The sequence below is a fragment of the Bos indicus genome, chromosome 9 (genome assembly GCF_029378745.1).
Source record: "Bos indicus isolate NIAB-ARS_2022 breed Sahiwal x Tharparkar chromosome 9, NIAB-ARS_B.indTharparkar_mat_pri_1.0, whole genome shotgun sequence".
NCBI classification, from domain to species: domain Eukaryota; kingdom Metazoa; phylum Chordata; class Mammalia; order Artiodactyla; family Bovidae; genus Bos; species Bos indicus.
Window position 1 is genome coordinate 64,826,623 of NC_091768.1, and position 144,179 is coordinate 64,970,801.

The 144,179-nt window shown below is 40.1% G+C and overlaps 1 protein-coding gene across 1 annotated transcript; it reads left to right on the forward strand.

The window, feature by feature from the left end:
• Positions 1-57,084: 57,084 nt before the first annotated feature.
• TBX18 (T-box transcription factor 18) lies at positions 57,085-86,860 on the forward strand. The gene is made up of 8 exons (XM_019967402.2): positions 57,085-57,840; positions 58,986-59,190; positions 61,412-61,513; positions 64,621-64,792; positions 70,840-71,007; positions 75,676-75,740; positions 82,177-82,271; positions 83,866-86,860. Exons 1-8 carry the CDS (start codon positions 57,534-57,536, stop codon positions 84,588-84,590), a joined length of 1,839 nt encoding a protein of 612 aa, XP_019822961.2. The 5' UTR covers positions 57,085-57,533; the 3' UTR covers positions 84,591-86,860.
• Positions 86,861-144,179: the final 57,319 nt, after the last annotated feature.

Genomic DNA, 144,179 nt, shown 5'->3' on the forward strand with positions numbered 1-144,179 from the left:
ATTAATGTTGGAATAGTCTTCAAAGTCTAGTGACTAAAATATATCCTATAAAAATTACTGGACTTCATTCAATGCTATTCTGCTGTTTTAAAGTTCAGTAAATGTGTTGAGGGGGAGATATTTGGCAACCTAAGTTGGCCAGTCTGGCAGGGAGACCTGAGATGCTGGAGGGTTTAATTTCTGTTGTGTGGTAAGTACACCAAAGGCCTCCAGAGTTTCAGTGCAATCCCTGAAAGGCTGAAGGAGATCTGACCAAATGCAACTCCCAGTGGGAATCTGAACAGTCATCCGGGGCTATATTCCCACCTTGTCAGTTGATGAGGCACTGGGACAGGTTCCATTTAAGCAATAAAACACAACAGGCCATGTATATATCTGGGTGATTATAGCATAACTCAGATTGTGTTATAAGTCATGAGGCTGAAGGCCAAGTGTCTTAACTCCATGAGAAGTGCAATATTGGCCCCAAAACACACTGCCTGAAGTGTCTTATTGCTGTCAAGAAATGGAATTTCTACAGTACATTAAGAAAAGGAAAACACTTAGCACAGTGGATTTAAAATAACCATGGCTATGACATCACTGACAGCTAATCAAAACTCTAATTGCAACCAGAGTTCTGAGGCTATTGTATGAAAGGTCTTAACAGACCCAGGCACAGATACCATGAAGAACAATGCCGAGGCCATGAGCAAAACTTCAGTAGCACAGGACGTGAAGCGAGACCAGAGTGGGCTGGCAGATTTCAGACAATCTCATTAGCATGAGTTGGTAACTTTGTAGTGAACTCACCTTGGGCCAGTTAGCCAAAAAAAAAGTAGTGCAAACACCCCCTGAATATTTTCTCCTTCACTTGCAACCTTCATTTTCATACAGTTAAATATTTCTTTAAATGATTATAGATAAGGCAGCATAAATGAAAATAATACCCAGTTCACTTGCTCTAGAGGAGATGGAAGGTTATAATGAGCTGAGGGAGTTATGGGGGTCACATCTTCCTCATGATCCATGCAAGGAATTTTCAGTGATATTAAGTTGAAGTTGTCCAAATGGATTGAAGTCAGTATGTAGTCATAAGGACTCAATTCACATTTTACATCTGAATCTGTGTAGCACCACAAAGTGGAACGTGTGTTTCATGGTCCAGGTAAAAGCCTCAAAAAATTTAGCTATGCCAAAGCACACACTGAGAGGTTCGTTCAGAAGGTATATAACAGGGAAGCACATAACATTATAAATGAGAGCAAAAAGAAGGGTTGTCTCAGGAGCCCAAGGATTTGAGCCTAATGATTTTCTGGGTCACCATGGATAAGTACATAATTTTTGTGGGTATTAGTTTACCTCCAGTGAGTGTTCCTGGACTCTGGTTATAGGCGTTGCTTCCTCAGCCTGAAAATGCAGCAACTCTGACATTTCCTGAAAGTTTACTGACAGGGCTTCCCTGGTGGCTCAGATGGTAAAAAGTCTGCCTACGATGCAAGAAACCCAGGTTCAATCCCTGGGTCAGGAAGATCTCCTGGAGAAAGGAAATAGTAACCTGCTCCAGTATTTTGCCTGGAGAATCTCATGGACAGAGCATGGTGGGCTATAGTCCATTGTAGTTACAAAGAATAGGATACATTACAAAGAATAGGACACGACTTAGACTGAACAAAAACAATGAATGATCTGTTAATGGTACTCATGTGAAAAATTCATGTTCTTGTGGGAAAAAACAAGGAAGAGTTTATTCCATTAGAGTCCATTCAGGTTCTGGAAGAAGGTAGCACAAAAACATGTTTTTCTCTTTCTTGTCAATTTGCTTAAAAATTTTACCCATATCATACCTGTCACCCATGATTACACTCATTTACAGATAATAATTGTATCCTACCTGTCACAAAATATTTTTAATAGTTTTACTTTATGTATTTTTCTAATAATCTTTATTTATATCAGCTTGGGTTCTTTTGGAACTACAGAAATGTTAAATGTATAACCAAATGACTAAAACTAGATATATGTAAAATTATTCCTTATAAATATTAAACTCTTATTCATAAGAAACAGATCAATTAATTATTTTATCTTGTCAAAACTTTATATATATGGATTTAAAAATTCTGCTCTTTTAACCAATCCATTAAAAATAGTTAACAGTCTTGCTGGTTTTAATGGTTTTATTAATAATATATACTTTGGTTTAATTTGAAATAAACTACATTTCCAAATTCTGTTTTAACTAATGATCTTGCAAAGGACCTTTGATAAGCTAAATCCTTCATAATTTTAATAACCTTTCTCTTTGATAAGACAAAGAACCAGAGTCCAATACATATTCAGTTAATAACTTAGGATCTAGAATATTGCCACAGCGTCAAAGCTAGTCACTGAATAGCTTAATAAAAAATATTCCAATAGCACCAGTATTAACAGTGTTGTGTCCAGTAAAACTTAAGTATTACACAGAGATGTAAACATTAGGATCTAATGACTGGCTAGTAACACATTAGTCAGAGCCACTATGAAATGATATTCTCTTTTGTTGTACAACGATGCCATGAATAAGTGTAAAGCCACTTTCAAAGTACATGCTTCATCAGTTCAGTTCAGTTCAGTCACTCAGTCGTGTCCAACTCTTTGCGACCCCATGGACTGCAAACAAAGCAGGCTTCCCTGTCCATCACCAACTCCCAGAGTTCACTCAAAGTCAGGTCCATCAAGTTGGTGATGCATTCCAACCATCTCATCCTCTGTCGTCCCATTCTCCTCCTGCCTTCAATCATTCCCAGCATCTGGGTCTTTTCTAATGAGTCAGTTCGTCGAATCAGGTGGCCAAAGTATTGGAGTTTCAGCATCAGCCCTTCCAATGAATATTCAGGATTGTTTAACTTTAGGATGGACTGGTTGGATCTCCTTGCTGTCTAAGGGACTCTTAAGAGTCTTCTCCAACACCACAGTTCAAAAGCATCAATTCTTTAGCACTCAGCTTTCCTTATGGTCCAACTCTCACAACCATACATGACTACTGGAAAAACCATAGCTTTGAATAGATGGACCTTTGTTGGCAGAGTAATGTCTCTGATTTTCAATATGCTGTCTAGGCTGGCCATAACTTTTCTTCCAAGGGGCAAGTGTCTTTTAATTTCACGACTGTAGTCACCATCTGCAGTGATTTTGGAGCCCAAAAAATAAAGTCTGTCACTGTTTCCATTGTTTCCCCATCTATTTGCCATGAAGTGATGGGACCCAATGCCATGATCTTAGTTTTCTGAATGTTGAGGGGTTTTTTGTGTGTGTGTGTGTTTGTTTTTTATTGAAGGATAATTGCTTTATAGAATTTTGTTGTTTTCTGTCAAACCTCAACATGAATCAGCCACAGGTATACATATATCCCCTTCCTTTTGAACCTCCCTCCTGTCTCCCTCCTCATCCCACCCCTCTAGGTTGATACAGAGACCCTGTTTGAGTTTTCTGAGCCTACAGCAAATTCCCGTTGGCTATCTATTTTACATATGGTAATGTAAGTTTCCATGTTAGTCTTTCCACACATCTCATCCTCTCCTCTCTTCTCCCCATGTCCATATGGACATGAATGTTGAATTTTAAGCCAACTTTTTCACTCTCCTCTTTCACTTTCATCGAGACACTCTTTAGTTCTTCTTCGCTTTCTGCCATAAGGGTGGTGTCAGCTGCATATCTGAGGTTACTGATATTTCTCACAGTAATTTTGATTCCACCTTGTGCTTCATCCAGCCCAGTATTTCTCATGATGTACTGTGCATATAAGTTAAATAAGCAGGGTGATAATATACAGCCTTGATGTACTCCTTTCCCAATTTGGAATCAGTCTGTTGTTCCAAGTACAGTTCTAACTCTTGCTTCTTGACCTGCACACAAATTTCTCAAGAGGCAGGGCAGGTGGTCTGGTATTCCCATCTCTTTCAGAATTTTCCACAGTTTGTTGTGATCCACAGTGTCAAAGACTTTGGCATAGTCAGTAAAGCAGAAATAGATGTTTTTTCTGGAACTCTCTTGCTTTTTCGATGATCCAACAGATGTTGGCAATTTGATCTCTGGTTCCTCTGTTTTTTCTAAATCCAGCTTGAACATCTGGAAGTTCATGATTCACATACTGTTCAAGCCTGGCTTGGAGAATTCTGAGCATTACATTGCTAGAGTGTAGATGAGTGCAATTGTGCAGTAGTTTGAACATTCTTTGGCATTGCCTTTCTTTGGGATCAGAATGAAAACTTATTTTTTCCAGCCTGTGGCCACTGCTGAGTTTTCCAAATTTTCTGGCATATTGAGTGCAGCATTGTCACAGCATCATCTTTTAGGATTTGAAATAGCTCAACTGGAATTCCATCACCTCCACTAGCTTTGTTCATAGTGATGCTTCCTAAGGCCCACTTGACTTCGCATTCCAGGATGTCTGGCTCTAGATGAGTGATCACACTATCATGGTTATCTAGGTCATGGAGATCTTTTCTGTACAGGTCTTCTGTGTATTCTTGCTACCTCTTCTTCATATCTTCTGCTTCTTTTAGGTCCCTACAATTTCTGGCCTTTATTATGCCCATCTTTGCATGAAATGTTCCCTTGGGATCTCTAATTTTCTTGGAGTTCTCTAGTCTTGTCCATTCTATTGTTTTCCTCTATTTCTTTGCACTGAACCCTGAGGAAGGCTTTCTTATTCCTCCTTGCTATTCTTTGGAACTCTGCATTCAAGTGGGTATATCTTTCCATTTCTCCTTTGCCTTTCATGTTTTTTCTCTTCTCAGCTATTTGTAAGGCCTCCTCTCTCATCAGGAAGCTTCCATAAGTCTCTTACTCTTCTCCATCAGAGGGCAGACAGAATGAAAACCACAATCACAGAAAACTAACCAATCCGATCAGATGGACCACAGCCTTGTCTAACTCAATGAAACTATGAGCCATGCCATGTAGGGCCACCCAAGACAGACAGGACACGGTGAAGAGTTCAGACAAAATGTGGTCCACTGGAGAAGAGAATGGCAAACCACTTCAGTATTTTTACCTTGAGAGCCCCATGAACAGTGTGAACATGCTTCATACTTCCTATAACAATGTAACATAGCTTCATCTATGAAATGGGCTACCTACAACATACCATGGGCTGCCACAATAGGACCAATTCCCAATTATTTAAACTAATGAATGGCCTGAATAAGTTAAGCCAGCTAATAAACCCAGTTCTCTTATTGCAGACATTGCTTGTAACATACTTGTTAGAAGTGTTGCTGGGATGTTGACATATTTGGCTAAGGGATCCAAAATATACATGTTCTGCTCTGACAACCACCCTTACTCAAATTTCCTGCTGTGCCTTCCCCCCAGCCCCCCAACACACAAAGTGCAAAGTGCTGGGTTGTTTCTGTGATTTTACTGGCTTAGCCCTGCCCAATTACCGCCAGTGCACAATGACGGTAAAAGACTAGGGTGGGCTGTGTGTGCCCATACTCTACACTACAAAGTGGAGCCACTTCTTACCCCTACTCCTAACCTACGATAGGCTCTTACCACTTCTGGCCTGTCATGGGCGAGAAATCAAAGCAATGACCAACGAGTGCAGGCATACTTTGTGGTGATCAACAAGGCAGATTCAGGTTCCCACCACACCAGCAGGATGATGGAGGGTTGCAGCAGAAAGCCCATGAGTGCATGAGCATGAACACAGTAAACCTCATCATCAGACTGCCCATTAGTATTTCAAGACTTTGAACAATCAGTTTAGCAACTCTTCCCTACTTGGGGAAGGGTGAGGAAGAGGCCTGAGCAGAGAGGGCTTGGGAAGGCAGAAGAGTCTCTGTTTCCACATTTCCTCTCTGCCCAAATAATCCACCAGTTCTACGGTTTAGTTATTGTGAACTCACATTTGCTGGGAAATGGAAGAGAACTGTGGTATTCTTTTAAGTGATATATTAAGAGGGGCCAAAAGGAAATCTTTTTACCAGGAGTGTTCCCTGGTTGGAGGCAGGTAGCTTCAGGCAAAAGAATACAGGGAAGGAAGAACTTGTGGCATGGGCAACAGAGAACTGGGAGTTACCTGGCAGAACATCTTATTAGGGTCTATGGACTATAAAACAGCATACGGAGAAGCCTGTTGATGGCTCATTATTCACCGAAATCTTCCCTCACCAACCCATAGTCTTCCATGTAGCAAAGGGATAGTGAAAATATGAGTATATATCCTATGGAGGGGAGTAAAGAGGGGTAAGACAAACCACTTGCCCCATGTCTGTCTGCTTTGTAATCACCAAAATGATGTAACTTTAATCTTTCTTCCCTTGGTGATCCAATCAAATATTTTTAAAAAGAAAGAAAAATAGCCAAAAATATGTGAAGCAAATATCTAAGAAGAAAAAAAATACAGAAGAGCATAAAAGAGCCACAAAGAGATGAACTAAATCCATGAGTAGTTACAACAGATTGAATAACGTCCCTCCAAAACTCATGTCCCCCTGAAAACCTGTGAATATGACCTTATTTGGAAATAGGGTCTTTGCAGATATAATCATGCAAAGTGAGGTCATACTGGACTAGAGTGGGCCCTACATCCAATATGACTGGTATTCTTACAAAAAGAATGGAATCTGGACACAGGCACAGAGAGAAGATGGCCACGTGAAGATGGAGAGAGAGATTGGATTTAACACTCACACAAGCCAAGGAAAGCCCAAGATTGTCAGCAACCATCAGAAACTAGGAAGAGGCAAGGAAGGATCCTCCCCTAGAGCCCTCAGGGAGAGCACAGCCCTGCTGATTTGGATTTCTAGCCTCCAAAACTGTGAAAGGATAAATTTCTGTTTCAAGCCAATCAGTTTGTGGTAATTTCTTATGGCAGCTCAAGGAAACTAGCACAGACACCATGGTGCATTACTAATACTTGTATATCAGTTGCATTGCTCTTTCTTTACATGGAAATCTAGTCTATTCACATACCAAAAAATTAGACTGTTGCACAGAGAAATATTATTATTTACTCATTACCAGAAAAACATGGACTTGGAGTTTTCTTCCACTTGTGCAAATTAAATAGGTACCAAACCGTCCCCCACTACCTCTCCATCCTTCTTGTGATCACAACCATTCATTTATAAATTGGGATATCGGAGTATGAGGAAATAAATCTACATGGAGATAAATCTACAACCCAAACTCATTAGGACTATTATCTCCTCTATGACAAAATATGCTAACTGATCCAAACTATGATGAGGCCATTAGAATGACTGCACAGATAATATGGATAAATTACAGCATTTCTTTTAGGTATTGCTTTATTTTCATTGTAATATATATTCAGGAATTATAAAGCATTTAGGATGAGATAAGCCTTGCTTTTCTAAGTTGTAGTAATGCCTTTTGAGGTGCTTAGAGGTTTTTTCCTCTACCTCAAGCTACTGATTAAGAATTCCTTCTCTAAATTAGTTTAATTTGCATCAAGGGAAATGTAAACTGTAATGGCACTAATATTTGGCCTTTAAATGCACTCAGAAATAATGATTATCAGAACTATCCTGCTGTGAGTTGTATGCTGGCAAAGTGGATTTATCATGCAATGGTCTAAAGGGACCCAATCTTTGGTTGCACTTACATGTTGCCAAGTATCCTGACTTGAGTGCAGGTTTTGGATGAAAGCCCAGTTCTCAGAATTCTTATCTCAGTCCCAATGTCCAGGACCTGAATACAAATTATAATCATAATGATAATAGTACCAAGAGTGACAGCTAACATTCACTGAACATTTACTATGCTGTAGGCACCATGCTAAGAATTTTATCTACGTTACCTCATTTAACCATCACTAAGACTCTATGACATAAATGCTCTTATTATCTGTTTTATAAGTGAGGGAAAAGATTTATAAATGAAAAACAATTATACCTGTTGAGATCCACCCCAGCAGGGAATAAACACCACCTCCAAAAGAGGTAAATAAGGAGGGTTTAATGAAGTGACTATTTACAAAGTTGTTGGTAAGATTAGGGGAAACCAACAAGCAATGGTGAAAGGCTAATCCCATCAGAAAGTTCTTACTATCCCAGACTGGAACACTGTAAGAACAGCCAACAGCTTTTGGTAGAAGGACACAGCCACTGCCAAGTTGGCCTGACGGGCAGGTGGCTGGGATAATCAATACCCTGACCTGTCTTCCCTCTTTTTGATCTCCTGAACTATATCACATTGGCAGCCTCAACTAGAAACCACAGGATAAGGGAACTTGGTGATGCAGTCTCTAAAGGCTGGCCTCCTAAATACAGAGCCAGGTGGAGAAGACTGGAGAACAGATTTGGAGAGACAAATGACATCTAGGCAGCACAGTAACATACCCAGGACATACAACTACTCAATGTTGAATGAATGCAAAATGTAAACATGGGTCACGTTCCTGTACTTAACCACTATACTGTGTACTGAGAAGGAAGAAATTCCCATAAAGAAACCAGTGGGGGTTGCAAGAGGATTCTTCTCTCCCCTACCCTTCTTGAAGTCTGACTCTTTTTGACCCCATGGACTGTAACCTACCAGGCTCCTCTGTCCATGGAATTCTCCAGGCAAGAATACTGGAGTGGGTTGCCATTCCCTTCTCCAGGGGATCTTTCTGACCCAGGGATCAAACCTGGGCTTCCTGCATTGCAGACAGATTTTTTTTTTTTTTTACCATCTGAGCCATTAGGGACAAGGATTCATAGAGCCAAAGCTATGGTTTTTCCAGTGGTCATGTAGGGATGTGAGAGTTGGACCATAAAGAAGGCTGAGCACCAAAGAATTGATACTTCCTAATTATAGTGATGGAGAAGACTCTTCAGAGTTCCTTGGAAAACAAGGAGATCAAACCAGTCAATCCTAAAGGAAATCAATCTGAATATTAATTGGAAGGACTGGATGCTGAAACTGAAGCTCCAATACTTTAGCCACCTGATTCGAAGAGCTAACTCACTGGAAAGGATTCTGATGCTGGAAAAGACTGAGAAAAGGAGGAGAAGTGGGTGACAGAAGATGAGATGGTTGGATGGCATCACTAACTCAAGGAGTTTGAGCAAACTTTGGGAGATAATGGAGGACAGGGAAGCTTGGTATGCTGCAGTCCATGGGGTCTGAAATAGTCCGGACATGACTTAGCAACTGAATGACAACAACCCTTCTTGAAATCCATCTACAGCACCCCCTCCCCCCAGCTGAGTTCTTAGTTTTCTGGGAGAGCTCCTTCAATGCAGACAGAGAGGATTTCAGCAGAAATATGGGTATACCCAGCCTGCTCCCCCTGGAATGTAAGCTCATTAACACAGAGATTTTAATCAGCTTGTTCACTGCTGTGTCCCTATAAATTAAGTTACTGGGTTTGAAGAACTCTTTTGAACCAAAAGATGCTGAACAGTCCATCTTCAGGAAAAAACCTGCTAGCAACAGAATATGATCAATGAATTATTCTATCCACTCTGCTTATCCTTATCACTTCCCTGTTTAACTTTTGTGATTCTGGTCTTTGATTAGCTGTTGAATATTTTTTACAGTGGAAATCTAATGAGTGCAATGTGTCTTGTTTAGTGCAAAGAGCTTTATGTAGATTTTCTTACTTGATCCTCATCATCACATTCCTCTGAGACCAACACTATTATTTTACTAGTAAGGACACTGCAATGCAGATTCAGGTATATCTTATTCCAACCAATGAACTTTAAATTACTTCTCCCATTCTGCCTTTCTGTTTCTCTATCACTGTTTAAAAGTAACAACTCCATTGGTGACACCCAGACTTTGATGGTACGAGGCCCTCACAGCACCTTTGATGGCTCATGAACTACCACTCAAATCTGATGCAGCTCATAGCCTGCCTCCAGCTCTGCTGGGGTAAGTCAGGATACCACCAGTCCTCGACCCTGCCAAACATCAGCCCCTTCTCTATTATGTCTTCTACATACATGCCTTCAAAAAGCTGCTGTCTCCTCAAGCTCTCAGTTCCCTGACCCATCAACTACCTCCTTGATGAGTGCTGCAGGTTGCTTTGCAGTGCAGACTCACCAAAGAAGCAATGAAAATGACTGTTCAACTTTACTGCTGTTAGAATAATTGATTGGTGCCTCTCCTCCCTCTGCTGCCCCTCTGGACCATTTGCACACCGAGGCCACTCTCAGGCAATGCCTGAGCATGGCAGAGGCTCTCAGGCAGGCCCAATCTGGCAAGATGTGGGGATTCTCCAATAGGTGGTATTGTCTGAGGACTCCTCATTAGCCTGGATACACCGTTTTTGAAATTGTATATCCATCCAAACCTCGACTGCTCTTGGTCATCCACTTTCTCTCTCACATTTCACATATGTCAGACCTACATGTGGCTTTAAGCCTCTTCCCACCTTCTCCAGTTCCTTCTCCCAATAAATCTCTTACATGTCTAATTCCATCTTGGTACCTACTTCTAAGTAAGCATGAATTGATGCGAGTGCACAGGAGATGGTCTGAGAAATAGTGGAAAGATAGGAATAGGGCATCATCAGAGAAAGGCAAGAAGGATGCCCTCCTAAATGGTAAGTGGAGCATAGATAGTTTCTGACACAAGTTGGCAGCTCAGTTGCTGGAGATTTCATGGGTGGTTACCTGGGAAAATGTCTGGGATGAAGGAAATATCGTTGTAGATTAAACAATCCAGACATTTTTTTTTTTTAATTGGAGGAGAACTGCTTTACAACGTTGTGGTAGTCTCTGCCATACTCAGGGTGAATCCATTCAAAAGATATGAAGTAAAAATAGCCATCAATACAAGGATAGTGGACATGACTACTTATTTCTAAGTTGTTTTGATGCCCTACAGAGATGATGAGAAACTTTTGATCATTAACAGGCAGATAAATGCTGAGTGTGAAACAGACTTACAGAAAGAATTTATGGTTGCTGGGGAGAAGGATGGGGGTGGGGTAGGGATAGTTAGAGAGTTTGGGATGGACATGTACACAGTTATATTTAAAACTGGTAAACATCAAGGACCTAATGTATAGCACAGAGAATTCTGCTCATGTTATGTGGCAGCTTGGATGGGAGGGCAGATTGAGAGAGAATGGATACATGTATATGTATGGCTAAGTCCCTTCACTGTTCACCCGAAACTATCACAGCATTGTTAATTGGCTAAACCCCAATACAAAATAAAAATTTGAAAAAAAAAGAAAGCTGAGTGTGAGATCCAGAGCATATCTTTGGGAGCTCACTGAGACGTCCTTGTCTAGGATACAGCAGAGCAATATCCTAGAGATTTGATAGGTATGTTTCAGTGTTCCATAGATGCCCAAATGCTCACTTAAGGCAAGTTTGTTATGCTAAGGACCATGCCTGGGAAAAACCTGAGCCCCTGAAATATGGCATGACGTCATCTGGATGGGTGTCCCTCAAGATGTTGGTTCTACAGAGCCCTGTCAGACTGTTGGAATGGTGTATGTTCTTAGATGGGGGAGGGGGAGAATGTCTTCACATGTGAGGAAGAGAGCTCTGTCTTGTTAGGAAGAAATAGGGAGTGGTACTGCTGTTGTATAGGAGTTCTCATGTCTGTACAAGAGTGTACATGGAGCTAACAGCTTCCATTGGTGACCCCACAGCCCTTGCCTAGACCTGGTGACCATCTCGCTGGAGTCTTCCTATTGTCAATTCTAGTGAACTCTGGGACTTGCACTGAAAATGGCACCCCAGCTCTTTTTCATGCCTACCTATCAGCTTCAGCTTACCTACACTCCAAAGAGTTATGTTCTGTTGCCTGAAAACAGCAGACCACATTTGACCCAAGAAACCCAGCAAACATCTCAACCATCAACTGCAACCACACCTACCCCAGTAAGGTCTGAAGCTTTGGAGTGGGGAGCCTCCCTTCTAAGCTGTTCCTTCCACGGATATGCTTCCTCAACCCAACGGGTACTTTAGAGTTCTTTCTACACCCTTATAGTTACTCTCCTATAGTATGGTTTAATCATTGTTTATGCTAAAAATCTCTTGTTCATATTACAATATAGTTTCTGTTTCCTGACTAGACTCAGATTGATATGAGTATCTAGAATGTATATTAAAAAAATACAGAATATAAGATTAAATGAGCAAACATTTACTGTCCAAGCCAGTATATTTAATATCTTGGTAAGGACCCCAACTGATGCAACAAACTCACTGCTAGTGTGGCTCTTAGATGCTTCAAAAAAGCTTATGGCCAATGTTGAGATAAATGGAAGTGCATGGGTTGCCTTGGCTGATGGCAGAGGAAGAAATAAAGAGGCTAAAAGAAGTAGGCATACTGGAATAAATGTATTAACAGGCCAGAAGATTATGTTCTACAGTGAAGCCCAGAGAACAGAGTGCATCATTCACCAAGGCCATGAAAATGGCAATGGTGGGAGGGGCATGAGCATCAGTAGATATTCATGGTGGACCCTCTCTGTAGGCTTGGCTGACTGTAGGGGAGGCAGTCACAGAACTGAGCTCAGTAACACTCAGCTCCAAAGTATTAGAGCCTAGATGGGGGTACTTTCCCATCAGACACCAGTTACCATAATTACATGCAAGAGCAGAGGGTAGCCAAAAGGTCTTGAAGAACAGGGAATTGTGGAGATAGTTAACACAACATGGCACCTGTAGGGGCCAAACAGACCACTGGGCAATAAGCATTCTCCTTTACTTCTACAATCAGAAAAAAGGGTACCAATTCCTTGCTCAGTTTTCTGATCCAGAATCACCTGATTTAAAAGGCTCTCTAAAAAGAACATAGCAACACTGCTATAAGAACATACTGTAGTGACTTCCCTTGTTCTTCCCCACTGGGATGTACAGTGATATACTCAGCTGACTAGACACACTGAGGAAGGGGGAGTCCCCAGACAGATCAAGGTTAGTTTATTCAGTGTCTGAATTGACAGATCCCAGAGGTCCAGAGCCCCTGGAGGGGAGCACGGCAACCCACTCCAGTATTCTTGTCTGGAGAATCCCCATGGACAGAGGAGCCTAGTGGGCTGCAGTCCATGGGATCGCAAAGAGTCAGACATGACTTAGTGAGCACAGCAAGCACAGAAACCTAAATCATCATTGTTTCCATGTTCAGTTCAGTGCAGTCACTCAGTCGTGTCCGACTCTTTGCGACCCCATGAATCGCGCAGCACGCCAGGCCTCCCTGTCCATCACCAACTCCCGGAGTTTACTCAGACTCATGTCCATCGAGTCTGTGACACCATCCAGCCATCTCATCCTCTGTCGTCCCCTTCTCCTCCTGCCCCCAATCCCTCCCAGCATCAGAGTCTTTTCCATGTTAGAGTAGGGCTTATAGATGACAGGTAATAAATTCAGTTATGGTTAAAGTCTGGCCTACAGAGACACTCCCAGTGGTCATTTCCTTAGTTCCCTACTTTATAATTGGAATTGACATGTTAAACAGTTACAGTAACCCCCACATTGGGTCCTCAACTTATGGACTAAGACCTATTCTAGTGGAGAAGACCAAATAGAAACCTTTGAAATGGCTCTGGTCTCAAAGAACCAAGATAGTAAATCAAAAACAATATAATCTCAGGAGGGATGGTGAAGATTAGTGCCACCATTAAAGGTGAAGATTAGCGCCACCATTAAAGCCTAAGAGATGCAAGGATGGTGTTCCCAGTTAAATTTCTGTTGAGTTTGGTAGTCTGGTACTTGCAGAAACCAGACGTATCCCACTAAGCCTTAGGCATCTTTATGTAGAAAGAGAGCTGCTGCTGCTGCTGCTAAGTCGCTTCAGTCGTGTCGGACTCTGTGCGACCCCATAGACGGCAGCCCACCAGGCTCCCCCGTCCCTGGGATTCTCCAGGCAAGAACACTGGAGTGGGTTGCCATTTCCTTCTCCAGTGCATGAAAGTGAAAAGAGAAAGTGAAGTCGCTCAGATGTGTCCGACTCTGCGACCCCACGGATTGTAGCCTACCAGGCTCCTCCACCCATGGGATTTTCCAGGCAAGAGTACTGGAGTGGGGTGCCATTGCCTTCTCCAAAAAAGAGAGCACATATTGTTATTTTGTTGCAATGATTATTGGGCACTCAAATTTCATCATTTGAACTCTGATATATCACTCAAGTTATTGATAACTATAGATCGTAGCAAATTAGAACAATTTGAGAGAGCAATACGGCTCTGATTTTGGACAAAGAAGACAACTTTTGGGATATATTATAATCATCCTAAATATGTTCCATCAACAATAAACTTCATGATGTTCTCCAAAAAGGCACATGGCTGCATGGTACTTTACTGCTCCAAGTTCCTCTTCATGGACTATTATTCACCCTATATTTTGTCAGATATACTATAACATCTATTTAAAAACTCAACACAAGAGTTACCTTTTCCAGGAAGTCTCCCTTAAACCCCTATCCACACACCAGGCTAACTGAGAGGTCCTTTCTTACTGCTCCAGTAATATCCCCTGCAGTTTTTTATTTGCAATAATCTCTCACCTTTATACTTGTCCATTAATATATCTGTCTCCCCACTGGGCTGTGAGCTCCTTGAAGGCAGGGATTGCATCTCATTCATCTTTGGGCCTCAGTTGTTTAGAATAGTGACTGGCTCACATCTGGCAGCCCATATATATTTGTTTAATGAATGAATAAATGACTTAATAAATTTAAATATTCTGTGTTGATGTTTGGATTGTGTACCAGTTCCTCAGAAAGCAGTACTCTCTGAGCGATTTCTTCCAGAACACATTAGACTATTTCATGAATGTGTATGCAGGCACATTTCCAATTTATCCTTTTGAACTGGAACAATACCCTGCTCCAGACCACCCAGCAAGAACCAGTCTCTGTGGTCAGTGCTCTGTAACCAGATTGAATCATCAGCTTTCAGTCTATTCTGGATGAAATTCTTGGCACAGTCATCTCCATGGAAGGTCAGGTGAGTTATCAACAGTAGAATTACTGACTATGGGTATGACTGAATCCCCGCACCTGGCTCAGCTGCCATAGAGTGATGAGTCTGCTGATAGTCCCTTTAGATAATGTGGTTCCTCACTCTCAGCTTAAAGCATCACTTTACCAAGTTCCACAGAATTATGTCTGCCATGTGCCAGAGAGAATTCAACGGATGTGCTAACATCTATTGGATCACAGAAAAAGCAAGAGAGTTCCAGAAAAATATCTATTTCTGCTTTATTGACTATGCCAAAGCCTTTGACTGTGTGGATCACAATAAACTGTGGAAAATTCTTAAAGAGATGAGAATACCAGACCACCTGACCTGTCTCCTGAGAAATCTCTATGCAGGTCAAGAAGTAACAGTTAGAACCAGACATGGAACAATGGACTGGTTCCAAATTGGGAAAGGAGTATGTCAAGGCTATATACTGTCATCCTTCTTATTTAACTTATATGCAGAGTACATCATGCGAAATGCCAGGCTGGATGAAGCACAAGCTGGAATCAAGATTGCTGGGAGAAACATCAATAACCTCAGATATGCAGATGATGCAACCTTTATGGCAGAAAGCAAAGAGGAACTAAAGAGTCTTTTGATGAAAGTGAAAGAGGAGAGTGAAAAAGCTGGCTTGAAACTCAACATTCAAAAAACTAAGATCAGGGCATCTGGTCCCATCACTTCATGGCAAATAGATGGGGAAACGATGGAAACAGTTACAGACTTTATTTTCTTGGGCTCCAAAATCACTGCAGTTGGTGACTGCAGTCATGAAATTAAAAGATGCTTGCTCCTTGGAAGAAAAGCTATCACCAGCCTAGACAGCATATTAAAAAGCAGAGACATTACTTTGCTAACAAAGATCCATCTAGTCAAAGCTATGGTTTTCCTAGTAGTCATGTATGGATGTGAGAGTGGGACTATAAAGAAAGCTGAGCGCCTAAGAATTGATGTTTTTGAAGTGTGGTGTTGGAGAAGACTCTTGAGAGTCCCTTGGACTGCAAGGAGATCCAACCAGTCCATCCTACAGGAAATCAATTCTGAATATTGATTGGAAGGACTGATGCTGAAGCTGAAGCTCCAACACTTTGATCACCTGATGTGAAGAACTGACTCATTGGAAAAGACCCTGATGCTGGGAAAAACTGAAGGGAGGAGGAGAAGAGGACAACAGAGGATTAGATGGTTGGATGGCATCACTGACTCAACATACAAGAGTTTGAGCAAGCTCCAGGAGTTGGTGATGGACAGGGAAGCCTAGTGTGCTTGCAGTCCATGGGGTTACAAAGAGTCGGACATGACTGAGCAACTGAACTGAACTAAACTTACCAGGTTCCACAGTCTGCCATGTGCCAGAGAGAAGACAGCTCAAACATGGCAGTAGGGTCAGTCGTAGCTCAGCCTGACCAGAAGCTAACTCAGGTCAGTTCTTGTACTACTTTTCAAACCACACAACCCTGATCTCACCATCTGCTGCTGCAGTCAAAGCTACATCCAGGATGCAATGTCCCACTTACAGAAAGCCATGCATTATAGTACAATTAACATAAGTGATTGAACCTTCAAGCATCTCTACGAGCAAATAATATGGTGGTTACTCTCTTTTACCTGCTTCAACTGTCTGATTTAGTCTTCCCAGGTTTGAAGTGTAACAACTGAGACATTTGTAAATGTGAGACATTAGTAAATCCAGATGTATGTCTTGACCAGTGCAGAAAGGATCCAACTGTACATTAGGACCAAATAACATCCCCATCGTGGGTCCATTCTTCACATCGTTGTTTGGCGAGAGAGGGGGAGGAAAAGAAGTGGGGATATAGCTTTTGAATTAAATTAACGTGTATTCTCATCCAGTCTCTACCACTTCACAGTAGTGTGATCGCAGACTAGTCACTTCATCTTATCATTCCTCAGTTTCATTGCCCATAAAGTGGGACAATCTGCTTAACTGCAAAACTTGAGCCCCTTTTATCATATCATTCTTCTCATTATAAGACATGATTTTTGCCCTTGGATAGCTAAAAGGGGAAAAGACTGAAAAATAATTAAAAGAAATCTAAACAGCTCTCAGCTACTCATGGAAGATTTGACCTAGGTTTCCAGAAAACACCATGGGTATACGAATTAGGAAAGACATAAACAAATGTCTATCCCAGTCTCTGATACTGTACTCCATAGAACAGATGCTGTGGAATAACAATACGATGACCACTTAAGTTTAGCTGGATCAAAGCTGCCCACTTAGTCACCCTTCTGGGAGGCCCTACAAATACCAAAATCTGCAGATGCTCAAGTCCCTTTTATAAAATGATCATAGTACAATTAATATGGTTGGCTTTCCAGACATCTCAGCATAGTTGATACCAAAATAAATCTTGACTATTTACTAGCTACTTGACTGTAGATTCTCATCTACACAATTGAGTTTATAATACATATCTCACCAGGTCAGAGTGAGAATAAAATATGATACCATATCCATTCAAAAACATTCCACAAATAATAAGTTCTTCTTTGCTTCCTCACCACTCAGGTGGCAGTGATTAATAAGAAACATTCTTGTTCATTTGTAATCATTCTTAAGGAGTCTGAAGTGAATGCTCATAGTAGAGGCCTGCCACAATATGCAGCTCTATAAATAGTAGTCGATAGAAATAGAATTCTGACAGCCAGAAGGATGTCAACTGTATAAAGCCACATGGGAGACACATTCTGAACCCCATGTCTACAACAAAATGCTGTGCGTATGATCCCACTATGATCTTTATTACACAATTTTGTGGCCATGGGCACACTCATAAAGATTATTGCAAAGCATTTTAGTTCTAGAGGACTCCAAGGATAATTTATACCAACCCATAATAAAAAACTCCCACTGATATATACTTTTAATGCATCCTATATATATACGTATCATTTCTCTAAACTTAATAAAAAGTAGCATTTAGTTCCAAAACATATTCCCCCAAGTTGGATGATACTACTTATTACCTATGCATGGCTTTAGGTGTATCAATCTAAACTGAATTTTATAGAATTTCTTCTGGCTGAGCATCTGTTTTTCTCATTCCACACTGAGTAAGTTATCAGATTTAATTTTGAAATATGAAAGCTATTATCCAAAATGTACCGATATTTCCAGGTGTGCTTTATGGAAGTGTAGAACTACTTCTCAGAAGCATAAAACAGTTGTTGAAAAATGCTTTAAAGTGCCAACAAGTTAGAAGTCTTATGAGTTGAGCAGGGTCAGGCTCAGAGAAGTCGAACCCCGAGGTCCATTTGCCTCAGTCCCACAATCATGATGTGCCTTCTGTTCAGACCTCTGACAGTCTACAATCAAAAAGGAATATAATACATTCTATTCTGAGGGTTAAAAGCTCTACTTTACTTCATGTAAACATTTAAAATATACCACACAATTTTAGCTCCATTTGGCACTTCTTTATTGGTTTATATACCACATGCCTCGAAAATAGCCCAGGCTCTCTCAAACTTAGAGAAGACGAAATATCTTCAGGCAGCCTTCATATTCCTTTTTTTTGTTTTTTGGATCATTTTAGAAGTCTTTATTGAGCTTGTTGTAATGTTGTTTTCTGGCTGTGAGGCATATGGGATCTTAGTTCCCTGACAGGGACTAAACCTGCACCCCTTGCACTAGAAGGCAAAGTCTCAGCCACTGAACCATCAGGGAAATCCCCTATATTCCAATGTATTTGATCTGTAAAGCTTCAAGTGGCAACATCAGTGATCTTCTCTAGTGATTAGACTTGTGGAAAACTCATATAACTAAAAGTCATGAGACTGATTAATGGCCAAAATCCCAATTCAGTGATTTCCTATTAGAAATACCGTACACTTCCCTGGTGGCTTAGGTGGTAAAGCGTCTGTCTACAATGTGAGAGCTGGGTTCAGTCCCAGGGTTGGGAAGATTCCCTGGAGAAGGAAATGGCAACCCACTCCAGTACTTCTTACCTTGAAAATCCCATGGACGGAGGAGCTTGGTGCATGGTGTTGCAAAGAGTCGGGCACGACTGAGTGACTTCACTCACTTTCACACAGCTTACACACAGATAATCTATGCATTTATATGAAGGACAGAAAAGATGTTAGGAAAGGTTACATAAGAAACCTGTCATGAGAAGAATGCAGTTTGCTGATTTTGTATCTTTTTCTTCTTTAACCAGCATTTATTGAATACTTAAGATGTTCTGGGGTATATGCAAACTGCTGTTCAGAAAAAATAAAATAAGACAATTGCTTTGATTTATGGAGCATTTACACTGTGTCAAATATATCTTATTATCTCAGGTAATTACTACAAAAATGTGAAATGTTACAAAGCCCACTTGAATAAATGAGAAAGTTGAGGCTCAGAGAAATTAACTTGCACAATTATAGTAGTAAGTAGTAGGCTCTTGTTTTAGTTACTAAGTCGTGTCCAACTCTTCTGTGACCTCATGTACTGTAACTCACCAGGCTTCTCTGTCCATGGGATTTTCCAGGCAAGAATATTGGAGTGGGTTGCCATTTTCTTCTCCAGGGGATCTTCCTGACTCTGGAATCAAACCTGCATCTCCTGCACTGGCAAGCAGATTCTTTACCACTGAGCCTCCAGGGAAGCCTGGTAAGTATTAACAGTAGGACTGGGAATCAAATCCAGATCTACTTTCCTACAAAACTCAAGCTCTTGCCATCACATCATGGTACTTTTAATTTAATACAGGTGTGAGCAAACTAAGGCCTGTGTTCAAAATCCAGCCTATAGCTTGCTTCTGTAAATAAAGTTTTATTGGAATACAGCCACGCTCCTTCACTTATGTTTTACTGTGATTGCTTTCTCTCTACAGGAGCGGAGTTGAGCAGTTGCAACAGAGACCATATGGACTACAAAGCCAAAAAATATTTAACATCTAGCTCTTTCACAAAGTAAGTTTCTTGAACCTTGATTTAAGATATATTTGCTCAAGGAAATGGAAGAGAAACAGGAAAACAATTAAGATACAACTTAAAAGTCTTCCTATTATATATGGCTACCCTTGCTTGGTTCCCAGGAAGACAAAATCTGAGACAGATTATGTGCCAATATTCTATTAGCAAGTGCAGTGCCAGGGAAGAAGTGGGAAATAAGGTAGGGAAAAAGAGGAAGCCCACACTAAATAGTGCATTACCCAGATTGGCCAGTTTCTGAAGAAAGCATAGCTGGTTGTCAGGCATGTGGGATTTTTCCAAAGAGGCTGTTTGGAACAATCTCAGAACAGTGCTCACCCTTCAGGGGAAGCTGAGACCATCAGTGGTATTAGAATATAAAGTGAACTGCAGAATCTGTGGGAGCTATCACTGTGGCTGCTCAGGCTGGGAAGCCAGGTGACACCTGAGACCCAGGGGATAGAAAATATTGTGGAAATAGGGACCGAGGCAATATTGGTCTATTACAACTCACCCCATGCACCTCTCAGATTTGTTTTCACTCTTCACTATAACCAAATCTCATACATGAACAGGATGTCCTCACTTCCTGTCTGAGAAAAGTTGTTATGTCTCATTCTTGAAACTAACACCCAGTTATAATCTCCTAGGTAGACTTCCGGAGAAGGCAATGGCACCCCACTCCAGTACTCTTGCCTGGAAAATCCCATGGATGGAGGAGCCTGGTGGGCTGCAGTCCATGGGGTCGCTATGAGTCGACATGACTGAGCGATTTCACTTTCACTTTTCACTTTCATGTATTGGAGAAGGAAATGGCAACCCACTCCAGTGTTCTTGCCTGGAGAATCCCAGGGACGGGGGAGCCTGGTGGGCTGCCATCTATGGGGTCACACAGAGTCGGACACGACTGAAGTGACTTAGCAGCAGCAGCAGCAGGTAGATTTCAACAGGATTTTCAACCTAAGCTATAATCACTGATGATGCAGCAGTTGCTCTTGGAGCTAGAGTTAATACTGATCATCTCCCTTCTCTTTCTCATTCCAGACTTCCCTCTCCCTTGGCCAGCATTATACTTGCTTGCTCAGTCACCCAAGTCAAGTCCGACTCTGCCATCCCAAGGACTGTAGCCTGCCAGACTCCTCTACCCATGAGATTTTTGAGGCAAGAATCCTGGAGTGGGTTGCCACTTCCTTCTCCAGGGGATCATCCTGACCCAGGGATTGGACCCACATCTTCTGAGTCTCCTGTGTTGGCGGGTGGATTCTTTACCCCTGAACTACCTGGGAAGCACTGTACTAACTCAGTGGAATTATGCTGATAATCATTCCCAAGGAGTCTACACCCTAAGTTGTCTTACCAGGGTTGATGGAATTGCCCATTCACACTTATCCCTGGCCACAGAAATACCAATAGATAATCCAGTGATTTCCTTGGGTATAAGATATAATTTTTCTAGACCCTCAATTTTGTAGTCTCCATACATGTTCTTCATGGTAATTAGGGTTAATTATCTCATACTTTGTTGGTTTACTTTGTTGGTTTATTTTGTTGGTTGATGCTTAATACAAAATGGCCAAGTGGTAATCACAACTTCCAGTTCAGCGGATCTTACTTCGTCTCCTGGAAGAAGTACCCCACCCTTCCGAGGAATACAACTTGACAGAGCCTAACATTGCAGGGAGCAGATCATCTGAAATTCCATAAATGGATAGATGCAAATGATGGCAATAAAATCAATCTTACCTCCACCTTATGTTAGTTTGGATTATCCAAACTACTATCCCTCCAAAATACAATTGTTTGTATAAATTATTCATCAGGGAAATTTTCTGTGACTGACAAAGGGAAAGGAACAGGAATAGGCAATGAAAGGGTACCATGCAGGTCTGATATCTATGAAAGGAGACAGGGGAGGCATAATGCTATCCCTGTTATATGAATGAAAAAACTCTTTCCATCCTTTTTGTGGCCGGAGATAAGGGAAGAATTCCCCTAAATTGCGTCAGAGTCTTATTGATGCCATGGCAGCTGAGGGTGAAGCTACCAATGGCCCCTTACCACTGCCACTAAGTTTACTGCAGTCCTTATTCATCAGTTGTGATCAATCTGGGTTTTCTGGAGGTCTAGGTAGGTAAATTAATGGGAACCTGATGAAGACCATTTTGCATCTTTTAACTGTGTGATAGTGGCGCTAATTTTTTCAATACCTCTTACATCATTTGTTATATCAGAGGTTATATCACTTCTACTATGCTTCTCCTGGCCAGGAAGAGTTGGGGGTTAATTTCAGGAGCTTTCAACTGATCCTTCTATGAAAGAATTCTATCAGCTGCTATGTATATATTTGAAGTATAGAGTGGATCTATTAAGCCACTGAACTCACAGTGAGAAAAACTTGGGCTGAAAGTCCATGTAGTATCTGATCTCCATAAACCTTCTATGAAAGAATTCTATCAGCTGCTATGTATATATTTGAAGTATAGAGTGGATCTATTAAGCCACTGAACTCACAGTGAGAAAAACTTGGGCTGAAAGTCCATGTAGCATCTGATCTCCATAAACCCCTGCTCTACCCAGAGGACCAGCATGGTATTTCAGGTCTCCTCTCAGTATCAGGGCTTCCCTGGTGGTTTAGATGGTACAGAATCCACTGCAATGCAGGAGACCTGGGTTCAATCCCTGGGTCAGGAACTGTAGCCCTCCAGGCTCCTCTGTCCATGGGATTTCCCAGGCAAGAATACTGGAGTGGGTTGTCATTTCCTTCTCCAGGTGATCTTCCTGACCTAGGAACTCAACCCATGTCTCCTACACTGGCAGGTGGTTTTTTTTGTTGTTTTGTTTTGTTTTTTTACCACTAAGCCACCAGGGAAGCCCTCCACTTCTATAGGCCATGGCTACGTTCAAGCTTCAAGGACTCATCTCAGCAAATTAAGACCAGAAATAGACATCCTTCCAGAACACCGAATCCTGAGTCATGTGTGAGATCCCCATGATGATGTACTATCTCTTACCCACTCATATATTACACCTTCCCCTAGTCAGCCCCCTCAATACCCCAATGTATTCCTATGTTTCTACTTATATGTGTGTATATGCGTATGCTGGTACTACTATTTTGTATGTAAATGCCTTTTCTTGAAGCAGCCTTGTACTTCCCTGTTCAGGCTGTGCTAAAATCTGACCCCAGTTATTATCTGGACAATAAAATATGCGGTGGGGCAGACCTTGATGAAAACCAGCATCATCTTCTGAGGCACCAAATTAAAGTGAAGTAATTGAGTACTCTCTAGATAAGCAGAAGCTCCTGGCCTCTGCAAGAAGGACGGACTTGCTTCTCATGGACAGAGAATTCAAGATAATTTGGGGGGTAATAATTCTCAAACTCATGCATGCAAATGTCCTCATCCTAATTTTTAGGATCCCCACTCTTTCCCTAGCAGAGTCATGAGTTAGATGTAGAACTGCTGAGGCTGCACATTTAGGTTTTTTTTGCAGACTTACCACCCTTATATTCAGATGAAAGGCTTGAATTTTAGCCTAGTCATTCTCACAGGAGATGAAAGTTTTACTAAGATGCCATAAGGTCCTTTGACTCTTATAGCATGACACAGGTTAACAACTGTCTACAGCCTATAATTTTTTTTTTTTTGCAAGGCTTCTGATGATGTCAAAAGCAGCCACCCAACAACATAATCCTTATAATTATCATCATCCCCATAATGTTCAAGCACAGAAGACACCATGTTCTTATACCATGTCATTCACCTGTACTTCAACTCAATTAACAAGAGCAAAAGCTTTAATAATTGCAATGCCATGGCATACCAGGGAGTATTACTACAACCCTTCTCATACCAGTTACTTTATTCTATATATTCTACAGCTATGTGACTCAAAACATGATCCATGGACCAGCAGCACTGGCATCATTTGGGAGCTGGTTAGAAATGCAGACTCTGAGGCTCAACCCAAGAGTATTGAATCAGAATCTGCATTTTATTGAATTCCCCAGGTAATTCTTACAAACATCAGTATGTAAGGCACTTTCTCTACACTAAAACAGATCCTGAAGCAAAGTGAATATGCTACTCGCTTTTTGGAAGGTATAATCTCAGTGAAACAAGAGAAAGGGAAGAAGGAAACAGGCACAGAAAAAAGAAAGCAAATCCAATTCATAACAACTTCTAAAAAAAAACCACAGGTTGGAAACTGGTCACATAGTATTTCTCCAGAGAACTCACATAGAACCCTAACAACTTGGAACAACCTGTTGTTGGGAGGTTGGCAGCAGAAAAGTGAGCAATTTGCTGGTTCATTTCTATTTTTTTGCCTTCTGTTGGTCAAATACTGCCCCCAAATATGTTAACTTCCTAGCACTTCCTGATATATTACCAGGCCCCTCCTTTCCACTATCTGGGAAGCCAGACCTTCTATGGGTTCTATTGGACCATATCTGCGTGGAACATTCAAGAATTTTAAAGATGTGGCTCTTTTGTATTGTTTTTTTTTTACAGTTTCTCATCAGAAATCTGTTATTATTCTTAGATTTGTTCCTCATTTGTTTTTGGTTTCTCTGGCTGCCTACAAGATTTTCTTTTTGTCCTTGGTTTCCTGTCGTTTGAAGATAAACTGTTTATATCTGGGTGTTTTATATGTTTGTTTTATCCTACTGATACATGTGAGCTTCTTTGACCTGTTGATTTGAAAATGGTTAATTCTGGAAAATTCTTGGCCATTATTTCTATAAATATTTCTTCTGCCCCATGTCTTCCTCTTCTTCCTGTATCCCAATTACACGTTAGACTTTTGATACTGTTCCACAGATCTTGAGTTTCTGTTCTGCTCCCCCTTCCTCTCTTCTTTCTCCTATTTTTTCAATTTGGGCAATTTTTATCAACTTATCATTAAGTATACTGATTCCTCCCTTGGATATACTGATTCTACTGATGACTCAATAGGCATGGTAGGCATTTTTCATCTCATTAAAGTGACTTTTCCTAGCATTTGATTCTCTCCTACAGTTTCTATGTCTCATCTGGTATTACTCATCCAATTGTGCATACTGACTACCTTTTCCATGAGATCCTTTGACATATTAATAATATATATTTCAAATTTCCTGTCTGAAAGTTCCAATACTTGTGCTATATCTGTCTAGTCTATTCATTGCTTTGTCTCTTGAAGTTGTTATATCTTTTCTTGCTTCCTTGTATGCCTTATAATTTTTTATTGAAAGTTGAGTATCTTGTACAGTAGAGACTGAGATAAATAGATTTTATGTATGGAATTATTCATACCATTTCTTCTTCTGGGTCTCTAGTATGAGGGAAGGGAGTTTGAGTCAATCTAGTCAGAAATTTAAATGGGTCCATGGAATGCTGATGCTATTTTCAGTGCATCATATTTTCAAATTCCCATAGAATTACTTTGATTTTATTGTGGTGGTTGGCACGTCAGAGGGTTTTCCTCACTATTTCCTGCACCTCACCTTTAGGTCTTCCTTTGTTCTTGTGCATCAGATAGGTCTCTCAGCATATTCCAGCCCACCTCCCAGTAGTCAACTGCTAATAGCTATTGCTTTAAGATTCTTAGTCTCTGTTTTGGGAAGAGGAGGAAGAATGCTTTTCTGTTGCTCTTATTAAGCTTTAGTTTTAGGCAGGAATTGTTTCCCTAGGTTGTACTGGTGGGGTTCCTCTTGTGATCCTGCCCTATCCCCAGCTGTAGAAGACCTCTAATGATCTAGGATCAGGAGTGTTCTTGTTCTTCCCTCAGAGGTAAAGAATATTTCTCAGGTCCTTGCCACCAGCTGCCATGTCTTCACCAAAATCCTAAGTGCCCATAGGGGTCACTGGCCTTTCCCCAGCAGCTTAGGAATTTTGTTCCTTATGGGAACAAATAGGAGAGAAGGACTTGGGCTGGATTTCATGACCTCCTTATCATGGATGCTTTCCCCCTCTCCCAGATCCTAGGATGGTACTCTCACCCTACCCCTACTGTTTTTGGTGACTACTCTGAGATCTATGGACAAGAGCCTGAAAATGGTGCTGTTTCCCCTTTTGTCTCCTGCTTTCCAGAATTCTGTATTCTCATTCTGGCCTCTATTTGGCTTTATGCAATTTGTGAACATTTTTAGTAGAATTTTTCCTACTAGTTTTGCAATGGCTGGTTGCATCAGCCCAAGGTACACCCTAATTGCTCCTGTTTTGTCTCTCCTTGGAGGTTCCTATGTTACCTTAGATTTTGGATTAGTTGGTTGCCCGGTGATCTCAGCTTTCTGATGGTTTCATGAAAAATCATGATTTTTCAAATCATCTGGCTGTTTGCTATTGTCATTGTTTCTGTTGTACGTCTGAGAGTGATATTCTTTCCAGCTTCCTACACATTAAGTAGCATGAAAATCTAAAAATCATCTCAGATTACTATGCAACAGTAGAATGTCTGTTTCTGGCTTTCTTGTACTTATTCTTACTTCTGGTTCCATATCCAACTTTGGAACCTTTGGTTTTACAGCCCTTTGGTCCTCATCTCCCAGCTTGATGGGCTCAGCATTCATGCATGGGTTTATCCACTTCCTCGGTTTTTATGTACTATCTTCCTCTGATCTTACGTGAGAAAGTCTCATTTCAGCATGTAGTTCTTATGTATCCACCTCTGGGGACACAAAGGTAGAATGGCATCTCCTACAGCAATTCCTTTCCCAAATTGGGTAAAGAGGTCAACAGTAAAGTAAAATTTTCCTAAAATGCCTTGAACATTTTTTTGGAAAAATTTTAATTTAAATTAACATTTGGTAAACCGTATCAGACACCTACAATAATTTATCTAATGTTTTCTCAATTCCTATTTTACTTCATCCATTGCCATAAAAACCAGTTTTGGTGAGTGAAACTGATAGCACTTTTCCTCCATGGTACCATACAGCTCTTATTTTCTGCCCATTATATTAAAATTTAAAGAAAATAAAAATATTTACCTACAGTTCCTGTCAACAAATCAAAATTTCAATTTTTCTATGTCTTCCCCTAACCCATGTTCCTGTACATGTAATAATTTTAGGTAGTTGATTTAAATTTGTATTCTGGTAGGGATTTTGTTTCTGAAGTTTGCTTATTTGTTTTCTGTAATATGCCATTATGATAATCTGTTCATGTTGATAAATACCCATTACACTTTTCATTTAATCAGATCAGTCGCTCAGTCATGTCCGACTCTTTGCGACCCCATGAATCGCAGCACACCAGGCCTCCCTGTCCATCACAAACTCCCGGAGTTCACTGAGACTCACGTCCATCAAGTCGGTGATGCCATCCAGCCATCTCATCCTCTGTCGTACCCTTCTCCTCCTGCCCCCAATCCCTCCCAGCATCAGAGTCTTTTCCAATGAGTCAACTCTTCGCATGAGGTGGCTGATATTTGTGTACCCTAATTTAATTACATGCCCCATTGTTAAATATTTAAGGTTTGTTCCCAGAAATTTCAGTAATAAACACTGCTCTTGCAACCGCCAATCTACTCCTTGTTTCTATGAATATGGATCACTTAGATTCCATGTACAAGTGAGATCATACCATATATGTCCTTCTCTGACTTATTTCACTCAGCATAAGCCATCAAGGTATATATGCACATTGTCACAAATGACAGAATTTCCTTCTTTTATAGGCTGAATAATATTACAGTGTGTGTGTGTGTGTGTGTGTGTGTGTGTGTGTGTGTGTGTGTGTGTATACATCACATCACATCCTCTGTATCCATTCCTCTGCTGACACATTGTTTCCACGTCTCGGCTATGATGGATACCCTACAATGAACATGGAAGTGCAAATATCTGTTTGAGGTATTGATTTCATTTCCTCTGGATAGACACTCAGAGGTGATACTGTTGTATTATATGGTAGTTCTATTTTTAACTTTTTTGAGGACCCTCCATAATGTTTTCCACAGTGGCTCCACTAATTTACACTCCCAAAAATGGTACAGAGTTCCCTTTTTTCCACATCACCTCCAATACTTATCTCTTGTCTTCCTGATAAGAGCCATTCTAATAGATGTGAGGTGGTATCTCATTGTGATTTTGATTTACATTTACCTGATGATTATTGGTGTTGAGCACCTCTTCAGTTACTTATTAGACATTTGTATTCTTTGGGGAAGCAAGTCCATCTGGACACCAGCATCTTGTGCAAGGCCATGGGAATCATGAACTCCTTTGTCAACGACATTTTTGAGCACATCGCTGGTGAGGCACACACCTGGCACGTTACAACAAGCGCTCAACTGTCACATCCAGGGAGATCCAGACTGCTGTGCGCTTGCTGCTACCTGGGGAGCTGGCCAAGCACGCCATGTCCGAGGGCACTAAGGCTGTCACCAAGTATACCAGCTCCAAGTAAATATAATATGCCTAGCCGCTGTTAACGGAGAAGGCAATGGCACCCCACTCCAGTACTCTTGCCTGGAAAATACTATGGACGGAGGGCCTGGTAGGCTGTAGTCCATGGGGGTCACTAAGAGTTGGAGACGACTGAGCGACTTAACTTTCACTTCACTTTTCTTTGGGGAAAATGTCTGTTTAGGTCCTTTCACCATTATTTGGATTTTTTGGTGAACCGTATAACTTCCTTATATAGTTTGTATATTAACCTCTTATTATATATTTGGTTTGTAAATATTTTCTGTCATCACATAGTTTGCCTTTTCATTTTATTGTTTCTTTTGCTATGTGGAAACTTTTTAGTTTGATGTAATCCCACTTATTAATTTTTGCTTTTGCTACTTCTGCAACAACAACAAAAAATCCTTTTTGTGTCATATACAAAAAACCATGGCCAACAGCAATGTCAAGGCGTTTTTACAATGTTTTCTTCTAGTAGTTTTAAGTCTTTGATTCAATGTTAGTTAATTTTTTTTGTGAGCAGTGTAAGATAGTCCAATTTCATTTATTTTTTGCAAATCCAGTTTTCTCAACACCATTTATTAAAGAGACTGTAATTTCTCCACTGGATATTCTTAGCTCTCTTGTCAAATATTAGTTGACTGTTTGTGTGAGGATTTATTTCTGGGCTCTTGATAGTGTTCCATTTGTCTGTCTGCCTGTTTTTGCCACTACCATACTGTTTTGAATACTACAGCTCTGTAATATAGTTTGAAATCAAGAAATGTGATGCTTTCAGCTATGTTCTTCTTTCTCAAGATTGTTTGGCTTTTGGGGGTCTTTTATGGTTCCATACAAATTTTAGGATTTTTTTATTTCTGTGAAAAGTATCATTAGAATTTTGATGGAGATTACATTGAATCTATAGATGATTTTGGGTAGTGTGATCATTTTAGCAATATTAATTCTTCCAATCCATAAACACGGGATATCTTTCCATTTGTGTCTTCTTCAATTTCTTCATCACTGTCTTATAGTTTTCAGCATACAGATCTTCCACCAATTTTAATTTATTCCTAAGTATTTTCTTGTTTTTGATGCTATACATTTGGGATAGTTTTCATTATTTCTTTTTCAGACAGTTTGTTGTTACTGTATAGAAAGACAGTTGATTTTTGTATGTTTTCTTTCATTTGGCATAATGTTTTAAGGCTCATTCTTATTGTGGTACGTATCAATATTTCATTCCTTTTTATGACCAAATAACATTCCAGTGTATGGATATGCCACATTTTATTTACCTATTCATCAGTTGACGAATATTTGGGTGATTTCCACCTTTTGGCTATTATCAGTAATGCTGGTATAAACATTCATAAACAGTGTTCTGAGTGGGCATGTATTTTCATTTCTCTTGGGTATATATATCCAGGAGTGGAGTTGCTGGGTCATGTGGTAACTCTGTGCTTACTCTTTTAAGGAACTGCCAGACTGTTTTACAAAATGGCTACATACTATTTTGCATTTCTACCAGCAGCATATGAGTGTTCCAATTTTGCTGCATCCTCACCATCACTTGTTATTACCTGGCTTCTTTATTCTAGCCATGTTAGTAGGTGTAAAATGGTATTTCACTGTGTCTTTGATGTACATTTCCCAGATGGTTAATGATATCCAGCACCTTCTCTTGTGTTTAATGGTCATTTATATTTCTTCTTTGGAGAGGTGTCTATTCAGATTCTTTGCTCAGTTTTTAATTGGGTTATTTGTCTTTTTATTCCTGAGTTTTAAGAGTTTTTTAATCTATTCTAGATACAAGCCTCTATCAGATATATTTGCTAATGTGTATAGTATCTTATTTGGCATGTTTTAGTAATTCTCCACATGATCAGTCTTCTTTTAGACACATTTCCTACATTCAATTTAACTTCATGCATGCTTTGTAGTTAAATCCTTCAAACTAAATGCACTGGATACACATTCAGTATGATGCCTTCATCAACATTTCTATTAGATTCATAAGACTATGTACACCAACATATGGAGGGACTGTATTGTAGCAGTTCTATTAGGGGAAGGGAGAGCTCTAGAGGTAGAGTCTGGGTTCTAACACTGGCTCCACCATGTACTAGCTATGGTACTTAGGATGTTACTTCACCTCACTAAGGTTTAGTTTCCTCATCTGCAAAATGAGGCTAATAACATACACTATGTAATGATGGATTACTGATGAAACTAGGCTAATGTAGTAACAACTTGACCATAATTTAAGACAAAAATAGTGATAGCTATTATGTATATTATTGTTGTGTTTACTCTGTTCCAAGTAATCTAAAGATTCTAGGTATATGATTTAATTCTCAGAATTATATGAAGTTGATATTATAATAAATATTTTCCTTTTCTTAATATGTATACACTATTAAATATTATTATTATATAGTCATAAAACACCACACTCAATAACTACTGCCTACCTAAATATAATTATTGGATTAGAATATTTGTAAGACATATTTACATTTTATTTCTCAAAATCTTGGTTTGTTTACCTAGCCTTATGGATTCATTATTTAAACATAGTATAACTTAAAGGAATACTTCATTTGTTTAATAAAGAATATTGGCAAAGTTTGTTTTGGCTTCTTATTAAATTCTTTAGTAAACATTCACATATTTTATTTGAATGGATTTTTGTACTCTTTTCCTCAAACATGCTTTAGTGATTTATATTCACTCATCACATTAATGAAAGAAATGTTGAATGATTAATTTAAATGTTTAAAAGGTGACCAGAGGAAAATATTTTAGGAGATAGAAATTTTGGAACAGCACATATTTAAACACAAAGAAGGAAAAAGTTTTGTGATATGTGGTATTAAATTCCACTGTCCCTGAAAACAGTCATCAAGCCTTTTATATTTGCTCAATTTATAATTTATAGATGGCACTCCAGTGCCAATTATAAAAACATATTTTGGAGGGTTGCTCAAAGTTTGTAGAGGCAGCTTTTATTGTTAACAGATACATTTATGTACAGGCTTTTCTGACCTTTGATAAACAGTGTATATGCTCAGATTCAACATTATTTATTTGAGCACTTAACGTAGAGGTGAATGCTATACTTCATTTATTACTAAGAACAACGCACAGAGGCAGGTTTTATTATAACTCCTATTTATACAGAATAGGAAACAGAAGTTTGAAGACATTGCATGTCTTAACAAAAGTTCTTCAGCTTCAAACAGTTAAGGAAGATGTATTCTATTGCTTTTCCACCAGGAGGTTATAAAGTCTTAAATTAGTGAGTAGAATGGGTTTTTTCCCCTCATCTTTCCTGCAGTTCTTCCTTTAGCAAAGGCTCTTCCATTCCCAAATAATCTGACTGTTTTCTCTCTGAAGTACTATAGCAGTAGTTCTTCAAGCATGATCCTGGCCCAGCAACAGTATAGAATTACCTGGCAACTTTTTACAAATGCAAACATCTCAGATTTACCAGATAAGCCCTTCTGATTCTGATGCACACTGAAATTTGAAACTCATCACTCTACAGAAATTTCTCTCTAAACAGTCTCTGTCTTTCTTAATTACAGACCTACCAGTGAGCTGAGTACTCAAGAAACTTTCCTCTGTGGTGGCATTTAACAGAATTCATCTCCATTTCAATCTTAAAATGATATTATGTTGTTTTCTACAACATGCTTTATCTGATCATCTAAGGTTCCTAAATTTTCTTTTTATGTTTTTTTCTGCTTCTAATTATTCATTTAATCAATTCGCAGGACCCAAGCTTCTGGTCCCATCACTTCATGGCAAATAGATGGGGAAACAACGGAAATAGTGACAGACTTTATTTTCTTGGGCTCCAAAATCACTGCAGATGGTGACTGCAGCCATGAAATTAAAAGACACTCACTCCTTGGGAGAAAAGCTATGACAAACTTAGACAGCATATTAAAAAGCAGAGACATTACTTTGCTGACAAAGTTCTGTCTAGTCAAAGCTATGGTTTTTCCAGTAGTCATGTATGGATGTGAGAGTTGGGCCATAAAGAAGGCTGACTTTCAAAAAATTGATGCTTTTGAACTGTGGTGTTGGAGGAGACTCTTGAGAGTCCCTTGGACAGCAAGGAGATCAAACCAGTCAATCCTAAAGGAAATCAATTCTGAATATTGATTGGAAGGACTGATGCTGAAGCTGAAGCTCCAACACTTTGGCCACCTGATGCAAAGAGCTGACTCATTAGAAAAGACCTTGATGCTGGGAAAGATTGAAGGCAGAAGGGGACAAGAGAGGACGAGATGGTTGGATGGCATCACTGACTCAATGGACATGAGTCTGAGCAAGCTCCGGGAGATGGTAAATGACAAGGAAGCCTGGCATGCTGCAGTCCATGTATTCGCAAAGAGTTGGGCACGAATGAGCAGCTGAACAAGTACTGCACACACACTGACTTCCAAAATCCTATCTCCTCCCTAGAATTTTTTATTAGTTGAATTATTTAGTCATTAACTCAATATATATGTGATACTGTGCAGCAGTCACAGTCAAGCAGCATTTGTTGGAGATACTGAAGAGATAAACAACAGCCCTTGCCCTCAGTTCACTTCAGTCACTCAGTCGTGTCCAACTCTTTGTGACCCCATGAATCGCAGCACGCCAGGCCTCTCTGTCCATCACCAACTCCTGGAGTTCACTCAGACTCATGTCCATCAAGTCAGTGATGCCATCCAGCCATCTCATCCTCTGTTGTCCCCTTCTCCTCCTGCCCCCAATCCCTCCCAGCATCAGTCTTTTCCCATGAGTCAACTCTTCGCATGAGGTGGCCAAAGTACTGGAGTTTCAGCTTTAGCATCATTTCTTCCAAAGAAATCCCAGGGCTGATCTCCTTCAGAATGGACTGGTTGGATCTCCTTGCAGTTCAAGGGACTCTCAAGAGTCTTCTCCAACACCACAGTTCAAAAGCATCAATTATTCAGCACTCAGCCTTCTTCACAGTCCAACTCTCACATCCATACATGACCACAGGAAAAACCATAGCCTTGACTAAACGAACCTTTGTTGGCAAAGTAATGTCTCTGCTTTTGAATATGCTATCTAGGTTGGACATAACTTTCCTTCCAAGGAGTAAGCGTCTTTGAATTTCATGGCTGCAGTCACCATCTGCAGTGATTTTGGAGCCCCCCAAAATAAAGTCAGCCACTGTTTCCACTGTTTCCCCATCTACTTGCCATGAAGTGATAGGACTGATCTTCGTTTTCTGAATGTTGAGCTTTAAGCCAACTTTTTCACTTTCCTCTTTCAAGAGGCTCTTTAGTTCTTCTTCACTTTCTGCCATAAGGGTGGTGTCATCTGCATATTTGAGGTTATTGATATTTCTCCCGGCAATCTTGATTCCAGCTTGTGTTTCATCCAGCCCAGCATTTCTCATGATGTACTCTGCATATAAGTTAAATAAGCAGGGTGGCAACATACAGCCTTGACATACTCCTTTTCCTATTTGGAATTAGTCTGTTGTTTCATGTCCAGTTCTAACTGTTGCTTCCTGACCTGCATACAGTTTTCTCAAGAGGCAGGTCAGGTGGTCTGGTATGCCCATCTCTTTCAGAATTTTCCACTGTTTACTGTGATCCACACAGTCAAAGGCTTTGGCATAGTCAATAAAGCAGAAATAGATGTTTTTTCTGGAACTCTCTTGCTTTTTCCATGATCCAGCGGATGTTGGCCCTCAGGAGCAGATAATTAAAATTTGTAAATGCCCATAGGATATTAAACCTTGATGTTCTATGGGTCTTATCTCAGCACAATCTGATTTATGAACATCACCTTTGTCCCTAAATTTAATTTTCCTTTTGAGTCTGACAGGAGTTTAAAAAAAAAATACACATTTCAGTGTTAGTCACACTGAAACTGTAACTCCCTTTCCTTCACTCTACATATACACCAACCTTCTCCAACCAAGTCTTCCTACTTCTTTAAAAATGTGTCTCACAAGCATCTCCCTCCCTATGGCCGATGTTTTGGGTCCAGCTCTGACCATACTATAGTAAACATAGAATTTTGAGCATTACTTTACTAGTGTGTGAGATGAGTGCAATTGTGCAGTAGTTTGAGCATTCTTTGGCACTGCCTTTCTTTGGGATTGGAATAAAAACTGACCTTTTCCAGTCCTGTGGCCACTGCTGAGTTTTCCAATTTTGCTGGCATATTGAGTGCAGCACTTTCACAGCATCATCTTTCAGGATTTGAAATAGCTCAATTGGAATTCCATCACCTCCACTAGCTTTGTTTGTAGTGATGCTTTCTAAGGCCCACTTGACTCCACATTCCAGGATGTCTGGCTCTAGGTCAATGATCACACCATCGTGATTATCTGGGTCATGAAGATCTTTCTTGTACAGTTCTTCTGTGTATTCTTGCCACCTCTTCTTAATATCTTCTACTTCTGTTAGGGCCATACCATTTCTGTCCTTTATTGAGCCCATCTTTGCATGAAATGTTCCCTTGGTATCTCTAATTTTCTTGAAGAGATCTCTAGTCTTTCCCATTCTGTTGTTTTCCTCTATTTCTTTGCACTGATCGCTGAGGAAGGCTTTCTTATCTCTTCTTGCTGTTCTTTGGAACTCTGCATTCAGATGCTTGTATCTTTCCTTTTCTCCTTTGCTTTTCGCTTCTATTCTTTTCACAGCTATTTGTAAGGCCTCCTCCGACAGCCATTTTGCTTTTTTGCATTTCTTTTCCATGGGGATGGTCTTCATCCCTGTCTCCTGTACAATGTCACGAACCTCTGTCCATAGTTCATCAGGCACTCTATCTATCAGATCTAGTCCCTTAAATCTATTTCTCACTTCCACTGTATAATCATAAGGGATTTGATTTAGGTCATACCTGAATGGTCTAGTGGTTTTCCCTACTTTCTTCAACTTAAGTCTGAATTTGGCAATAAGGAGTTCATGATCTTAGCCATAGTAAGCTCCCGGTCTTGTTTTGGCTGACTGTATAGAGCTTCTCCATCTTTGGCTGCAAAGAATATAATCAAACTGATTTCAGTATTGACCATCTGGTGATGTCCATGTGTATAGCCTTCTCTTGTGCTGTTGGAAGAGAGTGTTTGTTATGACCAGTGCATTCTCTTGGCAAAACTCTGTTAGCCTTTGCCCTGCTTCATTCCGTACTCCAAGGCCAAATTTGCCTGTTACTCCAGGGGTTTCTTGACTTTTACTTTTTCATTCCAGTCCCTATAATGAAAAGCACATCTTTTGTGGGTGTTAGTTCTAAAAGGTCTTGTAGGTCTTCATAGAACCGTTCAACTTCAGCTTCTTCAGCGTTATTGGTTGGAGCATAGCATATTGGTTGGATTACCGTGATATTGAATGGTTTGCCTTGGAAATGAACAGAGATCATTCTGTTGTTTTTTGAGATTGCATCCAAGTATTGCATTTCGAACTCTTTTGTTGACTATGATGGCTACTCCATTTCTTCTAAGGGATTCCTGCCCACAGTAGTAGATATAATGGTCATCTGAGTTAAATTCACCCATTCCAGTCCATTTTAGTTTGCTTATTCCTAGAATGTCAACGTTCACTCTTGCCATCTCCTGTTTGACCACTTCCAAATTGCCTTGATTCATGGACCTGACATTCCAGATTCCTATGCAATATTGCTCTTCACAGCATTGGACCTTGCTTCTATCAGCAGTCACATCCACAACTGGGTATTGTTTTTGCTTTGGCTCCATCCTTTCATTCTTTCTGAAGTTATTTCTCCACTGATCTCCAGTAGCACATTTGGCACCTACCGACCCGGGGAGTTCTTCTTTCAGTATCCTATCATTTTCCTTTTCATACTGTTCATGGGGTTTTCAAGGCAAGAATACTCAAGTGGTTTGCCATTCCCTTCTCCAGTGGACCACATTCTGTCAGACCTCTCCACCATGACCCTCCCATCTTAGGTGGCCCCACACGGAATGGCTTAGTTTCACTGAGGTAGACAAGGCTGTGGTCTGTGTGATCAGACTGGCTAGTTTCCTATGATTATGGTTTCAGTGTGTCTACCCTCTGATGCCCTGTTGCAACACCTACAGTCTTACTTGGGATTCTCTTACCTTGGACATGGGGTATCTCTTCACGGCTGCTCCAGAAAGTGCAGCCTCTGCTCCTTTCCTTGGACGAGGGGTATCTCCTCACAGCCGCCCCTCCTGACCTTGAAGGTGGAGTAGCTCCTCTCGGCCCTCCTGTGCCCGCACAGCCACCACTCCTTGGATATGGTGTTGCTCCTCTCGGCCACCTCCCCTGACCTGGGGCATGGGGTAGCTCCTCTCGGCCACCACCCCTGATCTCGGACGCCCCAGGTTCCTATGCAATATTGCTCTTTACAGCCTCGGACCTTGCTTCTATCACCAGTCACATCACTGCAGATGGTGATTGCAGCCATGAAATTAAAAGATGCTTACGCCTTGGAAGGAAAGTTATGACCAACCTAGATAGTATACTGAAAAGCAGAGATATTACTTTGCCAACAAAGGTCCATCTAGTCAAGGCTATGGTTTTTCCTGTGGTCATGTATGGATGTGAGTGTTGGACTGTGAAGAAAGCTGAGTGCCGAAGAATTCATGCTCTTGAACTGTGGTGTTGGAGAAGACTCTTGAGAGTCCCTTGGACTGCAAGGAGATCCAACCAGTCCATCCTAAAGGAGATCAGTCCTGGGTGTTCATTGGAAGGACTGATGCTGAAGCTGAAACTCCAAAACTTTGGCCACCTCATGCAAAGAGTTGACTCATTGGAAAAGACCCTGATGCTCGGAGGGATTGGGAGCAGGAGGAGAAGGGGACGACAGAGGATGAGATGCCTCAATGGCATCACCGACTCGATGAACATGAGTTTGAGTGAACTCCGGGAGTTGGTGATGGACAGGGAGGCCTGGCGTGCTGTGATTCATGGGGTTGCAAAGAGTCGGACACGACTGAGCGACTGAACTGAACTGAGAGACTTTGAAATTTTATCTTTGTCCTGCTTGAAAACACACAAATAAAAAACAGCACAGTTCAGTAGCTCCCAATTGCCCACAAAAACCAAACTCTTATATAAAACATTTAAAATCCTTCTAAATGTGACTTCAACTTCCCTCTCCAGCTACATGCCTCCATCTCCCTGGGCTATTTCACCAATATGCCATCCACTGTCACTCTGCCATGGTTCTCCGAGCTATGTCCCTGTGTGGGGTGACTTTATCAACACCTCTTGCTCTGGCAGCATCTCACATCAGGACTCTGCTTCAATGTTATCTTTTCTGTGAACATTTCCTGACTCTCTTAACAATCTTGTTCTCAAATCAGACAAAATTAATAGCTCCCTCTTTAACACTCCTAGTATATTTTGTTGGCACTTACAATGCCCCACTGGATTTTAAACAACTTGAGATAAAGGACTATATTAGTTCATCTGTGGATGCCTGGCATCCAGCTCAGTGCTTGGTATATTAGTAGGTCCTTAATAAATAGAGGTAGAATTGATCTAACCCAATTTTAATATTTTGGTTTTCACGTTAAAGCTATCTGGAAGCAGAAGTTTAAAGTACTGATTAAACGGATGCTGATTTTGTTGCAGTCTCTATTTCTTCTTCTTCCGTATTATTAGAACTCACAATTTCTGGTTGGACTCTTGGCTCTTGGAATAGAAACTACATTTCTCAGCTTCCTTGTAGCAAGGTGTGGTCATTTGTTAAATTCTGGATGGTAACATATAAGCAGAGGTGGCATGGCAACTTATAGGAAGGCTGAAAGGGAAAGCCCTGGAATGTGGACATAATTGCTGAGCCTCCAACTTTGACATGCATGGCTACTTTGGGAGTGCAAGCCTTGTAAAGCACAGCAGCAGGACAGATGGAGCCTCGGCCCTCTCCCCGTGGACTCAGTGTGCCACATCAGATCCAGCTGCATTATCCAATGGATATGAGACAAGGAAGTTAGATCCCACAGTTTTAAATTGTGTTTTACTTATTTGCTGAACCCAATTTTTAGTGATATAATTTAAAAATACTGGTATTTATATTAAAATATTTAACAAAACACAGCTTATTTCCCTAACCTTTAAACAGAGAGTTTAAAATATGATTTACTCTTCTTCTGATTAACAAGTATCACAGAACTATAATGATATGTGACATCATCCAGGAGACCACAATTACCTGCTTAAGAGGACTGTGCTTATAAGATTGTTTTCCTTGTCAGCTCTACCACTTCTTACTTTCAGTGTGCCTGCATCTACAAGGTAGGACGATATCCCTTTAAATTTTTTTCTATCTTCTGAAGCAGTCACCTACATAAAGTTTCATGTTCTCATTCTCCAATAATGACCCATAAAGGAAGTATCACTATATTTGAAAGAATGAGTTCCCCTCCTACATCTGCATATATAAAGCATCAAAGTAGAAGACAACTTTGAGACCATGCACCACACTGTAAGTCCATAAACCATTATCTGTTCACAAAGATAAAAAACCGAAAAACAAAAACTTACAGCACTTTTGATATTTCTGTGACAGGCAAGCCCATGACAAGCAGTGTACTTGTTCACTGAATAGAGTGCAAACCAGTTCGGATGCCATTTAATTCACTTGTTAAGTCACATGTGGCATGACCCGAGTGTATGTCATGTACACCAAGACCATGTGTTAACTGAAGATGGGTTCACATTTTAAAAAAACTTCAGAGAGTTTAAAACACTGGTCTACATCTGGGGTCAGAACTTGGGGTTCCTGATTTCTGGCTCAGCACTGGCTGCCTTGGTCCTTTGCTGCACTCAGGTGCTAACACTGATGTCACCAACCCATATCTCACCACTTGAAGGGCTTCAGAGTCATTGTCTAAACACAGCTCTAAACCTACTGTGAGTGCTTCTGCAATGTGATTGGCTTCGCTGTGTCTGAACACCAGTTTTCCTGGGATGGACCCCATATACCTGGGTTCCAAGGACTGCTTCACCCCAGCATTGGCCTCCACTCCTACAGTCCCCTCAACACTATTCTCGATCCTGCTTCAAACTGAATAAACTATGAATCTTTCTCTCATCCAGTTCTGAAAATCTCCACTGCCTAAGTGCCACTACAGCAGTGCTCACGCTTCTTCAACAGAGAGAGAGAGAGACGGGGAAAGCACTTTAGATTCAACCCACACTCACTTGAATCAGTGGTCACCGTTTACTGGTCTGATGAAGTTGTTGAATGACCAATTCACTGAGTTATTGTTGAATTTTTAAAAAGATTAGTTCTGGCGATTGTGCACAGCAGTAGTTTTCACAAATGTTTGGGTAGGGTAGCTCAGTTATCAGTTTCCCACATGATTTACATTTCAGATACTAAAGCACTTCTCCGGGACTTAGCATTTAAGATGTGGATGGAGGAGTTATCCTTTAAACACACTTTATAGCCTTTTATATTTCTGCAGGTGTCTGTCCTGGCCATGCCTCTGCTTCTGCTGGTGAAAAGGCTCTTTACGAATCTTCTCCACCTGGTAAAAGATATATACCTGACAGTTTTCTGCAATTAGTAATTTGGCAAGTTGTCAAAGAATTGATCTGCAGCCATCACCAAGTGCCACATCCTACGACACTTGAATTATGTTTCCATTCACATAGCAAATGACTTCAGCAGCTGAAAGTAAACTTTGGGAGAAAGAATTGCCTCTACTAACATCACTGATTTTACATGTACTTTTTGTGTCAAAGCACACCAAATCAATTACCTCCATACCACCTCCACCCCAAAGAGTTGTTTCCTGTGGATTCTTTCCTTCTGCTTCAAAGAGCCACAACAGTTTGTGCGTGGATTGTGGGGTGGTAAGCTACCTGTATGCAGTATTTTACCTTAAAGTGCTTTCAAATATACTGTCTCATCTGATTCACATAATCAGTTAATGCGTTTGCCAGGGTCCACATTACTCTGTATTTTTGTGTGTTTTTTGGGGGGGCGGGGGAGCTGAGGAAACAGGCTCATCAAAGTTAGAAAACTTCCCTCAAAGTCATATAGGCAGCAAGTTAAAGGATCTGCACCAGAAACAATCTCTCAACTCTTACTTCTTCACCTGGCCCTGATTCCTATTCGGGCATTTTTAAATATTTCTGCATAAAAGAATATCAGTGAAGTATTTTCAGTCTTTACAGTATTTAGGTGCTATCATTAGTTTGCCTCTGACTATGCTTTCCTAGCCCTATTAATAACTTATTTTTGGTGTTTTCATATGGTTCATTTAGCTGTAAACTTTTGAAGGTGAAGGCCAGTTCTTCTCCATGGTCAGTATTGTTCATGACATATGTGTCTCCTGGCACTCAAGGGATCCCCATTTAGTTTCTTTTGGCCAGAGCCTTCCTTGGGTGCTTTGAATCTGGCCAGTGAGCATTAACCAATCAAACAGCTTCTATGGTTCTGGCAGGACTTCTAAGACCTTCTCTCACACAAAAGTTCAGGAATGAGAATAATAAGTCAGGCTATTTTAAACAATAAATGCAACTATTCTAAGAACAGACAGCACAAAGGTTTTTCTAGTCTCTTTGAAGACTAGAACTATGGATCAACGTGCAATGACCATCATCTCTCTTAAAAAGAGGAGATTTCACGTTTTCTTCTCTTAACTCTATTTCTCATCTGGAAAATGTGAGTGTACTGGTGTTGAATCAACTATTCTAAATGGTATTACAATATACTGTTCAGTGAAAAAGTAAAATGCAAGAATATGTTGGGAAAAGAACTTAACAAGAAGGCTGCAACCACTTTAGAAGTGTAAAACTCCATCCGCAGGGGAGTTGGGACACTAAAACTTCCATCAAAGCACATGAAAATGACATCAGTGGTCTGTTATCCCCTCATAAATGAACCAGACCTGGGCAAGGACGTTTGAGCAACATCAACCCTTGTCAAACCCTTAACAAAGTTTGACATCTGTTAAATCATTAGAGGGACAAATAAAATGTTAACCAAGACAGAGAAGGAAGGGAGAGTGCTGATAGAAAGTATTAGGACTAAAGGTAAAAGACCAGAAAAGACATGATTAATTCCTGGATTTGGAATATCTCTATAACTTGTTGGCTAAACCTTCCCAAGTTCCAAGTCACTGGAAACTACTCTGGCAATAAAAACACTATGGAGATCTGTAATAGATGGATTTAGGGCTTTTAACACTGATACAGCTGTTTTCACAATAAGTGGAGATCCTTTGGCTCTTCATATCCTCATCTTCCTCCAGACACCTTGTTTCAATTCCATGGAATGTAATTCTCCCTGACCTCAAAGAGACCTTTGTCCTTGAACCAGCTTCGTAAGAACAAAAACCAAACATTGGCCTATAGTACTTATCTTAGTTTTTATACCTGATTAAACAGTGCACTCTTATTTTCTCTGTCCTTTGAGTCTGGGGCATACTAGTCTGGGATCACTTGTACAGAAAAGAGTGGGGTTTCCCTTCAAAACTTAGGACAGAGAAAAATCTACTGCTGTGTTGTGCAAGTGGCTTCAGTCACGTCCAACTCTTTGCAACCCCATGGACTGTAGCCTGCCAGACTCCTCTGTCCAAGGGATTCTCCAGGAAAGAATACTGGTGCCATGAGTATTGGCATCATGATAAGTGAGGTGCCATGCCCTCCTCCAGGGGATCTTCCCAACCCAGGGATTGAACTCACGTCTCTTACATCTCCCGTATTGGCAGGCAGGTTCTTTACCACTATCGCCACCTGGGGAGTTCTCAAGAATTGCTTGATACATCAGTTAGCATTACTTTCCATGACTAATACGTAACTTATACTATATTGAAATTTACGAAAACAAATAAGCTTGAGACTTATATGATAAATGCACCATAAATGGATCGGGATAAATATGTATCCAAATCTAACTGGCCTGAAGGTGAACAGCAACCAACCTTCATATGTGGGTACATGAGGACTTTCTGCAGCAACAAGGAGAGGTGCACAGGAAGTAACATTCCACACCTTTGGGCCTGCCAGTCAAAGAAAGGACCTTTAGAAGGAATAGCTAAAGTGCATTAGCTCATTCTTACTCTGTGTGTGGGTGAAGCCAGGCAAGAAAAATGCAAGAGAATTCACAGCAGGAGGAAAAGAAGTAGTCTGGACTACTGTAGCCCAACCCCATGCAGACAAGAAGCACTTTGGCAGGGCCTCCAACATGTAAGACCTAAACATGTATGCAGGTCCAGCAATGGGAAGTTGGGGTAACCATGGAGATAGTATCAGTAACCAAAGCAACAGGTAAGTATAGCAACTTAATGGCAGCAAACAATAGCAGCAGAAGCTCCAGAAGAACCAGTTTTCCAGGGAGGAAGTGCAGGAGTGCTGCACCAGTTGGCCAAGCTGAAGCTCTGGGTGGACCATACCACGAAGGGCTGCTCAGAGGAAGCTCTAGTGACAGGTGAGCAGAGAGGACTGAGACAGGGGCTGGGTTGCAGGTCCCATGATCCAACTGATAGGGGAAGCAAGAAAATGTCTTCTTGTGAGAATGTACTGTAACCTTCTCCTCCAGTATTCTCCTAGAAAATACTCCACTGGTTCTGCCTGCAGCCTTAATTCTAGAATCCATTAACACCAGCAGAAGAACTCAGATTCACATACTTTAATAGAGTACAGTTGTATTCTCACTCCTTCTTTCCCTTCCCCTGAGAGAGTTTCAGGCAGTTGGCAAACATGGCCACAAAAACCATGCCACATGAATAGTCTGGCCTCTCTAAACTCCTTCCCACGGCCAGGTGGACCCTGTTGTGGGCTGCATGCCATACTCTGTACCCAATAACTGCATTATTAGGTGGGAAAAATCCCATCACAAGAAAACATCATAAAGCTTGCTTCCCTTCTGCCATATTCTGTGCATTTTCCAAGAAAAGGAGCTGGATATTTATTCTAAATCACTTGGCCTGTACTTCACAAACAATAAGGACAAGTGCACTTCTTGGCATCTTAATCATGGGGCCATGCCAACCTGAAACAAATTACCTGCCATTCTAAATGCAGTCAATCAATGCATAAACACCAAGATGTTTATGGCCTTCGGATGCTTACAATCATGTAGAACAAGTCACATAAGTATATACACATCGCTATTCTCTTCTGGGCTTCCCTGGTGGCTCAGAGGTTAAAGCGTCTGCCTGGAACGTGGGATACCCGGGTTCAATCCCTAGGTGGGGAAGATCCCCTGGAGAAGGAAATGGCAACCCACTCCAGTACTTTTCTTTTCTAAGATATAACTAATGTTGGAAAATACAAAGACTTGGATACGCTAGATTGATATTTGACCCAGTACCAACCTTCAAGCTTTAGCAGGAGAAATGTGAGAGTTTAGTGGGTATTGAGCAGGTGAAAGAGGACGAAGAAGGAAGAGGGATAAAAAGAGAGGACCTCTTGGGGACAACTGCCTGGATAGTCTTAGGTGGTGGACCCGCAACAGAGAACCTGTCTCTGCAAAACCTAGAACCACTACTGGATTCTTCACAAGTACTCAGTTTAGAAGTTCTACACAGTAAGAGGCAGAGTGAGGGAGGTAGGGGGCAAGGGGAGGGTTATCTTGTATTTAGTTCCTGCCCCAAATCCTCAATACTTCTAAGATTACTTTCTATAGTGACGGCAAAACTGTAGCTCCTGTCCCCGTCAAAAAAATACTCAAGAGATCTAACTACTTTCTCTTGGAATTCATTCATGCCATGACTCACCTCATTACCAAGGTGACCCAGACAGTTGCCACTTCCCCTGGTACCTAGGAGTGGGGCTACTGCACAGCATCCACTTGTGGCCCTGAAGCCTCAAGACTGACACTTCTTATACTTGCTGGATTAAGACAAGGTCTGTCTTACCAGTACCTCCTTCTCTCTCCAGAAAAATAACTACTACAGGTAAGCAGGGAGAGTAAAGGAGCTCAGAGACCTTGCTTATATGCCTGTACTTGCAGGTCTTCCAGTCTTAAAGCTTGGCATTCTTATTTGCTCTGAGGCCCAAATGGAGAAGTGCCATTGAATGCTTTGTGGCTGTGGAAAAGGAGAAAGGAAACTAATGATTGTGTTATTATTAAGGGCAATAAAGACAGCAGTTACAGCCTCACACAAAGTTTCTTAGTGTCAGGCTAAAAACTGGGAAAGGCATACATCAGGGCTGTATACTGTCACCCTGCTTACGTAACTTATATGCAAAGTACACCATGAGAAATGCCGGGCTGGGTGAAGCACAAGCTGGAATCAAGATTGTCGGAAGAAATATCAAATAACCTCAGATACGCAGATGGCACCTTATGGCAGAAAGTGAAGAGGAACTAAAAAACCTCCCAATGAGAGGAGAGTGATGAAGCTGGCTTAAAATTCAACATTCAAAAGATGATGGCATCCAGTTCCATCACTTCATGGCAAATAGATGGGGAAACAATAGAAACAGAGACAGACTTTATTTTCTTGGGCTCCAAAATCAGTGCAGATGGTGACTGCAGCCATGAAATTAAAAGACGCTTGCACCTTGGAAGAAAAGCTATGATAAACCTAGACAGTGTATTTAAAAGCAGAGACTTCACTTTGCCGACAAAGGTCTATCTAGTCAAAGCTATGGTTTTTCCAGTAGTCATGTACAGATGTGAGAGCTGGATCATAAAGAAGACTGTGTGCCAAAGAATCGATGCTTTTGAACTGTGGTGTTGGAGAAGACTCTTGAGAGACCCTGGGAAAGCAAGAAGATCCAACCAGTCAATCCTAAAGGAAATCAATCCTGAATATTCATTGGAAAGACTGATGCTGAAGCTCCAATACTTTGGCCACCTGATGCAAAGAGCTGACTCATTAGAAAAGACCTTGATGCTGGGAAAGATTGAAGGCAGGAGGTGAAGGGGACGGTAGAGGACAAGATGGTTGGATGGCATCACTGACTTGATGGCATGAGTTTGAGCAAGCTCTGGGAGATGGTGAAGGACAGGGAAACCTGGCATGCTGCAGTCCATGGGGTCTCAGAGTCGGACAGGACTGAGCGACTGAATAACTAGAATACCCTCTCCTTCTGGCCTATGGGCTAGTTTGTCTCCACTTTATAAAGAAAACTGGGTCTCAGAGAGGCTTTGCCAAGGGCAGAACCCTAAGTGCAAAAGCCAGTAATGTACTCAGATCCCTCTGATTTCAAAGTTCTTTCCAGACACTGAACTGCCTCTGTGTAGAGAAGCAGCTTCAGCCTAATTTTAACAAAGTAAAAACAACCCAAGAAGAGTACCTGAGTGTGTTGGAACTTGGGGGCCAGGAAGGGGAAAGGCAGTTGATCTCCCAAATGAAACAGCTGCTGCTACTAACATCATCACTAAAGTGATGGGAACAGTTACTTAGTATATTTTAAAAAACTGATTAGATTTCTCCTTGTGCATTATAAGCATCTTGTTTTGCTCTTTACTCTTGCTTCCAGGAAGCTCAGAGACAAACCCAAAGTTCCTGTTTAGTAACTGTGCAGTAAGCCACATGCATATCAGTATTTTCATCTTGATCCTGGATTTTGATTTCTATTTCACTTGGTTCTAACCTTTACTCATCATTTATCTATTTATTCACATGAGAAACCTCAATTTATTCTCATGAGAAACCTCAAAACTTTAGTGGAATAAGGTTAAGGTATGCATGACATTAATTTAAAAAAATAATTTACCTGGGTGCAGCTTTCATCTGTAGCATCACACAGATTCTTTAGTCCTTTGAATTCTATTGCTAAAGTATCTGAAGCAAAAAAAAAAAAAAAAAAGACACCATCTGGAGCCTTTGGAAAGACAGAGGTAATCAGGTCTTTGATCTGCTCTGCACATGGACTGGGAGAGGGAAATAGGACCAAATCTCCCTGACACAGACAATCATTTGCTTTATTAAACAAGTGTCTTGTATTACACACAGAGTAGTGCGTTATGTGGATGCACAAGAAAAAAAGATGATGAAAAGTAGATACTGAGCATATTGAATACTCTGGGTTTTGAAACATTAACATCACAGCTGTTTCTAATAATTTTTTCTCTAACTGCAAGCTTATTTCCACAACATGTTCTAATGTAACTGTAACTGCCCCAAAATGTTTTTCATTTTTTCAAATGAAGTCTTGTTAGAAATAACTATGCATCGGAGAGCCCATAGTCATCTTAGCTTACTACCCCATATACAGGTTATTTTGTATTCATTTATTGGTGTGTTATGTGATTCAAGACGTGACAGTTTGAAACAATCTAACCTACTTTTAAATTAGTGAAATGTGCCTTTTTAAACAACAGAACAACAACAACAACAAAACCCAAGAATACCTCACTAATGAGAGAAGTCAAGAAAGTTCATCAGTGGAGTGCCCTGCAGTTTTAAACGTAAATGACAACGAGAAGCTCATTCCTCCACCATCTGTATCTTGGGTACTGATAATGGTAACAGGTCACTGCAACTGGCCTGGGAACTATGCTAGCAGGCCCAGGGCCTAGTTGGACATATCTAAGTCTTTTGTAGGAGGGTTCTTTGGTTTAAAGCATTAAAACTATGGGGTTAACCTAAATTCAGGTGCAAAGAAAATACACATTAATACTCCTTTTAAGTTCCTCTTTATATTTACCTTGTTTTTCTCAACTGTCTCCCTCCATCCATGTAGCTGCTTTTTCTTCTAAATAGTTTTATAGCTTTGTAAAAAGTTTGGGGATGTCTTCAGTTGAGACTCTCCCAGGAGGTTTGACCATCAGAGGCTAATCTCTTCTCTGGGCTTGATTTTCCAATGAGACCCAGGACAGTTCAGGACAACCTAGAGGGGTCCCCTTTCAACCTGGGTTTTGGGTGACGCTCAGTTTCTGTTCCAGCCAGGAGTCTCCCGCTGCGGCAGCTGCCCATGGCGAGATGGTGAGGTCGACCAAGAGCCTAGTATACGGTTCCAGCAAGGCTGCTCTGCTCTAGGCAGGGCTCAGGGACAGTGCGGCCCAGCGGTCCCCAAGGGCATCACGTGTCCTGGCCTGAAGCGTGGCCAGGACACTAAACGACCACTAGCCCCTTCTACTGGGAGGTCGCAGGCCGGGACCTGTAACCCCCTCACTCCACCACCCTCCAATCTGGGAGGGCTGTGAACTGCCACCCGGCGGGATAGTTGACAAGTCTCTCCCAGCCAGAATATATATTATCCCGCCACCACATGGTGGGCGAGCCGGCAAAGACTATTATCCCCGTTGTAAAGCTGAGGAGGTTAAGGCCGGGACAAGGCCGGGGTCCCGAAACAAATGCGTGTGGAATCATTTCAGGAGAGGAGCTCAGTCCGCCTGCCCCCGCCCCAAACTTCGGAGCCGGGCGGGCCGCGGGCCAGGGAGTTGGCCGAGGCCCGAGTGAATTAGCGTTTACGCCCTTGGGGAAGGAAGCGGTGGGCGGCGCGGCTGGCGAGGTCAGGGGCCCGGAACCGCCGAGGCGAGGGCGAAGAAAAGGCCTGAGCCGCGGAGCCCAGGAGCCACAAAGAGGCCCAGGCTCCCCAGGACGCAGCCACCAGACCTCAGCAGCGGACGCAGTGGGCGCCCAACTCCCACGCGCTGCCCCCGAACCAGAGCTCTCCGCGGGGCGTGGGGGGGGGGGGGGGAGGGCTTAGGTTTACCTCACTTCGCTCTTTAAGCCATTTTTAAAAGGAGAGGCTTCACTGGCAGCTACAAGGGACAAACACACCCCCCATTCCCCGCTCCAAACCCTCGCAGTCTCCCGCAGCAACCCGGCCTAACGGCCCGCGCCGTCTCCGCACGCACACGCACGCACACATGCGCACACGCCGCTCACGCCAGGTCTGGGCTCTGCGGCGCCGCTCTAGCAGCTCTCGCCGGTTGGGCTGAAGCCCGGGAAATCGGCGGCGGTGTGGTTGTGAGTGTTTCTGAGGGTTAGTTTCCCTCGGAGGAGCCAGCGCCGCACTAGGCAAGGGGCCCTCGGCGTTCGGGGCAGCAAGCCCTTTCAGCCTACGAGCGGAGGCGCAAGCGCGTCGCGGCCGCCCACACTAATCAATAACTCTCGGCTGGCTCCGAACGGCAGGGGGCTGAGAGATCTTTCCGAGGGAGCCGGCCCGGGAGATGATGTATTTATTCTTCGCACTTACTGTGCACTTAGCACCAAGAGGGCTGTTCTTTGCTCTTAGCGAAAGAAAGAAACCCTCGGCTCCGCAGCCTTGACTCCCTGTGGCCGCTGAACGCGAGTCCGCCTGGGGTCGCGGAATCATAGACTTGGTCTCTGCAACAGGTGGCGAGGGCCGGCGGCGACCGACCGGGACACCTTCCCCTCTGCCTGACCCACATCTCCTGGGTGTCGTGGCCGGCCACTTGGCCCCAAAGAAGAGGCCGAGGACTCTTGTGCACTGGGGAGTGAAAAGACTGGCGGGCCACGGGCTCCAAGCAGTTCCAGCGCCGAGGCAGAGAGTTTTCCAGGCTCCTTTGATTTTCCGTAAAATAGATTTACTTAATGGCTGAGACGAATCTCGCTTTCAAGTGACTTGAGCAATCAGAGAAACTCCTCTCTGGCATTCAGAGAGAATCGAGGAATTGTTATTCCTTGCTCAGTCCCCCACCCCTCAGTTTGCCTCCCTAGTCTTCCTGACTTCATTCACAGACAACCCACTGGACAACTCTCAGTGATAAATTAGGGAGTCGTTTAGGCGTGGCCATGCCTTTCTACCCTACATGCCGCTTCCGCGGATGACTCTGAACTCGGAGTAGAATCCTATTCCCGCTCAGATCCCCGGAGCCGAGCCTCACTCACTCCAACCAGGCGAGCCCAGCGGCTGCTGGAACATCGTGGCTGCCGCGGGCGCGCGGCTTCGAGCGCGCTGCTCTCCGAAGCCGCCGCGATGCTGATTTATGCTCCAGCCGCTCGCGAGAACCCCAACGCTTTGGCTGGGTTAATTTTTGTCAATTGTTCCTCATCACACTGAGATAGTTTGCAGCTTGAGGCGGGTTTTATTTATCACCCTGCACATTTGAAATACAGTCAGACATAAAAATAACTGACTCTGGGACTCTGGCGCAATATTGGAGCCGTCGGGGAATAATTTGGCTAACTGACTTGGACGTTTCACCTTCTAAACAGAAATGCAACTCTCAGTCAAACTGTAAATCAAATTGTCTTCGGCAATGGAGGGGGAAAAAAAAGCACCAAACCCAGAAGGGAACAGAAACAAAATGAAAGAGAACGCAGATATTGACCAAAGCAAAACGAGCTGCAGAAACCCAGATTGGATTTTAATTTTAGGCGTGGAACCTCGTCGAGAATGTGAATTAGTAAATGTTTTACCAGTCGGATCCGCCTTGGAGATTCTAGGGTGCCCTGGAAACTGGACCGATTTCTTTCTTTTTTTAACTGCTACTGCTGTTTTTGTTATTAAATAATATATGCTATTGGCGGGGGGGGGGGGGTCCCCTTGAAGAGTTCCAATTGTAAATGTTAAGGACAATGATCTGGGTAGGACGGGGTAGGAATTCTGGGAACCGCCTAAAACTTGGAGAAAGAGGTCAGAAATTTCCTGGCACTTTCCTGTCCCCAAATTTCTTGTGAATAGGTAGAAAAGAATCTGATAATCTTTTCGGCTCCTCCGGCATTCCTCCCCCGCCCCCAACACCTGTCTGGAAGCCCCCAATAATGAAAGCTCAATTTCTTACCGCGGCACCAAGACCGAGTGGTCTAAATCTTGGCGGGGAGTGGCTTTCAGGAAGACAGGAACTGGAAGAGAAACCCACCCCCAAGCGACCACTCAACAATTGATCAATTAGAGGAACTCAAAACGCAACCAAATAAAAATTCTGCCAGGGTGGGGAGCATCTGCTATTATTTTTGTATTATTTCACACAGCCCGAACTCCAGCAAGTAGATTTCATTCCTGCACAACAAAGCGGAGATCAGCCTCCTGCATTTCCCAAACTTCTACAAGGGAAATCTGAAGACCGTTTTCTTGACATGAAGCCACAGCGACCTTAAATGTAGACACCTTCCCCTGTCATAGGGTATTAAACATTTATATATTTGTTTAAACTTCTTTTTAACCAAGACTATTCACATAACTTGCGTCTAACATTTCTCCAAATAAACTGGAACAGGAGAGCTGTGACTCTTAAAATCCACAAATTAAAATTAAATTTCAAGATAACAAAGGGGGCTTCAGGTAGAAACTTGGCGGGATTATTTTCAAGTAACTATGAAAGTTTAAGATACTTCTATAGTTGATAGTCCTTGGTATCTCTTCTGAAAATATAATATTAAATTGTGGTTGCAATCAAAACGTGGTTTCAAAGGGATTAAATGAAATAAAATTTAATTTTTTATGGGGGAAAAGATCGGCAAGTAGTTGGAAATTTCTCTCAAAAACAAATTTATTTGGTGTGTTTTTGACATTTGCATGATCCAGTTCTTAACCTAGTGGTTTTTATATCAACCCCAAACTGGTTTTGCTCAAGTTGACATCTCTGCTTCTTCACATTGGGAACTCGGTAAGCGCAGCGTGCTCTGCTGACAGGCAACTCCTGTGTTGTGAGTATTCCTTTGCCAATACATGGTGTGATGTCCTTTTCAGTGTAACGAGTAGGAAAAATAAAAGAAAAATTTGCCTCTCCACACATTTACTTTTATTTGTTGTTTTTTCTTTATTTCTAACACATCAAGATGAGTTCTTTCTCTTAGAATCTCAAACCACAAATATCTCCTTAAAACGTATATTTAAAAAAAAATTAAATCTACAGATGTAATACATAGTGTGAACCCTATAAAATGCGTTTACAATGCTGACTTAAAGAAAGAAATTTATAACTTTCATATGTACCTTCCTTTTGCAATAGGCAACTGCCATATGTTTCCGACTTCCATAATTCAGTTTTTCCTGGACATCTGTAGCAGGTAGTGAGTGCTTCTTAAAGTACATTTTATGTAATTTGAGAAGGAAGCCGAACCAAAGACTAAAGGTTAACATAAAAAAGCACAAGTCTTTCTAGAAATGTTAGTTATTCAAAATTTACATCACCTATTGTGCATGGCCTGAGTTACTTTTTTTCCCTCTTCTTCTTTCTTCTTGAGACTGAATTTGGAAATGCAGTATTGTGAATGCTGAGAATTTTTCCACATGCAGCATTTCCAAAATGTCTAAATGCTTTGGTAGAGTTCCTCTTGTTTTTACTGTTCTTTAGCCTTTTGCTTGAAGATTCTCATTTGGTTCTTTTGAAAACCCACATTGGAAGTGTTTTCCAGTAAGATTATTTTGAGACACATTGTAATATTTTTATATCAAAAGAGGGAAATCATAAGCTCTTTCATTTTTCCTTTATCTTAGCTGTTCATCTTATACTTGTTAAAGGATGGAAGAGTTTACATGATTAAAAATGAAAACAAACCCAAAAGTAATGTAGAAAAGCCAAGCTTGTTTTCAGGTTTTTTTGACTGTGTGTTTAAATTCAGAGTTCATTATTAATGCTAATACTACATTTCAGTAGCTCACTTCTTTTTGTGAATTTCCAGTGCTAGACTTAATCTGTCAAAATCCCCTTCATTCAGCTGAAACTGAAATGTTTCATCTGTCAGTACAAAACTATGAATATATTCTAGCCACATTCTTTATTGTTCATATTTTCAGCAGATTATATAAATGCACACTAAATATTTACTGTTTAATAACTGTAGGTATCTACAGATGTGAAATAGGAGAACAGGGTCCAATTTATAGCCAATTAGATGGTGTAATAATTTGTATAAAAAGCTAAAAACCTTACCTACTGATTCTTACATGGAAACTAAACAGGGACTCAGTTTTCTTTTCAATTCATTTTATTAAATCAGCAGACTCAAGATAATCCTCATTCATGGGGAAAATAGCATTAAATATTTAGTTCTAAGAATATGAAGCTACATATTTAAAATATCAATTTAAACATGATTTTATGAAGTATAAACTATTAAAATGCCCATCAATTATTTAGGGAATATTGTTTAATTTCCCCATTCTTTGTCCCAATTTGGTTTATGTCCAAATTGACCTGTTGCAATATTGGTATCAGCAATGTCCAACTACCCACCTTTGGGTATTCATTTACATCTAGGTGTTAATTTCATTAACCACCTCCAAATCAGCTAACACCTGATTAGTGACAGAGGCAAATTTTGCTTATTGCATTTTTCTGTTACTAACCCTTTACTGTAGTAGGGTCATTAGAGTGTGGGTCAATGAATGAGGAAGTGAAGGGGGTGGTTTTTCATGCAAATAATTCCAGCATCGTCTGGAAACACAGCCGATAACTGCTGGAAATTGGACATGAGTGGGGAAGCTTATTCCCCCCAGCAGAGTGAGTTTCCTTCCGGATTCATTACAGGTTCTTTCCGTCCTCACCGTCCCTCAACTTGGTGGGTTAGAGGACCTCTTTCTCCTTTCCTTTCCTTCCTTAAACTGGAGAACTTGGACATGGGAGGGAGGAATAATGATGACAAGCTTACACTCCTTTTGCTTTCCCCAAACTGCGCATCTCCCCTGAACCTCACTGAGAAATGAGCATTGACTGCAAAACCAACACTAGAAGGCGTCTCTTCAGGCTCTAAATCGAGTTTGGGCGCCTGGGAGCCCTGAAGAGCGCTTCCGTCGGCTGCGGCACTTCTTTGGTAGCGAGACTCGTTCTCAACTGACGAGAATACTTGAGAGACTGCTTGTTAGAAGAAGAGAATGATAATCAATTGCCAGCGTGTAGGATGTGCTGTCTGTGTGTGCAAATCCGCAACAGAAGCCTCGAGGAATTGCGGTTCTGGATCTCTTTCTCTACGGGGCCTGGGTTTGCAGTTGGAGACTCGGCAGGGAGGAGGCCCGCGAGAGCGGAGATCGAATGTACTCTCTTAGTCCTTGTAAACTTACACAGGTTACATTTTCTTATTTTTGTTAACCCAGATCAGAGAGAGAGGCGAAAAGAAGAGCAGAGCAGAGAAGAAAGGAAGTGGCGGAGAAAGGGAGCCCCGCCCTCGAGTAAGGTGCTGCTGAATGACTGGGGCGGGGGGGGGGGGGGGGGGGACTCTGAAATCCACGCCCCCAATTAGGATGCGGCTTCTTCCCAGATTCACTTGCAAATTAAGGCAGCCAAATAAGTACTCCCTTGGTGCCCTTGTCACCCCCTCTCTCGAGTCTATTTCTGTTTTTCTCACTATGTTAATCCTCTAGCTAATAAAAAACTTTTTTTTTTTTTTTTTTTAACGCGTGAGAAGAAAGTCAGGATCCTGCCTGTTCGGAAGTTCGGGGACCATCTGATGCAACTCCCATTCAAAAGCCAAGAACAAACTCTCTTGTGTGCCAGGGCTCACCTCCTGTGTCAGGTCTTGTGTGGGGAAAATTATCACAAGGGTTAGAAACTCATGGCCATCGTCAAGTGTAAAAGATTTTTTTAAAAAAAGTCTATTTAGAGAAGAAAATCCTCGCTAGAATTTTTAACTTTAGAATTTAAAAATATGCTGTTTATAAATATAATACAAGTAGTTATGTTAAGTAAACGTAAATAGCAAGCTGTCTCCAAACATGTATGTGTGTGTGCTCAGTTGCTAGGTCGTGTCTGGCTCTTTGCAACCCGATGGACTGTAGCCCCACCAGGCTCCTCTGTCCATGGGATTTCCCAGGCAAGAATACTGGACTGGATTGTCATTTCTTTCTCCAGGGGATCTTCCCCACCCAGGGATGGAACCCATGTTTCCTGCATTGGCAGGTGGAATCTATGTATATTACACTATAGTGTAAATAGGCTCTAGGCTGAGAAAGCACAGTGGGAACGTAAGCATTTTTAAAAAAATCTCTCAGAACTGTCCAATTTTAAAATGCACCGAGAAAAATAAAGAAGAGGAATCAACTTGCTTTTCAACGCCCACCGTCCTTCCTGCGTTAGTTTTGCTATCTGGCTGGACACGGATTCCACTAGGTACAGTTCACAGGGCTGTTCTGTTCTTTCCTCTCCGTGCCCGCCGCCCCAAGTTCTGGAGACAAGCCCACTGACAACGTTCTTGCCTGGATGGCTTTTACTTGAAATAGAGCACTGCTATTCTTGTCAGAAGCTTGACAGTTTAATTCCGTTTTAATCGTTTCCTTAACGTAGCTCATACTGGGAACAGACATTTTCTCTCCAAGTGAGGAGAGGCACACGCTCCCCGGTCACACGCCCCCCACCCATGTTTGCACGCGCGCAGGTGCACACACGCGCACCCATGCAAAAATGCAAATACAGACACGTGCACGCGCGCACGGGGTTAAGTTTTTCTCCCGCCAATTCGCTCCCTGTCCCTGCTTCTTTTGCTCTCTTGACTCGCAAAGTGCAAGGCCTGGCTTGGTTCTGGCACGCGCATGCCGTGCTTTTGAGAAAACGCAGCAATAAGGTGCTAGCTTCGCCAGCACTTCGAAGGCCGAGACTCCGAAAGCATGCCAAGCCAGCCCTCCTTCCCTCCCGACCCCATGAGAAGCTCGGCGCACCCTCTCTGGAGCGAAAGTCGGGGGTGCACTGAGGTCTGCGACCTTCTGCTTCCCGGCGGTTGGGGGCAACTGGTCCCGCTGGGTCCTTGGGTCCAGGAGTCTGAGCAGGATTCAGCGCGAGCCCAAAGTGGAGAGCGGTGGTGTGGCTCCATGGCTGTGGTTCCCAAAGCCCAGCCGGGACTTGGACTAGGGAGACATGAGCCTAGGTTCTGTCCCGGGCGCCCAGGGCACACCTGGATTATTTCTATGGGTCACGTTCCATCTGACGTAGTGGGTGTGTGTGAGGCCCGGCTTTCCGGCTTGTCTAAGTGGACACAAGTCCTAGGTGCCCGCGCGTCGGGAAGGCTGCGTCCATCGCCGCCGGGGATAAAGGAGAAAATGGTGTAGGAGGATAGGAGGCCTTGGTGCTGTGTGAACCTCAGAGTGCCCTGTAGGCCCGTGCAGTTCTCTCTGAATGTTTGAGCTGCGAGGCATGTAAACGGACAAGAACCCGTCTACAAAGCAGGCTTCTCGTCTGGAAAACCGTGACCGTCCCAGGCGACCTGGGGTTGCTCCTTCCCCTCTAGTGGGGCCGGAGTAGGCCTGAGGGCCCTGGGGACTCCAACTCTGGGCCTCAGCGCTTCCACATCCCCAAGGCCGCAAGGGCGGCTTGGAGGAGCATCGCGTCGCTTCTTCTAGGGGTCGCCGAGGGCCGGGGCCGGGCGCAGGGCGCTCGGTCCCCGCAGGCTGCGAATGTTGGCTCCAGATGCCCCGGCCGCGCGGAGCTCGGTGCGCAGCCTCCTGCCACGTCTGCGGCCCTCCCACCACCGCATCCCCCTCCCCACCGCTTGCCCGAGCCCTCCGGGCGGCCTCCTCGCTCTCCCAGGCTCGCGCCCGTCTTAGGGCAGGCTTCAGAAACCGGATTTGCGCTTACTTTTAAAGTTATACTACCCGCCCAGGGCGCCGCGGCGTTTGGAGGTCCTCCGAAGACCGACCCGCTCCACACTGTGCGCACAGCCTTCTTTTGCAAATGCAAAACACCTCCGCCAGGTTGAGTAGGGTTCTCAATCTTTTAAAAAAGGCCTTCTCCGCAGGTTGCTAGGGAGTCGTTTTTGACACAGAGATTGCTGGGCCCGCCGGAGGGCAGCGAGTGCGGGGACGCCTCTGAACACAGCTTGCTCTGCTTTCTGCTCTCCTGGTTGCCTTGGAGGAACCGCGAGTTCCCCCTGGATAAAAAAAAAAAAAAAAAAAACTGAGAAGCGACTGCTTGAATAGCTGTACTGGAAACTACGAGAGAAGTAAGAGATAATGGGGCAGCGGATAGCGTGGAGGTTAAACAGTGCGAGAGAAAGAGAGAGAAAACAACACAACCCTTTGTCCTGTATTTTACATCAAAAATTTAAGAGTAATATGCATCATGAATTTTATTCTACAAGAGACTCGCTCTACTTACACCACCTCCATTATTTTTGTTCAGTTCAGGTCAGTTAATCCAGGGCAAAAATCGAGTAGAAAGTACAAAACAAACTGTGCAGATACGCTTAGTGTTATTCAATTAAAAAGCATTTTAAAATTTGTTTTAAAGAAACATGTTGATTCTAATAAAAGCCTGAGAAAAGAAGTAGCAAATTGTAAAAAACAGGGAAAATATGAAGCTACGTTAAGTCACAGAGACACTTTTAAAACTGCAATGGAAATCTTATTGCATCTTAAAACATATTTCACTTTGCAAACTGTTTAGGCGTCTTAAAGCTACGTCCTATCGTTAAAAAATTAAAATCCTAGGTTTAAATTAACTATCACGGTATGAAAGAAATGGGAGGCTCCGGAAACAGCGTGCTTTTTCTGACTAGTTCATAGAAAGAACTGAACTAAAATAGGATAGAATTTTGCTTTCCTAAATATAAAGGATTTAAACATACCTTGAATTCTCCCGCCCTCCCCAAGAAAAATTCACAGAGTAAAAGAAATAAATACGTCTATGCCACTCCCGGTGCAGAATGGGTGTTAGTAAAGGCAGGAATGTGTAGAGCAGAAAAGATGGGCCTGGCGGCTGTGAATTCTCTCCATTCAAAATGTTCTTAGTTGTGGCAATATTAAGCGATACGGGAAAGGGACTGGAACTTTAGGTTTACTGAAAGATTCTTGGTATTCTAATGTGGTGATCACTTCGGTTCAAAGCCAGGAACCTCAGCCTTTCCAGGTCCCGGTGGGGAAAGCTGGAGACTCCTGGGCTGGACTGGGCTGTGGGAGGCAAGGAGACTGACCCAGTTCAGCGCCCGGGTTGGCGCTTCCAAGCCAGATGGCGGCGCTTTCCACTCTAGGTTTTTTTGCAACCTTGTAAGGAAGTGGGCGCGGGCTGAGCGGAGTCGGCGCCTTCTGATTGGCTGGACGTCTCAGTGATTGACAGGACCCCGGACTCCGCCCCCGCCCCTTTATTGACACTAATGAGCAAGTTCTTCCCACCGCTCTCCTGCCTGGAAGTGCTGACAGATCAAGGCAACAAATTTCAATTACAATCCCTAATTTGTGTCCGCAGAGTGTTTTTTACCCATGTTAGTTCTCGCTGGCGCATCAGTCGAGGCAGATCTTGGAGCAGCAGGAGGAGGTGGAGGGGGTGGGAGCGAAGGAGTCCATCAGTGAGAGAGCGCGCGCGAGAGACCGAGGGAAGGAAACTTGGCGGGCGCGTCGCTGGTTCCTCGGATCCCAACACAGTCGCGAGAGAGGAAACGCCAAATTTGTCTTTGCCCGCAGCGGGGAAGGGAGCTGATCTGGGCCTGCGGGAGGCCCCGAGAGTCGTTCAGATTTTGGTGGGGGAAGGAGAACGAGTGTGTGCGTGTGCCCGCGCGCGTGTATATGAGCGAGGGGAGGGCGCCGGGCGGCGGGGATGGCCGAGAAACGGAGGGGCTCGCCGTGCAGCATGCTAAGCCTTAAGGCGCACGCCTTTTCGGTGGAGGCACTGATCGGCGCCGAGAAGCAGCAACAGCTTCAGAAGAAGAGGCGAAAGCTGGGCGCGGAGGAGGCGGCCGGGGCCTTAGATGACGGAGGCTGCAGCCGCGGCGGCGGCGCCGGCGAAAAGGGCTCCTCCGAGGGAGATGAAGGCTCTGCGCTCCAGCCGCCGGCTGGGGCGGCTTCCGGGCCCACCCGGAGTTGCGCAGACCTGGAGCGGAGCTGCGGCTCCCGCGGAACCGCGGGTGAGTCGGCCCCTCCCGCCTAAACTTCTTCCCTGCACGTCCCCTCCCGGTCCCGCGGGCCCGTACCGCCGCGGAGAACCTGAACTTATGCGAGTTGTGGGCGTGCGAGCGCGCGGTGTCCCTACGCACCCAGGGCAACTCAGCCACAGGAACACTAGCGGTGGGTGTCAGGGCTCAAAGCTCCCGCTGCCCTGGCCGCTCCTCCGCGCAACTCGGGTCACCGTCCAGACGGTTAAAATGCCGCTTCCAGTCTGGCTTCTCAGGCGGCCGCCGCCCACTAGGCGAAGCTCACCCGTAGCAGCTGCAATTTGTGGCGCTCAGCGGTGCAGATCTGTGCTTTCCGCATCTGCCTCCCTTGGGCTTCTAGCCCCTGGGTGCTCTTTTTATTTCCTAACTTTTCAAAGCTAGAGAGTAGGGTGAGCGACGGCGTACCCCCCCGAAACCGAAACAAATGCCTAAACCATTTGGGCAAACCAGGAAGAGGGCGGTGTATTTGCAAACGTGGTTTCCCAAGGGCTAGCTGAGCGGTTCCCTTGCCTCCCCCCAACCCTTGGTTCCCGCTACCAAGGCCGACGGCGATCTTGGGCTTGTTTTTCGCGCTCTTCTATTCCCTGTGCTGCTTTGCTAGGACGCTCTGGACGGCCGGGGAGTTTGGCGAGAGCGGTGTCTGGAGAGATTTCTAGAGGATACCTCCGGCCGGGCCCTAAGCAAAGACGCCGATTGGGAAGCGAGGCCCAAGCATATGAGACCTGGAACCCGAGCGCCAGGCGCTTTTGCTCTGTGCTCTCCATGGCTCGGGTGTATCCGGCACGGATCCCAGACTCCGGCTGCGGCACAAAACTTATTTTGGGGCCTTGACCGGGCGGAAGCAGAGAGGGTGGGGTGGACTTGGGCCGCACGCCTCTTCAGGACTTGAGACTTGGGGGCCAAGAGGGCCCTACTTGAGCGTCGAGTGCCCGTCCCTTCGGCGGGCGGAGCAGGTATTTACCCACCCGTGGGCCTGTTACAAGGGCCGGATGGCAGGAAAACTTCCGTTTCTCCCGCTGCCCTTTTGTCTCCCCAGCCGCCCGCGGGGGATTTATCTCTCCACTAGGCTTCCTATCTCCAGCCCTCACCGGTACCCCTCTCTACCCTTTGCTGCCCAGGCGGCTGTGAGGATGGCTTCCTGCAGGGCGCTTCCCCGCTGGCATCCCCAGGAGGCTCCCCGAAGGGGTCTCCGGCGCCCACCCTTGCCCGGCCCGGGACCCCGCTGCCCTCGCCGCAGGCCCCGCGGGTGGATCTGCAAGGAGCTGAGCTCTGGAAGCGCTTTCACGAGATCGGCACGGAGATGATCATCACCAAGGCGGGCAGGTAAAGGGCAAGCTGGCGCGAACGGCCCGGGCCCTGGCCTCACTCCACGCCTTGGTGGGTGAGGGAAAAGGATCTGCAGCACGATGGGGTCTCTGGTTAGCAGTTTGTACAGATAAGACTAGGCCCTCGGTAGTGGTTCACTTTTGAGACCGACTTTGCCTACCTAACCTGGAGTGCAGTCGGCGCGGGGAGTCCTCTCGTTGGATGCTGCGGAGAAATCACTGTGGCCGCCGAGGCGGTGACGGTGACTACTGATATTCCGTGGGCAGGGGTGTTAAAGATTCGTGATCCGATTTAGCATCTGTTCATGTATTTAGTTAGACTTTCGTTATGTTTCTGAAACTGTGGAACAGATTATCCACCACCACACTACCCCTTTTTTAAAAAACGCAGTTTACTCTTTAGCCAAACTGTCGTTTGCTTTTATAGATTCGAAACTTCCAATTGCTTCTTTATCCACAGATTCGCTGGCAGTATGAGTATGTGCTGTGTTATGCTCTCTTGATATTAGATTAGGATGAAAATTACTAGAATCATCTGTAAACCATGTTTAATCCCTGCAAAAACAATTGCTCTGATTTTTAAAAACCATTCTTTTTATAGATTCACAGTTACTATAGTTTTTTCCCCTTAGTGAAATCCAACAAATTAGCCTAAATTTGCTGAGGAATACCAAAACAAAATTTGTAAGTTTTATCTATTTTTTGAAAGTGTGAAATTTCCACATCCATCAGTTAGTAAAATAAATGGATTTGTTGCACAGATCATGTTAATTCGAAGGCGCACAGCAATATTTCCGTTTTTAAGTTTTCAGTTCATTTAGTGCAGTGAAATCTATGACTACTATCTTCTTCAAAAGAAACTTTTAACACACACACAACTCTTTCAGGGAGTACACATGGCAAAAACCTGGATAGTATAAAAGTATCCAAACTAGTTAGAAATTACAAAAACATATTTTATTGAATCCATATGCTACCTTCTACATTTTCACAGAGCTTTTATTAATGATCCAAATTCAGTCTTCAACAACACAAAGCAACAGTTGTCTTATAAAGGTTGTAGTTAAACACCTTTACTCTTTATCTTACAGGTGCACTGAGAAAAACACTTAAACAGCCAGTGTATTAAACTGTTCTCATGCCTAGTTAGGAATAATGGACTTTCTTTTCTCTGGAAGTGGTCTTTAATGGCATTATTGTTATGAAAACATTTTTGGTAAATAACAGTACTAAAATTTGTGTTATAAGGTTAAATTAGCAAAAATTAGATTACCTGGAAGGGTCCTAGACATAAATCAGTAGATGAAAGTTTTTTGTTTTTTTCTTGAAGAGGGAACTGCTCATACACACACACACACACACATATATATATACACAATAATTTGCTGTTGTATTCCTTGCTACTGTGCTTTTTAAAAAGATAGATGCATTTACTTTAGTATCTCCTTTGATAAGCATCTCTGGGAAGCTAAAAGAAATGTGGGTTTCATTTGTTTTAATTAGCAAAGTTGTGAGTAAGTGTGGTTAAAGTATTTTCAGGGCATGGTGGGGGAAGGAATGATTTGGTAAATATACATTGTGTTTAGTTTCTGCTTTCAATAAAGAAGTTTTACTATACCTTTCAAATTTAGAGCAACTTTTGCACTTCACCTTTACCATGCGGCAGACAGGAAGTCCTGTCTCAATAAAGAACATATTGTTTGGTTATGGCATGGCACATTGGCTCCTTGTGCTTTTTTATAACCCTTTTAAAATTTCACATTATAGTATATTTTATCACTTTGAGAAAATCAAATTTTCTATTTCTACTATTTGGAACCATTTATTATTTGTTTTGTTAAAGTCAGCCTGCTTACTGATTTTTGTTTAAAAAATAAAGTGCTTTCTGTACCATTATTTCTTCAGAATATATATGTGTGTGTGTGTGTGTGTGTGTTTGTGTGTGTGTGTGTGTGTGTGTGTGTATTTGGCTTTTAGATATACTGACATTTCAGTAAACATAGAATGCAAATACAGGTATAACAAATTACATTTAAATGATTCAGTTTTATACATCCTGTGTTCAGATTCTTTGGATTACATTTGCCAAAGTGAATGCTATAAATTTGTCCACATGAAAAATACAGATTCAAGAGCTTTCTTTGCTTATTCATTCTTCAAGCATAATCATAACCCAAAACAAAACCCAAACCATCTTTCCTCCCCTCTCTTATACATAGGCGCATGTTTCCAGCAATGAGAGTGAAGATCTCAGGATTAGATCCTCACCAGCAGTATTATATTGCCATGGATATTGTGCCAGTGGACAACAAAAGATACAGGTACAGTGATCAGATGGGTACAGAGAATAAGAAAGCCCCAGGATTTCACAGGCTAAGTGGATTTCATCTGTACTGACTATGATATTTGTTTCCAGAAGCCTGTAGAATGATTGGATCCACAGTCCAACCCCAGTCACTTGCAGTAGTCTAGATGGTGCCTTCTCTTGCAGTAAATGTGAACATTTATTTTTTGTTTTGTTTTTAATAGATACAGAAATGTCTTTAAGTGTTGAGGAATTTTAATAAGTGGCCAGTTTAGCATTGGTAAGCTAAGTATGTCTTTTATGTTGATCACATTTTGATTAGGATTTTGAGAGGAAATATGAAGTAAAATTTGTACGTGTACATAATAGTTAAACTGTTTCAATTTCTTCCTGATTATTTTGTGACCTTTAAATAAATTCCCTTTATTTTGTTATGTACAAAATCATAACTGTTTACAGGCTTTTTTCTCTTTAATATGAGAAAATTATTGAAGATTTTTTATAATTTAGGAAAACAAAATCATAATTCATTATGATATCAAGACATCTTTAAGCTGGTAATAAATTTGTTATCTTATTGTTTTTTGTGGCTGGTAGTTAACAGAGAATTTTTTAAAATTATTATAATATTTGGGTTTTGAGAGAATATATTTATCTAGATATCAAGTAAAGCTGGATTCCAGTAAAGCTGGAAAAGATACTTTCTTCAGTACCAAGCCAAACTTTGCTTTTCCTTCTGTGAGTAAACAAATCAACAGTCTTCAATGACAATTATTTTTATTTTCCTGGGGAGTTGAAAATGCTAACATTTAAAAAAAGGAAATTCTGAGTGGCAAGTTGGAAGACCCTGCTTTAAATTTTGGTCTCTTTTGTTTCTGTCTTTTAAATAAACACCTAGAACATTTAGTAAGTTTTTAAATGAAATCAGATTTGGTTTTTATTACTTTTTAAGATTTAGGGAGTCACTTTTTGGAAACAGGTTTATGGTGTCAAAAGTATACAGATTTAATTAGTAGAGGCACATATGGAATGCTAAAAATATGGGTAGTAAAAAGGACAGTTTTATGATTTGCATTTTGTGTATAAGTTGTATCATTTATTTTAATTAAATAATTCATTAGGGAGTTTTGTTAAAATTGTCTACTCCATAATAGAAGCTAGAAGTGCCTTGAAGTTTATCTTTAAGTATACTTGGTTTAAAATCCATATTCTAATTTGGGTTTGTGCAGAGGAAAACAGTGTAATTCTAGTGAGTTTAGACATCTTTCCTTTCTCTTCTAAGTTTGTCTTCTATTTCTTCTTCCAAATCTCTCTCATATATTTTGGATGGCTTATTTTATTTAATTGATGCTTATTCGTCACATATAAAACAAGAAAAATTTCAAGTATTAGTACTAAGATGCCAGATTTTAAAAGATCAAATTCTAAAACATAAATTTGCTTTCAGTTAAATTGCTTCTCAAGAAAAATTTGTTTTGAGCATTTGTATTTAGAATGTTTCACAAAGAATATGTAACATGTAGCATTTATTCTCTTAGTGGGTATAGATTTTTGAACTGTTCAATATGCATACTTTTCAAAATTTTGACAGAGCATATTGTTCTATTTATTTTGGCAATAGCTCTGTATCCGTTGTGCTGCTTTTTCTTGCATTTCTAAGATTTATTTTCCAACTTTTTCAGCAATAGTAGAAATAAATATTTTGGCTCTTTCTCTGCTATCAAAGAATGGTATTTGGTCAAATGAAAAGTGATTGTGACTTATTAGAATGTAAAATTCATATTCACAAAAGCCCATGCACAGAGCTTATTTATTGAAATTACACTGTATCAATTAAGGGAAATTGTTTTTATTGTTATTCTTAATTTTGTGATAATGTATTTTTTCCCAAGAAAAGGAATTAGAGAATAGAAGGCATATTGAATTCAAAAGAGAATGAAATGTGTGAACATAGTTGAAACAGTGGGCCTCATCAGGGATATTATGAAAATACTTCATGCTATTTTAAAAAGAAAATTTCATACTATACTCGTAGAATTCTTTGAGACTATTCATAAATTGTTGCTTTAAATTGTATGCCATATTTTAAAACAAAAGGAAGACAAGCATCCAAATATATATTTTCATTTTCTATCCTTTTCTAAATTAATCATTGATATACTAGTTTCTAGTTTTTGAGTTAGTCTATTTTAAACTAACCATAAGTGATAGTCTGAATATAAGATTAAACATTATTATCTTATATACTACTTGAAACATTGTTATATAAGTGTGTTATTTTTATAGAGTCCGTGTAGTTGACAGACATAAACAAGTAGAATAGGATGTTTTGCCTCTTAATTAGAAAGGTAATATTATTTAGATAAATCGTAATTTTAAAAGTTTGATGTATATTTTAATTAGTGGTATAAAAATTTAAAGATTTTCTGACAATAGTAAAAAAAGAGAATTAGAAGAGATAAAAGCCTATGTTTTATGATTATACAAACTTTTAAATTAAACTGAATTTTAACAAAATTAAACTGAATTTTCAGTTTCTAGTGTAATGGAGTTAGAAAAAAATAATTCTAAATAATAGATGGGACTTTTTTCCCTATGAAAATAAATTTGCTGTACATTCTGACAATTTCCCCTTGACTTTCTACCATGTCTCTTATCAGTTTGAACATAAGCCTAAAATGGGGAGTGATAAAGAAAGTTAGACCGTTGAAGATATAACTCTCAAGTATTTTGGGGATTTCCTTAAAGCAGACCTTGACAACTTAATAGTTTCTTCATGTCAATTGCATATCCAGAAGAAAAATGGAGAACATCAGAATACAGACAGAATGTCTAACATGAATAAGTGTGATTTATCCAAATCGAAATTCTTGCATTTATGGTGGAAATAATGTGCATATTTTTCACTAAATCCTTAACATATCACCTTGAGTGGTCAGCAGGCTACCACTGCTTCAGAGAGTTTTTTAAAAGTGTTTGAATTCTTATTTTATACACATTGAATCTAAAGAGCAAATCCTTGAATTTTAGACTTAAAAGGGTGCCCGTTTTGTCTGAGGCTACAGAGTTGGAAATTCCAAGAAAGCAACAATCCACAAACAGAGCCTTGTCCTTGCCTTCTAGGTATGTTTATCACAGCTCTAAATGGATGGTGGCAGGCAATGCTGACTCCCCTGTGCCACCCCGCGTGTACATTCATCCAGACTCACCTGCCTCAGGGGAGACTTGGATGAGACAAGTGATCAGTTTCGACAAGCTGAAGCTCACCAACAACGAGCTGGACGACCAAGGCCACGTGAGTAGAGGGCCTCCCTAATTTGCCTCCGTTGGATGGCATGACCATTATCTATACTGTGTCTGCCTGAAGGAAATGAACTTTTCTAAGATCGTGACATTCCTCTCCTGGTTGACTAGAGTGTGCACAGCTGTGCAACATCAAGGTTACATTTTCATCAGAGGCTATGCCTGTGGCCAGAGTATTCTATGAAGCTTTTAATAGGTAAAACTGGATACTGCACTTGTGTCAGAAGATAATTTTAGCCAGCACATTTGTTTGAAATTTCATAAAGTGATAATTACTACACTTTGAATATGAATTCTAGAAGTTGGGTGAACAGTGATAATGATTTATGGTGTCCTGCCTATAGCCTCTTCTTTTCCCAGCTGAGGTTCATCGCTTGTCAACAATGGCCCAGGCTTATGTTATCTGTGTGTTCCATCTGCAAGCTTCCAATTGTTTTGTAATGACATCTAATGTGTCAAAATATGTTGTAATAATAATTCCTTTCATCTTAAAACTGAAATATGAAATATATGCTAAAGTCAGTAGTTTCAATAATATAGTCATTTTTAACACTTTAATGATTTTCACACAGTGTTGTTTGTAGGTGAGATATCTACCTTATTATTGATGTTTTAATAAATAAGAAACTGAATATGTGCTGATTTCCACTCAGTGCTAGCATTTCTGTTAGATTTCTGTTATTTGAGAGAGTTTTGACTGAAGCAGGATTGATGTGCCTTTTGAAGAGTGTATCATACATAAAAGGAATACCAATTCATTCATTTCTCAAAGGGGTGACATGAAGATAGCTTATTTACGGGCCAGTCTTTTAAAACAAAAAATGCAAACTGTTGTAAGATGGTAATACAGTGATGACAGGATGTGATTTGTAAGTTGCTAGACAATATCTTAAGCAATTGACCTTAACGAAGACATTCAAGTACACATTTCATTGTGGTACAGATGCAGTATCTAGATTTGTAAGACTCATCTCTCTGAAACTGCCAGTGCTTTTTGTAATTTGAAGCCTAGTACATTTCACTTCTGAATGATACAACTTCATGTCCTGAAAGTACATTACTTTCTGTTTTTTTCTTTATGTACATAGTCAGGTTGTAACAGTTCTTTTTCACTTGACTTCAGTGAAAGGACATTAGTTTCTTCTGTCTCAATGAGGGAGCTAAGTGTGAAATTTTGCCAGTGTGTCCATTGAAGAGTCTTTACTTTTTTTTAGAATAAAAAATTGAAAAATAAATGGCACTAAATGTTGATGATTTTCAAAAGCTTAAATATACTCTATTTTTTGGAGTTCTATAGTTTGAGTGTATATATATATATATTTTTGAGTACATATCTTTTGAAGAGATAATGGATCCAAAAACTATACACTGTCATAGATAAGATACAAATGACTTTAAATAATTTAAATAAATATGGTGATTTTATAATTCTAATTCTGATCAAATTACTGGCTTTATACCTAATATATCTACAGTATTAGAGGTAGTAATTTATCTATCTATATGATTTTATCTTCGTAATTTCACTAGATTCTATTTAAAACAGCATTCTCTAGAAAAACAGAACCAACAGATTATATTATACACACACACACACACACACACATACACACGAGAGAGACATTTATTTTAGGGAACTGACTAACACAGATGTAGGGCTGGTAGGTCCAAAATTTGCAGGGTGGATTGGCAAAGACCCAGGGAAGACCTGATATTACAACTTGAGTCTGGAGGCAGTCTGGAAGCAGACTTTCCTTTTCCTCAGTGGACCTCAATTTTTTTTTCTTAAGTTTTTCAACTAATTGGATGAGACCCACCTGTATTACAGAGGATAATATGCTTTGCTCAGATGTCTACTGATTTAAATCACACAGCATTTGCTTAAAACACAAAATAATAGATTGCCAATTGAACCCCAGTTGTTTATACCTGAATAATTATAATATTTCACTATTCAGAAAAATAAAAACTCAGAAAACAAGCAATATCTATAGAAGTGTGTCATCTTCCAAAAAATTTTTTTCTTTTAAAGTTGTGGCAGGATGTAATACTTTAATAAAAAAAAAAGTAGTGTGTAGGGGGAATGGAGAGAGAAAAATATGTACCTATACATTTTGGAAGCAAGAAAATTGCCTTTGCTATTAGTAGAAATCACGTATTGCTTGATACTAGAGGAGAAGGTAGGACGGAGAGTACTCTTGTCTGTTATTTATTTAAAAACAAAAGTTTTGACGACTTTGTAAAATGTAGTAAGAGATGAAAAGCCATAGTCTCTGGCTTCAGTGATCTAACCTAGACAAAAGAGAAGACTAGCACACAGATTCAGAGAAGGCAATGGCACCCCACTCCAGTACTCTTGCCTGGAAAATCCCATGGACAGAGGAGCCTGCTAGGCTGCAACCCATGTGGTCGCTGAGGGTCGGACACGACTGAGCGACTTCACTTTCACTTTTCACTTTCATGCATTGGAGAAGGAAATGGCAACCCACTCCAGTGTTCTTGCCTGGAGAATCCCAGGGATGGGGGAGCCTGGTGGGCTGCCTTCTATGGGGTCGCACAGAGTCGGACACAACTGAAGAGATTTAGCAGCAGCAGCAGCAGCAGCAGCAGCAGCACACAGATTATGGTGCTGTCAGAGCAGCGCAGTACGGCAGCCATTTTGTTCCAGCCAAGAGAGATTGGGAAGGCTCTGCAAAGAAGGTGTCTATTAGGGTTTTTTTTTGCTCAGTTTTATCACCCTAAATAAGGTTAGATTAGAGATTAGGAAGTCATATTCTACTGTTGATGTGATTCAGGGTCTGAGAAGACAACAGTACTATTGTGAGGGGACTAACTCAGTCGCTTTCTTGATGCAGGGACCTCACAGGGACTCTCATCCCTCTGCCCTTATATGATAGGCAGCATCAGAACTAAGTAATAACGCTTCTTTTGACTCAAACCTAGTGTCTTTTTAAAAAAGTAATTTATTCTGCTTCATAAGAAATAAAGAAATTGAAAGAGAGTCAGAATTGTGAAGAATATACGAGAAGGAAATTGGAAGACTAGTAATGGCTAAATTTTAAAATATTAGTTATCCCACCAATGTCAAACCTAATGTCTTTAACATGGGGAAAATGTGTATTAACCTACACATGGGAAAGCACCCTGTTTGTATGGACAGAGATTTATGTTACTATCTGTGCTAATAGATAGCATCCAAAAGAAAAAATATCCTCCATCTAAACAGAACAGAGAATATAGAACATGCAGATCAGATTATAATTATTTGAGTTTCAGTAATGGATATTATCATTGTGGTCTTTTTGTTCATAAGGGCAGTGGTTCTCTTAGTTCTACTTTAGTTCTAATAAAAAGCAAATTATTCATGACCATTTGTCATCATAACTTTGATAGTTCGTTAAAAAACAAATAATGCTATTTTATATATAGGAACTAAGGCTTGTTTAGCATTCCCTAAAAATTTGTAGGGATATACTAAATTCCTATAGGTAATATTGAGAATAAATTATTTTTTTGAATAATATTCAGATTACTGTTGGCAGTTGCCCTTTAATGTACAAACATAGGCATGCCTCAGCTATTTCTGTACCCTACTCCCAGTATATCCCACCTTAAATCATTTTGGAGATTGCATAAGGATATAAACAAATAATCGGAGAAGGCAATGGCACCCCACTCCAGCACTCTTGCCTGGAAAATCCCATGGATGGAGGAGCCTGGTAGGCTGTAGTCCATGGGGTCCCTAAGAGTCAGACACGACTGAGCGACTTCCCTTTCACTTTTCACTTTCATGCATTGGAGAAGGAAATGGCAACCCACTCCAGTGTTCTTGCCTGGAGAATCCCAGGGACGGGGGAGCCTGGTGGGCTGCTGTCTCTGGGGTCGCACAGAGTCGGACACGACTGAAGCAACTTAGTAGTAGCAGCAGCAGCTTAAACAAATAATACTATTAAAATATAGAGAGCTGTATGGAGAAATCTGCTTGAGAGAAAAAAGATTTCATAAAACAAGAATTTACTTTTCATTGACTAGTAAACAGAAACCTAAATAACTTTTTATTTCCTTCACTTCAAGTCAGTTAACTCTCATCTTTTGAAACTGACCATGCCTTTTATTTTTGTTTAATGTAAAGTGACTTTTTCCAGTTTTTCTCCAGCTCTGGAATTTATGAATCATTAGAATTAAATCTTGCCTTTTCAGACTTTTAATCTGATTACAGCCAGACATACATTTTATGTTTAACTTAGTGTATATACACACACCCCAACAGGCAGTGTTTTGCAAAACAGAACTTATCCTTACTAAATACAGCACGTTTTATTTTTTTACTTTATTTGCTAATTTTACTTATCTAAAGATTTCCAGTTGTAACCCTTTAATTGACTTTGTGAGTCATGAATAAGTTGAAATTCTGTCCTTTTATATATCTGGAAAAAAAACTTTTCCCGAGGTTGCTGAATTGTGTTGTGTCCCCCCAGATGACAATGAGGGCTATTGTCTCCTCTTGTCCTTTATTCAGACTCATGCTATCCCTCCATCAGGCATGTGTGGTGAGTATCATCATTAGATTTACTCTCTAGGCATTTCCTCCACTGATAGAAAGAAAAGTTTAGGTTAGAAAAACCTCACAACTGTTGGTTAATAATGGAAGATAAACACATTCCTTTGGGGCAGCAAACACACTCTATAAGTAGAGAGATGTTTAGGTTGACCAGTGATTCTGAATTTGGTTTATTAAACTGTGCACATCCTGAAAAGCATGAGGCAGGTAAACCAACCACTGTGGTTGTGTTTTTTTCCCTCAGACTTTTGTTTAAGCATTTCTCTAAACTTCTAACACTTCAAAGCTTGAATTCAAGTTGTATAGCTCAGGAAAGATATAGATTTGTTAATTAAACTCATTAGTGAATAACTGAACTTGGATTTCCAGCAGCACATAGAAAATCTCATTGGATGAAGCTATTTCTTTACCTACCTCCTCTACCTTGAAAGTGTAAAACAAATGAAGAAGAAAACATTCATCCACAATTCCATCATCTAGAGATGACCACTGTTCATATCTTTGTATGGGTCCTTTTACTGTCTATTTTTATGTAGTTATGGTAAGTTTAAAAACAACTCGGATCCTTTATTCTAATTTAGGGTTTAAAAAGAAGTGTTTCATTATGTCGTTAAAAATGTTCTAAAAGCGTTAGTAATGGCTGAATAATGTTGTAACCATTGTGTGGATTTTCATTTACCTAACCAATCTATTCATGTGGTTTATAGTTTTTCCACTGTTGTAAATGGTGCATTGCACATCTTTGTACATGAAACACTTTTTGGGATTTGGAATATTTCCTTAGGATAAATTCTCAGAAGTGGAATCATTGGGCAGAAGGCAGTTGAACCATATCATCAGATTCCCCGAGCTGAGTCTGAGAGCTTTTTCATCCCCGGACATCTGGGTTTTGGAAGCCTTGTTGTGATGGAAGCACGAATGCTGGGCTTTCCAGGCAAACCAGAGACTTTGTGAACCACACATAAGGCAGACCCTGGGGTATCCTTAAAATCCCTTTGCCCTTGAGTAGATATGTTGTAGTTACCAACAGAGGAAAAATGTTCTCTGAAGAAAATCTTGGTGTGCAAATACTTACTTTTAGGGGATGGGTGTGGTGGAATTAAAACAATCATTTCAGTCTCATTTTTAGTTTTATTGTTTTGGACTCTGTGTTCCATTAGGTTCATTATAAATAAAAATGCTGATGAATTTATTCTTGTGTTTTCAGAAACAGAAAATGTGATGCTACATTCATATGGTTGCACACAGGGCTTCAACCAAAATAATTACTTGCCTTTTTTTCTTTTTGTATGCACACTTTCCAAATAGCTTCCTAATTGTCTCACTCCAGTTTTCGTACACTGTATTAAATTGGGACTTTCACAGCCTTGGGTATCTTTATTTCTAACTGGGATTTGTTTTACACATTCAGTATTTAGTCAGAGGTTGAGGTTGGGTAGAAGTTGCTGACAAATTTGTCTTCTCTTTCCTTGATATAGATTATACTTCATTCTATGCACAAATACCAACCGCGAGTCCACATCATCCGTAAAGACTGTGGGGATGATCTTTCTCCTATCAAGCCTGTTCCATCTGGAGAGGGAGTGAAGGCATTTTCCTTTCCAGAAACTGTTTTCACCACTGTCACTGCCTATCAGAACCAGCAGGTATTGTTTTCAGAATTGGAATCTTTCTAGACTTTTAATTTCATGTGCAGATTAAAAGCTAGCTCTCTTTTTCACTCTATCTAAAAGTTAAGAATGGTCATGAAGTGCTTGCCATGTATGACATCCAGAATGTGTGTGTGTGTATATATATATACACATATACCCCGACCTGTCAACACAGGAGACATAACAAAAGGGGTTTGATTGCTGGGTCAGGAAAATCCCCTGGAGGAGGGTATTGCAACCCACTCCAGTATTCTTGCCTGGAGACTCCCATGGACAGAGAAGCCTGGTGGGCTACGGTCCATAGGATTGCAAAGAGTCAGACATGGCTGAAGTGACTTAGCATGCATGCATATGTAGTAATATTTATCCAAGATGCCCTTGTAAAGCTACTCTTTACAAGTGAAGATTTCTTCAGACCAGAATGTCTCTCATGACTGGCAGTGTAAGTTTACTTTCCATTTTGAGACATTGAATCCTGATGTTATAATTAAAATTAGAAAGCATGTGTACTGACTAGGAAATAGACCCGTAGAATATGAAAGTGAGTTGTATCACAGGACATGAGATTTGTCAGCTCACTTTCTTTTAAAGCTGCCATCCATGTGTTCGGGGAAGTATTTCAGAATCATTTATCCTTCTTATATGTACAAAAGTGCTATTTCTTCAATTGTAATAGAGGGTTATACATACCCTTACTGTCTGAGAGATGAGCAATTGTGGAGTAATCCTTCCATTAAATTAGAAATAATTTGAGAAGTGAAATATTTCTTTTCTCTATAAGTTAGCATTAATATATGTCATTATTTAAGGCTGTATCAAGCAGGTGGAAAATTGAGTGGAGGCAATTATTTGACCCATGCAATTTTCTGGCCAGTTTTCATAAGAAATAGCAATGTAGTGGAGCAATGTGGTCTGTGGTAGATTTTTTTTTTAATTTTCAAAGGTCAGCAGCATTATTTTAGATTTTCACTTCTCTTGACATTTATATACATCTCAGTCAACAATCTAAGGCTTTAAGGTCTCTGTTTTGTTTTCTTTTGTCTTAAATCTTCTTAGGAGATTTGAACCCTGCCCTATGAGTTCTCCCTTAGGGCTGAGAAGCTCCTCTGCTCTCATCCATGGGTGACACCACCCAAGCTGTCTTGTCCTCTCACACTCACACTGTCACACTTTTTATGTAGGCTTTTAGGAAGGAACATGAAATTAACCTTTAAAAGGGCTGGAGATAATTAAGTTTTTTTTAAGATATAGCCCCTTAGGGCTTCTCAGGTGGCCCTAGTGATAAAGAACCCACCTGCCAATACAGGAAATGTAAGAGATGTGGGTTCAATCCCTGGGTCATGAAGATTACCTGGAGGAGGGCATGGCAATCCACTCCAGTATTCTTGCCTGGAGAATCCTGTAGACAAGGAGTCCATGGCAGTCTAGAGTTCATAGAGTCACACAGAATCGGACACAACTGAAGTGACACATGCACGCTCCCTTTTAGTCTTTATTGGCTTTGTTACAATATTTCTTCTGTTTTATGTTTTGTGTTTTTGGCTGTGAGGCATGTGGGATCTTATCTCTTCAACCAGGGATGGAACCAGAAGCCCCCTCATTAGAAGGCAAAGTATTAACAACTGGACCACCAGCAAGTCCCAGGAATATATTCTTAAAATATATCAGTCATAGAAAATGATTTTTTTTTTCAGGAAAAATACAATGTGTAAGGAGAAAAGAGGCATTTTGTACCTTTGGTACCTTTTAAACAACCCTGTTAATCTTTCTTCTCTGTCTGTCTCTCTCTGAATTACGCATCCAATTAACTGTGTATTAAATGTTATTTTAAACATGTATTTTCTCCAAGCCTCTGTTATACAATAAACAAGATACAGTGGGTTTTTGATACATATTGGTGACTCACACCAATTCACAAATGCTGATTAATCAGTTAAGAGGGTGGAAAAGTTGGAAGAAAGGAAATTGATCATGAAAAATGCAGTTGTTCTTTTTTTTGGTTAACTTCTCAACTGTGTTTTGAAGAACTTATGGGAAATTGATAGGCTTCCATGCCTGGTGGTTACCAGCATAAGCTCTGAAACTTGGGGTTCCAGTCCAGTCCTATGGCCAAGTAACCTTATAATCATAAAAAACTTAAGCCAGTATAAAAGAAAACATAAAATTGGGATAATAACTACATCTAAGTTGCTATGAGAATTAAATGAAATAATTTGTGCAAAACTCGTATTACAGCATACATGGTATGCGCGTAATAGGTGTGATGTCAGTGTAATGATGCTGGTGATTGCAATGTATTTAAACAAGCACCATGATATAAATCTGAGCTCCTTTTTATTTTTTTTATTTAAAAATTTATTTATTTATTTTAATTGGAGGCTAATTACTTTACAACATTGTGGTGGTTTTTGCCATACCTGAATCAGCCATGGGTGTACATGTGTTCCCCATCCTGAACCCCCCTCCCACCTCCCTCCCCATCCCATCCCTCAGGGTCATCCCAGTGCACCAGCCCTGAGCACCCTGTCTCATGCATCGAACCTGGACTGGCGATCTATTTAACATGATAATATACATGTTTCAATGCTATTCTCTCAAATCATCCCACCCTCGCCTTCTCCCACAGAGTCCAAAAGTTTGTTCTTTACATCTGTCTCTTTTGCTGTCTTGCATATAGGGTCATTGTTACCATTTTTCTAAATTCCATAATATGCATTAATATACTGTATTGGTGTTTTTCTTTCTGACTTACTTCACTCTGTATGATAGGCTCCAGTTTCATCCACCTCATTAGAACTGATTCAAATGCATTCTTTGTAATAGCTGTAAACTCTTTTTTAAAATACTATTTTTTGCTTTGTCTTTCCATTTACTTATAGCTCAGAAATATTTTTTTAAACTTCTTCCCCTGTACTTTATTTTTTTTTATTTTTAATTTTTTTTATTGGAGTGTAATTGCTTTACAATGTTGTATTAGTTTCTGCTGTACAACAATATGAATAACTCATATGTATATGTGTATATTCCCTCTGTCTTGAACCTCCTTCCCACCCCACCCCAACATCCCACCCCTCTAGGTCATCACAGAACCCCAAGGTGAACTTCCTGTGCTATACAGCAGCTTCCCATTAGCTATCTATTTTACTCATGGTAGTTTATATATGTCAATATTCCTCCCCCAATTTATTCCACCCTCCCCTTTCCCACTGTGTTAAAACACTGTTTTAAATGAATGTTTAAGTTATTCGGTGTTCTTTAAGCATTATTTAAATGAACAGATAATTGAGCTATAATGAATTATAAAGAATTCTTTCAATGGCAGAGTGATAGACATAGTGAATTACTTAGCAGACCCTTACATTATCTTGTTATAATGTAGTTTCATCCACAAACTTGGAGAAGGAAATGGCAACCCACTCCAGTATTCTTGCCTAGAGAATCTTGTGGACGGAGGAGCCTGGTGAGCTGCTGTCCATGGGGCTGCACAGAGTCGGACACGAAGGAAGCAACTGAGCAGCAGCATCCACAAACTAAGTAGTAGCATGTGGAATACACCTCCCTTAGGTGTTGCAAAGCTGACTGGCAGATGGCTGAAAGCACACACAACATGATATAGGGGGATTTCAGGTGACTCTCCAGAGATGCCTTTCTTTGCCTTAGTGTCATTCAGCAGTGTTCATTTGTCCTTGACCAAAATGGCACAATTAGAACTTAGTAGATTCTACTAAACCAAGAAACACAGAAGACAAAGCATGATGTGCTTCTTAGAAAATAGGCTATAAACTTCTCTGGGCAAGATGGAGATATGGTCAGAAACAGATGGGATGTTGTTTATTAGTGTCAATTTCAAGATGGTATAACTAAAAAAATTGTTTATAATGGAGATGATTAGACCACTTATAAAAAATTTTCCCTCATATCTTGGGATCTTCCTGAATAAAAATCTAGTTATAGGTCAACAAATTACAGCTGTAGTTAAAATGAAGCTATTATTTATTTCTCCTATGTGTATAAGATTGAATCTTATTAAAACCTTCAAGTCACGGTTACCTTTGGTTAGACATTCACTGTAGTCCTCTGACCAGGTCACGACTCCACAGATGAAAGAGGAGATGAGAGCTGTAAAGATGATTTGAGGAGAGACAAAGAAAAACGGAAGGCAGGAAGGTTCAAGGAGTATATATTGCCCATTTCTGAAGAACATTAACAACATTTAAGTGTATACGTGGCTGTTAAATAGAAGTTGGATATTAGCTGTTCTCCATCAGCACTACTGCAAAAGAAGCAGACACATTTCACCGAGTTAAGAAAGGGAAGAGTTTTAAAGAGATTGTCAAACGAAGGGCAATTATCAACAGACGATTCAGAATCCCCTTCTCCAGGGATATTAATAGCAAAGCAAACTTTATTACAGTGCTTGGATAGAAGTAGGGGAATGTTCTTTTCATAGCAAATGAATGTCTAGATGACTTCTGAAATATTCTTGTAGCTTTGCTGCTAAGATAATAAAATACCCGAGAAACAGGGGAGAAGAACACAGTAGAATCCTCTGACAGTTGATTCTGGAGTTTCTTATAGTTCTTCCATCACTACCATTTTTTATAACCTTCCTTGGCTTTTATCTTAAGATTTGATGTGATTTTTTTTTTCCCTACTCTGCAGATTACTCGCCTGAAGATAGATAGGAATCCCTTTGCCAAAGGCTTCCGAGACTCCGGGCGTAATAGGTGAGTCTTAGTTAAAAACATTCTGGCTGTGATAAATACATTTGATTTTTATGGTGAATTTTCCACTACAAAGTAAACAGTTAAATTTACTTATGTGATTTTGAAATCGTTTTTTATAAAGTTTAAATTTGTTAATATCACTGAGGCATGAATATAACTTAGTTTGGGTGCATCATTGTGGCTTACTCATTTCTAAGCTGAATGTTGATGTGAAATGCTGGGGTGAAAACGGAAGTTCTCAGGGTGTACAGTGCATGCTGCCTCTGGAGGGACTTTGTAGAAACCTGTGCCTCCAGAGCCAGGATCTTTAATATCCCAAGTCAAAATACTGTCTGCATCTGCTCTTGGTTTAGAATTTGCTCAACAATGTCACAACTATGTATTGATCTGTCTTCGAAATATGACAGAGACTCTTGTTCACTCAGATTTTCAACTAGAATTTGAAACTACTCCCCACTGCCAAGACAGCTGATGTTCTTTAGTTTCCAAATTTATCTTGGCTCTACTGACAGCCACACACTTGTTTATTTTTTCTGTGTCGTGTTTTATGGTGTTTGTACTAAGTGGGAGAGCTACAGTAATGAATTCCACTCTATTACTCTTTATCAAAAAGCAGATCTCCTTAGTCTGTGTGCCAAGAGTTTTTGAATTTATTGATATGATTCTATTCCAATAGAGTTGGTGTGACATTTTCTAAAATATTTTATAACTGTTGATAGTAATAATAGACTAACGTTCTCCAGATGCCCTCTCTGGGTAAGACTTTGACTTAAATGTTTTGAAAAGCATTTTGTTTTTAAAAAGTATTTGAGACATTTTTATCACTTATTCCAGACATTATTCTAATACTTCTTAAAAACTTTGTATTGATAGGCTGTGGCTATATGAGGTCGAAACCCTCGATTATTTTATTTTAGGAACAATTACACTTAAAATTGTAGAGAGAAAACAATCACATAGGAGTCCAGACTTTTAGTTCTTTCAGATGATTGGCTGAGCAAGGTAAGTATAGACAGAGACCTTTTCTCAGAATAAACTTATGTGCCTGCAGAAAGACTTGATTTCATCTTCATGTGCAATGGCTCTTTTATTTATTTTTTTTCTTTTTCAGATTATTTTCCATTGTGGTTTATTATAAGATATTGAATATAGTTCCCTGTGCTATACAGTAGGACACTGTGGTTTATCTACTTTATATATAGTAGTTTGTATCTGCTAATCACTAATTTATCCCTCCCCCTTTGGTAATGCAGTGGTTCTTTTAGACACCATGTACTATGAGGACTGGGCATCACCGACCTGATGGACATGAGTTTGAGTAGGCTCTGGGAGTTGGTGATGGACAGGGAAGCCTGGTGTGCTGCAGTTCCATGGGGTCATAAAGAGTCGGACACGACTGAGTGACTGAATTGACTGAATGCTGCTGCTGCTGCTCCTAAGTTGCTTCAGTTGTGTCCAACTCTGTGCGACCCCATAGACAGCAGCCCACCAGGCTCTCCCATCCCTGGGATTCTCCAGGCAAGAACACTGGAGTGGGTTGCCATTTCCAGGACTTAAATGTATGAGAGTAGAATACCCTCTAGTTTAGCGCAGGCAGATCAATAAGACTGACTAATAATGCAGCTTCCATCTGAAATCCTTTACTCTGTAGGAAGATTTCCGGATGTTCCTACCATACGTCTGCTGTACTGAGATTATTCTATTGTTTTAGATGTCTCTTTCCATGTGGAGAAAAACTTTGCTTGGCTTTTGTTACATCATTGCATTAGCTCCTAGTTAACATTGCTTTTCAGAGGAGTTTCTGAAAGCTCTTCTGAAATCTTCTGAAATCAGTAACCGAGGTGCTTATTGGTGAGGTGACTGGGAGCCCCTGGGATGATTCCTTTTTCGACCTTGACAAATACTTTGATGAAATCTTCTTGTGACTTTTCTGATAGCAGAATATTTATCTATTTAAGAACCTTCTTTTTTTTTTTTTTTAAGCAGAGAATGAATTTATTGAAACTCACTGAAACTCCAGAAAGGCAGCACTGAGACTTGAGACTATACTGTGCTCTGCTTAGTCATTCAGTCATGTCCAACTCTTGCGACCCCATGGACTGTAGCCTGCCAGGCTCCTCTGTCCATTTAGATTCTCCAGGCAGGAATACTGGAGTAGGTTGCCATGCCCTCCTCCAGGGGATCTTCCCAACCCAGAGATCCAACCCAGGCCTCCCGTGTTGCAGGCAGATTCTTTACTGACTGAGCCACCTGGGAAGCCATGTGACTATACTGCCAGGACTAATTCCAGGCTCTCCTGTAGGATGACTCTAGCAAAGACCTCACTGCTGTTGACATTGTGAGGTCACATGGCTTGAACACTGTCTTTTTTTTTTTTTCTTTCCACATTTATTGAGATGTCATTGACATACAGCACTGCTAAAGTTTAAGGTGTACCACATAATGATTTAACTCACATACATCATGAAACAATTATCATAATAAGTTTAGTGAGCATACATCATCTCATATAGGCATAAATTAAAGAAAAATAGTTTTTTCCTCATGACGAGAACTTAACTTTCTTATATAACATAGAGCAGTGTTAGTTATGTTTATCATTTTGTACACTACTGTCAGTTCTTTTTTGAAGTGATAACCTTAAACATTTTTAAAGATGTATCTTGGGTAGTGTTTATACTGCATAAGCCTGTAAATGGAAGTGAGATGATAGATACATATTAGGTTGGCCAAAAAGTTTGTTCAGAATAATTTTCCATAAGATGTAATGGAGAAACCCAAACGAACTTTTTAGCCAACCAATATTGCAAGGCTTCAAAAAGAATTTTAGGTAAGTTGGCACAATTAAAAGGTGTTTTTTTTTTGGATCAGTTAAAAAAAAAATCAGAGGCACTGGTCAAAATAAACCACTAAGTCTCTTGTTTGGTATCATGAGGTCAAAGTGCTAGGTTCAATAGAAATTTTTCTTTCCTTTCACTGTTGAAGGGGTATAAGTCATGGTGCTGGCTACTGTTTATTTCCTGATTCTACACCTTTTAAAGTTTTTAATAGATATGCAAAAAATAATGAATTTTATCTTAACACTTTTTAAAAGGTTGTTAAACTTTGAAATTTTTATTTTACTCCAACTGTTTAAATAATACCTTAATATAGGAAAAAAACTACTGAGCTTATATATAGCTTCCCTGTTGGTGAAATGAATAGTTTCACTTTTTTTCTCATTAAAATGAATTCTGCTTATGACAGACAAACTCTTCAGTGCTTATTTTTGAATGCTAAATATCTATGACTCAATATTAAATATCTATGAGTCAATATTAAATACTTTAACGTTTTCCACTGATAAATGTGAAAGACACTTTTATGGAAAAGAGAGAATGTGGTAAGCTTTGAAGATTTCTAACTTACGTGTTATTTTCCTTAAGAAAAAAAAAAAAAGAGCCCAAGTTATCTATAAGATCAGGAGGATGCATTAGTGCTGAGGACTTGGGGAAGGGGTAATATGTTTTCATATGTTAATAGAGGAAAAATCCCATGAGAAAAAGTGCAAAATATTTCTTTAATACCCCTGATTTTGATGTACTGTTACTACTTTTTAATATACATTCTGTTTTTATTTTTTCCCTATACATGAAATAAACAAATTATGCAGGACGAGAAATAAACTTGGACTTGTGATTTTTTAAACTTTATAAAACAATTTGCTTTAATTAAAAATTATACCTTCCTGGCTATTTATGGTCCTACAGCCTATTTTATAGAAATCAGTAGCTTCAGCCCTTAAAAGCGCTCCTGCAGGACATTTGTTACGTGAAGGAGAATTTATGTGCTGAGAATAGTTTCATTCTTCAGTTAGGCCTTAGGGTTGACCCTATAAAATCTTTTACTCAGGAAGGTACAAAAATTTCTTCTCTTTAAATACTTTAGGAAAAAACATAACCATTTTACTAAATAAACTCGGCTATTTGATAGCATAAATTAGGGTGGTGATAAAATGTGGAAATTGTTCAAAGGCATCTTGTATAAATTATCGCCTTGGCTACACTCCTGCAGGAGGTGCCTTTTATCTTTTCTTTAACTAGACGGGAAAAGTCTCCATTACTGGGGAAAATGAAGACTTTTTTTTTTTTTTTAAAGTCCAGATTCAGCTAATAAATATTTTATAACTGTTTCCTGCAAAATATCTGAAATCCTTTCTGGAACTTGCAGTGTGAAACAGCAGCCTCAAGAAAAATATCAATAGGTCCAAATCAGACCACTTGTAGATCTGTAACCTTCAGAGCATCTCTTTAAGGCTTAGGGTTACCTATTTGTGAGGATTAGTAACTTCTCCCTAAGAATTTGGAGTATGGGTTTGTATTTGAAACATAGTCAAGTTTACACCACTAAAGCAAATAATGCACTGATGCTCATCTCCACAGTTAATAAATTTCTAAGTCCTGTAAATATTCATTAATTGCCCTTAGTAAATTCCCCCTGAGGCCCCTCCAGGACTACTTACGTATCCTGAATATTTAAAACTGTAATTACAAAAATTCATCTGTGTTTAATGAAACAGTTTAGGACAAAACTGTGTCCTAAATTCTATAACTTAAAAAAGCTTGTTTCTAGAAAGTCATAAAAAAATTGAGTATTAGTACAGGCTAAAATAAAGTAATGGAATAAACAGCACCCAGCATTCATGAGGGGCTTCCCAGGTGGTGCTGGTGGTAAAGAATCTGCCTGACAATGCAAGAGATGTAAGAGATGTGAGTTCAATTCCTGGTTGGGAAGATCCCCTGGAGGATGGCATGGCAACCCACGGCACTATTCTTGCCTGGGGAATCCTATGGACAGAGGAACCTGGTGGGCTACAGTCCATAGAGTCAAAAAGAGTTGGACACAACTGAAGCAACTTAGCATGCATGCATGTACAGCATTCATGAGTCTAGTATTAAATGCAACCTGCAGATTATGTGGGGCTTTGAGACTGATACGGCTGCCAAACTTATACCTTCAATACTTTACATAAAATATTGTTGAGTAGAGTGTTCTTAGACCTGGTTTGTAGTCAGCCACGGATACAATGTCTGGTTTGTAAATTGCTTAGTGGTAAACTTTAGGGCTAGGAGAGGACTCAGAGGACTCTGTTCTTCATGCTCAGTGCAGCCCAGGGCAAGTAAGGGAAGATGGTTTTATCTGTATGCACAGGTCGCTTACTCTGGGTCTCCCAGGAGTTTTCACCATGTTGTATAGGAGGTGTGACTCTGAAGGGGGTGTTTCTCTAGTCCTAGTTCATAGGTTATGACTTGGAGATGCAGGGAATCTACAGCAGCTATCACATGGAGTCTAAGCTGTTAATCATACTCACTGTCTTTAAATTTGCATTAAACACAGATTATCTGCATTCACTAAAACTGTATCTGACAATCTCAAAAAGGTGGCCTTGTATAGTGTGACACTCAGGAATCAGGCATTTTCTTCAGCAAAGCTGTGCGTTTCATGGAAAGCGTAATGTTACCTGAATTAACAGATTGATTAGGGCTCAAATGGTTGAGGGAAAAGTGGAAAGGCTTTGAGAAGGTGCTAGTTGAGTGAAGGAACTCATTTCTAGGACCTGGAGGACTTAATTATCTGATACACAATAAGGAAGACTCTGAATCACTTACGGTAGGAGACACATACATTTTTGTGTGTATTTAGAGTAGTCAGCCATGTTTTAAAATTTATAGATATTATGTGGATAGTCCATTATGAAGTTATCCTATCTCTTTGTGTCCATTTATTAAGTGTATGTAGAGGCTTTACCATAATGTCTGATGCTAATACTAGGTCTGTGTACCTTAGCCCCCTATGAGATAACCTTGTTGTGGTCCTCCTGGAGGCTGGGTTGAGAATTCAGGGCTGCTGCCCTGAGCTCTCCCTGGCTGTCCTGGGTGTGGTGATCATGCCTCAGAGAGAGAAGTGAATTTTCCTTGGATGACTGCTCTTCTTGGCTGGCAGTCAAGGCACTGAACGATGGGTAGAAATGCCTCTTTGCAGGAGCACACTTTTGGGGCAGAGCCCTCCTCATCAGAGGGGTAGTAATGTGTCAGGGAAAGAGGGTGCTTCCAGATCACACAGAGCCTTGGACTCAGGGCGGCCAGGATGGATGGTCTTCACGTCGTCTTCCTAGCGCAGGGGCCAGCTTTTGTATCCCCTGAGATCAGCTCATTTTTCAGAGAATATTAACAGGACCTGCTGGTGGTTTCTATCCTCTGTGCTCTTGGTGACAGAATAGTAGCTCATCTCCAGACCATTTTTTTGGTGTGTGTGTGTGCCAAGCTTTTAACCTGCCAATTTGGGAGGCACTGTCAACTCCAGTGGTGTTTCCTGAGCAGCTTATTACGAGTGAAAACTCCAACTGCTCCTAACTTGGCTTCTTGTGTTCGTCCCCTGTCCTGACCCTTCCATTTAGAATGGGTTTGGAAGCTCTTGTGGAGTCATATGCATTCTGGAGACCTTCACTACGGACCCTCACCTTTGAAGATATCCCTGGAATTCCCAAGCAAGGTAAATCATGAAGTCTCCTGGGTCATAGATATGGTCAGTTCCTACCTAGATGCTCAGGCACTGAAAAATGCCGCAGTCATTACTATTGTCTAATGGCTACCTCATTACCAACATCCTTCTATTACAAGATCCCTCCCTTTTGTGTCTGGTGTAGGTATGGAAAATGGCTAGTGTGGTCATAAGTTAAGTTTTGGATGTTTTAGGCCGTTTATGTATTTCATGACCTTTATTTCACCTTTAATTATTTTTTTTTTCTTAAAATTAGAAGTAGACTAGTTGGCCCTGGTACCTGGTGTACTTCACAAGAAATTACAGATACTGGTCCCAGATCATCTTTTTTGCTCCCTTCTTTCTTCACTTCCTTCAACTGAATTGCCTCTAGGCTTGTTTCTCCTGCTGATTTATGATGAGAAGTTCAGGTACACTGAGGCAGCCTTCCCTGAGATCACTGTTGAGCATTTCAAACAAGCCCAGGGCTGGTGTTTCCTCAAAGAGGCTGCATGGAACAGGATGATGCTTCCTTCTCTACTGGGTAGCTAGGACTCACAGCCCAATCCTGCACTCAGTCCTGCACTTAATGCCTGACCCTGCCTGGCATCCCCATGAGAATTTAGCATGCTAGGATTTTAGATAATTATCATTGGGTGGATTGCGCTTTTAGATTATTTTGAGAAGCTATATAAAACACTGTCTCTAGAGCAATGAAGGTTTTACAACCTGTCCAGCCCATTGGAATTCTCTTCTCTCCCTAAGTTCCATCAAGTTGCAGACATCAATCTGCCAGCAAATCTGGGGAGTGGGGGGCGATCAGCTGCCACCACTGTTATTGATTGGAGGCAGGGTTAAACACCCTCTCTATTTCACAGGACTGTTTATCTGTTGGACCTCTGCTCTTGGGTTAGCATGTGATTCACCAAACCGCTTTCTGTTTGGAAATGAGATTTTTGAAGTTTGAGACTGTTGCCTTATTGTAGTAGCCCTGCATGCGTGGTAGTCACTGATCCACAGAAGCTTTCAGTGGGAGGTTGCCAGTTCGTTTGAGACAGGATGGGTCTGGCCAGTTTCGATCTTTCCTTTGAATTCCTTCTTTTTTCTTGCAAGAAAATATATTGATCCAGAGCAAACTCTGCTGAAAAAAAGAGTAAAAAGTGGGTAGAAATGAGGTGATGGTTATACTTCTGGAAAAAATTACAGAGTAAGATGAAATTTATATTTTCTTAAGTTGCTGGGAAAGTTAATATTTGTAATGTTTATTACAAAATAATGAGAAAACTCTGAGAAAACTAATTGAGGGAGAAAATGTGAAAAATTGATGTGGTAGAGTCCTAATACCTTTTGCAAAAAAAACAAACAAAAACAATAAAAAGCAAACAAATAAAAAAGACCATCCCTTGGGGAGATAATTTTTCTTGAAAATTTTGAGAGTATCTGTGTTTAAAGTCATTCAGTCTAAATTCAATTACATTACAATTCCTGAGAGCGGAGACCATCTCCTTTTTGTCTTTTTACCTGCTCTATGTAACAAGTTGCGTCTAGCTCACGTGTACAAAATTGAAAGGAAAAGAGGCTCTTTACATTTCAACTTCTTTTGTAGGAAATACAGGTTCCTCTACCTTACTCCAAGGTTCTGGGAATGGTGTTGCAGCCACCCACCCTCATCTTTTGTCCGGCTCCCCTTGCTCATCTCCTGCCTTCCATCTGGGACCCAACACCAGCCAGCTGTGTGGTCTGGCCCCAGCTGACTATTCCGCCTGCGCCCGCTCTGGCCTCACCCTCAACCGATACAGCACATCCTTGGCTGAGACCTACAACAGGCTCACCAACCAGACAGGGGAGACGTTCGCCCCTCCCAGGACTCCCTCCTACGTGGGCGTCAGCAGCAGTGCCTCGGTGAACATGTCCATGGGCGGCACAGATGGGGACACCTTCAGCTGCCCACAGACCAGCTTGTCCATGCAGATTTCAGGGATGTCTCCCCAGCTCCAGTACATCATGCCTTCACCCCCCAGCAACGCCTTTGCTGCTAACCAGACCCACCAGGGTTCCTACAACACGTTCAGATTACACAGCCCCTGTGCCTTGTATGGGTATAACTTCTCCACATCCCCTAAACTGGCTGCCAGTCCTGAGAAAATTGTTTCTTCCCAAGGAAGTTTCTTGGGGTCCTCACCAAGTGGGACCATGACGGATCGGCAGATGTTGCCCCCCGTGGAAGGCGTGCACCTGCTTAGCAGTGGGGGTCAGCAGAGTTTCTTTGACTCTAGGACCCTAGGAAGCTTAACTCTCTCATCATCTCAAGTATCTGCACATATGGTCTGATGAAGCCTTTAAGTTAAACTGCATTCGAATCCAGCTAATGTATTTTCTTTCTTTGTTTTCTTTTACTATTTTTTCTTTCACTTTGGAAAGCAATATGAAAAGAAACTTATCAAGTAGCTTGTAAAATGTATATATAATAGAAAATGAAAGCTCACTGAGGTTTTTGACTTCCTCATGGTGAGATTGTGATTAGCTATGGTATATATGTATACTGTATGTGGCATGTGGAGTTTGCAGCCTACAAAACCACATCCTCCCTCTATTTTTCTCCCCAGTTGCACAGAGTATTGGCATCATGTAGTATGTTTAACCAAAGTTCTTATACTTAAAAAAAAAAAAACAAACAGCAAACTTAAAACTTGGCAATGATACTAACCAGACTAAGACCTATAACTTAATTTATCAGGAAAATGCTCTACACAGTTTCCTACTTGAGTGTTGATAACCAGCAGTAACCAGCACACAGAGTCTTGCAATTTGTTATTCTTGGGCACAGTGTGAGAACCTAAGATGCAAAAGCCAGTTGAAGTCTCAGTAATAGTTCTGAGGTATTTGTAATCATGAAGGATTAGCTTTTGTGTTCCTGCTTGCTCTTATTTATCACGTCTATTAGGTGACTTTGGTCCTGTAAAAATTCATAATCCATAATAATTATTTCCCTAAAGAAGATAGAGAGGCTTGTAATTTTTTCACTTTCCATCGGACATATAAGAGGTATTTATTCATATGCAGAGAATAAATTTCCAGTGTTTTGGACTTTCCTGGTTCATTTTATTTAGTATCAAGTAGACCAATAAATATTTTAAATTCCAGTTTTCACCAGAAAAGGAATATATGCTATGACTGAAATGGCAAAAAGAAAATAAATCCACCTCAAATACTTTAATTCCAATGAAAAATGTCTTAACTTTTTAAATCAAGAGGAATAATATTTTCTGCTTTCCCTTAGGTTTTTGTAGTGTGTTTTTTTTTTTCATTCAGGTTTCTTTTTCCATCTTGCTTTGAGATTCCTGACCCATGATCTAGAAGTAAAAAGAAAAGGCATTTACACTACTTATTTATGTCTCGAAAATTCCTGCAAATCGAAACCTCTCCCCTCCCTGAACCTTGTCCCTTTGTCTGAGTCTTTTTCAAAACAGATAGATTCTAGGCCTTCATGGTGTTAAATAGCGCTGTAAGGAATTTCAGGGGGTTATCTCCAGCAATCTGTCTTTTAGGGGTTGCAGTGCAAAGGCCAAAACCCATTACTATAAAGTCCTTCTTGGAAGACTAAGGAGGAAGATACCAATTATGATAAAGGAGCTGTAAAACTTTTAACCTCAACATCATTTTTAGCCTTGAAACTGAAAAAAAAAAAAGAAAAAGATTATTTTTAAAAAATTCCCCCAAATAATGTGCACATGGTTTCAAAACAAGTAGTAACTTTGATAGCACAAAATGAGATTAATAGGAAAAATTAAGAATGCAAGATGAGCATTACCATGTATTTGTTGAGAATAAAATTATGTGTCTGGACATTGACTCATTACGTTTCATATATTTGTCAAGCGAAAGCAGTGGAGTTTCCTTTCAGTGCTAAACAGAATGGCATTGTCCTATCCTTAGTTTGATGGGGAAAGAATGTAGTTCCTGATTTGCTTCTTTACCTTAAAACAGCATGGATGTTATATATTTAGGGGGATTACTATTTGAACAGTATTTTCACACAATGTGACTCTGTTTATACATACTGATAAATTTCTTCATGGATGCTCTAACAGTTCATCAAGTGAGTATTGATCTTTAAATTTAAAATTAGTGTGAAGGTACATGACATATTTCCAGTAAGTAGATCTATGTAACATGTTTGTGTATGGTATTAATAGATAAAGATTTGGGAAAAGTCCTTATTATGAACATATCCCAGCCTCAGAGTCTGGCATAATTTCAGGAGAACAAGAGAGTTTTCCAACTTGAGAAAACATGGAAAGTAATGATCTATTCCTATATATATATTAATAAGATGAGAATTTTCCTTTCTGCTCTTTGTGATTTGAGATGACACCACAATATGAGGAGAATTTTTAATCTTTTCCTTTTGATCAGCAATATTGTACAAGTGCTATTTCCTTTAGGTTTTACTGTAAATATTAATCATCATGTCACTTCAAAGACTAGCCTTTTATCGTTATATTAAATGACATACATGCATTGATAATTATAATTATATATCTGTATTTTATTAAAAAATGCTTAAGAAAGTATATATTAAAGTGTGTTACTAAACCCTTTTATGGCTTTGAAGAGGAATCATTTAAAGTGTCTATAAACGTTGTTCCAAGAATAGGCATACACATGCAGACTCCAAACACAAATTTTGTAGCTTACAATTACAAGGCATGAGGACATGGGCCTGGTATTCATTTTTCATGTGTTAAATATAATTTCTTGGTGCCTTGACCATGTCATTGAAGGTGAAGCCCTGACAAATGGTGAACACATGAAAATTCAAATGTGAGAAGAAGAGGAAGGCAGACTGGGATGTTTTGTTTTGGGTCCAAGGGGGAAGGGCAAGGATGGAATAAGCTACTTGTACCACTGACCAGTGATGACAGATCACTTTTAGACCCCTTGCCCAGAAAACATTCCAAGGGACATTGTGATGAGGTGAGGTTGTTGCTATCACAACCAGTCACATTTTGAAAATTAACACTTGCTTCCACACAAGCTCCGTCCCAGAGGTCAACAGCTTTTCTCTAGCAGGGCACCCAGTTGCTGACCCCTGGTTTCTGGAATGTAGGGGGGTCAGGAGACTTTGGTGGCCTCCAGAGGAGGTTGGGGCATAGTACTGCGGATATGGCAGTGGCTCACACACTTTACCCTAGTGGAATTTTGAACAGAATGCACCCAACTTTTAACATGTGAATTCCTCTTGAGACCTCACTCCCTAGACATAAACCTATTAGCAACTCACAGCTTAGTATGAAATAGATAACACAGAAGTTTTGGAGATAACTGAAGGTTTGATTAAGAGAAGAGAGTAAATTTTGGAGTAGGGCAGTTCTGAGAAGATTTAGATGTGAAGGAGAAGGTGCAAGAAGAGTGATCACTAACCAAGTCTGGTGTAAAGCCATTAAAAATAATTTCATAAGTTTTATTCAGGAGTCATGGTAGAGTTGGTGGATGCTATGCTGATGCTCTCTTCTATTAGACAGGTTTGTAAAGAATCCTCTATTTCAAAGTGTAACTCTGCCAGGTGTCCTCATGGTGAGTTTATTGACTCATCTACATGGAGAGTTTCTTCCACTGGAAATTAAATCATTTTATTAAATCATTACCACATTGTGTTTTAATCTCATTAATCATCATTCCTTAAAATAGGTGCTCAGAGAAGTTGCAGGTGAAGTTGACTATATGAAGAGTAAAGTAGACATACATGATTACAGCCTTCTGGGAGCTCAAAGCTTAAAAACATTGTCGGGGGAAATGAACAAATATATATGCATATATATATGTGTGTGTGTATGTATATATATATATATACATATATATATATATATATATTTCAAGTATAGAAACATCCAACAGAGGTTGATAAACCTTAATATCCATCTACATGCTGATAGATTTTCAAATCATGAATTCTCTTTTTTTTGGAAGTTTGAAGCAGATCATCACTTCCTTGAGAATGAGGGAACCTGATTTCAAACCATGGATTTCCCAATCATGGTTTTAGACAAAATGTAACTGCTTTAGATCTCAGTTTTTTATGTGTTAAAGGAGTGTCTGTGATGAGAAGTTTAACTAGCCCTTTCAGTTTCAAATTCATAGACAACCTTGGTGTATAAATAATATTCAGCTTAATAAAAGAAAAATACTTTTATAAAACTGAATTTTCAGAGATATGTACATGTATTTGGATATACATATATTTCCAAAAGATATCTTTTTATAAAAATATTTAGGTATATATCTTTATAAAGAACATTACACTACCAGAATTTTTAAAAATTTGTTGGATTACTTATAACTTTTAAAAATGGAATTGTGCTTTATTTAGTTATAATATGTAAGACATACTTTTATACATTATTATTTGAAGGAAGCTGCACATAATAATGGAGAAGGTGATGGCACCCCACTCCAGTACTCTTGCCTGGAAAATCCCATGGATGGAGGAGCCTCATAGGCTGCAGTCCATGGGGTCGCTAAGGGTAGGACACGACTGAGCGACTTCACTTTCACTTTTCACTTTCCTGCATTGGAGAAGGTAATGGCAACCCACTCCAGTGTTCTTGCCTGGAGAGTTCCAGGGACAGGGGAGCCTGGTGGACTACCATTTATGAGGTTGCACAGAGTCAGACACAACTGAAGCAACTTAGCAGCAGCACTTAATAATGCATTTGCTATTTTATACTGAACAGAAAAGGAAGTTAATAAAATTTCCTTTTCATGATGCTCTTAATTGCATGGTATAAAATTGTTGCAGTTTGGAAATAAGTTAAATAATTATCAGTTCAGTTGCTCAGTCATGTCCGACTCTTTGTGACCCCATGGACTGCAGCATGCCAGGCCTCCCTGTCCATCACCAACTCCCGGAGTTTACTCAAACTCATGTCCATTGAGTCGGTGATGCCATCCAACCATCTCATCCTCTGTCGTCCCCTTCTCCTCCTGCCTTCAATCTTTCCCAGCATCAGGGTCTTTTCAAATGAGTCAGTTATTTGCATCAAGTGACCAAAGTATTGGAGCTTCAGCTTCAGCATCAGTCCTTCCAATGAATATTCAGGACTGATTTCCTTTAGGATGGACTGGTTGGATCTGCTTGCAGTTCATGGGATTCTCAAGAGTCTTCTCCAACACACAGTTCAAAAGCATCAGTTCTTCGGCACTCACCTTTCTTCATAGTCCAACTCTCACATCCACACATGACTACTGGAAAAACCATAGCTTTGACTAGATGGACCTTTGTTGGCAAAGTAATGTCTCTGCTATTTAATATGCTGTCTAGGTTGGTCATAACTTTTCTTCTAAGGAGCAAGTGTCTTTTAATTTCATGGCTGCATTCACCATCTGCAGTGATTTTGGAGCCCCCCAAAATAAGGTCTGTCACTGTTTCCCCATCTATTTGCATCTAGTAAAACATTTAGAGATGATTCCAATTTGAATTCCAAGTCATTCAAAGTTCATTTAAATTTAATGAAATTAAACTTTCATTTAAATGAAAGTGAAGATAAATTTAAAAAATTAAATTTTCATTGGCAAAAATCTTAATTTGTCATTTTGAAAGGTTTTATTCATGCTGAATTAGATACAAAACAGCTGATTACTCTGCAATTCACTGAGTTTACACAAGGTGGGATCAACATACCTACTCTTTGTTCATTAGAAAAATTATATTAACTTTAAAATTATGTTTTTAAATATTTTTTAAATTACAGTATTTTTTATTTTTTTAATTTATTTTTAATTGAAGGATAATTGCTTTACAGGTTGTATTGGTTTCTATCAAACGTCAACACGAATCAGTCGTAGGTTTACCCATGTACTCTTGCACTTCAACATCCCTGCCACCCGCCTCCCCATCCCACCCCTCTAGATTATTAGTGAACCTTGGTTTGAGTTTCCTGAATCATACAGCAAATTTTCACTGGCTATCTATTTTACATGTGGTAATGTATGTTTTCATAATTTAAAAATTATATTAAGTCACTAGAATAACTTAATAATACAGCAAAGATATTTTTCTCAATAACAGCTTTATTGAGATATAATTCACAAACCATACAATTCACCTGTTTAAAGTGAACAATTCAGGGAATTCTCTGGCAATCCAGTGGTTAGGAGTCTTGAGCTTGCACTACAGGGGGCACGAGTTTGATCCCTGGTTGGGGAACTAAGATCCCTGCAAGCTGCACTGATGCAGGCTAAATAAACTGAACAGTTCAGTAGTTTTGGGTATAACTGTGCCACCCTCACTACAATTTTAGAACACTCTCATCACCCTGCAAAAAGCTCCATACCAATCAAATGTCACTCACTTTTCCCTCTACTCTTTTTTTACCCCAAACTCCTAGGCAACCACTAATCTACTTTCAGTCTATAGATTTGCCCACTTCTCATTGTCAGTGGAACAATAGGATATGTGGTCCTTTGTGACTGGCATCTTGCATTTAACATAATGCTTTCAAGGTTCATTCAAGTTGTGGCATGTATCAGTACACAATTCCTTTTTCTTGCTGAATAGTATTACATTGTAGGTGTACACTAAGTGAGTGAAGTTGCTCAGTCGTGTCCGACTCTTTGCGACTGTAGCCCACCATGCTCCTCCGTCCATGGAATTTTCCAGGCAAGAGTACTTGAGTGGGTTGCCATTTTCTTCTCCAGAAGGTATACACTACATTTTATTAATCCATTCATTGATGGACATTTGGATTATTTTCATTCTTTGCTGTTATGAATAATGCTGATAAAAACTGGTGTACATGTTTTTGTGTGAATATGTTTTCATTTCTGTTGAGTATATGCCTAAGAATGAATCCTGTCATAATATTTTGTGGATCCTGTTGTAATATTTTGTGGAACTTCCAGACTGTCTCCCAAGTGGTTGCACCATTATACATTCTTATCAGCACCATGTGAGGGTTGATTTTTCCATATCCTCACTAACAGTTGTTATTATCAGTCTTTTTGTATATAGCCATCCTAGTGGGTGTGAGTGATATCTCATTGTGGTTTGGATTTTCATTCCCTGATGACTGATGATATTGAGCGTGTTTTCCTGTGCTTTATTGGTCGTTTTTAGATCTTTAGAGAAATGTCTGTTCAGATCCTTCACCCATCTTTAATTGGGTTGTCTTTTAATTATTGAGGTATAAGATTTCTTTATATATTCTAGATATAAATCTCATCAGATATATTGTTTGCGAATATTTTCTTCCATTTGGTGAGCTGTGTTTTGAGTTTATTGAGTTGATGTCCTCTGCTTCACAAAAGTTTTTAATTTTGAAGAGATTTAATTTACTTATTTTTTTCTTTCATTGCTTGTACCTTTGGTATGAGGCCTAAGACACTGGATGAATTTTAAAAAATCTGCCTTTTCACATTCTTAGTAAAAGTAGTAGTAACAGAAGTGCATTTTAAAGTTCTTTTTGAGTGTATATATCTGCTAAATTATATATATAATTTATATATCTGATAAATTATCCCTCCTCCCAACTCACCTGAAATATTGTCATTGGATAAATAATTACATGGGTTTCCCAGGTTGTTCAGTGGTAAAGAAAATGCCTGCCTGTGCAGGAGATGCAGGAGACACAAGTTTGATCCCTGGGTTGGGAAGATCCCCTGGAAGAGGAAATGGCAAACCACTCCAATATTCTTGCCTGGAAAATTCCATGAACAGAGGAGCTTGGCAGGCTATAATCCATGTGGTCACAAAGAATCGGACACGACTCAGTGACAGCGCACATGAAAATAATTATACACCCTTCAGTGGCTTAAAAAAAAAAAAAAAGGACAGTGAAAGGATCCCAAAACATCATGACACTTTTATTACCCTAGAAAAAGGTTGGCACTTTCAATATTTATTCAATCAGTAAGTATTTACTGAGCATCTACATTGGCATTATTTTAGACATTTGGGGTACTGCAGTTAAAAAATGTTGGGTGTCTTCAATGCCCTGTAAAAGTTGAAATGCTGGTTTCCTAGGGAAAAGCCTTCATACTGCAACATATCACAGTTGGCAGGAAAAAAGTGTTGCCTCTTGGCTTCTCTGTGTGTTGGTGCCCTCGCCCTTATTATGATATTACATATCCCAGATGGTCACTGCAAAATGCCTGCTCCTGTGCCAAGGTACAACAGGGATGCATTATCGCCTTAATTCTGAGTTTGTTTTGTGGTTTTCTTTGGAAACCCTAACATCATTTAAATGCAATTTCTTCAATTTGGCTCTGTTTACAGAACTGTAATAAGATATTTCTCTATTAATAACTGGAAGGGGAAAACTTACTAGTTTCGGGTTTTGGAAAACTCCTGCACATTTTTCTTAAAGGTGTTTGGTGAAATGGCTTTGCAGAAATTTGCAGATTTCTTCTTATTAATTTGCCTAATTGAATTTCAAGGGAAAATGACTTGAACTGTTTTTTTTTTTTTTCCCCAACAAAATAGAAGCTCTCACTCAGCAATGATAAAGACAATTTCAAAAGTCATTTCTATAAAGGAGTGTCACAAAGTTCTAGTAGTCCTTTGCCTTAGGGACTAAGGAATGAATGAATATCATGGTGGGTGCCTTGAAGCTTCCGCTTACTTTATTTTTCTGAATTTGATGAACTTGGTGTGTAGAGAAGAGAGGAAATAGAAATTGTATATGTTTAAATGTCTGCTGTCCTCTCAATTTTACCTTGGGAGGGCATGGTGGGGAGACAGAAATATAAAAAGTAGAGCTAGAAGATCCTGAGGGGTAAAGTAGGAGAGTAATATGTGGAATAGCAAGGGGCCTTCGGAATAACCATGTTGACCTGTCTACAAGCTTCAAACAAGATATTCAAAAAACTCAGGGATAGCCTCCATCGATGACATTAAACACTTTCAAGCTTCCTTGTCTTTCTTCATGTTTTTCCCTCAGCCCCGAATGTCCTTAAAGCCTACATTCTCATTTTTCAAGGAATTGCTTTCTCTTTCCTCAGTGAATCCTTTCTAATTCCCATTCTTTCTGTCTTCCTTTCCCCAGCAGAAATAACCCCCCCACCTCAGAATGTCACCGCAGTACGCTATGTGTACTTGTCTTAAAAGAAAGTACCTCAATATATGCTTTCTTATAGGTTGACCAGCCCAGCCACAATGGGAGGTCCACAAGGGAGGGTGCTGTGTCTCATTTATTTTTGTACAGCGTGTGGTGAAATTTGTTTTAAAAAGTGATTAATGAAGAAATGGATACATGAATAAGTATATGAATAAATTAATGAAAATTTAAATTAATTTTATAGACTTGCAAAGGAATCTAAAACTTGGTAGGTTTGGAGGTTTTGTTTGGTGAGCTGCCAATTTGCTGTTATTAGCAGAGACACAGAGATCAGTAGCTTCTCATAGAAGGACAGGAAAAGAAAGACTTTCTTTCTTCTTCCCTTCCACCTTCCTTCCCTTCCTTTCTTCCTTCCTCCCTTTCTTCTTTCCTTCCTTCCTAACATAGATAACACATGAGGTTACTAACATAGTCACTTCTAGGTTATTATTATACATTTGTGCCAGTGAGTTGATATTGCAATATCATTTCATCTAGAAAAAGTGCTTGTTTTGCAACATGAAAAAATAAAATTACAGAAGAGGACCTAGAGATCTTTCTAGCTCACATGGTTTAAGAGTGCTCTGTCAGGAAAAAAATATGTTCTCCATTGGTGGAGACCCAAGACTCCTTGGAGAAAATCTGTTTTGCTATGAGGAAACTCATAACAATGGCTGTTGACCTAGCATCTGGTGCTGTCTTCAGGATGAGCAGCTTAGATGAGTGAGGCACTGCATATTGGGGCATAGAAGGAGCCTCTTCTTGCTACCTGCCTGTTCCCTTTTCTCTGATATGTAGGAGAATATTTGGCTTGGCTTTTCTTCAGATTCTAGTGATAAGATCCACCTAAGAGATTGGGGGTGAAATGGACATACAACAAGTGAGCATCCATAAAGAAGTGAGCATCCTCCGCCTTCACAAAGTAAATTTAACCGTAGCTGTACTTTGGCGGGGGTACCAGATATCTGCTCAGATTGATAAGACTGTATTTCATTTCTGTTTTTTCTGTTTTCTGCATGTGTGTGTGATGTACCTGTCAGAGCCCCAAAGAGAAGGCTGTGAAGGACACCCTGAGCTCCTAATACACGTGTTTGCTTATTTACATGCACTTCAGTCACTTATTCATCCCTGTATTTAGTGTTGAACACTTGCCGCATGCCAGTTGCTGTTGCTGGAGTCGAGATGAACAAGGAAATGTTCTTTGAGGGGTGCTCAGAGTCCCAACAGAGAGGAAGTTGCAAAAACACAGTCCCGACACAGTGTAGTAAATGTTACAATAGAGGCAGTACCAAGAGCTGTGGGAACATTGGAGGATGTGACTGAGGTTAGAAGGGGACAAGGAAGGGGTCAAGTAAAGCTGTGAAGATGAGATGCTATTTGATAAAGTTCAAGGAAGGCTTGCGGGAGTAGGGAATGAATATTCTGGGGCAGAATTCTCCAGTAGTCCAATAGAGCTTTGTGCAAGAGTGATAATATTCTCTATCTGCACCAACCATTACCGTAGCCACACACGGCTAATGAGCACTGCAAAATAAGGCTAGCGTGATTTAGGAGCTGGCTTTTTTATTTCATTGAATATTAATTATTTCAAATTTAAGTAAAAAATAAAACCACCTGGCTAGAGGCTACCACGCTGGACACTGAAGCTCCAGAAAGCTCTGTGAAGCAGAAAGAGAAGTGTGGAATGGACAACAGTGAGAATAAAACTTCCTCAATACACGGTTCAGCCACTATGTGGATGATGCTTCGGAGGGTTATTACCAGCAGGTGGTGACTCTACTGTCACTGAAAACGGACTAAGCTACAAGACTCTGCCTGGCAACCCATCCATGACATGAATGGGTCCATGTGCGTTACTGAGCACCTGTGCAGCTCTCCTCTGTCCTCCACACAGCTGGGCTGGTCACACAGTCATCCAGCAATGAGTCACGCCTCAGGTCATTTCTCTTCTATCAGGGAGAAACCAAGGAAGTTCTTTCAGGGGTCTTTACACATTATAATTCCTTTTGACAAGGCTTGTTTTGGGGGGAAATGGTTATTAATTCTGAAGCGAAAAGGACTTTTTCTGGTGTTAGTGGGTTCCTTCCTGGCTGAGGTGACTTAAAATACCTCAGGCCCCTTCTCCTTGCTCTGCTCCTACCCTCTCCCTGCAGTACCCACTGACGAATAACAGGATGAAAGGTTGTCATTGTATTGCTTTGTCAAACCATGGTAAAGTCCAGGTAACTACTAGAGAATATGCCTCCTTCTCTTGCCTTAGCTCCATTAAATGAATTAAGAAGACTATTCATTCTAGGGGAAGATGGAAGAAAATTAATGCAGACTGTTCCTCAAGTGAGCTATTTAAAAAATGACTAGTGTTTGCACAGCATTTTATAGAACATACTGCATAGTCACATACATTATCCCATTTAGTCCTTACAACACTCGTGTGAGATGCTTTAATCCTCACTTTATAGGTGAGGAAATTGAGTTTCATGAAAATTAAGGACTTTCCCACAAACACTGGGCCATTGGGTGACAAACTGGGGTAAAGCCTGTTTCCTGATGCCTACATAGTGTCTGATAGTGCTGAAGGAAGGTGATTGGGGCAGTCATAATGGTTGAGGGGAAATCCTAACTGGTAGAGAAGGGAAGAGAGAAAAGGGAAGGAAAGTGCTCCTTGCTGATTCTGTGTGACTAAAACATGAAGCTCTTTCCAGGAAAAGCAATTGGTTGGCAGTAATAATTCCCAGAATTATCAGTACAGCTTCCCTTCCTCTTGTTACCTGCTTTCTTGGGAACAGCCCCTAACTTGTGTGGGTAGCTGAGGCATTCAGAGCTAGCTCCAAGCCAGTGGGAAAATCTTAGTTATATTAAAAGTTGTTAAAAGATAAACTGAGGCATGTTAAATGTTTTCAGAGTTTATTTGAGCAAAAAATTGGTTCTAACATGGCAGTGCTAAATTTTAAGTGGTTAGGAGAGCTCCACAGACAGGAGCTTAGGGTTAGTCTATTATAAAGTCCAAAGTAAAGGGAGGGAATTACTGCTTGACTGTAGCTTACGGTCCAGCCTAGTTGGCTGTTTGTGTTGGGCTGTCCTTAGGATTTTGATTTTGGAAACTTGAAGCATCTGCAGGCTGAAATTAGGGGTTGCTTACATAGGTGGCCTCAGAGCCACCTCAGTCTAATGGCCTCGAAAGTTAACTTAACAGGGTTTACTATTAGGGATTGAGAAGAGGAAAAATGAAATGGTCAGCTTTCCCTCTTATGATCCCCCTGGAAATATGTGATGTTGTAGTTGTTCAGTTGCTTAGTCAAATCTGACTCTTTTGCGACCCCATGGACTGTAGCCCACCAGGTTCCTCTGTCCATGGGATTCTCCAGTCAAGAATACTGGAGTGGCTTGCCATTTCCTTCTCCAGGGGATCTTCCCGACCCCAGGATCGAACTCCCATTTCCTGCATTGGCAGGCAGATTCTTTACTGAGCCACCAGGGAAGTCTAGAAATATATTTCAGTTCAGTTCAGTTCAGTTCAATTGCTCAGTCATGTCCAACTCTTTGCGACCCCATGAATCACAGCACGCCAGACCTCCCTGTCCATCAGCAACTCCCGGAGTTCACTCAGACACACGTCCATTGAGTCAGTGATGCCACCCAGCCATCTCATCCTCTGTCGTCCCCTTCTCCTCCTGCCTCTAATCCCTCCCAGCATCAGAGTCTTTTCCAATGAAAAGATATTTCAAAGATCTGATATTTCCTCAGATATGCAGATGATACCACCCTTATGGCAGAAAGTGAAGAGGAACTAAAAAGCCTCTTGATGAAAGTGAAAGAGGAGAGTGAAAAAATTGGCTTAAAGTTCAACATTCAGAAAATGAAGATCATGGCATCTGGTCTCATCACTTCATGGGAAATAGATGGGGAAACAGTGCAAACAGTGTCAGACTTTGCTTTTTGGGGCTCCAAAATCACTGAAGATGGTGACTGCAGCCATGGAATTAAAAGATGCTTACTCCTTGGAAGAAAAGTTATGACCAACATAGATAGCATATTCAAAAGGAGAGACATTACTTTGCCAACAAAGGTCCATCTAGTCAAGGCTATGGTTTTTCCAGTGGTCATGTATGGATGTGAGAGTTGGACTGTGAAGAAAGCTGAGCAATGAAGAATTGATGCTTTTGAACTGTGGTGTTGGAGAAGACTCTTGAGAGTCCCTCGGACTGCAAGGAGATCCAACCAGTCCATTCTGAAGGAGATCAGCCCTGGGATTTCTTTGGAAGGAATGAAGCTAAAGCTGAAACTCCAGTACTTTGGCCACCTCATGTGAAGAGTTGACTCATTGGAAAAGACCCTGATGCTGGGAGGGACTGGGGGCAGGAGGAGAAGGGGACGACAGAGGATGAGATGGCTGGATGGTATCACCGACTTGATGGATGTGAGTCTGAATGAACTCCGGGAGTTGGTGATGGACAGGGAAGCCTGGCGTGCTATGATTCATGGGGTCTCAAAGAGTCGGACATGACTGAGCAACTGAACTGAACTGAACTGTGTTACAAAACATAATGCAAGGCGGCAAAAGATAGATACATTGGACTTCATCAAAACTGAAACATTTGTGTGGTCTATCAACAGAGTGAAAAGACAACCTATGGAATAGGAGAAAATACTTGCAAATATTTGATATTTGAAAATATCATATATCTGATAAGGCATTAATATTATTTATTAATTAGCTTAATATATAATGCACAAAGTAAGCAAATCCATGAAGATAACTATCTGTCATATATAATGGTGTGAAATGGCTATTAAAACAAATTTAAAAGGTAACCTGCTTAAAGAATGAGCAGCCTGGGTCTCCTGCATTGCTGGAAGATTCTTTACAGTCTGAGCCACCAGGGAAGCCCAGAGAATGGGCAAGGGACTTGAAAGCACATATACAAATGTCCAACAGCCACATGAAAAGATGCTCAACATCACAAAGCATTCAGTTCAGTTCAGTTCAGTCCCTCAGTCGTGTCTGACTCTTTGCGACCCCATGAATCACAGCACGCCAGGCCTCCCTGTCCATCACCAACTCCTGGAGTTCATTCAGACTCACGTCCATCGAGTCAGTGATGCCATCCAGCCATCTCATCCTCTGTCGTCCCCTTCTCCTCCTGCCCCCGATCCCTCCCAGCATCAGAGTCTTTTCCAATGAGTCAACTCTTCACATGAGGTGGCCAAAGTACTGGAGTTTCAGCTTTAGCTTCATTCCTTCCAAAGAAATCCCAGGGCTGATCTCCTTCAGAATGGACTGGTTGGATCTCCTTGCAGTCCGAGGGACTCTCAAGAGTCTTCTCCAACACCACAGTTCAAAAGCATCAATTCTTCATTGCTCAGCTTTCTTCACAGTCCAACTCTCACATCCATACATGACCACTGGAAAAACCATAGCCTTGACTAGATGGACCTTTGTTGGCAAAGTAATGTCTCTCCTTTTGAATATGCTATCTATGTTGGTCATAACTTTTCTTCCAAGGAGTAAGTGTCTTTTAATTTCATGACTGCAATCACCATCTTCAGTGATTTTGGAGACCAAAAAAATAAAGTCTGACACTGTTTCCACTGTTTCCCCATCTATTTCCCATGAAGTGATGGGAAATGCAAATGAAAATCACAGTGAGCTATCACTTCATAAAACTATAGAATGGATATTAGAATCCTTATGCATTGCAGGCTGCAATGGTTCAGCCTCTGTGGAAGAAGGTATGGTGTCTTCTTAAAAGATTAATAGAACTCCCATATAACCCAGCTTCTCACTTCTGGACATATATCCAAAAGAACTGAAAGCCGGGACTTGAACAAATATTTGTGCAGCCACATTCACAGCAGCATTATTCACAGTAGCCAGAAGGTAGAAGTGATCCAAAATGTCCGTCGACAAATAAGCAGATAAAGTGTGGCCTATGTATACAATGCAATACTTTTAAGACTTAGAAGGAATGAAATTCTGGTCCATGCTACAACATGGATGAGCCTTGAAACCATTATGCCAAGCAGGCCAGACACAAAAAGACAATTCTTGCATGATTCCACTTATATGAGATATCTAGGGTAGTCAAATTCAAAGAGACACAAAGTTGAGTGGTGGTTGTCAGGAGCTGGGGGAGATAGGAAAAGCCAATAAGTGTTTAATGATACAGAATTTCAGTTTGGGAAAACAAAATTGTGCTGGAGATACATGGTGGTGTTAGTTGCACAATGATGTCAACTACAGAACTGTACTCTTTAAAATGGTTAAATGGTATATTTTGTTATGTATATTTTACTAAAATAAAAGTGTAAAGCATAATGTTAGTACATTTATGGCACTGTGCTAATTCTAGTGAGAAAGACTAAAAATCATCATCATAGCTAGTAGAAAATAAATCTCACAATCATTTGGGTATTCATTCTTTCAATCCTTAACAAATATTTATTGAGCATTATTTATGACTCAGGTCTCATTCTAGACATTGGAATACTGTCTAAGTATCAGAATAAGACACAGAGCTGCCTTTCACACATAAGAGTGTACGATCTAACAGAGGAAAGAGACATAATCAAATAATGACTCAAATAAATATAAAAGCTCTATGGCATAAATGTTCTCCATGAAAAGAGCATCCATGGTGCTATGAGATTATAGACTAAGAAGGATATGATTGAAGAAAGGAATATTTGATCTTGATTTTAAGTTTAAAACAACTGCATACCCTTGTACCATTTAACATGAGTGGCACTGGTTTCCCAAGTTCCTAATTTCCATGAGTCAAGTGTGTTTGTGAAATTGCTTTACTAAGGAAGAAAAGGGAATATTTCTTGTGCAGCTGCCAGAGTACACTATTGAAAACACAAACCTGAAACACAAATGTGCCTGATACACAAATGAAAATGGCATGTGTTTGATTCTCATCTTCCATCTAACTAGGAAGCATTCTATCCTCCTAGCAATCAAAACAGCCTATCAATATTATTTTGCAAATCTCTATGGTCATTCCTATTAGATCTTTAGCAAAGAAGTAGGGAAGATGTATTTTATTTTATTCACAAGCAGGAGGGCACAGGGAAATTTTATCATTTTTATAGCTGAATGTTGCTCACTAACTAAAGAAAAATTCAAGTGATTCATGTTTTTAAATAATCATTTTAAAAAGTAAATACATAAATTTTAACCAAGCATTGCCTGTGTTAGAAGGGAGAACAGGAAACAACTTATTGTTTACCAGACACAAAGAAGTCTCTTAGGAGTGTATCAGTGAGGTCCAAAGTTAGGCTGAGGGCACAGTTCTTTAAGACTCTCTGTATATTTACTTATGCATTGAATTTTATGGAATATAAGCTGTGTTGTCATTTTTTTTGAGCCACTAAGAAGAAAACATGATGCTAGTTAAACTTGATACAAGGCCTTATCCATCATCCTGTGTAACACCTGATCAGTCACACCAGTTTCTTGTTTCTTTCCTATTTCTTCTGCCTTCCATTGCATTGTTTGGCAGGCAATAGGATACCTTTTTGCACATGTCTCCAATGAACTAGAGCACTTGGCTGTTACTTTGTAAGAAAAGGTAGCATTGACATCATCTTGCCAATGATAACTTCACTAATGTCAATTTATGCCCCATCTTCCTCTCTCTCTCATGCCTTTTTATGAATGCAATAGCCTTTGTTTTCAATACTGTATCCTGATGTAATCCTCTTAGAGACATTATATTTTGCAGTTAAACTCAACTCTTGTACCAACAGTGCAAAGAACTCAAAGAAAGTGATTAAAATAAGACCAAAAAAAGGCACACAGCATACAGGCAACAATGATTTCATCATAGCTGCTGCCTGGCCACAGAGACCATAAGATGCCATCAAGTCTCAGAAGCATTTCTGTTTGGAAGGTGTTAAAAATGTAGAAAAAGCTCCACACCCTCGGATATTTGTGATATGATTTACTATGCAGCACTGGGCTTAGTTGCTCAGTCATGTCTGACTCTTTGCGACCCCATGGATGGTAGACCGCCAGGCTCCTCTGTCCATGGGGATTCTCCAGGCAAGAATACTGGAGGGGGTTGCCATGCCTTCCTCTAAGGGATCTTCCCTCCCAACCCAGGGACTGAACCCAGGTCCCCCCCATTGCAGGCAGATTCTTTACCATTTGAGCCACCAGGGAAGCCCATGATTTACTATAAATTACTTAAAATTATTTCATAGAATCTTTATGGAAAATTTTATATCTGACTGAAAGTTCAATGGAAGTGAAATTAAATGTCAATCTGATCTCATTTTACTTGACCCCGTATGTTCCACCTCCATTTTGTCTCTCAATCTCTCCAAGACTTTTCTCACCTTCAAAGAAAGCAGACGCAACTTAGTGACTAAACAACAAGAAAACAGAGGCTTTGCAGATACCTTTGAGGTGTTGTCATGAACTTAAACCTGTTGCAGATTTTTGACTAATCTCGGTGAGAGAGGCACCTACAACGAAGGCCGAACAGCTTTCCTTCCTGCTCTATGAACACTTGGCAAAAGTGTTGATGACAGTTGCAAGAACATGATGCACAGCAGTGTTCTTTACAGCAGTTTAGTCTGTGTCATCAAATCCCTAGAAACCATGATTAATAGCAGCACTTGAGTTTGTTCTCAAGTTGTGTATTTGGCAGTGGTGAACTTTGATCCACGGTTTTACTTTAAAGAATCATTATGACACAAACTTTTCCTGTAATCCTTCCATCTAGTCAAGCTCTAGACAGATACCATGTAGGGGAACACTTAACGCCATTGCTATAAGCTGTGTGTTTATTGTATCATTTGAAGCACTTTGATAAGGGGAAAGGGACGTGTCCTGTCCAGTCATTGAGCGGTTGGCATCACACACAACAATCTCAGCACCCAGAAGTGGCTAGTGCAGCATTTTGGTTAGGAACACAGACTGGAAAATTAACCCTAAAGGGAATTATGAGCCAGCGGTTTTGTCTCAAATAAAATTACTTTCCTTTCATATAGTTGTGTGAAAAGTGAAAGTGTTAGTCGTTCAGTCTTGTCCGACTCTGCAACCCTGTGGACTGTCTGCCACCAAGCTTCTCTGTCCATGGAATTCTCCAGGTAAGAATACTGGAGTAGGTTGCCATTTCTGTCTCTGGGGGATCTTCCTCACCCAGGGATCAAACTCAGGTCTCCTGCATTGCAGGCAGATTATTTACAGTCTGAACCGCCAGGGAAGCCTTTTCATATAGTTAGACAGGCTAAATTAATAGTTTCTCATTTTTCCCTCCTCTATCCATCTCCCCCTGCATTTCAGTGTAGAACCTATGCTTTCTTTTCTCTTTATAATTCTTTTCTAGAACATCACTGCCCAACAGAAGTATAAAATGAGCCACATATGTATATTTACATTTCCTAATGACCACACTAAAAATCAACAGGTGAAATTAATTTTCTTAAGTATTCTATTTAATCCAATGAATCCTGAACATTATCATTTAAAATGTAATTAATATAACAATGGTTAATGGGAAATTTTCCATTATTTTTTTAGTCAGTCTTTAAATACCAGTATCTATTTTACACTAATAGCACATCTCAATTTAGATGCTAATTTTTCAGTGTAACCTTTCCAAAATTAAAGTTTTGTTTAATGGAAAGATATTTTACATTGCTTCTGTTTTAAAATTTAAGCTTAAATTAATTAAGATTGAGTAAAATCTAGTTCTGTAGTTTCATAAGCCACATTTCAAGTGTTCAGTGGCCACAAGGATTTAGTGGCTACCATATTGGACAGCATAATCCTCAAGCTTCAGTGAGAGCCAGATCTCTGTGATTTGGGAAGTTAATTTCATGCTATTAAATACTTGAACATATGCAATCTTATACCTGAGTTATTGGAAACATGAGAAGTATGAGCATTGTGATCCCCAGGAGGGCTTCAGTGGGACTTCTCTTTAGGAGGTAAAGATTGAACTGTGGTTCTGGAGAAGACTCTTTAGAGTCCCTTGGACTGCAAGGAGGTCAAGCCAGTCACTACTAAAGGAAATCAATCCTGAATATTCATTGGAAGGACTGATGCTGAAGTTCTAATACTTTGACTACCTGATGCAAAGAGCCAACTCATTGGAAAAGACCCTAATGCTGGGAAAGATTGAGGGCAAAAGGGAGTGACAGAGGATGTGATGGCTGGATGGCATCACCGACTCAATGGACATGAACTTGAGCAAACTCTGGGAGACAGTGAAGGTTGCAAAGAGTCGGACACAACTTAGTGACTGAACAACAAAGACTGGAAAGAGAAACTCATAACACAGGATCACTGCAAGTGCTTAAAAAGTGGTAGCCATTAATATGAATTTGTTAGCCTTAGATTAACAATATGAAGGTAAGATCCTTGAAGTCACAAAATGGAACTGACACATAATATGTACCTAGTAATCATCAACATTCTTTCTTTCCTCATATCCACTGTAGTAGCCATGTAAAACTTGATCAGTAAAATAACAGAAACAAGCCTATTTATCCTTAGGCACGAAACTCATAAAGGCAGTTATCAAAAAAGAAGGTGGACTTCATGTTTGTTTAGATAGCCCATCATAAACTTCAAGAAAAATCTTCTGGGTCCCCATACCGTCTTTCCTCCTGAAGTGAAAATAGGCTGGATAAGGCAGATTATCACTGTGGCTTCTAGAGATTTGATTTCTGCTGTTACTGAATTTGGAAGAAGAAGAGAAAAATGTGCTCTTCTCCAAGTGACTCATTTATGGGCTTCCACACTGGGATGATTCTGTAAGTCCTTGAAACGTGAACTTGAACGGTTCTACCCTGATGAGTGTCAGTTTTTGAAAATGGAACAAATGTAATAGCTTGTGAAGATAATCTATTAAAGTCATTCTTTAATTTTTCCTGATCTGTTGGCATATTTGGCTTGGGTTTTTTTTTTTTTTTTTCCTTTTTTGTTTCAGGCACGAAGAACTATTATTGACCCCTAAAAAAAACACAATATTTTCCTCCTAAGTTCTTTGAAATTTGGTTTTCATGTTGATTCTATTAAAGGTAAGTCTTTTCCTGGGCAAACAGCCTGTGGTTTTTCCTTAGCCCACTTCTTTTCTATCAAGAATGAGGAGAAGGCTTTTTCAGAAGCTTTGTTGTTATTCGGTTGCTAAGTTGTATCTGACTCTTTGTGACCCCATGAACTGCAGCACCCTAGACTTCCCTGTCCTTCACCATCTCCCAGAGTTTGCTCAAACTCATGTTTATTGAATTGGTGATGCCATCCAACCATCTCATCCTCTGTCACCCCCTTTTCTTGCCCTAATCTTTCCCAGCATCAGGGTCTTATCCAGTGAGTCGGCTCTTCCCATCAGGTGGCCAAAATATTGGAGCTTCAGCTTCAGCATCAGTCCTCTGAAGGGAAGAAAGGCAGAGAGCTGGGAGGTTTCTTTTCTCTTCCTTCTTTCTTATAGAGGTGATTCCTTTCCCACAGTCCTCGGTGATTAAGGGGCAGCTAGTGGTAACAGTCATAGCTGCTCTTACTTGTGTACTTTCTATGTTTCAGATACTCTATTAAGCCCTTCACCTAATTTATATTATATAATCTATGTAACTGTGCTAGGAGACAGGTAATTTTATTACCCTGATTTTACAGATGAAGAAACTAAGACTCAGCCAAATAAATAATTTACCAAAGGTACACGGCTAGTATATACTCAAGGCAAGACTCATACCAGGTCTGATTCTTCACAAAGCCCACTTTATGAAGGGCTGTTAAGTATTAGTAGGCATTAGTAAGTGAGAGTCTTAAACCAAGCTCCTCGGCTCCAGTCCTTTCCTCTACCTACTGACTTCTCTCCAGGCTCCCGTGCTTCCTTTTCCATTTCTGATTTATATGTCCAACATGCTCTTTGGGTTCTGCTCCTGCTTGTGTTTTGGGAATGGAAAGCTTCCAAAATTTATAATGCATACAAAGTTGGCAAAGGAACCTTACAGTGATTAAAAGACACACATATACAAAGTTATAAAAACAAGGGAATCAGGAAATCTAGAACAAAATTTGGCCAAGTGAAGGGTGAAAAAAAAAGGATGCAGAAGCAAGAAAAGGGAGTTTTGATTTTCTCATCTGATGGCTTCAGTTCTGAAATAATAGCTTTCATTCATGTGTGTGTGTGTGTGTGTGTGTGTATGTGTATGTGTGTGTGTACAAACATGCAGATCTATGTTTTAAAGAAGCAATCACTTATATGAGGCTTCTCTGGTGGCTCAGTGGTAAAGAACCCACCTACCATTACAGGAGATGTGGGTTCAATCCCTGAATGGGGAAGATCCCCTGGAGAAGGACATGGCAACCCACTTCAGTATTCTTGCCTGGAAAATCCTACTGACAGAGAAGCTTGGCAGGCTACAATCCAGAGGGTTGCAAACAGATACAAGTGAAGCAACTGAGCATGCCCACACGTATTTCTGGCTCCAGAAATGATGCTTTTCATCACCTCTGCTATGTTAAAGAATTGTAGGGCTTCCAAAGCATCTGAACAGTAACAGGTTCACAGAGCCGGGTGCTGCAAGGCTGCAATTCAGTCCCAGGTCTTGTCCATGTTGAGGTCTCTGTATACTTTATGTCACACTGGGTTGTTTTCACAATAATATATGCTGAATAAATGAACACTCTAGAAAAGAGACAGGAAAAAAAGTTTTCTTTTTTAATTATGGGTTATTTATTTATTTATTTATTTATTTTTTACTTTACAATATTGTATTGGTTTTGGAGGGAAGTGGGAGGGGGCTTCAGGATGGAAAAAAGGTTTTTTGAACATCATGATACTGGGAATAGATACTGGTATATGGTGATACTGGGGATGCAGTCTTAATTCTCAGCTGTAGGCAGGGTCCTCGCTCCCTCAACTACACTCACATACAGACAGTACATGATTTCATTTCCAACTGGCATACTATTCAAAACTAACTGATGGGTGTCAAGTTCTTGCACAAATGCATCCCTTGAGAGTTTCTTGCTGAGAAAGATTAAGTGTAATTTTCATGGATTGGTGAGAAGTATTATTCTATATGCCTTTTAGGGGTATAGATCCCAGCACAGACCCACAGAGTAAGCAAAGTGGACAGAGGACGATGGTCCAAGTGCATCCCTCATACTCCAGCTGAGTAGGTCTTGTCCCGGTGACCGAGGACACAACGTGTGAGCCAAAACACACGAGCTCTTGAAGGAAGCCTGTTTCTTTCCTCGCAGCTCTGTAAAATCAAAGTTTGAGGCACCACAGGAGCTCTTTTAAAACGTCCTGGCTGGGCGTGCTGCAGCCCAGATGTTGTTCCAGCCTCGCCGCGAGCTCCAATCAGTGCACAACTCGCGCCCCCGGGCTGCAGCCCGGCTCGCCTCCGCTGGCGCTGCGCCCTAGATGTTACAGATGCCACAACTCATTTCTTTGAAGTCAGTGTGTTTTTTAAAAAAACACCCCTTTCGACAGATTTGGCCCAACTTCTCATTATATAAGCTGATATGTTGGAACATCTGTCACCATGGCTGATTCGGCCCCCATCCTCCACTGAAGTATCAGAGCTTGACATTAATAAATAATGAGGCAGTGCTGGGTTGAATGCACAGATTAGGATGTATGGAGGCTAAAATGACACCCTTTCATCTTTCAGGAAGAGGAAAGCCTAGATTAAGCAAACAAGGGAAACGCAGCTAGGGCCTGGATGAACACTTCCAACTATTGCTCACTTAAAACAAATGTTAATGTACCTCATGTGATTGTCTATCTCTTGCTAGTACAGATTGACACCAGGTTAGTGGGAAGGACTAGGGCTTACTAGCTGGAGACATATTAACACAGGAACATCCATTCTGCACCCTCTTGGTTACCACATCTCTGAATGCCTTCTTCTGCCCAGAGAAAGTATTATCTTAGCAGAAATAGCTATTATAGTTTGGTCTCATATTGACATCTCCCATACAGAAGAATGCCCTGGTGGTAATATGCACTGAGGTGCCACCAACACATGAGAAATCTCGTTGGTACTGCAAATGCTTGTCTTTATTCTTCTGTAGGGATCATCGTGTGTATTTGCTATTGAGTACCTTCTGGGAACACGGTAGTTAATACCCTTTGGGCAAATAGAAAAGGAGACAGAAAAAAAAAAAAAAAAAGGAGACAGAATCTGGTTATGCTCTCCTGTGAACTCCAATGCTTTGAAAATTTGAATATATTTTCATATATTAATGGTCAAAGAAAACCTAAGACCAAGGCAAACACATGGAGTTAGAAAGATGGCCAGTGGGATGTGTTTCCAGGTTTTGTACTTCAGTGCACAAGCACACACACACATACCCACACAAATCTGCACACTTTTGCCCTGTACTTAAGTGCCCATATTCTGCCTGTGTTTTGCATCATGAAACTACTTTAAAGCCAGGGATGGAGTCTGTCTGGTTTAGTCTGTACAGCTCCAACTTTATGTCATGCATGTGGATGCTTAATAAATATTTAATGACAAAGGAAACAGCTCTATAAGTGAGGACGGCTGCTATTATTCCCACTGCAGAGATGAGTGAATGGAAGGAGAGAGATGAATTGCCTGAAGCCCACACCATGAGTCAGTCACAAAGTACAGCTTAGAAGCTTAGTCCCTGGGCTGTGCCTGCCTTTCTTCAGATCTGGGTATGGAACCTTTATCTTTGGGATTAGCTTCGAAGCTTGCTAAAATTAAAACAAAATTTTAAAAAATACTGATTTCTGGGAGCTTATATTTTAAAGAGAAGATAGTGCAGAGGCCAAATTAAGAGTACCAACAAGAAAGACCAGCCCAAATTAGTAGATATAGTAATGGAATAAAAGAAAGATGGGAAGGTTTCCTGCTGTTTCACATCCAGGAAAGACTTCTCTGGAGTTCCTTCAAGGAATGCTTACAAATTATTCAAGGTGGTTAAAAAAAAAACTCCATTTATTTTTCCTCCAGGCCACATTTTAACATCACATACTATACAAGAATTGATGCTTTCATACTGTGGTGCTGGAGAAGACTCTTGAGAGTCTCTTGGACTGCAAAGGAGATCAAGCAAGTCAACCCTAACGGAAATCAGTCCTGAATATTCATTTGAAAGACCTATACTGAAGCTCAAGCTGCAGTACTTTGGCCACCTTATGTGAAGAACTGACTCACTGGAAAATACCTTGATGCTGGGAAAGATTGAAGGCAAGAGGAGAAGGGGACAACAGAGGATGAAATAGCTGGATGGTATCAGCGACTCAATGGACATGAGTTTGAGCAAACTCCAGGAGATAGTGAACGACAGGGAAGGCTTTAAGCAAGAGTTGCAAGAGTACAGTGGCGTCTAGGGTCAGAGGTAGAGAGGGGAGATGCTACAGAATTCCAAGTCAGTGGCAGGAGCATCAAGAGGCTGGGCCTTAATTTAAAAAGTAAACCTCTAAACTAGGACCTTGAACTGTATTATGGTGAACATCTGAATCGCTAACTAAAACTGGGTTAGGGTGCACTTGATGTAAAATTGATTATTACTAGAATCTGAAATCTGATTTTTAGGTAAAGATGAACAATTTAACTGAATAGTCAGTATATATAAGTCTTTTTTTCCTTCCTGTCTTCTCCCTCTGTCCCTCATCTCTCTATTTATAGCTTTATTCCAACCCTGAAATGATCATCTTTGGGAGCCTAGAGGTTTCAGTGTGTGTGTGTGTGTGTGTGTGTGTGTGTGTGTTCACACATGAACACATTTGGTCATCGAGCTAGGGTAAAAAAAAAATGGAGAGAGACTTCTCTGGCAATCTAGCGGTTAAGACTTTGCCTTCCAATGCAGTCAGTGTGGGTTCCATCCCTCGATGGGGAACGAAGATCCCACATGCTTTGTGACCAAAAAACCAAAACATAAGACAGAAACATATTGTAACAGGTTCAGTAATGACTTTATTTTTTTTTTCCTTATTATAGTTTTTAAATTTTATTTGATTATTATTTCATTTTGTCTTATTTCATTTATTCTTTAAAAAATTATTGTCAAAGTCATCAGGTAATGTTTTCCAAGCATTATAACAGACACCTGAGTTTCCCAAACCATTTTCTGAAGATTTTAGTTCAGTAGATTGGACCCAGGCCTGAGAACTTAAATTTAGACTTTTCACACAATTCTTAATATTAGCTAGCATTTGGAATCCATGTCATAGGCAAAAAACCAAAATGAAACAAACAAAAAAGCTCCCATTTTTATGTGGTGGTTGTTTAAAAATTATTATTAAATACTTTTAAAATTACAGAATGATTTTGAAAATAGCACAAAGAACTTCCACATGTAGTTCACTGTATTTCTCAGTTTTAACATTTTGCTACATTTGCTTTATCATTCTCTTTTCCTGTAGAAGGATATATTATTTTTTTCTGAACCATTTGAGCCAGTTGAAGATCTAACGGTCGTTTAAAAATATTAACTGCAGTTCATTCCATATAAAATTTTCTTAAAGATTAGCTAAAAATGATCCATGTCAAAAAAAAAAAATCTTTGTTAAAAAAAATCAATGAAGATGACACATGGAAGAGATACTATCCAAGGGCAATAGTGGCTTATGTTATGCTATGTTCATTAACTTCAATTTACAGTTCCCAAATCTTCCTTCTTTGACTCCATGACTGTTCTCTGGAACTATAACCTCATGACCCCATGGTGGATAAAGCTTGGCACGCTAACTGGTAGTTCTTGTGCTCTGTTTTCTAATGCAGCTCTTTGGTCTGGAGTGAGTTTTTGATGGGAAATAGCCTAGATGTGTATAAATTACATGGAACACTACTTCCTGCCCTCAGCCTTCTCCCTCTAGATTAAGGAAAATCACTGTTTTCTGGATTTTTTTTTTTTTTTAGCCTGCAGGATATTTGGAAGGCATTCAGCCTGTTCATGGTGAGCATTCAGTTGATTGCTATTTGGGGGTGGGCTTGGAAAGTGAGAACATTGCTGTTGCCCTTTCTGTAGACAGTCAGAAACAAACAAACCAAGAAAATCTATAGGCTCCTAACAGATGGGTTTTAAAAAGTAGGTCATGTTTTGAGCCCACCAACTTTGATGACATCCCTGTAACAGAAACTGGATTCCTAAGTGTCAGGATAATACAAATGAGGTTCTAAAATGGTCTCTGGATCTGTTACAGCTTCCAAGTGCAGCTGGGAAAAAAGTTGTGGAGGAAAGTCTCTAAGGAGTCAGGAAAATAAAAACCATGCTGGGAAGCCCTGAATCCACTGCTCTGTCTCCCCCTCCCCTCACAGAAGAGATTGGGATTGACTAGGTCCTGAAGAAATTAAGATGATATAGAGATTTCAGGGAAAAAATTGTGTCTGTACGTGTGCACACTGGGAGGGGTGAGGACCAATTTTCTCCTTTTCAGTGAGGAGCTTACTGAAACAAAGCATATGGAGGCTAAATAACTAGGCAAAGGGATTGTGGCTGCTTTGTTTTAAGATGTTTGGTTTCTGGCAACTGAAAAGCCAAAAAGATGAGGTGTGTGGCCTCTGAAAAAGGGGGACATTCACTCTTTTTCCTGGTCTCTGATGTGTGTACCAGGGATCCCTCTTGATAACAGAATTATGTACAGATCAAGTCAATAAGCTTCAAGTTCAGAGGAAGAGGGTAATAGGTCTATGAGAACTTATAGGACTAAGATAAAATGCCCATGTGTGTTTTCCACTCTACAGTCCTGGAGGGGAAATAAAATGCCTTCTTAGGTCCAAATATCTGTGGTTTCCCAGGCTTCATGCCTCATTGCTCAGTGAGAACAACAGTTGGAAACAAGAAGGCACATTTATACATCAACACGGTTTTGCCTCCAGTAGAATGAAGGACAAAGTGGCCTCCCCTGATTATGTCTTGATGATTATTTGCCTGCTGTCCCCAAAGATAGTCCATCAGAAATCCATCTCCAAAGCTCAATTCCCTGAAAATATTAAGCTAGAAATATTTTTTCATTATTTTTTGTCTTGTCTAAAGACTGTTTGCCCTTCCTCTTGTCCTCATGACCCATCTATGGCTGAAATCCATAAACAGGTCTTCTCTTACAGTTTATCATCTTGAATATACATGTTGCTGGTATAGAAATTCAGCATCACAGACATTTAGTGGACATTGTCACATCTGATGCCTCTGTGTTGACTTTGTACTCTTATTTTCCAACATTGATTCTTCAGTAGAAAAGGTGCACATTTAAGAAGATGAACAGTTTTGTGTCCTCAATCTAGCCTTTCCTTTCCAGTCAATCTGATGGGCATCAAGCATTTCATGTTCACACTGGGTAAGGAAAAAAGGGGGCAAGACAACACAATATTGGCAATAACAATATTTGGTAAAAAGCCTTTTTCCTCTTATATAAAACTATTGTGTGACAGGTCTTTACCTGGTGTGTGGAAGCTATTGTTCAATTGGATGGATATATATTGATTCACCTCTGAAAATCCTAAAATCTACCTACAATTAGGTTAATGTCCATATTTAAATTGCGGACTATAAAACTACTATTTATGTTAAAAATACTAGCAAGAGGAGGTTAGCAAGAAAATCACACACCTAGCATATAGATAGCATTCAGGAAAACTCAAACTGTACATCCATCACATGTCTTGTGACTTTTTAAGAAAATAAAGAACTTAGATGGAAGTTGTGAGGATTGGATATCCAACTCGTTATGCATTGGGAGAAACTGTATGCTGTTCACATGCAATTATTCAGGATCCATTCTGAAATAGCTCTGTGGGAAGAATAACAATGATATAAGACATTTGATTTCATCCCAGCTATCAACAGGGGATGCGTATTTTGTTTTTAATTTTGTATGAATACTTTCAGCTTTCCTATTCTTATAAATGGCGAATAGAAGACCCTGTAAGAGAGAACTTCAAGGAAAATTGATAGTCCATATAACTTAAATTCTCCTGAGATTTGACTTCTTTATATGTCTTTACAATGAACTCAGTTATCATGTTTTTCATCTGACATTCTTGGATAGTTCTTTGGGCTCTGTAGGTACAAAAAATATCACTTAGTTTCTGTATCACATTCTTGTGAAAGGGACCTGGACACATGCATGTCTAGGTCTTTACACTTCTAGCTTTAAGAATTTGCACAGGTTTCAGAATTCTTCTGAGTTTCTTTACCTGTAAAAAGAGGATAATAATAGTGTCCATTTAACAGAGATTTTGTAGAGTTAAATTATCTCATATATGTAAAGCAGTTAGAACAGTGCCTGGAAAAAATCAGCATTATGTAAACACAGCATCCCTAACTTAACTATTAACATATATTCTGACCAACAGAATTTCTATAATGGAGAAATTTGGATGTCATTAGACATGAAACATGACTATCAAGTTTTCTAGGCTATTTTTGACTAACTAGAGTTGGTCAGGGGGAAAAGTTGACATTAAACCAACTAAATAGTATACAGTATGGAAATTATTATGTCTGAGACTATTGTGTCTTCATTATAAAGGGGTATCATTTGCATATAAGTTTTCATCTGGGTCTTTAAAATAAAGAGTGTACTTAAATATTGCCTAGGGTACCTTAGATTTTCAACATAGGCGGCTCTCAAATGCAGGAGGTAGAGCTATGCACTCAGGTAGCCATCTCTCTTACATATCCCATAGCAGATTTTCTTGGAGTCCAACAGGTATATTGTGAAAAAAACCTCCACAGATGAATCTGATAGGTCCTTTTCTCATCATCTCTTACCCCTCCCCCCAACTTTAGTTGAGAATCCCCAGAAAAGTGATATACCTATTAGATTTCACCAATCTGTCACCAGTCATCACTCTACTCCACACTATATAATATCAAAATGAAACCTGTGTTTTCAAAATAGAAAATCAGTGAATCAAAAAGTGTTTGGCCTGCTTCCCAAATGGGTTTGTATTTAAACGTTCTGTCATGTTTGCTAACATTAGTACACAAGCTGAGATAACTTCAGTTTTTACTCCAAAATTTATTTGACCACCTTACTTATTTTTAAAAATGGTGATTAATAATAATGCTCAATGAGTTGGACATTTTGGTGTGGAAAGGATTATACATCTTTTAAGAAATACACTCAGACATGACCATGAGCCATACTTATCAAGATGATGAAATCAAATAGAGAATCTTTGTAGCATCAGAAACATGAATCTGTCACTACAGGATGTAATAGACAATATTTGGAGAGTTCTATTAGGCTCAGCTTTTAATTACTTCCAATAGAAAGCAGAGGTTAAATGGGTCCATTCAGTAGCTCAACAAATCTATATGAATGAAGATTGACATTTAACTCAGTAAACATTTGTTAAGGTACATTCTTAGAAAAAACAGGCTCCCTTATTTCCTCCATTCAAAAAACAAAAAAAATTCAGTTAAGAAAACTGGCAACAAATAAAGGAAGATTTGACAAAGCAGTCAAAATACAATAAATTCTGAACTTTAGAATTCATTTTGATCTTTTGGGAATTAGCCAGTCACTGTTTGGTTTATCTCACCAAGTTCCAATAGTTGCAAGCATGTAGGTACTTTTGTAATAAATAATTAGGTGAATTGTGACCCCTGGGAGGGCAAATCTGGATGAAGTGGGAATCAACTTTCTCTCACTTGGATGCTCTCTTTTGTAAGATCCATGAACATTACGGATGATCACAATTCTAAATTTCATGATCATTATTTTTACAATAGACCAAAGACCTTTTGGTGATATAAAGTGTGTTAGAAAAATTGAGAAGTGCAGAAGATGGAAATAGAAGGTCTTATACATGCTCAATAGGAGTTTAAAATAATAGACTAGAGAGAATGGAGGAAAGGAAGTATATAACAAGTAGTAGTTGCAGATTTTCCAAAAGTAATCAAAATTATGACTACACATTTCCAAAGAGCACAACATAGCTCAAAGTGGATAAAAGGAAAGAAACCTAAACACATCACAGTAAAACTTAGAAACCAAGACAAGAAGATACTTAAAGAAATCAGAGAAAGCATTCAAATCACCTATTCAGGGATAACAATTAGAAAGGTGGCAGTCTTCTCAACAGTAATTATGGAAGCCAGAAGACTGTGGAATGTTTCTACAATGCTGACAGAAAGCAACTACCAATCTATAATTTTTATTCCCCACCAAAAAAAAAAGGTTATTCTCATAAATGAGAGAAATAAGTCTTTTACGGATAAAAGTGCAAGAAGAGTTACTACCAAGGATCCTACTCAAAAGGAACTCATAGAGGATATACTCTAAGAAAAGATAGTGATCTCAGAAGGATAGGCAGAGATTTAAGAAGGAATGGTGAGAATAAAAAATGATAAACAAACAGGTAAATATAAACATTGTATAAAATAAAATAACTATGATTTATGGTGCTGCAAAAAAGATAAGGGGCTTCCCCAATGGCTCAGTGGTAAAGAATCCACCTGCAATTCAGGAGCCACAGGAGCCACAGTTTCAATCCCTGGGTTGGAAGGTCCCCTGGACACATGACAACCTACTCCAGTATTTTTGCTTGGAGAATCCCATGGACAGAGAAGCATGGCAGACTACAGTCCATAGGGTCACAGAGTTGGACAAAACCGAAGTGACTTAACACACACATGAACACAAAAAAGATAAGACAAATACTGGACAACAGTAATTCATAAGTTCAGTGGGGGAAGATTAGTTGTTCTAAAATTTTGTGTTATTCAGAAGGAATTCAAGATATTTAATTTTAGATTTTGTTAAAAATCTATAAAAAATAGTAATTTTTTTTATCATAACCACTAAAAGAAAGAAACAGTGGTGAGCTGGTAAGTGTACAATAATTTTCTCTCTGAAAATAACACCCTGATTTGTGGCATTTGCCAGTTTCTGTGATGTAAATAACTCCTGCCATGGCCAATTTCAAGCTACCGGCATGAAGTCATTGAACTAGAAGTTGGACAGATGTGTGTACAGTTGACTTTCATGCGCTGGTATGAGCCCATTCCAGTATATCAATGAATAGAGTATATATTAATAAATACCAAAGCATTAGAGAGAGAAATGTGGGGAAAAAACTTCAGTCAAAAGAAGGAAAAAAGAAACAAAAATTGGGCAATTGAAACCAAAGATGATAGAAACACATTCTAATTATCAGTGATGACTATAAATGTAAATAGGCTGAAGAACTGAGCTACATGCTATCTATAAAGGATACACCCAGAGCGTAAAAAAAAAAAAAAAATCAGAAAGAATACCTAGAAAGACAGGCTAGTGAATGGAATAAAAGCAAAACCGAGAGAGTGTTGTGTCCTGGAAGCCAAGTTAAAAAAGTATTTTAAATTCCACATATGATATTTGTCTTTGGCTTACTTCACTTAGTATCATAATCTCTAGGTCCATCCCTGCTGCTGAAAATGACAGTATTTCTTTTTTGTGGCTGAGTAAGAAAAAAAACTTATGTTTATCTAAGAGGAAAGGCAGGTGCTTAATCCCAAATTAGGATCTTGGGGTTAACATATCCATACTACTATATATAAAATAGATAACCAACAAGGCCCTGCTATATAGCACAGGGAACTATACTCAATATTTTGTAATAACCTATAGGGGAAAAAATCTGAAAGAAAATATACATGTATGTATAACTGAATCACTTTCCTGTACACCTGTCACAGACACATTGTATATCAAGTATATTTCAATTAAAAATTTAAAAATAAAGTGTTCTAAGAAGAAGTGATCATGTTAGCAGAGGCCAATATTAGTCATAAAAAATCCATGATTATTTCAAGCCTATCTATGTTAGGTTAGTACAATATAGCTGGGCCAAGTTACTGATATAGAAGATCTCCACAGGCTAGCAAAGTCACACTGAATACCAAAAAATACCTGCTGAGTGTCTGCTTTCTCCTGGGCACAGTGTACAAGTATAAAGAAAGAAGCGTTGAATAAATTAGGCATATTTCACACTTTTGTAGGCTTATGCTCTTGCTTCAGATGTGTTTAAGTCATAAGACCATGCAACTTTCTTCTATGAATAACTCTGTCCTCATTGTGGTGGTGTGTTTCCCAAGAAATATTCCTGGTGATTATCAATCTATAGCAGTTTGCGTGTGGCAACTCACTTTCTCCTGTGAATCAAGTGAACACAGCCCCAAGGCATCCAGAATATTCCTCTGGAAATTGAAGCCTCCAATGTTGAAGGCCATTGGTTTGTGCTGTTTCATTTTACTGTAGTCAGTCACATTGTACTTCAATGTTGGCTATGTGAATAGGTCCTGTACTGCTGCTAAGTTGCTTCAGTCGTGTCTGACTCTGTGCGATCCCAGAGATGGCAGCCCACCAGGCTCCCCTGTCCCTGGGATTCTCCAGGCAAGAACACTGGAGTGGGTTGCCATTTCCTTCTCTAATGCATGAAAGTGAAAAGTGAAAGTGAAGTCGCTCAGTTGTGTCTGACCCTCAGCGACCCCATGGACTGCAGCCTACCAGGCTCCTCCATCCAGGGGATTTTCCAGGCAAGAGTACTGGAGTGGGGTGCCATTGCCTTCTCCGAGGTCCTGTACTAGGTAAGATCAAAACACAAATGCACATGCATATCAATACACAAGCACACACTTCAGTGATTTCAATGTACATACAAATAAGTTCATATTGAGGACTGAAGTGTACTAAGGTCTGGATCAGCCCATAATATAGGCTGATTAAAATGGTACCTGGATGTTTTACCTAATTCCAGAAAGCTAGAGTTAAAAAAAACAAAAACAAAAAAAACTTAAGAGATCAAACCCAGTGTTTATCAAGATTTTTAAAGAATGTAATATACCCAAAACTGGTACTCTGTGACAACCTAGAGGGGTGGGATGGGGAGAGAGGTGGGAGGAGGGTTTAAGAGGGATGGGACACATGTATACCTATGGCTGATTCGTGTTGATGTATGGCAGAAAACATCACAATATTGTAATTATCCTCTAATTAAAAAAAGAAAATAAAAAGAACGTAATACACAGTGACACACATACAAATAACTAAAACAAAAGTCTAATGAGAAAATATATGGTACAGTGTATTTTTATCTTATTCTTTCCTATCTTATCTTTTTATATCTTTCTAAAAATTGACTGCTGCAATGCACTAAATTGATTTCATGTCCCACTAATGGCTACAACTCACAGTTTGAACTATTTTAGATCAACTGCTCTGTTTATTCAGAGAAGGCGATGGCACCCCACTCCAGTACTCTTGCCTGGAAAATCCCACGGACAGAAGAGCCTGGTAGGCTGCAGTCCATGGGGTCACAAAGAGTAGGACACGACTGAGCGACTTCACTTTTACTTTTCACTTTCATGCATTGGAGAAGGAAATGGCAACCCACTCCAGTGTTCTTGCCTGGAGAATCCCAGGGACGGGGGAGCCTGGTGGGCTGCCGTCTATGGGGTCGCACAGAGTCAGACACGACTGAAGTGACTTAGCAGCAGCAGCAGCAGCTCTGTTTATTAGGAAATAACACTGATGGTCAGAGACACCAAAAGAGCTGTTCAAAGTCACAGTTATTCCAGAGCTGGGGCCAGAGCTCACCTCTCCTGGTCCAGAGGGTTATGTTCACTTAGGACAGTTTATGCCTCACTTTGGATCCCTTGAAACAGAAATAAGTGTAAGGACATGTACACTTACAACTCCGCTTTGTGTTCTCTCTTCTGCCTCCCCTGGAAAATGTTGTCGGAGAATGTTGGGCTTTTCCGATGAATGCAAGTAGTTCCCGGTTAGATACCCCGCTCCAGGAATGCAGGGTCATGAAGACAAAGCTGCGTGTTTCCTAAGCTAAATCACTTGGTCTCAAGGCGAACCAAACTGTAGCACAGAATGTGAGGTGCGTTGGCCCTCGCCCTTCATTTATCTTCCTTTAATCAAACAGACGGAACATTTTCATTGGAAAGAAGAGGTTGTTATCCTTGGCTTACTTGTGTCTCCGGCAGTATTTTTCTTAGGAATGTGTTAATAGCTGCAAAAATTTTAACACGTCTTCAAGTGCCGCTCATGTTAGGAGATTCTCCTCAGTTGTGGGAAAAGTGGTTGTCGGTTTGCCTGGTGTTTAAGCAAAATCAAAGTGTTTCTGACAGGTAGATTATGCTCTTACTTCAAATGCCCTGTCTTTACTGAATATGCGGCTGGAAGCCTCAGAGGAGAGACATTTTTCTTGCCAACTCTGATTCCTTCAGTCCTCATTCCTCCTCAGGCAGCTGGGTCCAAAAATTGGTTAACTCCAGGGCCAGTGGAAGAACAGATTTGGGGGTTTCCAATTTCAAGATTATATTTTGTTTGGCCCTTTTGTGGAGAGCAACTTTGCTGGGCTGATCAAACTCCTTTACTTTTACATTTTGTTTGAAGCAACAAGAACATTTAAGTAACAAACAGGAAGTATATTATGTAGAAGGCAGTTCTAGAGGAAGTTGAGAACCAAATGTACAAAAAGCCTTAAAAAGTCCTATTGAAGTTTCCACTACTTCTTCAAAATATATTTATTTAGTAGAACGGAAAGTTAGGGTGAATGAATCCTGGGTTCATTCAAGGTTACAATTTCCTGTATATTCCATTCAAAGAAGGATCTTCCTCTGTGGACATAACACAAAACAACTGGTCTTCTGTGCCCATACACTACTTCCCTACTCATATTGCCTCAGCTATGAATGCTTTAGGGTAGATGCATAAATGCTTCTCAATGGATTTTTAAAATTTTTCTGTGGGTCAGCTGGACAGCTTTTCTCATTTGGATAGCTTAACTAGTCTCAGCTCAACTCACTGCTGCCTCTGAAGTCAGCCGCTAGGTCCAGGAGAGTCACCTGCATTTATGTGACGCTTGGCTGTCTGTTGGTTGAGGTAACAGTTGGTGATTGGATCATGTTTTCTTCATGATCCATCAGGCTAGCTTAGGCTTCTTCTTACGGGTTCTAAGAGCAAGCGTGCAGGCATGATCAGTCGTGGCTGACTCTTTCCAACATCATGGACTACAGTCCGCCAGGCTCCTCTGTCCATAAAATTTCCCAGGCAAGAATACTTGAGTGGGTCACCATGCTCTCCTCCAGGGGATCTTTCTAACCGACGGATTCAACCCACATCTCTTGTGTTTCCTGCATTGCAGGTGGATTCTTTACCTTTGAACCACCAGTGAAACCCTCTAAGAGCAAGAAAAAAAGGCATACCCCTTTCTGGAGTGCTTTCCAAGGTCCCATTTGCATCACAATTGCTATTATATTTAGACTTTCAACAATAGCAAACTACACAATGAAAAGAATAGATCACAAGGTAGCAAATCCCAAGTAGTCAATATTAGCACTTCATCATTCTTTCACATGTGAGCTCCTTCTTTCCTTTTGTCCAAACTGGTATTCTCTTTATTGTAGTCTTAAGCTCTTGTTCCTTTTTTTTACCCCTGCCTCTCATTTCCTCTTTAACTTCATTACATTCTACTTTCTCTCTCTTGATTTTCCTTCTTCTTTCTTGTCCACTGGTTAAGACTCATCACTTACCCAGAGACCTATTTTCAGCTCCAAGGAGGTAGTTTACAGAGTTAAAATGTTTGCTGAGTACTGAGGTAACTAAAAATGGGGTCCCTGGCTGCTCGCCACTCAAAAGTCATTAAAGAGGCTAGGTTGGTGAAAGGGAAAGTTTATTTAATTTTGGGTGCCAGCTATGAGATGGGGGATGATGGCTGGGAGGGCAGACGCCTGTCCAAAGGCCTACTCCCTCCCACTGACAATCAGTGGGCTAGAGCTTTTTATAGGTGGAGGGTGGGGGCTACATGGAGAAACAGCACAGTCAGCTCTGACAGTCATCTTCAAACTGGTCATTGGTGGTCTGACCAGTGTCATTTTGATTAAGTACAGTTAATCTTCAGTTTCATAGTTGGTTTGTTTCCATTTCTTGAAGCCAATTTTCGGAATTATGGCAGTTATGTTAGGGCTACAATCTGGTCATCATGTAGTTAATTTTTTCCACCTGGAAGGGTTTCAGTAGCTACAAAATAGTTCACAGAAAGTGGCTCAGAATATTCTCTATAGCCCTTAAGAAGGAACTAAAGGTGCTAGAACTATGCTTAATGACTAAATGATTATTGCTTAGTCTTGGAGTGTTTTCTTTTGTTTCTGCATTTTGTCACTTTTTTGATGAATCTTACTCTTTGGCTAATGTTTTTCCACAGACAAAAGGCAGGTGGAGGACATGGAGAGCAAGGACCACAGGATCCTTCTCCATTTCACTGAGGTCCCTGGAGCATGCGTACATAGAGATTTGTCTCTTAAAGTGGGATCACTTTGCCCAGAGAGGAGAACAATTTGGCAAAGCCATTCTTCTCCTTAATGCCTTGGTGAGGGAAGTTTCTCTATATTGTTCCCTATTCTGATGCCAACACACTTTCCTAATAACAATATGAAAACCTCTGAATGAACTGATACAGATAATGGACGGGTTTGTCTGGAGCTGTTCATAGAGATGGCTTAGAAAATGGATTTCTGGTGTGGTCATTTTACCATCTTAGTTAAGAGGCAGGCCACATTTAGACATGCACAGGACCAGAAATGGGTCTAAAGACCAGAGTTCAAGACCAGAGTTGGGTCTAAAGAGTGAAAAACATCTCTGAATCAAGTGTTTGCATCAAGTATTTGTATGGGACTTCCCTGGTGGACAAGTGGCAAGACTCTACCTGCCAATGCAGGGGACATGGGTTCAATCCCTACTCCAGAAAGATTCCACATGCCACAGGGCAGCTTAGCCAGTATGCAGCAAGTCCTGAGCCTGGTGCCGCAACTGCTGAAGCCAATGTGCTCTACAGCCCATGCTCTGTAACAAGAGGAGCCGCTAGAATGAGAAGCCTGCTCACCACAACTAGAGAAAATCCACATATAGCAACATAGACCCAGCACAACCAAAAACAATAAAAATTAAAATAAAAAAGAGATGAAAAGTATGGGTTCTTGGCTCATTCTGTATCCCTGAGTGATACAGAAATAAACAAAAGAAAATAGGTATTTTAAAAAGCCTTTCATGCATCTACTAGTTCCCTTGCAAACTGGCTCCAGAGCCTATTACAGCAAGTTCTGTGGCCTTGGGCAGGCTAGGAAATAGTTTTAATTTGCTCAGTGCCCTAAATTATAGACTATGTATTTGCAATTGTTTTGAACTAGTCAGCAAAGACATAGTTTTCAACAGGTTTTAAAGAGGCATTTCAGCTCACAGGTTAGAGTGTTTTAGATTATATTTTTTGCAAAACAGAGCAAATTTAAGTTCTTTTCCCTTGAGGAGTGGGAAAATTGAGCAGTATCCAATAAAAATGAAGAATAGTCATCCTGAATTAAATTGTTCATCGGGGCACACAACTGTTTTCCTTTTACTTTTTTTGCAACTATCAGTTGTAACAGGTATTCAAACAATCAGGGTTAGACAAGTGATCTTTGTGAGATGTATTTTGGGCTGAATTTGTCTCACAGGAACTGGAATCCTGTTGCAAGACACATGGTTTTAATTAAAGTGCTGATAGATATGCAACCAGGGTGAAGACTCATTAGATTGTAGCACTTTAAATTCAATAACTGAGTGCTGTATGCTGGTACATCACAGTTGTATTTAAACCCTTTTCTAACTAGTATATGACATACTTTTAAACTTTTAAAAACTTTGTTGCCACTGACATTCTTCATTATGTTCTAGTATCTCACATTTCTTAGTATCTAAGTGTTGAACGTAGGAACGGACATCCTGGTTTCTTTTATGTACTGGAGAGGTTTGTGCCACTGAAAACTATTCCTGCAATTCCAGGCATTTCCACCAGGTGGACAAAGGAGGCACTGCAGTTTTGGCAACTAAGGGAAATAACATAAAAATATGAGCCCTGTTATTTTTTAGAAAAATTACACTACTTGTTTCCATGTTCTAACAAATTAAATATGTTGCTAAGAGGTTAAATAAACAGTAAGGAGGTGTTTAATAAGATTTCTTTAAACACAGTATGTATGCCTACATAAACATAGTATGTATGCAAAATTCTGACTCAATTTGAACAATAACCACAAACTTTTTTCTGGTTTGCTCCTTTTATTCTAAATAATATTCTAAACTTTTAAAACTCTGTTAAAATTTATAGCCTTCATTTGTTAAGCCTGGGAACTATGTCTTCTAAATATATATTAAAGAGGAAAAAAAATCTCTGCATAAACATGATAGTTTCCATATATAATTCCCACAGGAATTTCATTAAAGAATATTAGTAGAGCCTCTAGAATTATCTATTTCATGTTTGGTTGTAGATTATCCAATTTAGTTTTGGATAGATTAAATGAGATTGTTTTACTTTCTAGTTGGTTTCATCAGCCTTTAGCTCATAATATTGATTTCCTAGGTAGTTCAGTGGTAAAGAATCTGCCTGTCAATTCAGGAGATGGAGGATTCAAGGGTTGGATCCCTGGGTCAGGAAGATCCCTTGGAGGAGAAAATGGCAACCCACTCCAGTATTCTTACCTGGGAAATCCCATGGACAGAGGAGCCCAGTGGATTACAGTCCATAGGGCCACAAAGAGTTGGACATGACTAAACATGAGCATGAGGCCATAATACTATTCTCTACTACGATATGTCAATAAAAAAGCTCTTCCTGTGGATCCCAGGTTTGAGTAAGTCATGATATCTCTCAGGCTTAACTTTTTAATTTTTTTGTTTAATGTAAGTGCCCACAATGTTTCAGGTAGAACATTAGGTTCTGGGGGTGCTATAAAGAACAATATTGCCTAGAAACCTGGAATGCTAGGTCCAAGAATCAAGGTAAATTGGAAGTGGTCAAATGGGAGATGGCAAGAGTGAACATCGATATTTTAGGAATCAATGAACTAAAATGGACTGGAATGGGCAGATTTAATTCAGATGACCATTATAGCTGTGACTGTGGGCAAGAATCCCTTAGAAGAAATGGAGTAGCCATCATAGTCAACAAAAGAGTCCAAAATGCAGTACTTGGGTGCAATCTCAAAAATGACACAGTGATCTCTGTTCGTTTCCAAGGCAAACCATTCAATATCACAGTAATCCAACTCTATACCCCAAAAACTATTGCCAAAGAAGCTGAAGTTGTATGGTTCCATGATGACCTACAAGACCTTCTAAACTAACACCAAAAAAAAAAAAAAAATGTCCTTTTTATCATAGGAAATGAATCCAAAAGTAGGAAGTCAAGAGATATCTGTAGTAACAGGCAAGATCATCCTTGGAGTACAAAATGAAGCAGGGCAAAGGCTAACAGAGTTTTGTCAAGAGAACACACTGGTCAGAACAAACACCCTCTTCCAACAACACAAGAGAAGACTGTACACATGGACATCACCAGATGGCCAATACTGAAATCAGATTGATTATATTCTCTGCAGCCAAAGATGGAGAAGCTCTATACAGTCAGAAAAAACAAGACTGGGAGCTGACTGTGGCTCAGATCATGAGCTCCTTATTGCCAAATTCAGACTGAAATTGAAGAAAGTAGGGAAAACCACTAGACCATTCAGGTATGACCTAAATCAAACCCCCTAACAATTATACAATGGAAGTGACAAACATATTCAAGGGATTAGATCTGATAGAGTGCCTGAAGAACCATGGATGGCAGTTCGTGACATTGTACAAGAGGCAGGGATCAAGACCCTCCCCGAGGAAAAGAAATGCCAAAAGGCAAAATGGTTGTCTGAGGAGGCCTTACAAATAGCTGAGAAAAGAAGAGAAGCCAAAGGCAAAAGAGAAAAGGGAGGATATACCCATCTGAATGCAAAGTTCCAAAGAATAGCAAGGAGAGTTAAGAAAGCCTTCCTAAGTGATCAATGCAAAGAAATAGAGGAAAACAATAGAATGGGAAAGACTAGAAATCTCTTCAAGAAAATGAGAGATACCAAGGGAACATTTCATTTAAAGATGGGCACAATAAAGGCCAGAAATGGTATGGATCTAACAGAAGCAGAAGATATTAAGAAGAGGTGGCAAGAATACCCAGAACTGTACGAAAAGGATCTTGATGACCCAGATAACCATGATGGGGTGATCATTCAACTAGAGTCAGACATCTTGGAGTCTGAAGTCAAGTGGACGTTAGGAAGCATCACTATGAACAAAGCTAGTGAGGTGATGGAATTCCAATTGAGCTATTTCAAATCCTAAAAGATGATGCTGTGAAAGTGCTGCACTCAATATGGCAGCAAATTTAGAAAACTCAGCAGTGGGCACAGGCCTGGAAAAGTTCAGTTTTCATTCCAATCCCAAAGAAAGGCAATGCCAAAGAATGCTCAAATTATTGCACAATTGCATTCATCTCACATACTAGCAAAGTAATGCTCAAAATTCTCCAAGCCAGACTTCAACAATTTGTGAACCAAGGACTTCCAGAAGTTCAAGCTGGATTTAGAAAAGGCAGAGGAACCAGAGGTCAAATTGCCAACATTTGTTGGATCATGGAAAAAGCAACAGAATTCCAGAAAAACATCTATTTCTGCTTTATTGACTATGTCAAGGCCTTTGATTGTGTGGATCACAACAAACTGTGGAAAAGTCTTCAAGAGATGGGAATACCAGAACACCTTACCTGCCTCCTGAAAAATTTGTATGTAGATTAAGAAGCAAGAGTTAGAACTGTGCATGGAACAATGGACTGGTTCCCAGCTGGGAAAGGAATATGTCAAGGCTGCACATTGTTACTCTGTTTATTTAACTTATATATAGGATACAATATGCGATATGCCAGGCTGGATGAAGCACAAGCTGGAACCAAGATTGCCAGGAGAAATATCAATAACCTCAGATAGTTAGATGATAGACCACCATTATGGCAGAAAGCGAAGAGGAACTGAAGAGCCTCTTGATGAAAGTGTAAGAGGAGAGTGAAAAAGTTGGGTTGAAACTCAACATTCAAGAAACTAAGATCATGGCATCCAGTCCCATCACTTCATGGCAAATAAATGGGGAAACAATGGAAACAGTGACAGACTTTATTTTCTTGGGCTCCAAAATCACTGCAGATGGTGACTGCAGCCATGAAATTAAAAAAACACTTGCCCCTTGGAAGAAAAGCTGTGACCAACCTAGAGAGCATATTAAGAAGCAGATACATTACTTTGCCAACAAAGTCTCTCTAGTCAAAGCTATGGTTTTTCCAGTAGTCACGTATATATGTGAGAGTTGGACCATAAAGAAATCTGAGTGCCAAAGAAGTATGCTATTGAACTGTGGTGCTGGAGAAGACTCTTGAGAGTCCCTTGGACTGCAGGGAGATCACAGTCAATTCTAAAGGAAATCAGTCCTGAATATTCATTGGAAGAACTAATACTGAAACTGCAACTCCAATACTTTGGCCAACTGATGCGAAGAACTGACTCCTTAGAAAAGGCCCTGATGCTGGGAAAGATTGAAGGCAGGAGGAGAAAGGGATGACAGAGGATGAGATGGTTGGAGGGCATCACTGACTCAATGGACATGAGTTTGAGCAAGCTCCAGGAGTTAGTAGTGATGAACAGGGAAGCCTGGTGCGCCCCAGTCCATGGCATCGCAAAGAGTGGGACACAACTGAGCAACTGTACTGAACTGAAAAATCATATTAAGTTGCATGGTACTTTTAAGAATCCAGAGAGAGGGAATATCGGTGTATATATATATATATATATATATATATATATGCTCATTTAAAAAATGAAACAGCCTTAGAGAAATGAGGTGACCTACCTTAGGTCAGGTCATAAGCTCTACAGTTGAATTAAACATTATACATTTTGTTAAATTCCTTTAAGTTTTTGAAAACTCCAGTGAATGACAAGTGTGTGTATTGTACACGCACTTTAAAGATGAAACTGAACTTGTGACAGATGATGTCATCTTCTCCAGGTCACATTGCTTGAAGTGGTACCATTGGGTTCAAGCCTAGGTAGTTCAACTCCTAGATTCATGCTTTTTCATTCTCTAAGCTTTGAAGACTCTCTAGTGCATTCTATTCATCTTTTTTGGTTCATTAAAACATACATACATTCCATTCTTATTTATATCCATGTAGTTTGTTGAGTTGACAGAGCAATCCTTCCAGGTTCCATCTTTCAAAAACAGACTAGATGTTGACTATGCTCTTGGGTCTTGAGTTTGCAGCCTGTCAAGTGGATACAATAGTTCTGTCACACAAATCAGGTTCATGTAGTAAAAATCAATCACAGTTCTTCATGTTTCAAATGTTAAGAGCATATTTAGAGCACCTGCTTTGTGAGCTCCGAGTTAAGTGCATTAAGAGGATGCAAAATAAATAATAAGGCTGGGCCTTTGTTTCCAGTTGCACAGAGGCAGAGTCTACAGTCCATGGAGTCACAAAGAGCTGGACATGACTGAAGCGAAATAGGTTATGTGAAAATATTATGCCAATATAATATAAGGTACTTGAATGTACGTGGATTTGGGTACTGTGGGCAGTCCTGGAGTCGATTCCAGTGGATATCAAGGGACTACTGTATTTGGAGAACACATCTTTGGATCAAATATTTTCTCAGTGGAAAATGATATAAAAAGGTAACAAGGATTTTAGGAGGGACAGACCTGGCTTCTGATCTTACTCAACTGTATGATCTGAGTGTCCCAAGGCAAGTTGTTCAACCTGCAATAATCCTGGGATAATAATACATACTGAAAAGGATATGGTTAGGTTAAGTGGAAAGAGTTTGACAAATGGCTGGTGTTAAAATGGAGGCAAACATCGAAGATATTGTGGGTTCAGTTCCAGAGTACCTTGATAAAGTGAATATTGAAATAAAGAGAGTCACAATTTTGTAAAGTTTTCCATTATATATAAAAATCCTTTTTATAATATACTATAGTCTATCAGATGTGCAATAGCATTATATTTTTAAAAATGTACATAGCTTAATTAAAAAACACTTGCTGTTAAAAAGTGCTAACCATCATTTGAGTCTTCATCAAGTCATAATCTTTGCAATACTAACATCAAAGATTACTGACCACAGATCACCATAATGAATATAATCATAATGGAAAAGTTTGAAATATTGTGATACCAACATATGACACAGAGACAAAAATCAAGTGCATACTGTCAGAAAAATAGCACCAAATAGACTTGCTCAACACAGAGTTGCTACAAATCTTTGATTTGTAAGAAGTGCAGTATCTGCAAAGCACAATAAAGTCAAGTGCAATAAATGAAGCATGTCTGTATTATGCTGAATTAATCAAATTACTTTAAAATTATTCGTGTTTATATATTTGTTAAATTTTTAAAAATTACATTTTATTTCTTTAAGATGTATGGTCATTAAATCTAGATTGTAAACATATTTCCAAATAATAGTTCTTGGGAAATTAGTAGTTGGAATTAGCATATTAATTTCCTAGGAATTAATGGGTATTTCTAAAATAGTGAAACTCAATTTATTCTAAAAAATAGATATTTTAAAACTGTTGCCTGTGCTATTAGTTTGCTTAGCAAATCTTCTCTCCATATATTTGCAGTGATAATTCTCAGCCTTGTCTTTTCCAAATAATTGCTGATGAGGATGCAGTAAATCATTGAGCTTTTACTACTTTGCTGAATTGAACTGTCCACAGGGGGCCAATTTTTTCACTTACTGTAGAAACTGATGGTTCTTCCTTGGCAAAGGAGTTATTAAAGATATATATGAGTCCATTGTTGGAGATCATTTCTACCCGATGCCAGAAATCTTGATTAGTTTTTCTCCATCTCAGTTTGCTTACTCCCCTCCCCTCAGACTCCCTCTCCTATCAATTGACTGACTGCTTTGATGTAAATAAAATGATGACACAGGTCTAGAGGACAAATGTATGGATACAAAGTGGGGAGAGGGAAGTGGGAAGAATCGGGAGATTGGGACTGACACATACACTATTGATACTACATATACAGTAGATAACTAATGAGAACATACTGTATAGCTCAGAGAACTATGCACTGTGCACTGTGGTGACCTTAATGGGAAGAAATACCATAAGGGCAGGGATATATGTATATGTACGGCTGATTCATTTTGCTGTACAGTAGAGACTAATACAACATTGTAAAGCAACTATACTCCAATAAAATTAATTTAAAAATTAAAATGAATGAATAAATACAACAATGATACTGATAATAACAGCATGCTCCTCCTATGAGCCAGATCTTATTTAAATAGAGTTTTACATACATTATTTCATTTAATTACCAAAAAACTCTATGCAGCAGATACTGCTAGTGTCCCCATCCTCCAGAAGAAATAAGTGAGGTATCAGAAGATGCAGTAATTTATCCAAGGCCAGATACTTTGTGTCACTGTCTAGGTTTATAACAGTAAAAGTGAAAGAAAGTGTTAGTCACTCAGTCATGTTTGACTCTTTGTGACCCCATGGACTGTAGCCTGCCAGGCTCCTCTGTCCATGGAACTCTCTAGGCAAAAATATTGGAGTTTGTTGCCATTTCTTTCTCCAGCAGATCTTCCCAATCCAGGGATCTAACCCAGGTCTCCCGCATTATAAGCAGATTCTTTACCATCTAACCCAGGTCTCTTGCATTATAAGCAGATTCTTTACCATCTAACCCAGGTCTCCTGCATTATAAGCAGATTCTTTACCATCTAAGCCCATAATAACAGTAACTAACATTTATTGGGGGTTTCCCAGGTGCCACTAGTGGTAAAGAACCTGCCAATGCAGAAGGTTGCATGTGGTAAAGAATAATGCAGGAGGCCCCAGAGACAAGGGTTCAATCCCTGGGTCAGGAAGATCCCTTGGAGGAGGAAATGGCAACATACTCCAGTATTCTTGCCTGGGAAATCCCATGGACAGAGGAGCCTGGCAGGCAACATTTATGTTGAGAGTTTACTACATGCCATGTGTAGTTAGCATAGGGAACCAAGTGTGTTCCATATGCTGACTTATTATCCCACACAGATACTCTCATTTGGCAAGTGATGAGACCACATTTCAGGAGCTTGAGGCAGGGTCCAAAACCAGAACTAAATCATCCCCTAATCTTATCTCTCAACCAGACAAAGGACTGACCAAGCACTGGGAGATATACACAGAATTCTGGTCACCAGAGAAGAAACAGAGCTTTGCTTTCTTTATCTGATGAACTTATTAACTTACCAGAGAAGTAAAATGAAGACAAATGAACCCATGAGTGAAAAAGGAGAGGGCTAAACTCTTAGCTACAGAAGCTAGAAGACAGCGTTTAGAAAAGGAAGGTGAATATGGACTATGTGATTCTGTGAGGTCTCAATGAACCAGGTGTGGCTGGAGCTATACCTTTAAGTACTATGAATGATGAGGAGAAAGGAGGAGAGAGAATATTCTGGAATGTGGACTCACCTATGAACTCTCCATAAACAATCTGTTTCTAATTTCCGGGTTAAAACTCATTTATCTTGGCATTTTACCTCATTAAGGAAAAAAATCAGCCTCTCCATATATTGCTCTATAGTCTTTTCTAGTAAGATTGAATGAACTTTGTAAAGTTTTTAAAAAGTCTTCCAATTCTTCATTCCATCAGAGTAAAAAATGTTTCATGTCCTCTGACATTAACTAGAAGAGCTAATTTCCTTTGCCTTTAATTTTGGCAATATTTTCCTTTACATAAATAATGACAGGAAGGATAAAAATTCCTTGTGACACTTCAAATGTAAATTTGATTAAAATGACATCTCCTTATGCACACAGTACATTTATATGTTTGGATCAAAGGCTTTTTTTTTGGCGGAATGAAAGAGAATTAGCAGGTTGGTTTAATGGAGAGTCATCTGTTTTTAAAAGCTTATAATAGAAGATGGTTTTTCCTTTAATAAAACTTCACTAGGAGATAGGGTAATTTAATAATATATTCACTCAACATGTCCAAAACTGAACAGATTACTCCTCAAACCTGCTCCCTCCCCCTGCGCACCCTTCTGTCTCAGGTCATTGCATCTTCAGTTGCCACCTCCTGAAGGTGACTCGGCCCCCTTGGCTCACTCGCTCACCCATCAACCACAGGGCCTGTTGATTTTCTTGGGCTATCTCAAATGGCTATAGGGGCCCAGTGGGTCAAATACAACAAGCCTGAGGGACACAGCCCCATGGAGAGGGTACTCAGTTTAAGGAAGACAACAGGTACTCCTTACTACTGAGCAGAGTGTTGTGGTAAGGATGTGGCTCAGTGCTGCAGATTTTGGATTTTTAAGGAGGAGTTGGAAATTTAGATTTTATGTGAAATCAGTCTCTGGATTTTAAAGTCTTGGTGATGAATTCAGGCAAAACAATGACAAGGTTGAATTTGCAAGTTGTGTGTGATATTTTTTCTAACCTTATTCTTTTTATCTGGTTTAGTTTTTTTTTAATCAAAGTATAATTAACAATGTTGTTAGTTTCAAGTGTATAGCATAGTGATTCAGTTGCACAAATGTATACTTTTTCAGATTCTTTTCCGTTAAAGGTTATTATTACAAGATATTAAGTATAGTTCCCTATGTTATACAGAGATAAATTAGAAATTGAGGATTAACAGATACATACTGCCGCTGCCGCTGCCAAGTCGCTTCAGTAGTGTCCAACTCTGTGCCACCCCATGGACTGCAGCCTACCAGGCTTCTCCGTCCATGGGATTCTCCAGGCAAGAACACTGGAGTGGGTTGCCATTTCCTTCTCCAGTGCATGAAAGTGGAAAGTGAAAGTGAAGTCACTCAGTCCTGTCTGACTCTTCGCGACCCCATGGACTGCAGGCTACCAGGCTCCTCCATCCATGGGATCTTCCGGGCAACAGTACTGGAGTGGGATGCCATTGCCTTCTCCCAATAGATACACACTACTAGTAGTAACAGATACACACTACTATATATAAAATAGGTAAACATCAAGGACCTATTCTAGAGCAGAGGGGACTCCAACTCTATTCTTGCTCTTCATTCTCACTGCTCCTGTTCCAATTTAGGTCTATATCATCTTCTATCTAAAATATTACCTCAGAGTCCTCATTGTTCTTGTTCCCACTAATCATGCTTCATCCTGGCTCCTGAGTGAATATTTTAAAACACAGAGTTGATCATATTATTCCACTGTTAAAAAGACAAAACAGAACAAAGCATGTTTAATGATTGCCATTGCCTTTAGGCTAATTCTAGACTTTCTGGCTTGCCTTTTAGGCCCAGTATAACGCGGATCCTCCCAACCTTCCTAGGGTCTGTCCCTGTGGTTTCCTTAGCCATGGATTTGGTTTCAGAACACTGAACCACTCATGAGTCTCAGAAGAACGTATATAGATGAGTTCCTTTTGTGCACTATACATGCTGGTCCTCTAGCAGAGATTTATCCCTCTCAAATTCTGCTTATGCTGCTCAACTCAAATACAATTTTCCCTGTGAAGTTCAGTGCAGGGTATAGTATGTGCTCAAAAAATTGTTGAGTGAATGACCAGCCAATAATTTCTCCAAGCTTGCACCATAGCAACCATTACCACTCTATTCAAAATTAGTTTCTTCATGTTTGTTTATGTTATGCATTTTGCACCTGTCACTCATTGTGGTTAGAGGTACAGTATGCCTGTATTTCCTGTATTGAATTGGACCTTCCTTTCTTCACAGATTTTAGCACAATGCTTCAACTATGATAATCAACAAAGAAATAACAGGGAGTTTAAAGATCTGGCTTACACCCTAAGAGTTCCTTTGGCCCATATATGAAGGATTAACTATAAGGTGCAAGGGTGGAGACAACAAGACTGGGTACAAATATGTTGTGGTAAGAGACAGGAATAACTTGGTAGCAATGAAAAGGTCAAGAAGTGATAAGAAATGTTAGAAGTAGATCTAACGGATTTGGTTGAGGAATTAGAGGTGAGATGTGAAAAGAAACAGGTAATTAAGGATGACTCCTGGGATTTAGGTCTGAGCAATTACATAGATAGCAGTGCCACTTCTCAAGATGGAGACTTGGGGACAGTGAATTAGGGGAGGGGGATGAGATTTGATAGTTCTGTTTGGTCCATGTTACATATGCAGTGGAAATTAGACAGCGAGAGTTGTCAAGTCACAGTTGGATATACAAACGTGGGGTTTAAGAGATAGGTCAAGCTGAAAAATAAGACTTCAAAAGTCACCAGTTTAGAGATACTATTTTTTTTCAGTTATATATATTATTTTCAGATCCTTTTCCATTATAGGTTATATAAGATATTGATAATAGTTTCCTGTGAAGTGAAAATGTTAGTTACTCACTCATGTCTGACTCTTTGTGACCCCATGGACTGTAGCCCACCAGGCTCCCCTGTTTATGGAATTTCCAGGCAAGAACACTGGATTGGGTAGCCATTCCGTTCTCCAGTGGATCTTCCTGACCTAGAGATCCAACCCAGGTCTCCCACATTGGCAGGCAGATTCTTTACCACTGAGTCACCAGGGAAGTCCCTTGTGCTATACAGTAAATCCTTGTTGTTTACCTATTTTATATGCAGTAGTATGTATCTGTTAATCCAATCCTCCTAATTTATCTCTCTCCCCCTTTCCTCTTTGGTAACCATGAGTTTGTTATGTCTGTGAGTCTGTCTCTGTTTTGTCAGTAAATTCATTTGTACTATTTTTTAGCTTCTTTGTGTAAGTGATATCATATAATATTTGTCTTTTTCTGACTTATTTCACTTAACATGATATTCTCTAGGTCCATTCATGTTCCTAAAAATGGCAATATTTCATGCTTTTTATGGCTGAGTAATATTCCATTATATATATAGATATAACACATGTACATATGTATTAATTATATATATATCACATCAGGCTTCCCTGGTGGCTCAGCAGTAAAGAATCCACCTGCTATGCAGGAGATGTGGATTTGATCCCTGGGTCAGGAAGATGCCCCGGGGTGGGGGGCACATGGCAACCCACTTCAGTATTCTTGCCTGGAGAATCCTTTGGACAGGGGAGCCTATACATGGCAGACTATATAGCCTATAACATGGCAGGCTATAGTCCATAGGGTTTCAAAGAGTCAGACACAACTGAAGTGATTGAGCATGCACATATATATTATATCTTCTTTATCCATGCATCTGCTGATGAACACTTAGGTTGTTTCCATGTCTTGGCATCATAAATAGTGCATGCAATTAACATTGGGGTGCATGTAGAGATATCACCAAAGGCATGGGTTACAGGGAAAAAAATTACAGAGAGAAGAAGAAAAAGAGTAGATCCTGGGCATTCTCAGATTAAAGTTATAAGAAAGGAGGAAGATCCAGCAAAAAAAAAGACCGAAAAGGAGGGCCATTGAGGTGGAAGGAAAAACCAGTAATTGCAGTGTTATAGAAGAATATAGCACAAAATATTTCAAGGATGGAGTGATGAACTACAGCCAATACTATCTAGAGGCTAAAGAAAGATAAGTGATGTTGACTTTGGCATGATGTAGTTTCTTTGTGACCTTGATCGATGTAGTTTCAGTGAAAAGTTAGGAAAAAAGCCCAAACGGAGTGGGTTAAGGAAAGGACAGGAGATGAGTAAACTGGGCTCTGCTGAGAAAAGAAAATTTGTTTTTTGAAAAATATTAAATATAAAACACTTTCATAAACTCTGTCCCACCTATTGTTAAAACATCTCTCTCTTCACAGAAAGTGGTATGAAAGAGTTTTTGTTATTATTTACTTCAAACATGATTTACTCAATATTTTATCTCTATAAAACTTGGATGTTGGTAGATTCAGCCTTGTAGATTACAAATTTTATATAATTTCCAAAAGAACTGACAATGAAAGCTTAAGACAAACATAATTTTGAAACATTCTTAATTATTCTTCTCAGAATAATACATGAGGAATTATTAGTATATAAACTTTAGAAAGACAGTTTTATTAAAAATGTCACACACTTAAACTTAAGTGATAATCTTCTTGGTCATTCTGGTATTCTTTTCCAGTTTATCTTTTTCCTGGTTTCTCTGCTCTTTTCTTGGCAGCATTGTTTATATAATAAGATACAGACACAGTGTGCTCTTTGGTCCTCTGACCAGATAGTTGCCATTTTGATCTGCCAGTCAAACTCAAGGGTCTGCCCTGAAAGTTGAGACAATTGATTGCAGTTTGGACACTCAAGCAGTGTCAACTAATTTTAGTTTCCAAGGCTGGGATGATGCGAGCTGTGACTGGCAAGGCACTTGTCCAAAGCACAGCAAGGGTTACGACTGTCCTTATGGTTAACAACTGCACAAATAGAAACAGGCTGAGTTTGTGAATGTAGTTTCAACAAATTATTTGAAGTATGAGACTACCTCCTATCTGTATTTATTATTCCAGCTCTTGGCATAAAGTAGATGAAAAACTCTGTTTACTTTAAGCTTTTCCCTTAAAGGATCAGTGATGCTTCACTTCCCCACTCTGTGTACACAGCCAACCATACGACTAGTCCAAGACATTAGCTAAACAAAACCCCAAACAACCCTCCACTCGCACCCCAACATGAGGTCTGTATGAAGAGCTTTACCTTCGTTAATTCTGGGGGGCATAGGGAAGAAATGAGCCAAACCCTACCTTGAAAATGGAATAAATACATTCAAAAACAAATACAGGAAGTAAAAGTTTTAGAGCCTTGGCAAGGCTTTACCCTCCCCTGTGATGTGTTTCTTTTGTGAAGGAGCCCACCCAGGACTTCAAACAACACAGTGGGAGTGTGTGTCTAGGAATCCTTGCTAAAGGTTCTGAATGCGAATGAAAAAGCCTATTTGCTACCTTCCAATTGCCTTACATATTGGACACTGATAGTAGAAGATGACATATAAAGAGATCTCTTCAAGATTTATGGCCTTATTTTAGCTTGGCAGGATCTCACCTGACTGCTATTGGCTTGGAAATCGGGACACTAACCTGTCAAGGTTTTATTGGGTCATGAAAGAAAGTGAAAGTGAAAGTCCCTCAGTCATGTCTGGTTCTTTGCGACCCCATGGACTATACAGTCCCCGGAATTCTCCAGGCCAGAATACTGGCGTGGGTAGCCTTTCCCTTCTCCAGGGGATCTTCCCAACCCAGGTCTCCCGCATTGTGGGCGGATTCTTTACCAGCTGAGCCCCAAGGGAAGCCCTTATAGCTGCCAATAAAACAGCTTCCCAGCTTTCCAGATTCTGTGCCCAGAGTCCCAGTAGTTTAACCACAACCCACAACTGTCAGAGTATCTAAGTGAGTGGTATCCCTGATGACAGTGGTGTCCCTTAATACGTGTGCGTGTGTGTTAAATCGCTTCAGTTGTGTCCAACTTTTTGTGACATTTTGGACTATAGCCTGGGGAAGGAAATGGCAACCCACTCCAGTATTCTTGCCTGGAGAATCCCAGGGACAGAGGAGCCTGGTGGGCTGCCATCTATGGGGTCGCACAGTCAGACATGACTGAACTGACTTTAGCGGCAACAGTGGGACTATAGCCCACCAGGCTCCTCTGTCCCTGGGATTCTCCAGGCAAGAATACTGGAGTGGGTTGCCGTTCCTTCCTCCAGGGCTCTTCCCAACCCAGGATTGAACCTACCTCTCTTATGTCTCCTGCATTGGCAGGCAGATTCTTTACCATAGCACCACCTTGGAAGCCCGTCCTTTAATCTAGTCTCAGCCAAAACTGCCTGACTTTTATACATGACTGAAGCAATGTTTTTTATTAAAGGTATCAATACTCAAGGTGTTGAAACACAAAACCTAAGAATTTTTGACCTTTAAAAGTTAAAAAAATTAATTGTTGGTGACAATTTAAATACATTTAAAATCTTTAATTTTTAATTATGAAATAACAGATATTCATTGCAAAATTTAAAAAACTATAGCAGCATATCAAATAAAAAATTCTCTTCTTCCCAATCCTCTAATAGCACCTAAGTGTTTATCCCTGCAGAGATTGTATTCTGTGTATATAATCCTATACTTATTATTATATATATACACAAATGCATATTCTATCCTAAAAATTGTTATTTTTTCCTTAAATTTGTTATAGAAATTTCCCCATGACATACAAAGATTGCCAGAGATCAACAAAAGCCACTCTTCCAGTTTCTCAATTATAGTGTTATATAAACTTACAAATGAATATATATTGGGGCATTCATTTATTCATTCACAAACATTTATTGTGTTCTTTCTATATTCTAGGCAAAGATGAAACAGGTTAATTTTTCAGCTTGAGATTATCTATTCACTTTGTATGGTGAAAGACGAGAATTTGACTCTCTAGTTACTCCCAACACACACCATATATCCATACCACACACAGAGACTCACAGTTCTTCATACATCTTGAAATAGTTATATAAGTTTTGCTAAATAGTTTTCATGATTTTCATTATTATGATCACGTGACTCTATTTAGGACTGAGCCACATGGTATACTTCAGTTGCCTCTAATTTCTCTCCCCAGTGCCCATGCCCATGGCATGTGAGTTCTTTAACCGGGTATTGAACCCCCTGCACTGGAAGCTCAGACTCAACCACTAGACCTCCAAGGAAGTCTTTTCCAGGGTTTCTGAGGAAAAGAGTCATAGTACAGTAAGAATAGTAACTCCGGAGCTAGGCTGCTGGGATCCACAGCCCTTCTTGTCCATTTACTAACTGGGGAGACCGTGGGCAAGAATTTCAACCTCTCTGTGCCTCAACTTCTTCTTGAGAGTGACTATTTGGCAGGAATTCTGTAAGGACTGAATGAGTTACTATACATAAAATGCTTAGAACATTGTCTGGCACATGCTGAATATTAGGTAAGGGCTTGTTATTTTCATAATGACAGTTTCCCAAGAAAGGGCATAAATGAGGTAATTTTTTTAACCTTTTGTCTTTATGCTATTCCTTCACTTGATTAATAAAGAGTCTGCTTGTGTATAGGAACTAGGTTGAAAATCATTTTTCCCTTCAGAATTTGAAATCATTTCTTTATTGCCTTCCCATGGAGGGAATCTCTCTTTTTATGAATTTTGATGCTATTCCATGTCCTTTTTTTCCCCATATGTAACCAATATTTGTTTCTATTTGTTTGTTTTCACTGTTTAGCTTTGTTTTGTTTCTCTGGAATTGTTTAGTATCTTCTCCCAATATCTAGTTGACCCAATATTTCATAATGACACACTTGAATATGGATCTGTCTCACAATTGTTTGGGATCTATATTGGATCCTTTAAAATCTAGAGATCATATCCCTTAGTTTGGAGATTTTTTGAATTTTTGTATTATTTACTTTCCTCTAGTTTTTCTGTTTGTTCTTCTTATTAGTTACTTACTTAGGAACTCTTATTAGTTACTTACCCTCCAAATAAAATGTCTAATTTTCATATCTTCTGCTCCCTTCTTTTCCATCTCTTTGTCCTTTTGTATTAATTTTAAGGTATTCCCTCAACTTTAGTTTCTGACTTGTCTATTAAAACCTTTATTTTAAGATGTTTTGGATTTAAATGGGTTTATTCTTCCTTGAATGTCACTTATTATTTTTCAACAACATCTTGTTTCATCGCTACCTTATTTGTCTTATCAACAAATACTGGTCTTTTATAATGGTCTCAGCTCTGTCCATTGCTATGTTTCCACCAGTTTCATTGACTTTTGCTTGCTTAGATCTTCCAAATGAAGGACTTCTCTAGAGAATACACTTCCACTTTTCTGGACCAGGGAGAGGACTTAGGAAGGACTCAATATAGACTTTCAACCAATTGTCCTATATTTATTTCTTCACCCTATGTTGGCTTCCATAGGTGCCTTGAACCTCCAATTCCTGGGCCTGGTCCATTTCAATAGCATGAATTATTTATGACTTGGTGGCTTCCTCCCCTATAGACATGTAGGTTTCTGAGTTCTCTACTCTGTGAAATCAACTTTCACTCTTTCTTTGAATTTCCTTCTTCAAAAAAAATTTTTTAACTATGTTTTCTTTCATTTTCTGTGATGTGTCTTTGACTCTGTGGGCAATACCTTCTTTATTTATATATTTTTGTTTTATTTTAATTTTAATGGAGTTTCAGGAAGAAATGGGATAAACATTTCAGTCTGTCACATTTAGCCTGAAGTCTACAATACTTTTTAACAAACATTTTTGAGGATTCAAGGCAGATTATTAAATGCCTACTCCATGCCAAAAACTTCTTTGGGGCTGCTTCTTAAATTTTTAGTGTTTACAATATGTTTCAGCCTACGTTAAAACTACCCCCCTAATTATTTCTGCTGAGCAATAAATATATTGAATAAATGACTTCTTTTGGCCTGTTGAAGTTACTAAACAATTTTAAAAAAAAGTTAAAGGATCTTTGTTATAAAATTTCCTAAATTACATTATTTTTCATCCAATTAGTGTAACACAGAGATTCTTTCCTTTTAGGTCTTCATGCTCCTGACTATACATGTATGCGTGCAAGTGTGTGAGTGAGTGTGCAGTGTGTGTATATGTGTGTGAGTATGAGTATTTCCATGTGAGAGTGTAGTATATGTCTGTGATCATGCTCAGTTGCTTCAGTCATCCAACTCACTGAGACCCCATGGACCATAGCCCTCCAGGTTCCTCTGTCATGGGATTCTCCAGGCAAGAATACTGAAGTGGGTTGCCATGCTCTCCTCTAGGGGATCTTCCAGACCCAGGGATTAAACCTGAATCTCCTGCCTTGCAGGTGGATTCTTTACCTCTGAGCCTCTGGGGAAGCCCTGTCTGTGAGCATCAGTTCAGTTCAGTTCAGTCGTTCAGTCATGTCTGACTCTTTGCAACCCCATGAATCGCAGCCCGCCAGGCCTCCCTGTCCATCACCAACTCCCAGAGTTTACTCAAACTCATGTCCATCGAGTCGGTGATACCATCCAGCCATCTCATCCTCTGTCGTCCCCTTCTCCTCCTGCCCCCAATCCCTCCCAGCATCAGGGTCTTTTCCAATGAGTCAACTCTTCTCATGAGGTGGCCGAAGTATGGAGTTTCAGCTTCAGCATCAGTCCTTCCAATGAACATCCAGGACTGATCTCCTTTAGGATGGACTGGTTGGATCTCCTTGCAGTCCAAGGGACTCTCCGGAGTCTTCTCCAACACCACAGTTCAAAAGCATCAATTCTTCGGCACTCAGCTTTCTTCACACTCCAACTCTCACATCCATACATGACCACTGGAAAAACCATAGCCTTGACTAGATGGACCTTTGTTGGCAAAGTAATGTCTCTGCTTTTGAATATGCTATCTAGGTTGGTCATAACTTTCCTTCCCAGGAGCAAGTGTCTAATTTCATGGCTGCAATCACCACATGCAGTGATTTTGGAGCCCAAAAAAATAAAGTCTGTGAGCATATGTGTGTGTGCAAATGTGTATGTTTGTGACTATATGTATGTCTCTGTGTGTATACACATGTGTGTTTATGGTGCAGATAGAAAACAACTCTGCTGGTGACTCTAGCACCAAGGTCCTTGTAATTCTTCCATGCTCCTGTTTCTCCACTTATAAAACTGAAATTACCATTCATCTTGTAGATACAGAAATGCATCATACTATAAAACACTTGGAAATAGCTCTATTAGACATAAAATAAACTGCTGCCTATAAAACTGGGATTAATGAAACATTAGAAGCAAAGGTGTTTTCACTCGTGAGACTTATGTTCCACTCAAGTGGGATTATTGGGTCTGGAATTGTTCTTGCTTCCTGGACTTATACTGCTTTTCCATCTGAGAACCCAGCTGCCAGTTAAAGACATATGTTGATGAACTACCACAGGGTTGCCTTTGTTCTTTGCCCAGAGGGCTGGTGGCAGAAAGGAAACAGGAAGATGTTGGAAAGCAGCTCATCTTTATTACTAAAGGCCCTGAAGGGAGAGTATTATAAAAATTAAATAAAAGGACTTCCTTGGCTATCCAGTGGTTAGGACTTTGCCTTCCAATGCTGGGAGTGTGGGTTCTATTCCTTGATGAGAAGCTAAGATCTCACATGCCTTGCAGCCAAAAAACCAAAACATAAAACAGAAATAATATTGTAACAAATTCAATAAAGACTTTAAAAATAGTTTACATCAAAAAAAATCTTTAAAAAATCAAATAAAGGTGAATAAATACAACTTCCTTTCAAACTGTGCTGTGCAACACCAGGAATGCTCACATAGCTAACCAGCTATCTAGTCTGCATTCAGAGATATAAATAAAAGACTTCTTTCAACCTGATATCATAGGATTTTAGATAGCAAGTATGCCATCCTTCTGTCTGAAGTAAAGAAACACTTACTTCATTCAACAGTTAAGCGAGCTGCTATCTGGCCCTCATTATATCTGAGATTTACAAGGACTATGCAGGCCTGTGTTGCCCACGTCAGAGACCACCAGTATAAAATGCAGCAAATGGGATTTTTATCTTTCAGCACGCCTCCAAGTTGTTGCACAAGATACACTTCTCAGTCTGCATATAATCAATCTAACGTAAACCATTATCTCTGCACAAGAGACTAAGCTGAAAGCTCCTATGCTCAGGATCATACTTAAACATGCCTGACATTCACAGCTCCCTGGATTTCTTGCAAAACCCTGGGCCATGCAAGATGTTCCACGCTGAGACCAAGCTGGACTGAATGTGAGAGGGAAAAAGACGCTATCTTAAGAGGAGTTTGTTGACAGGCTGGGGAGTGAACATTTCACCAAAAATCAAAGGGTGATTTGTTCCCAAGCTTCCAAATTAACTGGTAAATGCTGGCCTACCAGGAGAGGGATTGTCCTTCAAGTTCAAGCTCAAGGTCATTACTTTTTGTTTGTTGCCATTAATAAGATGTTCATGGAAGTCTCGGATTGCCTTCATTTGCTAGGGATATTATTTAGAGGTCCTGAAAGATAACTGAAATTAAGCCTCTTTTAGAAATGACAAAATGGTATCTTTTGGCAAAGGCCAGAAGAGTAAGCAATTTGCACTACCATTTTGGCTTTGTATATTTTTATGTATTATTTTGCTTTTCAAAGTCATTAATCATCTTCAGGGTGAATGTTCAATACATAGCTTCACCTTTCATTCTCAGTACTCTTATTGTTTGAGTCCCTGAGCTCATTTTCTCCTAGGGTAAGGGATTTTGATTCTTATATCAGCAATGTCCCTTGGGTCTAAAGCACTGAGCCTTCACCAGCAGTCACTTTGTAATGAATGAATAAACATCTTAATTTCATGGTAAATGGCAAATGAGGATTGTGGTTCCAGCAAGGCATCTGGGAGGCCATATCAAATATTAGATTCTCCCTCACGCAGTTAGCTTGTCCATAAACTGCTAGGCTATGGCTATGGCTATGGCTCAGTCGCTCAGCAGTGTTTGACTCTGTGACCCTATAGACCATAGACTGCCAGGCTCTTCTGTCCTTGGGACTTTTTTCAAGCATGTGTACTGGAGTGGGTTGTCATTTTCTCCTCCAGGGGATTTTCCTGACCCAGGTATCTCCTGAATTGTATGTGGATTCTTTACTGTCGAGCCATTGGGAAAGCCCAAACTACTAGGACAGGCCCTCCAGTCTCACAAATGTACACTCTTGTGGGACTTTCCTGATGGTTGAGTGCTTAAGGCTTAGCCTTCGAAAGCAGGGATTGTGGGTTCAATCCCTGGTTGGCGAGCTAAGATCCCACATGTTGGCCAAAAAAACAAAACATAAAACTTAAGCAATATTGTAACGAATTCAACAAATACTTTAAAAATGGTCCACATCAAAAAATCTTAAAGAAAAAAACAACCCCAAAACCAAGAACAAATGTACCATCCTAGACACAAAAGACTCCAGAAATGTATGTGTATGGATAGAACTATAAATTATCTTTTTTTTTTTTTTTTTTTGGTCAACTCAATATGTGTCTTATTTTGAGAGAAAGTGACAGCAATTACTTTTTAAATAAATTCAGTTCACATAAGATTGAAAATGGAAAGGGAAGGCTGATCACTACCATAGCTTCTCTGTTTCATATATAGCATCTGGGTTCATGTTGACACTGTCAGCATTATGAAAAGGATTGTTTTAAAGGAAGAAAAGGGAGTACATGAAATATATCAGGTTGCTACAGATATCTGGAATATTCAACTGAAGAATTCAACATAATTGAGATAATCAAATTGTTCAAGTAAAACACTGAACACCTGTGAAGACATGCTTTTCAATTTTCTAGTAATCTGAAAAAAAGTAAATTTTCAAATAACCTTTGGTAGTTCTACGTCAATTCCATTGTCTCTGGGGCGTGACAGGAAGAACAGACCTCACAGCTGGGACAAGATCTGTTTGGCATTTGTCTTCTGCAGCCTTGAAGAATCTTTGTTGACCACTCTGGGTTAGGAAAAATGCCACAATATTTATTCCCAAATAGTTAAAGTGGTTCTGGCCAGCTTCTATTTTGGGAAATTGCATGTTGCCAACATAAAGAATTTCCCACATCATTTCTGTTATAAAGCTATTCTTCATTTCCTGCTCTGTAATGGAACCATGCTTTTTTTTTTTTTTTTTTTTCCTTTTTCCCCCTATGAAACTGCTGTCTTGTAGGGAGGAGGAGGCAGAGGTGATTTCTTTATTTTGATGTCATTTTGCAGACAGTGAGCTGCCAAATCCATTTGAGTATTTTTCAAGAACCAGCATTCTTATGCTTCACCTTGTAGCTGTGTAGGAGATATCCCAGAAACTTCATTTATTGGGTACCATACAACTCAAGGCTTTGACATAATTCTTTTCCTATAAAATAAAGCTATGTGGTAAGGCAAGAAATACTGAGAACAACAAATATGTGGATAACAGGCTCACAGAAATGTCTCCTTCCCTTTCTACCCCTTCACAGGCCTCAGCCACACCAACATTTGCTAGAAAATCATTATGGCTGCCATGCTCATTGGGACCGCTGCTCAACTGCGACAATTACAACTCATTTTTGGCTTATGAAGTCCTTCTGTCTACTGAGCTGATGAAGCTAAAAATGAACCATAATTTCTATACTAACCCAAAATGACCAGCGACCATGAATCTGTGTTCTCCTTTTCTGAGACACAGTGGTCAGCCTGATGGGAAACAAGTAGAGAATGTGAAACGGAGGTAAAGGCAAGCAGGCCATTATTCCAGGATCAGTACTTAAACCTGTTCATGGTGCTAAGCTTGCCCCTAATGTTTCTGAGGTGGTAGCAAGACTATAAACAGAGGTCTTAAATATTTAAAATATATAAAGCTAATATACAAATGCATAATATATCCTGTCCTTCTATTTTGACAAGTACACTCTCATGGTGACATGGAAGTCTTAAACTTCATGGAGTTAATTAATACTATAATGGGAATGGCAGATTTAAGGGAGTGACTTTTAGTGGGAAGCAGTGAGGCTGTATTACAAAGTCTTGGCAAAAAATGCAGAGAGAAGATATGGATATGTAGGGACAAATGGAATACTATTCTGTAACTTTGTCAACTGCTGGATTTGCTGTGCTACTTAAAATAAACATATCAGACCTGGAAAGACCTCTGTAGATCTTTTCTCAGAGGTCTCTTTTGGACCATGGTTTAAATTAAGCTTACAGGTGTGTTTTATCTTAGTCTTTCTTGCCATTTACCTCTCTTATTGGAGAAGGCAATGGCACCCCACTCCAGTACTCTTGCCTGGAAAATCCCATGGATGGAGGAGCCTGGTGGGCTGCAGTCCATGAGGTTGCTAAGAGTCAGACATGACTGAGCGACTTCACTTTCACTTTTCTCTTTCATGCACTGGAGAAGGAAATGGCAACCCACTCCAGTGTTCTTGCCTGGAGACTCCCAGGGACGGTAGCCTGGTGGGCTTCTGTCTGTGGGCTTCTGTCTATGGGATCGCACAGAGTGGGACACGACTGAAGTGACTTAACAACAACAACAACAACAACCACCTCTCTTACATTTCCCTCTGGGTAGG

Coding starts and splice junctions, on each gene's coding strand:
- TBX18 (XM_019967402.2), top strand. CDS start 57,534: ATGGCCGAGAAACGGAGGGGCTCGCCGTGCAGCATGCTAAGCCTTAAG. Junction 59,191..61,411: donor ATCATCACCAAGGCGGGCAG/GTAAAGGGCAAG, acceptor TCTTATACATAG/GCGCATGTTTCCAGCAATGA. Junction 75,741..82,176: donor CGAGACTCCGGGCGTAATAG/GTGAGTCTTAGT, acceptor CCTTCCATTTAG/AATGGGTTTGGAAGCTCTTG.